The sequence below is a fragment of the Pholcus phalangioides genome, unplaced genomic scaffold, assembly GCF_987345545.1.
Source record: "Pholcus phalangioides strain wild (caught in Gottingen) unplaced genomic scaffold, Ppha-v1.0 ptg000031l_1, whole genome shotgun sequence".
NCBI lineage: Eukaryota > Metazoa > Arthropoda > Arachnida > Araneae > Pholcidae > Pholcus > Pholcus phalangioides.
The window spans coordinates 2017697-2154386 of NW_028301621.1; the positions used below are offsets into that span (position 1 = coordinate 2017697).

Here is a 136690-nt window from a genome sequence, read left to right on the forward strand (position 1 = left end):
GTAATTGTTATTTTTGTAATTGCGTCTGAAGTTATTCAGCTCATATTTATTTACGGCTCCATAGTTGAGGTAAAATTTATGGACATAATTTTTAACAGCTAGGGGATGCGAAGAGGAATTTAGGAAAAGAGAAGATCCTTTCCTTAGATCCTAACCTTAATACACTGAGCTATAAGTAAACTTTACTTATAGCTCAGTGCCTTAATCCAATCCTTGAAATTAGAACTCCTTAATACACTTTCCTTAATATATGAAGGCGTCTTAGTTTAAACGAGGCTTCGAATAGACGTCATAATCATCATCAGCATCACTCCTGAGAGACATACACTGGATGATCCCCATAGAGATCAATGTTAAAATTGCCGATTTTATTGTAGAAATGCGGAAATTTAGCGGGATTTTCCGCCACATCAATAATTTGAAAAAATGAATCTTTGGTTTTCGAAATATTGAGCTCGCTTAGAGGTACGAAACCTAGAAAATTAAATATAAAAGCCAGACCCACTTTTGAGGAGGATATCCATGCAATAACATTGATTTCAAATTTTTATTTATATCTTCTCAAACATGAAAATGAGAATTAATGTCTCCGTATTGTCTTATATTATCCAATTGCATCAATCCATATAGTAGTTTAGGATGTTTTTAAATTAATTATGGGCCCATATATAAATTACATTGAAGAAATTCCGCAGCTTTTTTTGAAGGAAACACAGGCAGATCGATAACTTGAAGTTAAAAAAAAAATTGAAATTTCTAGCTCCCATTAAAAAGAAGAAAAAAATGACTCATTTCTATGTTTCTTTAATTTAGATTTGCTTCTTTCATGAATCGCACGGGAAATCGCCATATTGGTTATCTTGTTTGTCCCTAAAAAAAAAAGGGAAATATCACGTGATCCAAAAAGCCTCATAGGGAAGAGTGACATCATCCTTGGATATGTCGCCATCTAGTGACAGTGAGTTTTGGCTTGAGTTAGGTCTGACCATCGAAGCTGCAACTAGAAGCTTGGTCAGAAAGGGCAAGCATGTATTTTGGCGCCCCCTTGCAATGTTTAAAGAGAGGTAAAAGCATGAAATTTGCGCCCCTTCTGTTCTAGCACCCGGGGCGGCAGACCCACCTGCTCCCCGTAGTTTTGTGGCCCTGCTGAACGTGTATGGTCCCTTTCAGTGCACACGAGCTCTAAAAAAAAAAAAAAAAATTGAGATAGTCGTTGCCTTTCTAGTGTAGTGGTTTAGAGCAGTGGTTCTCAAGATCGCGACCCGGTTTCGTTCATTTTTGTGAGTGGAAGGCCTAGTCAAATGCACGACCAATGGGGAGCATGAACGAAGAAAAATAAAACAGCAAATCACTCGCGGCCCGGTATGAATGATATCAAGGACTGGCGGTCGAGAAACACTGGTTTAGAGGAGAAATAAAACTTTAGCTAGAGAACTTTATTTCTTCCCGATGGTTAAGAGCATTCACTCGTCAAGTAAAAGAATGTGGGTTGGGTTTCCCACATGGGAATGTGAATTTTCTTTCTTTCCTAAATTCATCTTCGCATTAGACAGTTGTTGAAAAACCTTCGTATGGAATAACGAAAAGTAACATCATCCTTGAACAAACTTTTTATAAGCTAACTTTTCATAAAAATTACTCATACTAGAATTGACCATATGACCCGTATTACCCGAGGCTGAATTAATTTTTTTCATAATATTCGGCCATCTTATCCTGTTATTAAAAATGCTAACTTTTTCAAATATTCAAAAAAAATTCACTTTCAAGTCGTGAATTTCCTATTTAATGAACGCGAATATGGTAAATAAACGCATCAATAAAACATGCCGTTTTTTAAAATATGGTCACAACTTCATTCGCCTGCCAGACAATCAAAAATACGGGTTCTATGGTAACGGGAAAAGTACTGTTTAAAAAAAAAATGTGACGACCGGATGCAAACATTAAACTTTAACCGCAATCGCGCGATTCATTTTTACGCTTTCGGCGTTTCTCTAGGGCGGCGCTTGTTGGGAAGACCGTTTACAATTATTTTGAATAGCGTTTGTGAAAAATAAAAGATGGCCGTTAGGCGATACAAGTGCGATGAGTGCGGCGTCTCTTACGCCAAGAAACTGAATTTCGAAGCGCATCTGAGAACGCACGGCGATAAAAACAAGAAAGATCCGCGGACCAGTAGAGGCAGCGGCAACAAGCAGCATTCGTGCGATGAGTGCGGCGGTACATTCGCGTCGGCGGCTCTGTTCAAGAAACACGATTGCTCCAGAAATGTCGGAGCAGCTCCTCCGTCTTCGAGAGGTGCGGCGAAGAGACCGGCCAAACAAGAAGCGGCGTCGGTGGCGGCTAAATCGGCCCGGGCCGCCGACGACGCTTTGAAAGCGCACATGTCCACCAAGGTCTTGTCTCTGTTCGACGGCAGCAAGAAAGAAGAGAGAGACGTCCAGAAGAAAGCGAGGAACGTCGCCATCCCTGGATCGACGGCTACAAGTCCGCTGTCCGCCAGTGGCATCCGTAACATGAGCTTGTCGATTAAAAAATCGTTGGATAAATTCAAAAACAAGAACTCTGCCTTCAAAAAATCGGATAGAAGTTCAACGAAGAAGGTGACAGTAGTTGCCAGTAACCTCAAGAAAGCCCTGTCTAACAAACTTTCATCTGTAGAAGCTGTTGCCGAAACCACTCCTACAAAACGTAAAGCTACAGCAAGGAAAAGTACGAATGATACAAATAGCAAGCCTGGCACATCTCCCAGCAGCGGCAGTGAGGGAACTTCTCCAGTTTTGGGAAGAACTCGAAGTACTAGAAGTTCTGTAACTGTTAACGATAAAGCTCCGATGAAACAGGTAGAGAGCAAAGGCAAAGGAGGCTCGAAGAAAACTGTTGTAAAGAAAGTTGCCGTGAAGCGCGGTAAGCGAAACACTCGTGCTAAAGTGAAGGTTGTTGCTAAAAAACCGAAAGGTAAAAAGAATACTATAGTAAAGGCGACCAAGGAAAAAGATAGAAGAGAATCAGCAGTTGAAGTAAATGAGCCAGATGCTATTGAGTTCCCTGATAGCGGTTCTGATGCTTCTGATGAATCTTCAGTCAGTGATATAATCTTTACATGTGCTCATTGCTCGAAAACATTCAGCCGGAAATACCACCTGGACAGACATCTGAAGTCCTATCCTTGCTCCGGCCTTCCTCCTCCGCAGTTTACCTGTGAGTTGTGTAATCGTTCCTACACTCGAAAGGATAACCTCCGGGAGCATTTACGTACCCATACCGATGAAGGAGGTCGTAACAAAAAATACAAATGCGATTATTGTGGCAAGGCTTTCCATGGTATGTCATTGTTAACGATACATGAGCGAAAGCACACCGGAGAGAAACCATTTCATTGTGATTTTTGTCCCAAACAATTTCCCTCAGCCGGTGCTCTTACAAAGCACAGAAGAACCCATACCGGAGAGAAGCCATTTGCTTGTCCCGAATGTGGCTTCAAGTTCGCATTGAAGGGGACACTGAACAGACATCTGAGAGTGCACTCTGGTGTTAGACCTCATCAGTGTCCTTACTGTGGCAAGAGGTTCATCCAGATTGGCGGCCTGAAAGCTCATCTTTTTTACCACACTGGAGAAAACGCTTTCAAGTGCGAGGATTGCGGAAAGATATTCAATCGTAAAGCTCGCTTGCAGATGCATCAGTTGTACGTGCACATAAAATCCAAGCCATATGAATGCCGACATTGTTCAAAAGCATTCACTCGAAAGGAAGATCTGAATCGACATGCTATTCTGCACACCGGTCAGAAACCGTACAAATGCCCAACATGCGGAAAAAGTTTTGCCATAAAGCCATCCTTGAAACTGCACCTACTCACGCACACCAAGGAAGAACCTAGGTCTTGTCACGAATGTGGCCGAGCTTTCATCCGCAAAGACTGCCTCCTCAGACACATGAGGAAACGTCACCGCGATCTCTTGGATAAGATATTGTTGGCAGAGAATGACGAGAAGTTCGGCGAACCCCCGGCTGTTAGCTCGAGAATGTTGAGCGAGCAAGACTTATGCGAAAATATCCAGGAGTTGCTCCGATTGTTGGTAGAAGAATCAACCCTTTTGTCTCTGGGATGGCCCACGAAACCCGTCCATGAAGTTTTAGAAGCGGTTATTCGACGCTGTGGCCACGTGCCCGTCAATCCAGAAGACTACGTTTACATCGATCGCATGAGAGAGAATGCTAAATTGCTGTTTACAGTCGTGATAGATGACAATGCTGTAAAAACTCTGCTCAACAATCAGACCGTGGACGAAGTCATCTTACACGTGCTTCGCCTTGCCAAGACATGAGTGAAACATCTTTTGTACCAGAAATTTTTTTTTGTGTACTAGGATTTGCGATGTCGCCGTAGATTAGCACTCCTGCGAACAGTTCGCACACACATCATATATGCACCATAATTTTATTTTTTTGTTAGTTTGCTTCTGATCGATGCAACTATTTTATTCATCGGGTAAAAGAAAAAAACCCTATTAGGGCAAAATTTTATCAGTGCGCCATAAAAAAAGGATTTGTGCATCAAAGATATTGGATACATCAAGGAAAAAAAAATTAAAACTGGTTGATTAAATTTCTATTGAAGATGGACTGTGTTGCGTTTTTCCAGCACGATTGGGCTCGTTGCACAGTAGTTACAATATAGGCAGAACAGACATGCTTCAACTTTCACTTCAATTTCTATTTGCGAAGACTAATAATGCATACTTATTCCTAATAGTGCTTAGCTATCTGAGTTACATTGATATTGATTCCAAGATATACTTTATTGTAATCAGAAAAGAATGAAAATGTTAAGATTTAAGCTCATTGTAACGATTGTCTCACTGCGAGGTTTGCAGTTAACAAATGGGCTTCAAGTTGATTTCAAAAAATAATTGTTGTAGAATTTCGTTCATTTTCCATAAGCGTGGTCAGTGCCATTGTGATGACTTTTTTATGCCACAAGCAATCACTGATTTTTCTGTGGTCAATGCAAGATTACTGACAAAGGAAGCATACAGTTACACAAAACATTCAATTTACCGCATGAATCAATCTAATATACAATAATCAATAGAAATATGGCACAACAAGTAAAAAAACTTTTGGAAAATTATACACAAGAAAGCTGTTATTAATGAAATGTGTGGTAGAGAATGATAAAGGGGTTATCGAAACTAGCAAATACCAACGTGGCTTTCATGGATGTCAATTTTTTGGCACAAAGTCGTCGCATTGGTGCTGACCAAGCTTATGGAAAACTAACTCGGAATTTCTTCGATCTTAATTCAATTTCTATCAATTTTTTTTTTAGTTTCATCCCGCTGAGAATGAAAACCTTTCATTGTCTTGAAAGTTTCGAGTGATATTAATTATCTATATGTATCAAGTTTTGATTATTTACTTTGATAACTTTTTATTGTTTGAAATTTGCTTTGTAACAAAAATCTTATTAATGCAATGCTTATGTTAAACGAGCCGATTCTCAGTTTCCACACACACCTTTGTGTAACCTTGCTATGTATGTCGAAATTGAAAATTCCAGCTTAAATCATTTCTTTTCATTGTTTAATGAATTGATGAAAACATTTTTTTTATACGCCTTATATCGTAGGGTTTGACAAATGCCAGGTCACCTTGGCAATCAAGCAATTGTGGTAATAGATCTCTACATGAAATTGCCACCTAAAAATCAGGTTTGATAAATCCCAGGTTGCCATGGCGAATGTAAAATCTGTATTGGTGACTAAAATGTGATTGCTAAATATAGAGACTGAATAACAAAATTTTTAAAAAAGAACAAGGAAAAGGATTACATGAAATCCTGGAATAGTTGGAAAAACATTATTTAGGATTGTTTTTCTTGAGATTAAATTCTCTTAAGGAATTTGGCTGCCACCTGAACTTTGTCAAGCCAAACCATAAAGATATCGTTTGATGATTGAATTGGAATTTGAGAATAATGCAAAATCTTCGGAATTTATGTGAGCTTGTCCACCAACACGGGGAAAGGCAGGGCTGTATCAAAAAACCATTTAGGTGCCAGCAGAATTTCTTACCTAAACATAGTTTAGGAAAACAAGTTCAAGAAAAAGTCTGGTTTTTTTTTTGACTTTCCAGAACTTAACATCCCATTTTTTGCATGTTAAAAAAAAGTGCTGTCACGAAATCAGAAAATTACAAATCCTCAGACCAGGGCTTGATGAATTGGAAAGAAATTTAGGCGCCAGAAAAATTTCTTAGGAGCAAAACCGAGTCTTCCCTCTCCCTCAAAAAAAACGTTATTTTTACTTTTCAGAGACTTAATGATCTCTTTTGATGTTTATCATGGTATGTTTTTATTACACATCTTCGAGTGAATAATGCAAATTTATTTTTCGCCCAAGTATTTTGATTATTTTTACTACTTTAGAATATGTTGCAGAAGGTTATCTAATGTAAATGTGTGATGAGCACTTGGCTGTGTAATTATTGTTTATTTGTTTTTGTTGCCACATAGCATGAGTTTTGTCTTTGTTTTCAAATAAATTTGTTTAATTATTTGCTCGCATAATTTAAGATCTTTCTCGAGTTGCATTTGTGTACAGATTGCAATTCAACTTCTGCTCTATTCGCAGAAATTTTTTTTCTGTGATATGACCAGATTCCATGTTTTATTTTGTTGAAATTTTTGTCTTACCAATCGTTTTACCTAAAATTTGGCTTATTAGCAGTGTGTTATTGATTATCTGTTGGTGGAAACCTTATTTTTTAATATAAGACTGTTTATACTGTATAAGTTTTAGGCTGGGATTACACTATAAAAGCTTAATAAAACATCACCAATAAGCCAATACATTAGCTCAAATGTAACCGATATTCTTATTGGTTGTATGTTTCAAGTTTTGTAAAAGATATTTTATCAAACTTTTATAGTACAATTCCAACTTTATCAAAATTTTCTGCTGTCTCTATGGTAATAACAATCTGGGTGTAAAAATTTTCGATTATTGATTTTCCTATCATAACTATTTGCTCTGGAATTTGTTTAAATGCTGTTCTTTAAATACCGAGTCCAATATAACAAATTATTTGTTGTATGCTGCAAAATAAGTTTTCTCAGTATAACCTCTCTATATGTATATATACTGTATTCCCCCACATTAAGCTAATATGCCATAACAATCGAGAGACGCCATCTCTTTGAATGTTGGAATATGGTTCATTTTTGGCATGCTGGGAAAATTTGAAATAATGAAGCTCAATAGTGATCACGTGATACATTCAGCAGACCTATATCAATCTGTATTGAATAGTGACTATGTTACTGCTAAAGCTCGAAAGCTGTTAATGTGCACATTACCTAGCTAATCTGCAGATTAACTGATTTGATACCTAGATAATCTGTAGAATAACTGATTTCTGCATTTTAGCGGTAACAAATACGTGAATCTAAAAAAGAAATAGCTCTCACTGCGCAAAACATGTTTCGCCTCACAATTTGATAATGAAAATTGAGCATTTATCATTCTAGTATAATTATTGCCAGTGTAATACAAATTACAAATGTTCAGGGATTGAAGAAATACGCTGTCTGAAGGTTTCGACAGCTGGCTGATGTGAAGATGAATTCTGGAAAGAGAAAATTCAACTGCTTCTGCTGTGGGGAATTTTCTTTCCTGAATTCATCTTTGCATCATCTAGCTGTTGAAACCTTCGTATGGATGACAGTGACATCTTTGGATATGCTGTCATTTTTGTATTAAAACATTGTTTCGCAGTGTAATTCCTAATTTTTTACTAAGCACATTCAATAATACAAAAAATACTTTGAAGTTTATTAATTTTTCCATTTAGTTCATCTAATCTATTAAAATGCTTGGTATCCAACATTTGCAATTAACCAAGATTAATAGCAGCTAAAGTAAGTGTGAAATTTGAGCAATCTCCAACACAGTTCGTAAAACATAGAAGAATCTGGAATGCAAGACTTCAATGCATCTGATTTCTTCCCAGAAATTTATTAATTTTACAGTATCTGTGACGCACATATGCTGGTCTCCCTTGATGTTTCCAGCTAATACAGGGGAAGAATACAGCATATATACAACAAAATAGGCTACATTATACTCATGTCATTCCTCCTAGTTGTTAGCTTCTGAAGTCTGTCCCTATTTTTTTTTGTCAATATCAAAACTATTAAAGAACTACAAAGCAGAATATGTCAAAATCTGTGATTCATGTTGCAGAACAATCTAAAATTTGAAGAAAAACTATTGCATGAATTTTTACTGTCGGAACATTTACAGTCAGTTAAGGGTTCATTGTAAAACATTCTTCTTTGAGGCTGCTAGTCAAGTCTCTGGGAATCCCATAGCTGCCAAGTCTCCTGGATTTTCTGGGAGGCTCCAGAATTTCTACTCTATCTCCCAAAAAAAATTTAATATTTCTCGAATTTCACCACGTAATTTTAAGAATTCCCTACATTTAGGGGAAAAAATTATTCCCAAAGAATTTACCCCAAAAAAAAAGCTGCTGCTGCTTCATATGCATTGTGTAAATTGTTGCCATTCCAACAAATCACAAAAAAAATTTACTTTTGGGGAGAAAACACAAAAATTTGCCAATCAGCAAGTGTCAATCCAGCCTTTTGAAATCTGAAATTGGCACTATCATGTGTATCTGCTTTATCCATGTGTCCCGTTTCGGAGATTTTTGATTTGCGAGATTTGATTTTTGACAGTAATAACAGGTAATTTAACCCAAGGACTTTTACCTACTCTTTGGCCATGAATGGCGATGGCTTGCATGGTTTTTGCAACAGGAAAATATCCCTGAAATGGTTTGAAAGATTCATTTTACAAAATCCAAATTCCATTGATTTTTGTACCAAATTTGGATCCGCTTGAAAACCTCCCGAATTCTCATCCTTCAAAGTTGGCAGCTATGGAATCCTAGTTAAGAAATGCAGCTCTAATTAAGTGGAAATTTCTCACGTAAACATTCAAACAGTTGCCTAAAAAATTATTGTTCATTTAGTTGCAAAATTTGTTAGTGGAAGGATTTCAGGCTGTTTGATGTTCATTAGTAAGTTGAAAACCCTATTGTTTTGTTCATGTAAATTATGGTTATCTTTAGTATTTAACGATCTCAATTTGAACATGGCGCTTGCATATGGTATTTATTCATTTGTTTAATTATGTTTACTGGTCAAGTATGATGGAGCTATATAATTAGCTGTTTTGTTCATGGCCAGATGCAAATTCAACTTACGAATTCCTGTTGCCCATGCAGGCGAAACATCAAATACGTTAATTTGTTCATGATGGGCAAACACAATCTGAAATCCTTCCACAATAATACTACAATATTAAGCAGTGTAAAATCTGAATCTATGGTAAATATTATTTGAATGATTTGTAATGGCTTTTTTTTTAAAGACGACACGCTAAATATTTGCATTTTGGAAACAAGGGAATTTTTTTATGAATGAAAATGTTTTCATCTTTATGGGAACTTGTATATTTGTCACTCATGCCATTTGAAGCATTTTTTATGAATGTTTGTACATATACTTTATATAAATTTATTGCGGGAAATTGTTTTTGCAGCTGTCTACAATATCGTTATGAAACAATTATCATTAACCATCCAATAACATTGTACTTCGCAACATGACTTTTCCTCGAAGAAAGGGGTTTGATTTTATCATGGTGAGAAGCTGAAATATTGCTTAAGGCAAACACAGATTTTAATCAGGAAATTTCTCAACTGGTTCTTGAGATGTTTACTTTATAAACATAACAGGAAATGCAATTTCATTATAGGAGATCTATACCTATTGTTATAAAAGTAAAATTGTTACTTATATGCATGTTTAAAATGTGGGTTGATGTTTGCAGGTGTTACTTATCTTTCCCTACCTTTGAGTAAGCAGAATCTAGATAGTGTGCAAGAATGTAAAACTCAAAGAAACAAGGAAATACAAAAAAAAAATGGGTAAGGTAAAAATGTTTCAATATAAAACTACCGACAGAGGAGCAAAAGTGCTTGAAAAATATTGAACACAGTTTAAAGTGCCTTTAAAGAAAATGGTGTGCCTTAAAAATACATCTATATTTTGGAAATGATTTTTTGAGAATTTTTATCAAATCTTGAGCGTTGTCCTGTTTATATCATGTAGCGATATGCCAAATTTTTCTCGTTTTTAAAAAATTGTTTTGTAAATCGTTTATTCAAGAAGTGCGACTGTCTTTGTTTAGGAATTGCTTCTAATTCTTGCATTTATTAGGCAAGTGCTTTACGGCACTCGTAACAAAAAAAAAATCGAAGTACAAATAGTTTTTTTTCTTGCAAAATATACGAGTCATTCACTGCCTAAGAAATTTGGAATTTCTAATTGATTGCGGTAAATTTATTTTATTTCGTTAATCTTCACGAAGTGTATTGAATCAAATTTTTTTCTTACTTGCGACCAGTGGAACATTATATGACGTAAATATTATCTATATCAAGTGCCTTTTGTATATCTTGAACTGTATTATAGCGGTTTTCTTGTATGGTTAGATTTTTGATCCGATGTCCATGGACCATCATTTTTGAAGTGCCTACCAAATTGTGAGGCAAAAAAAAAAACCTAGTTTAAATTTTTTGAATTAATCAAAATGTAATCATGTTGCAGTAAAATATCGAAAATGTTTCAAAATCAGTATTTAGGATTGAATATTCATATAAACCATCTTCGTTTCCCTGTGACTTCACAGGAGCAATCTCTGTTTTTAGCCGACACAACTCTGCCTCTTTTGAGGTAACGGAAGTAAGGTGCTTTGCATCAGTCCGGGGTTGTGAGCGGTTCTATCTGTTTTTAGCCAAATATGACTATAGTATTGATAAGATTTTTTTTCTTATGTTAGTAAACTGGATTTATATTGCTCGTGTATCATCTGTGCCGGAAGTTGTTTACATTTATTAACAGAAAATTCATGGTGGAATGCCATCTACTAATTTGAATTGGCAACGTTGCTGGATGCTTTATACCTACGTTTTTTGGAAGTAGCAATTACAGTTGATGCTTGTTATATAGTGACCGTTCCATTATAACAACTTGTATGATAAGTTCCAAGTGTTTCTATATAATGACATCCAAATGTCTTACTTTCGATATATGGTTCTATTTTGGAAGGAACAAGGAGAGGGCACATTATAACAAGCATTGACTGGTATATTCCATGACAGCTGTTGCAGGGTATTGTGAAAATCCTCATCTTTTACATGAAAAGGCTCTTTCAATGTAAAAGTTTAGATTGTTGTAAGATTCACCTATTTGGTTCAGGATGGTTGGACTTACCAGTGTTTCTAGACTTGTGGTCCACAGGACGACTAGAAAATTCTGCCTATTTTAATCAAATAAAAAATAAATGGAGATCACATCACATGCTCAGTTATTCATGCACGGGTTTAGGCAATTTGATTATGCAAAGATGAATTTTTGAGAGAAAATTTGACTGTTTCTGCATTGAATCAAACTACCATCCCCTTGTAATCTAGACCACTACGCTACATACTACGCTGTGATGACAGTGATTTTATCCCCCGTAGAGGCAGTCAAATTTTCTTTCCAAAAGTTTGTCATTGTTCCAAAGTTTGTCCAGTTGTTTAAACCTGTGAAATGAAAATTATTCAAAATTTTTAATGAAACATTAGGCTCACCTACTGTAACTTAGTGGTCTGCCAAATTGTTTCAGACATTTAATTGCATTCGGGTTTGGGAATATTACAAAACACTGGTCTGAATAAATTTTATGCTTCGTTGCCCAAATTCCTGCTCTCAAAGAAAGTAGGCACACATTTTTACAAGGGTGTCAATTCAACTTGATAGATTTGATGTGTTTCACCCTGTATGCAGTTTTTTATATATCTTTTGAGTAGTGTTTTAGTTGTATAGGAATCTACATGTGGATTAAAAAAAAGCATAATTTGAAGTTTAAATGGTGGAAATTATTTAGTATTTTTTGGATGGCGTTATTACTTTTTGAAATTTCAACTCTAGAGATCATTTCTGTGTTTTGCATTTTGTATTGTAAATGTAGTGGTGTGTCATGTGTTTTTGTGTGCATTGCTTGAATCATTTTGATTTACTGTCCGTGTTTTCATTCAGCAATAAAGTTGGTTTTTCCTTTGAAATTTTGTAGTTTTTGATTATTGAATCTTGATGTCAGTTGCTGTTTAGTGTATTCTTCTGTAGATTATCGAAAGACTTAAGTGAAGGACCAATTAAAAGTATGGATGGAGAACTCTGTTACTATGAAGTTCATTTTTGATTTTTGAAAATTTTATACAGTAATGAGGCACAGAAGGCAGACCTTTTCAACACGCAATTTACATAAAAACAAAAATTCACTTTCACTTTCAATATGAAGAACAGCTGACAGCACTGTTTGAACACAAACCATGCATAACTCAAGACGACATAGTTAGCTGTTAATAGTTACAAGCCTGATTGAAATCTGGTCATCCCACATGGATCGAATACAGAAGGCTATTTTTGTTTCAATTCATTTTCGTTCAATTTCAAATCCAAGATGTAAATCTTTCCTTTCAGTGACAGTCGTCTGCGAGTTGAGTGCACAAACGTTCCTGTGGTGGAGTTTCTTTGTAATGATGGCATGAACGGAACCGAAATGCACTCTCACCTTCTTGCATGGCCTTCACAAAGGGTGGGGCTGACAGGGTCCGGAACAGTTTTTTTTATCATTTTTTGCTTTTTCACACTATAAATTAACTACAAAAGGGGCCCGTGAAAAGTCACCGGGGGCCCCACAAAAGATCCTAGATCCCAGCATAGGGGCCCCGCTCCAGGATAAAGTCCGTAATGACGAGGTGACTGACCAGATCGCGTATTATCATTCACAGATTCCCGTACCTCGCGGAAACGCTTGTGCCAGTCCTGCATACCATCAATCAATTTTAATTGTTTGAGCATAGCTCATTACAAAATAATACATAATACAAATGAATTATTTCTCATACATATCAGTGACAACACTGGTTTAATGCACAAAAGGAAAGAAAAAGCTAAGTATTGTTCTAAATGATGATGCACATGGGATTATTTCATGCAGCCCTTACAGCCAGAACATTCAAAGAGTATACCAGTGCTTTCCTCAATTCAATTTCAGTCGTCTTCATACAGGGATTGCAAACAATGAACATCTCGTAAAAAGCAATGTCCTACGAGGTGGCCGAGGAAAAAGATGCTCACGTTCGATAATGCAATCAGCCCACAGTTTTCTCCAAGCAAAATTTAAAAAATAACTTCAAGTGCACATACGCATGTCTATAATACTACATCTAGTTTTATATCGTAAAAGTATTCACACTCGCACCTGTGTTAATTTTTAGAGTGAGGAACGCTTACCGGAAACTTTGGGGGAGAATATTACCCACAATTCATTGACACGTGTGTGGTCGAAAGCAAAAACCGTCATCTCAGTTCCGATAACGTGAAAATAAAGCGCGAAATTTTTGTTCGTAATGCGAATCATCACTCGTAAACCGAGTCGAAATCTGTTCAAAATTTTTTGCTCGTTATGAGAATTGCTCGTTAACCGAAGTTCCATTGTATTTATATTTACACTCAAGTGAAAGTCGGTGCAGAAAGTTTCTAATATGCTAATTTTTCTTTGCAAGTTAATAGGTGACTCTGCCAAAATAACCATACCAACCGCAAATAATAACGTGTGTATTGCTGTATTGGAATCCAGTTGCAATGATGCCACATCAGAATTAGATTAATTATAGTCCGTTTCAGGTTAACTTTGCAGTGAAGAGGAAGCTACGAGGGAACCGCATCACTCGTTGCTATGGGAACGAAAGCCTTTTAACTAATGTATCGATGCGCGGCCTTGGTAAAGGCTCATTTATTTTCTCGCTGGGCTAGCAGCTACTTGCTCACTCGCCAGCTACTAACTCGCTCAATGTAAATGAGCCTTTAGTGAGATTGGCGAGAATCGGCCATACCGTAACACTAAAAATTTCACAAAACATAGTAATATTTTTCTGCAATATTTCCCTTCCCTCAGCTGAAATTATTTATAAAAAAAAATTCCAAACTATATGAAAGCAACATATAATTATAAATCACTGTATATTAACCATGGCTCTCAAAAAAACTTGGGGATTTTTTATTTTTTCTTCAATTTATATGGAAAAAAATAATGTTAAATAAAATTTTTGAAGCCAATCAAAAAAAATTAAGAAGAAGCAGATTAACTCAGTTTTCACGTGTAAATGCAGGAATAGCACCAAATAATAATGATGATACGGAAAAGTTTAGAATTTTTTTACTCACTTTTCTTGCCGCAATTTCCGTCGCTCTTGAAAGCCTTTGTTGAATTAAATAATTCAAAATGAACACATGATCTGCGCAACCACAATTTTGCCTAAAGCCAGCCTACTCGTCTGGTAGGATTTTTCTCAGCTATAGCCATTCTGTAAAACGTTTGTTCAAAATTGCCGTGAAACATTTAGACAAACAAGAGGCTAAGTCTATAGGACGGTAATTTATTGGAAGAGGGCGGGGTCACCTTTTTTAAATATGGGCAGAATCAAGACCCCTCTAGCCAGTCTCGCGGAACTATTGCATCTCTGAGTATTTTATTAAAAGTTGACAGCAAATCCTTTTTTCTAAGCAATGAAATGTTAGTTAAATATTCATTTATTATTAAATCTGTTCCATGTGCTTTACCTCTGAGAGATTTTAGACCTTTCAAAACTCTATATCTAATTCCAACCTAGAAATCTCTCTATCAAGCAGAGGATCAAAACTTACATTCGGGATTGCATAAAAAATTAACGGGCGTTGTTCTCGCGAGAACAAAACGCTAAAATGATCGAACCATTGCCGGACAATTATGTCGTTTTTCTGAATCATACCCCTCCTCTCGTTCCTCGATAACGTGGACTAAAATGACCCTGAATCTCTTGAATTCAGTAGTGCATTATTTATATTTGTGTAATAGGATTTTTTCTATAAAAAACCACACCACGTTGCTCTTCTTTACTGGCAAACATTTCTGCAGCCACAGATGAAAAAACGATTGCCAGTTGGACGATGTTGTCAGCGAACTTCTAGCACATATCACGTGGTTCCGTGCGACTACCTAGAGATATAGCCACTAGAATAAGGGTTACTTATCCTTATCTAGTCGCCTTACCTAGAGCAAGTTCATTCCGCAGTAAGGACGTTGCTTCCTTACCTCCCACTCTACCTATACACAAAGTTTCGCCACACCACTCATGCAAAAATAAATCGAATCATAACTGTTCTGCTTTCACTTGAGCCACCCTTATACATGTATAGTAAAGCAGACTCGCGACTATCCGGCCTACTTTAAAAATAATATACAGTAAAATATTACTGTTAATATAATTAATGAATTACAATATTACTTTTCACATTCGTGTAATCATTTGTCAATGAACAGTAAAACAAGCTTAAATAATTTTTGTAAGAACTTAGCCTACGATTTATACGTTTATACTTTGTTCATTTTGAAAGTGTATATTTGTACAGCAGTGATTCCCAACATTTTTGATGTAGTGGAATCTTCCCCCCCCCCCCTTCCTTCAGCGAAGGCCAATTTTCACGCTGCCTTCCCATGAAATCCAAAATGTGTTGTTTTCATAATTTGCATATGATACAAAATTGAAGTAGTAAATTGCAATTTCACAACACTGAATGTGTCCTTCATGCAATAATAGTAAATGAAATGGGCCCACGGGGAGCCATTGAAAAACATTGCTGTGCAGTGTTCATGACTTTATGTTTCCTGCAATTATATAAGTTAGACATTATAAAGTTTTTCTTGAAACGTGCAATATTTTTATTCTTGAACTTTTCCTGTAGTAAATTTTCAAACAGAACAGTTCAGAAGTGCATAACAAACATAAATGGCGTTACAACGGTATCCGTAGCACCATAAACGCCGGCGCTAGACACGGACAAAGAAACATGTGGAAACAACCAATACAGATCCCATTACTGCTGTAGGAAGTCCTCACCGAGAGGTTAGTTCACCAACCCCCTTGGTGAGATCTTTTTTTTGTCTGCGTCGGACACCAGCGTTTATAATGCTACGGGTACCGTTCCAACGCCACTCGTGGTTTTTCACTGCTCCGATCACTTTAGCAATGCATAAAAGCGAGTGTTTTATGCATTGAATGATTGCAGATACAGAGGTTTCTGTACAATTGAATTTTCATTGCTATTTGAATCTTTCGAAATTTCGTTGTTGTGACCGTCAGGGCCAGAACTAGAAGGGGGGGGGGGGCGGCAACTGTTCTGGGCGGCAAAATTTAGGGAGCGGCAATTTTAGTTAGAAACAAAGAACACCGTTATAAAATTATTGAATTTTAAAGTTATGGGGGCGGCTGAATAATTTTTGCCCCGGGCGGCAAAACTCGGCCCTGGTAGCCGTAACCACGAGAGCTAGGGTTTCGTTTTTGCTCTTCATTCTCAAGTGCATACTTTGAAACACGCGTATCGTTAATTTTATTCGCATTCATTAATTTTTACGGCTGCTAGGGGCTCGTACATCGGTAAAGACCACCCTGTATATATTAAGTAGGACAGTAATGAAAACTTTGGAAGAGGAAGGCGTTATCTTATGAGTCGGTACGTACTCGATAAAAAGGAGGTTGGTTAAGACCGAGTTTAAATAACCGACGTTGTGAAGTGTTGCGTGAGAAGAAGCGGGGGTCAAAGGTTTTTTGTAGAAGAGTCAAAAAGAGATAAAAAATAAAGATAGATATCAATAATATTTCTAGCCACATCTTGAAGATTCCACATTACGTAAGTGTTATGCTCGGAGTGACCAGTAGTAAGGATTACCGCCGCTGAACACCGACAGCTGATCAAAGCTGTTGCAGCGAAATGTGATATCGCTTTGACAAATCATTTTAGTCTAGTTTGGCAGCTCAACAAACAAAGAAAAAAAATGCGTCGAACGATATCATTTTCTCTTTCTCTCCTCTAGATCCGACGGGATTTGTTCGTCCTGAAGTAAGTGGAAGGGCTGGTCCAATATTACAAACAAATCTGTATAATAATGACTTGTTATGTTTTTGGTGTTTTATCGTGTAGAATTGCACATTTTCATTGTTGCGTGGAACATTCGAAGCGATCTTTTTTTTTGTTTATACAACACTGTAATATTATCCTTTGCCAGAGACGGAGACATGAATGGAGGCTCCTCTTCGGACGGTGACGGCGAGATTTTCCACGTCATCGGAAGTTTCGGTCGTCACCAGAAGAAGATAACTCTGCTGCTGATGGCCATCAGTCTGATCGGTTCTTGGCACAATTTCTCGGTGACTTTCCAAGCTCCTGACGTCGGCTATCGTTGCGTACCGCCTCCGCCGGGAAGGAAAGAGACCGTCAACGGCACCACGGACGATCCCGGTGACAAGTATGGCGTCACAGCTGATCAGTGTCACGTCATCGCGAGGAGTGGCAACGTTTCCGATCGCTTGATCCCGTGTGAAAAGTGGGAATACGATACGAGCTTTTACGGTGAGACAATCGTCAGCGAGGTAAGTCTCGGCGCGTTTTTTGAGTCCATGATGTTGGCAGGGTCGCAACTATGGGGAGGGGGCGGCACCGAATTCACCCTTTTAAGCTGCTCCTTTTAAATCACGTGGGGTTATCAAATGCATACTTGTCTCTGGCTGACAAAGTATCTAGTTGCGGCCCTGCATGTTGATAATGATGAGAAAGCGGTTCTATTTCTGGCAATGTCTTTGTCATTAATTGTATTTATGTTAGTTTGTGAGATCTCGACACCATATACGGGGTGAATAGTTAAGGTCCTTGGCCGCATTTTACTAGTGAGCCGTCGATCCTTGATGCATGCTTCCAATTAGAAAATGTATTCATGTAACGTGTAGACCTCAGATATATATAATAGCCTACGTCATTCCATTTGCGAGGGGTTGTACAGTTATTAAAATGAAAAAAGGTAACTTTTTATACAAACACTCTGTCCCCTAACTTTCAGCTAAAAAAGGTTCACTTGACTCCCCCGAGACCAATAAAAACAAATTCCACGTTTCTGTAAGGACAATATTCACTGAGATATTTGAATTCAAAAATCGAAAAAAATGTTGGAAAAGAACAACATAAATGGAAGAGGGAAAGAGGCGTTGTCCATTGTTCATGCCACCCCCCCCCCCCCCGCACATAACTTTCTACGTTTTTTAATTCAAATATCTCAGAGAATATTGCGCTTGGAAACGTTGTGCGCTTTCATTTTTGTTAGCCTCAGGAGAGACAGAGCAACAACTTTCTAATTGGATGTTTGAGGACAGGTTATTCGTACAAAAAGTTAATTTTTTTTATTTTAATAACTATACAATTCCTTGCAACGTGAATGACGTATCTGAGTTTCACGCGTTACTCGGATACTTTTTCTAATTTGAAGTATGCATCTGGGATTAACGGTTCGCGAGTAAAATGCGGCAAGGGTAATTATGGAATCACCCTGTATCAATTAATAGTAATGACATCTAATCTATTCATACAGTGGGACCTCGTTTGCGAGAGAGAATGGCTGATATCTTTGGCCAAGTCCATCTACATGGTCGGTTTCATGGCCTCGATGATCGTTTTCGGTCAGATGTCCGACTGGTGAGATTTTCGTTTGTTTTCTATCTCGTGGGTGGTCGCAACCAATTCACATAAAATGGTGCATTGACATTATGCATAGCATGTAGTTTAATCTATGGCATATCGTTAACATAGTCCTATCAGAACACAAAAATATCATGGCATTGAGTTTTTTTTTTTTTGATAAAATGAAAAAAAAAATTTCAAAATTTCACTCACAGGAGGTGCTACAAAACGGAAAACTCGACATAAAATGCAACACAAATGGTACGTAATTGTTTTTTTTATGACAATTCGCGTTACATGAAACCACATTTCAATATATTTTCTGACTCATCGGGTGGGTGAAAGGATCGGGTTCATGTTGAAATATGATAGTTTTAAGTAACGCAAATTGTCTTTAAACATTAATTACGCACTTTTTGTGTTCAGAGGTGGATTCGTGGTTTTCCGCAAGTGGACTAAACAAATTTTTCCGACCTCCCCACATTCTAGCCCGATTTTCCTGTGACCCACTCATTCCACAAATTTTCTGTGCTTGGCAGCACGGCGCGCTTAGCCACGCTCCTGTCACTCTTTTGATCATTCACATTCTTACACGCTCTCGTCGTGGTCACTCGTTTGGTGGCTCAATGACCTGGTCCCTCACACTCTAGGTCACTCTTTTGGTCATTCATATGCTTACACACTGTTTTAGTCACTCCTATGCTCACATGCTACTTCACCAACCACCAACTCTGACCATATCTCTATATTGCAATTTACTACCATTAATGAGATGGGTTGAAAATGAAGGCGCTGTCTATAGGTGTCCCCTCAAGCTCGCGTAAGGGAGAAAATATCTTATCTACATTCTCCCTCGGGTTTCAACCTGGGACCATCCTTCACGGTGGTAGACGAGCATCTTACCACCACGCCACTCAGGCGGTTCACACACTATATAGGTCACTTTTATGGTCACTCACTGACCTGCTCCCTTGCTATGTAGGTCACTCTTTTTAGTCATTTACGTGCTTGCTCATCAACCTGGTCCCTCGCTGCTTAGGTCACTCACATGCTCTTACACTCTATAGGTCACTCTTTCGTCACTCACTGAACTAGTTCCTCGTTCTTTAAGTCACACATTTGTGTTTTGGTCTCTCCCATACTTGCAAACTTTTTAGATCACTTACGGGCCTGGTGTTCCTCACTCTGTAGTTCACTCTTTCGTTCACTCATCATACTTGCAAACTCTTAAGGCACGTATACATTAGCACGCTTATCTCTTGTAATGCACGACCCTCCAGCGGTTCCAATTCGTTCGTGGATGCACAAACTTACTTTGTGCTTGTTGAAAAAACCGATTCCAAGTGGGCCCAGTTCAAACAGCTCAAGAATTGTTCACAGCACAGTACAAACCGCTGAACAACCAATTTCGAATGAACAACCAATTTACGTGATTCTCACGCTAATGTATGCGTGCCTTTAGGTCACTCCCTCTATAGGCAGAGGCGAATTCATAGTTTTATCGCTTATGGGAAATGCAAATTTTGCTTCTTTTCCCCCATTCTACTATTGGAAAGCATTTTAATGCAAACTGCACCTTTTTATGAGAATTGGCGGATTTGTTATTAAGTTTAAAAATGTTTCCAGGACCTCTCATTATCCCCCCCCCCCGTATTTATTTATGAACCGATGAACCATTGCATTATGACCATCTGTCTAACACGCTGGTCTGCGTCAAGGACACGTGCTCATAAGCGGAAGATTCAGTTGTATGGTGTGTTTTGCGATACATTGTTCTGTTCATGCATTTCTTGTAGGAGCTTTAATAACCGTGAACAGCCCTGGTCCTATCGCCACAGAGGCAATTTACTACCATTTTAACTTCGAAGAGGTGACTGTATCGCCACAATCAATTGTTATTGAACCTTACTGTGCATTTAATGAGAGTTTCATGCACGCATGCATGCATGTGTCCAGTGCTACTACTACTTAACCGTACATGCACCTCGTAAACATTCCTCTACGAAATTTCTAACGAACTGGCACATGCCAGAATGCGTGTTCTGAGTGCACGTGTGGCCCTAAAGTATTTATGTTGCGAAGTTGCGCTTGTTTCGAGTTCATGCTTCCATCTTCTGAAGTTAAGATAGAAATACTTGCATTTTCATGTTTTGTCAGTATCGTGTTGTAGGTATGCCTGCTCCGTGGAGAGACTTTTTCAAATGGGAGACCGGCTCGCATTCGCGCCTCGAAGCTGGAAAACCACAGAAAAACAACTTCAGCCGACCACCACTGTGCGGTCAACGGGGTTCGAACCTGGATCCTCAGGACGAGAGTCCAGAACGATGCCCACACGACCGCACAGCGACTGTGTCCAAGAGCTGATATATTTCGTCCCAATACGAGAAACTGGCAATGAATGAATATTCTTTTCTGCAGTTGGAATGGTTTGAGGCTAGTGTAACTCATACCACCTTTCTTCTCGTACGCCATCATTGACAGGTTCTCACAACGGCAGTGCAAGAACAGCTTACCGACATGAACGTCTCGAGACCATCATATTTTTGCTTCATCAAAGTCTGTTGAATCAGTGGTCTCACGGACGACCATACACTTCACGAAGATCATGTGAGCATCGTGATGGACTCGGGGCCGTCTTAAGAGAATCATGGACTCTCAGGCGAAGTGATTTTTCTGAGCCTTTCGCCCACCTGACTAAAAATGCCTGCCTATCACAATTTGCATTCTTACTCTGGGAAATTTTTATTCTAATCTCATTTTTATGAGGTCCCCTTCCCTGCACTTCCGGCTCCGGATCAGACCCAGGTGGGACCCATGCGTAAAGATGACACCGGACGGACTCGCGTCGCGAGGATCCAGGTTCGAACCCTGTTAGCGACAAAGTGAAGTTTGCTTTATGCGGTTTTCCAACTTCAAGGCGCAAAATCGAGCCCATTTGGAAAAGTCTCTCTACAGAGAGCAAGCAGGCAGGCCTTTGACACGATACGGTCGAACTTGGCTAATTCGAAGTCCAAAGTCACTAGAAAAAAGTTCAAATGCAAGCGTCACTTACTCACTTAGGCATCAATATTCACGTAGGATAATAATTATCAATTATTACAATTTGATCATCAGTTACGAAACTGTTTCCCAAATTTTAGTAAATTTAGTAATTAAGATAATTGTAATTCTTTTGCATTTTCCGATACTTCCCTTACTCTGAAAATGACGGTGAAAAGTTTCAGGTTATGAAATATTAGCTGCACCTTTTGATCCATGGGGTACGTAATACGACGTAATTCGTATCAAACGCGTTCGAACTGAACAATTTTAAAATGGGCATTAAATTATCGAAGGGAAAAACACTTGGAATTTACAAATTAGCATTTTGGAATGTTCCGTGTACCGACAATTCTTTATTTGTTCACTCGTCATTCAAGCAATTTTGTCGGATTCCTTCAGTACGGATATAAGCTTTTTTTTATGAATTTTTATGAGAGAGTTTTTTGCCGGTTTCCGATCAACAATGACAATTTTTTTCGTGTCGAACTGAGTTGATGAAAAATAAATCTAATTGCTCGCTTTTTTTTCGTATACAAACGGTGACATTTTGAAAGAATTTTCAAAGAAAGATTCTTCTCGATTTAAAAAACCTGGGAATATCTTCGGGGACACATTTCTTTTCACGTTGCTCAGCAGAATGAATGGCAGTTCGAAATGTCAGTGCGTGAAATTACGTCGAAGTTTTCAAATTACGTGTTTTTGGTCTTCAAAGATTTCTTGCGTCGAGAGAAAAAAACAAAGTCTGACATCGTATAGAATTCCTTGAAAAACTAAATTTGTTCACACACAAAAACCACGATTTTTTCCCTCTAACTTTGAATTTCCCAAAACATTTGAAAAAAAAAATTCAAATTAAACGAATTAGACAATTATACGAAATTTGAATTGACCAAGTTCCACTGTACTTACATAAACAAGAAAATTCAAGCATTTTATCATCTTCACTTCAAAATATGGAAGACAGATGGCAGTGCCAGCAAGAACACGGAACAAGCACAACTTTGAAAACATAAATACGTTAGGGGCCATACACGCAGAACACACGTTCCGGCATGTAATTAATTTAGTTATTATGTAAATTCGTTAGAAATAGGAATCGGAAGGGAATGCATACACGGTACTATAGTCCGTTTCAGGTTAACTTTGCAGTGCAGAGAAAGGTAGAGAGTGTATTCCTTCGCCGCAAAATATAGTTCCCATATACCGGAGGCTTACGATGATCATTTATGCAGAATATTTCAATTTTTTGAATGATTGAAAATGAATACTGAAAAAATAGTGTTCTGAATCGATCTTTATTCGTTTAAGAATTTTAAAACAGAAAAAAAAATGATCACCATTATGCGTAAAAAAAAGATTTTTCTCAGTGAGATTGGCGAGAATCAGCTATACCTTACCGCGACTGCGCATCGATACATTGGTTGAAAGGCTTTCGTTGTCATAGCAACGTGTGATGCGGTTCCCTCGTAGCTTCCCTTTCACTGCAAAGTTAACCTGAAACGAACTATAGTAGTAGTTGTCTCCAGGCATGTTCGTTGTCGTTAGTATGGGATGGTCCTAGTGCAATGGCTGCTATGTGCTACGCGTTTCTTGAACTAAGTTTGGACGAATTTTTCCAGCGCAGGGAGATACCCTACGCTACTGGTGTGTTACGCCATCACCCTGGCGTTCGGTTTGCTGGCGGCTTTCTCTCAGAGCTACTCGATGTTCATAATCATGCGGTTTTTCTTGGCTTTTGGAAGGAGTGGTCTCTCCACTACCGGCTTCGTGCTCCGTGAGTATCCAACACACCGTGTTTCTAGACTGACACGAGTGCATGTGAGTGCGGCTTCTTTTACTTATTTTCTTCTTATTTCTTGCAGTCATGGAGATTATCGGACCAGAGTATAGGACTCTAATAGGAATCGTCAGTCAGCTCGGCGGTGTTGCCGGTAGCGTGCTTTTTCCGGTCCTTGCTTGGTACTTCAGACCCTGGAACTGGCTTCAGCTAGCCATGACGTTACCTCTCGTACCATTAGTTTGCATATGCTGGTAAGAATTTATCAAATACATACTGTAGCCTACTTCGACCGGTCTTTATGTTTCTTCGCCAAACTAAATGAAACGTTATAGATCAGTGTTTCTCAACCGCTGGGCCGCGACCCGTTACTGGGCTCCACCATCAGTCAAACCGCACCGTGAGATTCACTGCTAAATTTTTCATAATTCATTTTCCATTAGTCGTGTGTACGACCGGGCCTTCCACTCACAAAAAAGAAATCAACCGGGTCTCAGGCTTCCAAAGGTTGAGAACCACTGTAAAGGCACGTGTACACTCAGCGACATGTTGAGCAACAAGTTGAGGAACAAACTTTATATATGAGTGTGGACGCGTTCAGCAACTTTGAAAAGTTGAGCAACAAGTCGCAGAACACGTCCACACTTATATAAAAAGTCCCGCAGCACGTGTTGCGCTGGATGTTGCTCAACAAGTTGCGCGATTTGTTGCTCAACAAGTTGCGCGATTTGTTGCTCAACTTGTTGCTGAGTATGGAGGTACCTTTATAGATATTGTCTTTTTACACTTCCCGACACGAGAGTCGTTGGATGGCGAGTGAATTCCGTGTGTGTCTTGCAGGATATTACCGGAGTCTCCGAGATGGCTGAGGACCCGGGGAGAAACGTCCAGGTTGAAGGACGTCCTGGTGAGAATTAGCAAAAGCAACGGGCGATATTCAGACGCGAATATTGCCAAACTCATGACGTCTATCGCCGGAAGCGGCAACAGCGTAAGCCGTGTTTTGTTTGCTCTTCCTTGTTGTCACATGTCATTCAATGGCGTCGATGGAGAATATCCATTTTTCCCGTATTTTCTCTCTTTTTTTAGTGCGGGAAGAAGCGTGAAACGTTCATCGATCTCGTGAGGACGCCCCGCCTGAGGAGGAGGTTCGTGTGCACAGCGTATCTGTGGTGAGACAACGGTCCAAAGAAAAGTCAAATAACGTTCTGCTCATTCTCCTTTCACTTTGTCTTCCACTAAATACAATATCACCACGCTACACATGTATGTACGCAACTACATAACACAAAAATGGACTTGGTCAACTGGACCCAGGCGCCACCTCGTAATGGAAAAAGGGTGAATTCGCCAGTTCCTCAGTCTAACGCCCGGGCTGTGAGACCATCTTGCAACACCCACTAAGGCACATAGAAAGGAGGGCGGACTCATTATCCCTCCTCCATCTGTGAACAAAAAAAAATGATTTTGCCTTTCTAAGTGACGTCTAGTCGTTAAAAAAAGGAAAAATCGTCGATAAGCAATAGAGAAGAGACTGACTTCCTATTTGCACCCAAAGATGGCAGATAAGTCAGCCTGGTGTGTTAAGATGCTCTTGCTAATCAATGTTCCTTATCTTGCTATTCTTTTAATGACTTCCGAGACATCACTCAGAGCATCAAACCCACTATTAACTCAAAGATGGACGACAAGTCCTTATAGGTGCCAACTGCAAGCTTGACAAGCGCGCATGTTCAACTTTTTTTTGCACAAGTATGCACGATTTCTAGGGATACGTAAATTTCGTATTTACGAAATAACCGCGATAAATGCAAAATTTACGAAATAAATGCGAAATTTGTCAAGTTTAACGAATAAATGCAGAAATTGATTTTTTACTACTTTTTCGCGAAATCTAGGTAATTTACACTTTTTGAAATAGAAAGTCGTAATTTTGCTCAGTACTTGTGAGCGTGCTTGAAAGGGAAACCACCAGCATCACTTTTCCCCTCTTTGGCGTTGTGTTAGATGTAAATACAGTCGAGTCCGGTTATAACATAGCCCTAGGTGATTCGAGAAGTTTATGTAATTTCCGACGTGTATGTTATATGCATTATTGAGATTGTAGTGGAAAAAATATATGCCTCACATAATTGAAATATAATATAGCACGAATATAGTTTTTGATTGGTATCTGGAAATTTTGGAAATTTATTTAGAAAACGAGATAATATACAAAAACATGCAGATATTTTTTGAAATGTTAATCATTTTTTTGAGTGTATGCTAATAGTTTTCCCTTTGAAGTTGACAGTATTGTACAATTAACACGAGTTAGTATTGTCACGAATTCACCAGTTCACTTGAATTAGCCACCAGTCTCAACTTGAATTAGCCACCAGTACTCCACCAGTCTCAACTTGAATTAGCCATCAGTACTCCACCAGTCTCAACTTGAATTGAGACCACCAATAAAATGATCACAAAGTTGTAAAAACAAGTAAAAATTCCATAATTCGAAAAGCATAGACGATACAGTTCTGCACAGGAAGACAGGATTTCATTAAATGTCAAAAATGTTATTGCCAAAATAGTTACATTTATTATCGACAGGTGACGCTAAGTTTGTCAGTTATCTGTTGATTGAGAAGTGTAACTATTCCATCCATGTATTTTGCGTTTATTGGAAAAATTTAAGTCTAAGATATCACCCGTATACAAAGAATTTTGTTCATATAAAAGGCTGTTTTTGTTTTGACTATTTTCTTGGGTTCTTTTTTTTTTTAAATATTATACTAGATTATTTGTTTTGGTTAAGCCCATTGTTTTTTGGTTTGTTATATCCACAGCGTATGTTTTAAGCAGGGTGTAACAGAAATAAAAATGTATAGACGTGAATGGGCCAAATTTTAAGGATTTCACAACCGTATTTTTTATCCACCGGTTATAAGTGTACCGATTGTGTATTTGCAACTTTTTTGAATTTCGGAAAATGATGCTATAAAAAGCATTTGAAAAATGAGCTTAAATTAATAGAAAATAGAGATACCTTTTTTTTTTAAATGCGAAATTTTTGATTAAAAAATTTTTTTTTTTTTTTTTTTTGCGAAATTTACGCATCCCTAACGATTTTCCTTTCGCCACCACACGGTATAAGTATGCAGGATCCGGAAACTTTTTTGACTTCCGCCATTTCGCTCCGGTACGTTTCGTATACGAGGAAATTTCCATGCTCCCCCCCCCCCCCCGGAATTTTCACTCCTGTCATTTTGCCTGCCCTGACCGAATGAGTGGCTGAGCGTGACAAGTGAGTAAGTGAGTGGTAAAGTGATTGGGTGAGTGACCGTATAATTAATCCTATTCGTGAGTGCGGGACGAAGTGAGTGAGTGACCACATGAGTGACCAAGTGATTGTATGATCACTCATACAATCACTCACCGTGACCATAGGAGCAGTCAAATGAGTAGGAGTAGGTGAGTTGCCGTATAAGTGACCAAGTGAGTGATCAAGTGAGTAGCCACACTCACCTGGTCTGTCTCTCCCATACGGTCACATACCTTCACTCATTCATATGGTTACTTTACTCACACACGTGTTCACTCATAAGGTCACTCATCCGTTCAATTGATCACTGATATGGCCGGCCACGCACCCACTCACTTGGTCACTCACACAGTCACTTACTTGGTCAAGGCAGATGCAATGGCCGGCGCGAAATTTCCGGAGACGAATGTTTACACAATGTGTCGAGCTCTGGCTGCCTTTGTGTACGGAAGAAAAACGCCAACAGAAGATACCAGCACCAAGCAAGCAGCGTGAAGACGGATGCGTGCATTCGCATAATGCACATCTTCAGTGTTTTGCTTGCTCAACTGCGACTTGTACACAAGCATGCGTAATCAAAATTCGTTCAAGCCTCAAGCCGCTTACGCAATAAAAATGCTCACGCGAAATTCTCGCACAGAAATGCTCAAGCATGCTTATACAAAAACATTGAACATGCGTGTTCCTCAAGTTCTGTAGTTGGATGTGTATAGCCAATTCGTTTCACATAGATTATAATGATGTTTTGTTTGTTTGTTTTTAGGTCTGTTACGGCCTTCTTGTACTACAGCCTGGCCTACAACACCAACGAGCTGAGCGGTGATCCTTACTCGAACTTCTTCCTGTCTTTCGTCGTCGAAATTCCGTCCTACCTTGTCGTGTACTATGCGATACGAACAGCCGGAAGAAGGTTGTCGCTGATAGTCGCCATGTCTGTCACGGCAGCGTCGTATGCGGTCCTCGTTGTCGTGCCGACAGGTCAGTACTTTACCAACCGCTTTGAAATTAATGCTCGTCCACCTTCACGATCGGGCACCTGCCCTAGTTCACTACCACCTGTTCGGTCCGAATGATACGGTGTTCGCGTGACACTTCGAAAAAGATGAGGAATGACTCATTCAGTTAGCATTCTTTCGATGGCCTCGCCCCTATCCTACAAGAATAGGAGTATGTAGTCACTACCGACACAACACAAATTCCTTTGGTTCTTCTCTCATTTAGTTCTTCAGAGAGAAAATGAGTATTCGTCATCACTACGATAAGCCATGTGGAGTGAACTGACAACCAGTTTTAGATAATTGGAGGAACCATCCACATTCTCCACACGACCGCTTGGTCTACCATAAGGCCCCTTTCACACGGAGCGGATGCGGGTCCGCATGCCCTTGCATACGAGCACGCCCGCATCTTTAGTGCATTCTTTCTACTCACTTTCGTAGAAATCGCCGAATATCATTCAAGAGATTCAGAGCCCGGTCGGTCGTCCACTGGAAGCGATAAACAAGTCACACGCAGTTATCTCCCGCGTGAACATGGAAGCTGGGAATTTTGATAATTGTCGTTCATGGGTTTTAATGGTAAGTAGTAATCGATTGCCAGTATTATTATTCATATATTCCACTACACGAACGCCTTCTCCGGGTTTGTATCAGATGTCCCATTAAGTACGGACTTGATAAATGCTGGTCCTGTGGCTCTATTTCCTCAGAAATTTCAGTTTTTCAAAATATTTTCCCAATAGATTATTAACGATTAATTACTCGAGCTGTACGGAATGCAGTCGCGAATTCAGTAGCGTATAAAGTTCGCTTTCGGTGGACGACGTCAAACGTCCCCTGACTCAATGTCGGCTGTTTTCGCTCGCTTTGCTTGCCGCGTGGTGTCACTTCCAGTGGACGACCGACCTCAAAATGTTTTTTTTTTTTTAATTTGTATTTTGTCTTGTCTAGGTGAGGCCACAACTTGGCTGATCCTGGTCATGGCCATGATCGGTAGATTCTTCGTGAGCGGAATCTTCGCATTGCTCTACCTGTATACGACCGAGCTGTTCCCGACTGCGGTGCGGAACACGGCCGTTGGGTCTTGTTCCACTTTCGCAAGGATCGGTTCCATCTCGGCGCCCTTCGTGAGAGAGTTGGGACGACACACTCATCGCAGCGTTCCGAACGCGCTGAACTCGGCCCTGGCGATCTCCGGCGTTCTTTTGGCTGCGTTGTTACCGGAGACCAAGGACAGCAAGATACCGGATACCCTGGAGGAAGGCGAAAATTTTTGTCCGGAAATTTCAATCGCCAACTGCAAAGGCTACAAGTTGCTCACGGATCTGCAAGACTGAAAAACACACAAACCAGATTACTTTTGTGTACGCCACTGGACGAGAGAGACCACCACCATCATCATCATTGTGAGATGTAGCACATACATCTTGAATACGGTGTTTTGCGATGAAACCACATTTACCACTTTGATCATTGATCATTTTTGTCGCACCACGGTCATTTTCTGCACACGAGGGCTAATTAGACCCCGGGGCCTACAATTTATTGCCGATTCCGAACGGCAGGCTAGTTTTTTGTACTCATAGAGAGGTTGGTGCGCTAACCCTTCGATGGTGGCCAACTGTTCCCTCGTAACAATTATTTATATACAGTTGAATCACATTGTTACGACCACCAGCAAAAGAAAAACAGAACAACCACCTTGTCCAGTCTGAACAGAATGGCCCGGGAGTTACTCAAGAAGAACCCAGGTGCGTATGCAGAACCTTCCGTTGAGGAATGGCAGGAGGGTAGATTAAAGAGTCCACGTGGCGCATCGTGAGGGGCCCGCAGGTTCGATCCCAGAGATCTACGAAAAGAAGAAATCTTTTCCTCTTGGATATGATGTGGCTATCGATAGATGCCATTGTAAATCAGATCAGATCACAAGGCTGTAGCGGGGGGGGGGGGGAGACTTGCCCCCCCCCCCCGAAATGTGAGAAAGTTACCGAGAAAAGGGAAAAAGATGGCCAAATCTATTGTTCTATCACTTTGGTCCTCCGCAATGAAAGTGGTCCTCTCCCCCGAACGAAATTTCTGACAACGGGCCTGTCAGATAGGAATTTGAGCTTTGGTCGGTTCCTGGCTGTTGCCAACACACGGTTTAAGCTAGCGCTACACTCGTGTCAAGCCTGGCCCAATAGCCATTCGCATAGCTTTCCCTTGATACAAAGAAACAGCAGCGGCGTAGGCTGAATACACATTGGCCCATTTTGGCCCAGTATTCCTTGGAGAATATTTGCTTCCAGAACACTCTCCCTGTGACTGTTGACGTTCTTCGACCAGTGTTTGGCCAGACGGATTGGAAGATCGGGAAGGAAGGCTTGGATTAGAAACTTTAAGGTACTGGTCGTTCTGTTCGACGATTCCTCCAATACCTTCCAACCTCTAATATTTGACGATCATTGCCAATGGTAGAGCGGCCACGCTACTTGCCCATGACCAGGTTTGGAACTTGTTGGGCCAGCTTTGACACGAGTGTGGTCCTGGCTTTACAAATTGACTCTCACTGCCACCATAAATTCCTTCTTCCATATAAAAATATAATCGGTCACGTGGCCGGTCTTGCGACAACGAGTAACAGACCTTACAACATGGAAATACGTGCTTAAGAATATTCATTCATTGATATTTTTCGGTCTGGCAGGTAGATGGCAGCTTCCTCCATACAATAAGGTTGCATGCATTATTAGAGAGAGATGTGATGCGTCTCTCGTATCACACATAGATGGGCCCCCCCCCCCTCACGCCTCTTGTAAGCTCTCTGCTCGTTTATGTTCAGTTTTACCTTTGACCGCATTCATGTCAAGATGTTTTCCCAAGACTTATAATAAATTGTCAAGTTTTTTAATGAGTGTCTATTCAGTCTTTTCATCACACAACATCAGATTCAGATCAGATGTCGCTCTTCGCTATTCAAGGCATCGTAAAAAGGAGGGCGGACTCATCATACCTCTATCTTTGAATAAGAAAATTGTTTTTGCCGCTATAAGTGATCGTTTAAAAAAAAAAGCAGGATAGAGAACAGCGATTGGCTATAGGAATAATACTGACGTCACACTTGCACCCAAAGATGGCGGAGGAGTCATTCTGGGGCTTAAAGAAGCCCTAATATAAAGATCAGTGTTTCTTAACTTTTTTCACCCGCTACCCCCTTTGGACCATATTTTCCTCTCATGGCCTGTCCCTCCCCATCCAGGGCCCACTACTCTCATCCAGGAGTGAGACCCTTTCTGCTTATCGAATTGAATTTAATCAAAACTAATTAAAATGAACAAAAATCTTATGAGATTGCCTCTGGGACCCTGGGTCAGGCACGAATCTAGGGGATGTGGAGGAGGTTGATCATCTCTTCCAAGAGCCGAATTTCATGGGAAAATAGCATAAAATATTTATGTCTGTAAAATATGGGACGATCCCCACGCAACGAACTCACAATCGGCATTCGCGACACATCACCTTGGGTCTCTGCCTGCCCTGGAGCTAGAGTTCTCTGTGAGCATTCTTTTTGTGGTAGTTTTATACATGACAGTCTCAACATCATGGGTTTCCGGGCAAAGCGATGTTCTGGGGTCCCATACTTAGCTGGAAGTAACAGCTTACATAAAATCATAGTACCAGATAGTACCCTTTATCTTCGAGGTACCCTTGAGCGAATGAAACGAAAGTCACAAGGATCCCCCCGCCCCCCCCCCCCAAGACAGACGTTCTTAACTAGACAAACACTAGCTACAGTGCTAGTTTAGTTAAGAACGCCTACTACTAGACTGATACAGTAAATCTATATCGCTGGTGTTGACTAGACCCACCCCTTTGGGGGGGGGGGGTATTTACGTCTGTGAGCTTGGATGAGAACATAGCTTTTTTGCATTGTTGTAATACGGAATGTTATTTTGTGCAGGGGTCCTTCACGGATCCGTGGTCTTTATTTTATTTGCACAGGGCGGGGTCGTTGCCAGAAAATTCTTTCAAAGGCGTACTACTGGTGTTCGGGTTGGCAGGGCCTGTTTCTCATTCGGGATCTGGACAAATATGAATTTTTGGGCCCCTCTAATGTGTAGTCTTCTTTGAGACGGAGGTGTACTGGGGGGGGGGGCATGTGGTGATGCCCTCTTTAGACATGACACCTGTCGCGTGTCAGCGAAGTGGATGTACTTTTAAGGCTGGCCCACGAATTGTGGGACGATTGTTGCGCAGCAGTCAAATTATTGTACACGTTAGGGACGGCGCAAATTGAGCCGCGTGCAACGTCCGCGACTCGACGCAGGGAAGCCTCGACACTTGCTTTAAGCGCGAATTTTGGGGGCCGTTCAAGTATTACGTCAGCAAATTTTTAGCAATTTTTGATCCCCCACCCTTGTCGGCAAAATTTAGTCAGCACTGCCCCCTACCTCCTAACGCATATTGGTGGGATCATAAACGTACGCAGGAGGGGGGGGGGGGCTTAGGGGCTCGTGGCCCTCAAGACGAAAAAAAATAATTTTTTTAATGTAAAAAGCATTTTTAAAAAAATTAAAATTTCGAAAGAAAATACCTTTACATGTGTTATTGTATTCGATTTCTGTTAATTTCAATGCTATTTGAAGGGTAAAAACTCAAAATTTCTCTTTTAAGAAATTCATTGCGACCCCTCCTTTAAGGGCGGTATCCACCGACATGGTTTAAACCTGTAGTCACAATTTTTTGATAAGAGATCGACACGGATTGGTTAAATTCAGGGTTTTAACCAATCTATGTTGATCTCTTATCCAAAAATTGTAACTACAGGTTTAAACCATGTCGGTGAATACCGCCCTTAGTCATATATGGTAAACCCTTGACCCGCGATTCAAATGTGGTCCTGAAGGTTATCTGATGTGGCTTGTCCCTCAAACCCAATTTTGTAAAAATGAACTAAGCGACACATATACAGATAGCTTAAATGACCCGTGGCACAATTCCAGAGCAATTAAGTGGCCCGTGGCACATTTTCAGATCGCTATAGTAGGCCCGTGGCACATTCAAAGATCACTTAAGTAACCCGCGACACAGTTCCAGAACACTTAAATGATCCATAGCATATTTAGAGATCCCTTGAGTGACATGCGTCTCAATTTTAGAGCACTTAAGCGCCCCCCCCCCCCCAGTGCTGTTCTACATCACTCAAGTTACCCGTGGAATATTCCCAGATTAAGGAAACAGTTATTTTCCGGATATTATGCTGAGGTGAACTCGGAAAGAAAAGTCACATCGGTATGCAAGAGGGCCTGGGTTCGAGTCCCGGCGGAGACATGATTACTTTTCTTTCCGAGTTAACCTCAGCATAATATCCGAAAAATAACTGTTTCCTTGATATCTCGGGCTGGGGAAAAGCCATCTATCATTCCCAGATTGCTTAAGTGATCCGTGGCATAATTATGGATCACTTGAGTGATGCGTTGCAGTTTCAGAGCACTTGAAGGATCCGTGAAACATTTAGAGATCGTTGAAGTGGCTCTGTAAAGGATTTACCATTAGGGAGAATGCCTATAACACATGGTGGTCCACAGGAGCCCATAAACTAACGAAAAATTTTTCTCGTTTTTGGCGCACCGAGAAGAGGCCATTAAAAATATTTCATATTTTCATAAAGGGTGGTTGATGACGTAAGCATCATCCAAACCCCTTCCTCATCGAATATCAGCAAATCGATGCTGACGTAATACTTGAATGACCCCTTGAGACACAAGACTACGCTTCGCTAATCGCGCGCTGCTGCCGAGACTCAGATGTCCATGTGCCATTTGCACGATTCTTCATATAATATTCGATAGGTTTTTGTTTTTTTTCTTTCAGAAATAAGCAGACACATTTTTTCGATGGAGTCAGGAAATTATATGCATACAATATTTCATGCGAATACATTCATTCTGGTATGAAATATCGTTTAATATCAACGTTATTTGCGTAAATACCGCATTACCAATTATTTCTTTTACGGAATTGTTTTACTTCTTTCTGCATTTTTATTAAATAATTATTGTTCTTTCATTAGTTTCGACTTTTCATTATTTCTAAATTTTTATTCGTGTTATGGGATTATTTCAATTACGCGATTCATTAATTTGGGAATTTTCATCGACACACCGGAATTTTTTTTATTAATATTGTGTTTCCAAATTTAGAACTTTCATTAATATTTTTATCCGTATCCCAAATTTTATTAATTTTGAATTTTCGTCCATCAAAAAAATTTTCATTAACTTTTAATTTTTATCGATTTTTAGAAATCCGTTAAATAATTGTACGAAATAATTTTCCTAAAATTTCTGAATTTGGCTTCGATTCCGAATTCCCATTAATTATGATATTTCATCGCTGGAGGAATTATTTTTCATTAAAGAGAAAATCGGAGTTGTAATTATTAATTTCACTAATTTTGGTGTTTCACTAGCGCAGTTTTTATTTTTCATTAAATACGAATTTTCTCAGCAGTTTTGGAATTAATTTCAAATTGTCAATAATCCTTTCATTTGTCTTTTTTGACCTTTCATCAGTTTTAAATTTCCATTCATTATGGGATTATTTTCCATTAATTTCGGAATTTTCTTTGATTCCAATTTCTATTGATTGTGTGATTCATTTACAAATTTTAATATTTGTAAATGAATTTTTGTTAATCCTCTATCCGTCCTGAATTCGCGTTAATTTTTACTCATCTTCAATTGTCATTAACCACATTCATTAAATAAATCCACCTTCATTTATTTAATGAAGAAATTTACGGGATAATTTTCCTTCACTTCTGGAATTTTCATTAATATTTCGTCAATCGAGGAATAATTTATCAGAAAATTTGAATTTCCAGTGGCTTTCGGATCATTCATTAGTTTCGAATCTTGTCATCAATCCCGATTTTTCATTATTTTTTGGTATTTGACGTTTTTATATATTTTAATAGATGTTTTTCAGCAATTCCCTTCCCCCCCCCCCCGTAGTTTCTATTTCAATTAATGTTATGCTTTATTTTAATGCCGACTTTTTCTTCACCAATATTTAATATCTAGGCTGAGGGAGCAGCATCAAAAACGCCAAGGTCCGGGGCCCTCGAAATCCTTTCCTTCCGAAAACGCTCGTTCACTCTAGGCCCTGCGTCCGGAGTTCAATATGCGCATCCTTTCGCTACGCGTGGGGCGTGTTGATGTCAATGCAATCGGGTCTGGTTCACTTGCTAACCCTGCACGTGGCTCAATTTTCGCTTATCCTTATAGCCCCATATGCAACGGGGCATTTCTGTCCGTAACAACGTTCGAATGAATTGCCCCTTCGGGTTTTGTCCACGCTGCGTTTATAGGATGAAGTGGCTTCGTCTTGCTCTCTGGTTGGCCCGTCATTTTATCTTTTTCTGGGGGGAGGGGGGGGGAGAGAACACATATTCAATGTGTGTATGGGGTCATGCAAGTATTACGTCAGCATCGGGGGGGGGGGTTCGGATTTGCTGACTTTTGATGACGAGGGAGGGTTTAAAGGTTGCTTACGACATCAACCACCCCTTTTTGAAGATATGAAATATTCTAAGCTGCTGACAAAATTTTGCTGACGGGAAGGGGGGGGGGGGGGGGTCAGTGTTTTGCTGACAAAGAGGAGGGGTCAAAAATGGCTGGAAATCTGCTTACGTAATACTTGAATGGCCCGTATGTAATTTTTTATATATATATATTTATTTATAATACACATTTCTAGTGTATTTTTTTAAAGCCGGGGGGGGGGGAACAATCACCAACCCCCGACACCCCCTTCCCAAATGGGTGCCGATTGGGCGGTGCCTGCACGCGGCCCGAGTGTGATGGTGTATGGTGACGGGTGCTGCGTGGGATGTGAGAGGGGAGCAGGCGGTGATCGGTCCTCTCTCCCTTTTGGCTTCTGGTCGGGAGCTTAGTGCCGTGCCGCTCTTGTGACGGCCGAGAAGAGTGTGTTGCCAGTTTCTGCTTCAACCCACCCCTTCATAGGAAACAGGCGGTAAATTATCCGAGAGATAGGCATGTGTTAGTAGCAGCTAGGTGGGAAAGGGGAGAGCTTCCCTCCCCCTCCCCACAATGATGCTCCCAAGACGGCCCTGCTTTGCACATGTCAGCGGACTTCATCTCATTAGAACAAAGGGTCCAATGCAAAACGACGAAGAACCCCCCCCCCCAATCTGAAAGACAGCTTTGATTTTCGGCTCTCAGCCCCATACAGCATAAACGCCATCATACTAATATAAAAAGCAGCAAGGACTAGTTGATTCACTAAATCAGACAAATATCGCGCCAAGTTGAATTATCAAAAAATAATAATTCCACGAAATGCAAAGAAAGTTGTGCAATTTTATTTTTCAGTGAAGCTTCGTGCGTTATGTACGTATATTGGGGTCAGGTTCAGTGACCCGTCGACAAGAACTGGCCACAGACTTATTGACCCACACACCGATCGCCAACGAACTTTTTCCCTTCCTGTTTCGACGTTCTTCGGCCTCTTTTTTTGATGTTCTCGCCACACATTTGTTACACTATAATCATCACTATTACTTGTTGTGCGTGTTTCTGAGACACCGACTACTTTCTCTTGAAAGTTCCCAAACGCGTTTTTTCTTCGGATCGTCGTTTGGACGATCGAAAAGCGAACGATCTTTTTTTTTAAATTTCTCCCGCAACTCGATTCTCCCCCAATCAATCACACAAATGTCATCGTAATCGAAAAAAACTGCTGCACCAGCTCCAGCTAACAAACATCATCATCCGTCCTAAAGACACAAAAAAGGTGAGTTTGTTGGAAAACTTTTGTTGTGTATGTACATCTTGTTTCTTTGCCTTTAAAAACTCGATCGAACTAAATGAAAGCCAGATCACAAATAAGGTTGTTGGCGAAATCCTAATCGATCGTCCACGAAAAAGGCACCAACCGAATGCTCGCGCCTTCAGAGGGGAAGTGAGTGTTGGATATGACCAATGGGAGACTTCGAAACATTCTGATTAAATTTCTCGTGGGTGTGGTCCGTGTACAACAGCGACAAACAGCATTGACAACAGGGTAATTTCCAGAATCAGGAGAGTGTAAGAGGTGGAAAATTCACCGACAAAGTGACAGTGAGTGGGTGGGTGGATGAGCAGGTCAATGAGCCAGATAGTGATTGATCAAGTGACTCAGGTAGTTAGAGAGTGAGTCACTCATACATTCATTTGGTTACTCACTCACTTTGTCACTCACCCATTCACTTGGTCACTCATATGGTCACTGGCTCGCTCACTCACCCATTCACTTATACGGTCACTTACTCACTCACTCGGTCGCTCATCGAATCACTTGATCACTCATACTGTCAGTCGCATGCATAAACCCTTCAAAATGCTAATATTTTAATCATTATTGAGGCCAAAGGTGGAAATAATGTTTTAGGAAAATTACTTTTTTCAATAGTGTAAACAACGCTGTATTGTACTAGTTTTTCAAAAAAAAGATTATGGATTCGTGAGTATATGCAAATGCTTCAAAAACCACATCACAAAAGTCTACATGCAGCAGTCAGTCACATTTTTGTTATTTCACACGCATCTGCGAATATATTAAGCAAGACTCGTATTGGATCTCTTAGTACCAGGCAGAGCCGCAACTACACAGGGGGCAAGCAAACATTTTGGTTGCTTCGTATAATGTAACAGTTAAAGGGTGAATTTGGCTCCCCGTATAGTACAGCGGTCGGTGCAATAGGCCCACCTACCCCCTCTCAGTTGCGGCCCTGGTACAAGGTACTGTTTATCAGTGTTTTGTGTTGAAATAGATTCACGTGAAGCCATTCTACTGATATCTCAATCGAATTCAGAAATTTTGTAACAAAGCTGTGGAAAGAAAAACAAATCTCGCTTGCGGCGAGAGATTTTAAAAATTGTTGTCGAAAGCAGCTTCTCACATTGTCACAACTATTATTAAGAACTACGAGTCTACCGGTCATATGGTTAATTGCTATCGTAGTGGTTGTCCTAGGGCTCTGAATGGCCGTAATGCGCGATTGGCTCTGAGAAAATAAAAACTTAATACAAAATAATTTGCTTCTGAATTGTCGCAGTACTACATTGATTGCAGCAACGACCAGGCACACATTTCGAATCTATAATAACAGTTCTCCGATCTCGTGGCTAAAGAAAAGATCTCGTGGCCTACAAATTGGAAAAAGAAGACGAGACTTTGAGAAGCAATTCATTCAAAAGGATTTTGAATGATTTTGAGGATTGTCTGTCAACAGAAGAGAACTGTCAGTCTTCGGAAGCGGCAGTCGTAGAAAAATAAAATAGCACGAAAAATGAAGAAACAAAACTTCAAAATCTCACCACCACAATCGAGTAGGTAACGTACAGTAATGGTTTGGGATCCAATGTCGGTGTAGGAAAATTTGTCTTCATTGAAAGTACTATATGAACTACCTACAACAATTGAAGATGTTGCAATGCATTATGTTGGAAACCGATGGATCTTTCAACATGGCGATGATCTGAAACAGGACCACAGAAAAGATTGCTACAGTGAGTCCCACACCAAGGGGTTAGTGCACCAAACTCTCGGTGAGTATACAAAAGACTGCCGTTCGGAATCGGCAATAAATTGTAGGTCCCGGTCTAATTAGCCCTCGTGTGTAAACAATGACTGTGGTGCGGCAAAAATGATTGATAATTTATAGGATGAACTTGGAGGAAAAGAGTTCGACGTAATATAAATATATTTCCAACAGAATGCTTGATGGAAGCATTGACGAAAGCATGGTCTTGAATAACGCTAGATAAGTAAATGCCTAAGAGAGATTGTTGGCGGTAGTAAACTCTGATAGTGTTTACTCCCACAAAGTATTAAATTATTTAAAAATGCAGAAATTTGTGCCACATTTCTTACGTTTTCATTGGTGTATGTAGACTTTTGCGATGTGCATATTTTGAATGAATGTGTTTTCTATTTTTGTGTATGCGTGAATTCGATATTCGTTTCTTTATATCAGAAAAGTAACTGCATACATAATACTCTTTTGTTTTGTTTTCTTAAATGTATTTTTCAAGGGCGTAGGTACACTTTTGTGACTGACTGACGGTTACTCATACAATTTCTCTCGCTCGGTAATTCATACGGTTACTCGCTCACTCACTAGCTCATCATTCACCAACTCGTTCCCATATTCGTTCACTTGCTCAATAACTCATTCCCTCTTGTGACGAACTGTTGCCGGTAAATTGTCAATGAATTGCCACCCTGAGAGATTTAGAAATTAAACTCGAGCCCACACACCAAGGAACTTTCTGAGTCTCCTGCTGCCGGATCAGAGTAGTCGGAAGTGTTTAGACCCGAGTGTAGGAGATTCCGATTTATGAATTAATTCGGGGGGTTGCTCAGCCTCGTGCTACAAAATTCTCCCGATGCTCGGGATTCCCCGGCCTTGGCGCCACTGCCCCCAGAATAATTGAAGCGTTTGGCCGAACAACGGTCTATGTCGTTTATTCAAACAAAAGAGGAGGGACAATAAAAACCAGTGCTGAATTAAGGAAACACTTTTTTTGTATGGATTGCAGCTGTGTGAAGGTGCATGGAAATTAAATCGGTTGGTTTCTATAGGAACTTATTTTAGGAGCGTGTAACGGAAGCTATAAGGAACGTTATTCACTTAGAAAACCGATTTCGCAAAAAATGTAGCTTGGACCGTTATTCGGCCAAAACACTTCAATTCATGAATATGCGATAATAAGTCGCGCCACCTCTGAGTACGGCCCATGAATCTTGTTTACACCAGACGTCTCTAGCAAGCCAGCTTCTCCCCCCACCCGAACGAGAATGCTTTTTTATCAGTGCCTTTGAGACTGAAGGGGAAAAAAACCAGACATAGACTTACATTATTTATATCATACATGCTCAGCCTATGACTCGCGGGTAAAACGTAGCCCTCGGAGTCATCTAATGTGGCCCGCGACCTCAGACCTAATTGTAAAAATGAACCAAGTTGCACATTCCCAGGTCGTTCGAGTGCCCTGCTGCACATTTTCAGACCCCTTAAGCGACCCGCGGCACATTTACGGATCTTTAAAGAGATTTGTTGCACACTATTTCAAGAATCACTCAAGTGACCCGCGACGCATTTACAGATTACATAATTAGGTGACGCGGTTCAAGTTTTCAAATTAGTGAAGTGGCCCGCACTTTCCAAAATGCTAAGCACTCTTGTATAACGAGTCGACACTCGTTGTAACGACCCCCCTTGTTCCGTGTGAAACGGACGTTACATCGGGGTCGTTATGTCGCAAAGAAAACATAGTTATATTCGTTACTGTATAAGAAAGAATTAGGGACTTATCCTACCAGTCTTTATAATGGAATGGTCGTTGTAACGTGGGGTCGTTATAGCGAGCGTCGACTGTACTAGTGGATACTTTTATAAAACACAATATATAAAACTTTTGAAACAATTTTAAAATACAGTACATACTAGATGTGTCTAGCAACCCCCCCCCCTCCCACCCCAATCCTCAAAACATTGTATCGTAGTCCTTCTCGACCTACCAGACGGCACGTTAACCTGCGTGACAACTCAAAACTTTTTCCTCATTGTTATTATAATAGAGAGTCAATTTTGCAACGAAAACGTGCTTCGAGCGGTTTTTTTCCGACCCACTTTCACTTTAGCCATTGGAGCGTGTATATTATTATTACGTTGGAAAGGATTATTTATGCATCGACTCACGAAATACTACAGCCGCCTATAAAGTATAGGGTCGTACGCAGGGACACGTGACCACAAACACGGTTGAAATTTTAAAAAACAATATTGAAAGGAAAAAATATTTTCAACTTAGCCAAAAATCTGCGCACACGCTGATGTAATTGAGGCCACCTTTCGTAGGTTAACCCGCCATCGATGCAGGGTCGTAACTAAAGCGAAAATTTACTCTATCGTCCGGGGGCCATTGTTGCACCCACCCGCTCGCGTAATTTTGAACGGAAAACACTGAACATTCTCAGCGCGGGGCTATAATTAGGATTTTTGCACAAATATGGTTTCGCCGCCCCCCCCCCTGTCAAATTCGATGTTTACAACGATATATTTTTGTTTTTTCCCCCCCTAAAGTTTTCTTCCCAGGGCAGTTGCCGCCAGTTATCCCCGCCTAGTTCCGGCCCCGACTAAGCGCTCTTCCTGATCAAGTGCCCTGGGCACCAGGGTCACTGCAACCCACTTCCCTTCCCTTCCTGGTTGCGACCCTGCATCGAGCGCATAATTATGATGTGTGAGATGGAGCACGAGCTATTTTTTTTCATCTTGTTACTTTTTCAATAGGGGCCGTTCAAGTATTACGTCAGCAAATTTTTAGCCATTTTTGACCCCCTCCTTGTCAGAAAAATTTCGTCAGCGCTGCCCCCTTCCTCCTAACGCATATTGGTGGGATGAGAAACGTACGCGGGAGGGGGGCATTGGGGGCTCGTGCCCCCCCCCCCAGACGAAAAGGAAATATTTTTTAAAAATGCAAAAAATATTAAAAAAATTTTTTTTGAAAGAAAATATATTTATATGTCATTATAATCAGTTTCTGTTAATTTTAATGCCATTCGAAGGGTAAGAACTCAAAATTTCTCTTTAAGAAATTCATTGCGACCCACCACTTAAGCCATATATGATAAATCCTTGACCCGCGGACCAAATGTGGCCCCGAATGTTATCTGATGTGGTTTGCCCCCTTAAACCCAATTTTGTAAAAATGAATTAAGCTGCACATTTACAAATTGCTTAAATGATCCGTGACACAATTCCAGACCATTTAAGTGGCCCGTGGCACATTTTTAGATTACTGAAGTAGGCCTCAAAGATCACTTAAGTAACCCGCGACACAGTTCCAGAACACTTAAATGATCCGTGGCACATTTAGAGATCCCTTGAGTGACATGTGGCACATTTAGAGATCCCTTGAGTGACACGTGGCACAATTTTAGGGCACTTAAGCAGCCCCAGTGTGGTTTTACATCACTCAAATTACCCGCGGAACATTCCCAGATTACTTAAGTGATCCGTGACATAATTACAGTGTTCCAGAGCACTTAAGCGACCCGGACACATTTCCTGAGCACTTGAAGGATCCGTGAAACATCGTAGAGATCGTTGAAGTGGCTATGTAGGGGACTTATCAATAAGGAGAATGTTAGTTCAGGGGTGCAATAACGGACGGTGCTAGCGGAAGGTTTTTTTCCGTTTTTGGCGCACCTTATAAGATGCATTAAGAATATTTCATACCTTCATAAAGGGTGGTTGATGACGTAAGCATCGTTGAAACCCCCCCCCCCTTGTCATCAAAAGTCAACAAATCGGAACACCCCCCCCCCATCGATGCTGACGTAATACTTGAATGACCCCATAAGAGTTTTGCCGGAACTAAAACGGGAACTTAGCTTATTCGGTGTTTTTATGCTCTCAGTTATTACGATATAATATCGTTCCCCTTCATGCAAGGAGCATAAATGCGCAAATCTACACTTTTTCTCTTTACCCCCCGCTGGTTGAATCGCGACATTTCGCTATTTGCACAAACGCGAATGTTTTCAACCCCTATTGAAATACATGTTACGAAGCAGTTTGGACAAGTCCAAACGAGGGGATACGCACCCAATAACATGGGTGCAGTAAAGCTAATTCAAATGTCATTTGCCACATTTTAGAAATTTACACATTCATGCTTCTGGCATGGGCGCAACAAGCAGAATATTTACAGTTAAACAAAAATTTAGTGCATGTGTGGTGTAGCAGTAGTAGGTAGGGCCTCCAAAAAATGGCTTGGGGATCCATGATGTTCTTAAGTCAGCCACCTCGTTGGGCAATTTGCCTGTTGTGGCGTTGTATTTGTATTCACCAATGTCAACAACATAATGAACATCGTAAGTGATAGTAACTGTTAATCGTACACCCGGCAGTTTATAGGACTCTGATTTTTTTTTTTTTTTTTTTTGCATATTGCCTGTGATTTGCTTTCGTGCAGCGCCTTCTATCAACAAAAATTTTAAATACTATTTTTTTTCTGTACCAAAAAAAGTCCCCTTTCGCGAGAATAATTTTTTCGTAAACCGCATTCAAGAGACCGACACCTTCACAATTTCTTTTATGAATTTATGGGACACTCTATGCAGTATGTACCCTGTATGAAAAAACAGCATATGCGTTGGCAAACACAAGTATCCTCCCACGTGAATAACAAATCCCCCCTCCCCATTATGCATCACTTTCTGCCGATTGACGCTTCCTGTATAGTGGACCAAATTGGCCCTGGGGTAGATTAACATCCGCTGCTCTTGTTATACAAATTTTGCCTAGATCTTTCTAAACGTAATTAGTTAATCTGTGGAAGCTCCTCTCCGAAACTCACAGCCCCGGGGAATTTCCTGCGAATCAAAACCCTGAATGCTCACCATGTCATCATGGAACAGGGGTGCACAAACTCCGGTTGACGGTTCAAAAAAACGGCTAATTATCAATCCACACAACACGATAGGTACATTAGTTTCTGGCCTGCGGAACGGTAGCTCCATCGCATATCTGGCCCACGGTCTAGAAAGGGTTGGGCATCCCTGTCATGAAATCTGTCGGGCAGAGCCGCAACTAGGGGGGAGTCCTAGGGGGAACCTTTTAACCTCTCCTTCAGCATTACCGGAGGGGGCCTAAATGCGTACTTGCACTGGCTGACCAAGCATCTAGTTGCGACCCTGCCGTCGGTACCGTAACCGCGTAGAGGCTATCGAGGCCCTGAGTTTCAGGGGATCGAAGTTGACGAAGAAAGATTCACACTGGAACCCTGATATTAATCTGCCGCAGGCTTCCCGCGTTCAACGGCACGGCCGCTATGAGGTCGTGTGACCATCGCGATAGACTCATGTCGCGAGAATCCAGGTTCGGACTCCACTGATGGTGGTGGGCTAAAGTTGGCTTACTGTGGTTTCTAACTTTAATGAGCGAATGCGAGCACTTCTCAGATTTGAAAAAGTCTCTCCACAGAGCCTACAGCACGTAAAATTCACACGTACACGCCATATTCCGACATGCACCAGTTAGTTAGAAGTTTTTCAGAGTAGCCAAAGCAGAGAGAAGGCGGATCATCAGCATCATACTTACATGACATGAAAATTCAAGCATTTACCGTCTTCACCTCAAAATATGGAAGACTGCAACCCCAGCAAGAACACTAAACAAGCCTAACTCTGACAACATAAACACGTTAGGCCACACGTACACTCGCAACACACATTTCGGCATATGCCAATTCGTTAGAAATTTCGCTGAGGAATGTGTACGAGGAGCATGTGAGGTTAAGTAGTAATTAGTAGTAGCAATAGTATCTGGTATATCCCAGGCGCGGATCCAGGGAAGGGTGGCTAACCCCCGCCCCACAAAAGAGCAGAGTAATTGATCTATCCTGTGAATTACGTTGTATTCCGTGAATACGGGAAGGAACCTACACAATGTATCGCCCCTTTCGACTTATTACCCTTGAGCGGCCACGCTTATTACAGTCAGCGATTGCAGCTACCACTGGATTCGATTGATATAAACCAGATTCCCAAACTTTTTCCTTCTTCCACCCCCGACGCATAAGATCCAGCTCCGGGGGGCGAGGTTGATGAAAAATGGATATAAACGGTAAACAACGAGCCAAAGAAACACTATACGCATTTCTAGATTATTTTTTTTCCCTACGACCGGTTTCCGTATAGTATTTGAGATTATAGAGGACGCGTGCGTCGCGTTTCGTTTTATTATATAGTCACTATTCCGACAGGGTCCGTCCAAGGCTGATCACAAAAGATGACGGCTTCGCAGGTAAAAGAGGGTGAGAGAGACTTCTTCGACGTCGTCGGCAGTTTCGGGCCTTTCCAAAAGAAGATATTCGCCCTTTTCTTCGTCGTCAACATCGTCGGCGTCTGGCAGAACTTCGCCATCACTTTCCTGGCACCGAACATGGACTTCCGCTGCGACGTCGACCTGGCAAACGCCACGACGACCGAACAGGACCAATGTCACTATCAAGTAACAACGTCGTCTTCCAACGCATCTTCGCTAAACGATTCGACGATCCCTTGCGACAAATGGCACTACGACCTCTCTTTCTACCAGGAGACAATAGTCAGTCAGGTAAAAACTACACGTTCTTACTCCCAATGCAATTTCTGTACTCAAAAATAATCCGAATAGTTGATCCCTGCGCAATTTATTTGTGTAAATCTGCTGTTGTTATTAATAATGGCACGCGTTATAACAATACGTTTTGCCAAAGATGAAATCGGAAGTGAATTTTAAAATTCCATACAAACCGAAACTGTGTCATTTTGGTAGCGTGTGCGTGACCAAACGTTCCGGTTTAAAGGACCTGTCGCGGCCGATTTTCAAGTTATCCTGGGAAAACACAATCTGGCCTCTTGTACCGGACGCTTTTTGCATACGGAATTTAAGTAAGTACTCAAAGGGAGAGATGAAGAGCATAAATGAGGTTTTTTGGATCACGTGATATTTCTCTTTTTTTTGAGGGACATACAAGATAACCAATATGGCGATTTCCCGTGCGATTCATGAAAGAAGCAAATCTAAATTAAAGAAACATAGAAATGAATCATTTTTTCTTCTTTTTAATGGGAGCTAGAAATTTCGATTTTTATTTTAATCACAAGTTATCGATCTGCCTGTTTTTCCTTCAAAAAATGCTTGATTAAAGCTGCGGAATTTCTTCAATGTAATTTATATATGGGCCCATAATTAATTTAAAAACATCCTAAACTACTATATGGATTGATGCAATTGGATAATATAAGACGATACGGGATCCGCTTATACTCATTTTCCCGCTTGAGAAGACATAAATAAAAATTTGAAATCAATGTTATTGCATGAATATCCACCTCAAAAGTGGGTCTCGCTCATTATTTTATATTCAATTTTCTAGGCTTCGTATTTTTAAGCGAACTCAATATTTCGAAAACCAAAGATTCAATTCAATTTTTAAAATTATTGATGTGGCGGAAAACTCCACGAAATTTCCGCATTCTACGCTAAAATCGGCAATTTTAACATTGATCTCTATGGGGATTATCCAGTGTTTGTCCTTCATAGTGATGATGATTATGACGTCAATTCGAAAAGCCTCATTTTACGTTCATGAACCATTTTTTTTACTGTGAATTGACGATATTTGGCAAGGTATACCGACTACGTGTCACTGGAATTTGGTCACATTCAACATTTGTATAGAAACGTAATCAAATAGATTACTGTAAATTGGGGTAACTTTAGGACAAGCATTATTTTCATAGTTGTAATTATTTGGCGGGCTGAGTTTCTGTGCTGTCGTGAGGTTCTGATCTAGAATTATTCACAACAATTAGTAGAATGCGCTGAGATTCTTAACTATATTCTGAGTGATGCTTCTGATTGTTGGCGCCTTGTTTCTTCTATTTAGGGATTATCATAACTTTGTGAAAACCTCTTAAAACTTTGCTTAGCCAAAATTGTACGCCAAGTGAAAACAAATAATTATTCAATTCATAATTTTATTATGAATAATTTACTGTTTGAATTATTTCTGTATTAGGTAATTTTTTACGCAATAAAATGCAAACATATTACATTTAACATTTTACATATTACATTTACATTAGTATAACATTTGGACGTATTCTCAGGACGATTCTCATTTTTTGTTTTTTCCCGCTTTAAATTCACTGCAGAGGGGCCCACCAAAGGTCCCGGACTAGGGGCCCTGCTCCAGGGTATGAGGGCCATGAACGTAGCTGTCCGAATTTTGGTGAAATCAGAACAATTTCTTTTCGTTTGTAACAAGCTTTGTATTCGAAGTTAATTGTAAGTAGAAGGCAGGATTATATAGGAAGTGGCCGAACGAAGGGGACAAACTTTGGTACCCTGCTGAAAATTGGATAAAAGAAATTCACTTATACCAAAAAAAAAATTAAAGGTGATTTGTTTCCAGTCGACATGAAGAAATAGGTTTAATTTATTCTTAAGTAATATTTGTGCAATTTTCACCTATTTTTGGACTTCAATAGAATAATTGAAATCAACCCCCCCCCCTTCTTAAGGCAAAAACTAAAAATAAATGATACATCTTCATGTGCATCTTCATTTCAACTTCGTTCAATTTCAAATGCTACTTTTTGAAGGTCAGTAAATTAAAATGTCCCTTAGATTGATTCCCTGTAATGTATATCCTTTCCAACTCTCTCTAATCCAACAGCGTCACTTTCCAAAGGTACGTGCGATAAAAGTTAGTAAGTGTGTGTGTGTATACTCACCGACTGAATTTTTTTTAACCTCTCATTAGTGGGATCTGGTTTGCGGCAGAGAATGGCTGGTTTCGTTGGCAAAGTCTGTTTACATGATCGGATTCTTGATTTCCGTCATCTTCTTTGGACAAATGGCCGATTGGTAAAGTATTTTTTCTGTTAGCGAATTATAAGATTCTCTCAGACTAAGACTTAAGCGGCCGTCTTGAGTTTGAATATCAACTCGACGTTTCTCAATACCAGTGGTTAGCATCATCAAGCGATATCGAGACAATCGTTGGTGTAAGAGAAACGTCGAATCGATACTCAACCTCACGACGGTCAGCCAGAGTGACGATAGTTATTATTAAAGAAAAGGTATAGTCGCATTTATTATGATATTCTTCTATTTATTAAAATTACGAAAATTAATTTTAAATTTAAATAATAAATAATTTAAATTTAATTAATAAATTATTATTTACGAAAGTTACACATAATTTTATGACATTCAATGTTATCAACAATCGTTAAAATATTTTGGTTGGAAGCTCAACGAAATTGAGATTAAGTTCGTTGTGGAGATTGTTCTTTGCTACTCTCGTCATCGGAACACACACTTGCAGACTGCCTCGAAACGGTTCTTCTTTTTCACATAATTACACTTTCTTTTTTCACATGGCAAATGGTTCGGTGTTCTTTCTTCGTGTTGCCAATGCTGTTTGGATAATAAGTGACTGAGCTGCCGTACTATTTTACAAAAACTCCGCACTACTAGCGGACGACTGTTGCCAGATTGCTGAGGGTCAAAAGCGTCGTCTTCTATTGAAAGTCTGGTGATATTGTTCCTCCTATGCTTGTATTAAGACTTGCAAAAACCTTGTTATGTATCTGGCAACACCTGAAAATACGCAGTTATTATGTTGTACGAAGGTGGCAACAGAGAGCAAATAACAACATGCCGGGAATGAGTCCGTGTAAATATTGTCCTCAATAAAATAGTATAAAGTCGCTTAGCTCATTATTTAATTATAAAATGGTCTTCCTCATCAAAAATCATACAATAAAGTTGGTGACGAGTGAAAGAAATCGAAAATGGCCGACATCGACCATCTTGTAACCGTTTTAAATAATTTCTTCTCAAAAGCTAAACAAAACTTTTCCAGCACCCTCTACCAGCGTCAACGTGAAAACGCTTCTCCAGTCACAATCGATCTCGTTTGAATGCTACGACGAACCTAACGAAAGTTTTGGCGAATATATGTATAAAGACTCGAAAATTACTTCCAGCTCAAAGGACTCACGGATTCAACAGCAGACGTCGCCGAAGCCGAGAAAATGGCGTTAATCAACTGTCTCGGATCCAAGTATTATCATCTGCTTTTCCAGTCTCACTTCACCGGATCTCCCTTCATCGAAGATGTACGATGACCTGCTAAATATCTTGAAAGATCATCTCTGCAAAAGGGTGAACATCTTGACGGAACAACACAAGTTTCTTTGTCGTACACAACACCCAAGTGAGTCGACTTCGAATTATATCGCTACATTAAATGAACTTTCGAAAATCGCTGAATTCGAATCCAGTTGTGAAAATGCAGAGTGCTCAAAATCTGTCATCAATCTTGTGCTACGTGCTCAATTTATACGAGGATTACAGGACATCGGAATCCGCGAAAGGATCTTACAAGCTGAACTGACGTTCACTAAAAACGCGAAACACTAAAAATTGTGTTAGCGATTGAAACTTCGAAAATTGAAAATAGAGAACTCTACAAGAGAGTAATTACGGTTCCACCGTGAATAAAATTGTGCAATGCAATAACAATAGAAGTTCGCGACGGAAATCAACTTCACATCAATGTGACAGATCGGCAAGTCGGAAGCGAAACCTTAACTTGAGACACATCGGGTTAGACAACGTGTCTCTCTATTGCGGAAAAAACAACCACCAGAGTCAAAACTGTCGAGTGAAACACAAGCTCTCATGCAGATTTGCTTCGAAAAGGTATCCATCATTCCATAAGTAGAATATGCATTACAGAGTACCTGAAACGGAAAAATAAAAGCGAAACTGAAGGAAATAGTGCTCAACATGTGGAAAATCCAGATCGCTTTCAAGTAATCAATCTTCAAGTCGCTTTGAAGGTTACCTTGATTGACAATTACCTTGTCAATTTGAAGAGAGAGAACCTGTCCTTGGTTGAAATTGGATGCGTAAATTGGACATCAACATAAATTATATTCATGATTTCACAAGTGTGAAGCATATTCCCACGTTGTACTGTAAAAAGATCTGTTCCTAGTATTGTCAATGAATATGTTGTCACTCTGATGTGTTTGAACAGACAGTGGGCAAGTTTCCAGATTATACAAGCTCCCTGAAGTTACCGAAAGACGCCAAACCAGTGTTTGTTAAACCACATCCAGTACCATATGCGTTGCGTGAAAAAGTTGAAAAGGAACTGGATAACTTGTGTGATCAAGGGATCATAGAAAAAGTGGATCATTCAGAATGGGGAACTTCACTTGTCATCGTGCCAAAATTTGACGGTTCTGTAAGACGGCTGATTACAGTGACCGTAAACAATCAACTTCATGATGCCAGACACCCAGTGCCCAAGATTGAAGACATATTCAACAAGGTACGTGGTGGATCATATTTCTGCACCTTGGACATCTACAAAGCATATTTGCATCTAGTAGTCGACGAAGACAGTGCAAAAGTTCAAAAACGATCTCTACACATCGAGGTATCTATCTGGCAAACGATTGTTTTTTTTGTATTAAAACAGCACCGAACGAATTTCATTTGTTTATGGATTAGTTTGTTCAAGATTTAGATGGAGTAATTGCACATATTTTGATGATTTAATCATACAAGGCAAGACACGAGGAATGCAACACACTTGCTGAACGTTCTAGATAAATTACGAAAATATATAATTTGCATGTAATGTAATGCAACAAATGTAAATTTTTTTTGAAAAAAGTGTAGAATACCTTGGACATGTCATAACTTCTAAAGGACTGAACAAATCTCCAGCTAAGATTCAAGCTGTTCAAAATCCAGACCAAAAGATGTTGAATTGAGACAATTTTTAAGCTTAGTTATGTATTACTCGAAATTCATCAAGAGTGCATGTATCAAGGTTACTTCATACACTAAAGAACCTTCTCAAGAAAGGTATTCCGTTCAACTGGGCAGCTGATTGTGAAGCAGCATGGATAAAAATCAAGTTTGAAATTGCTAGTGACCAAGTAATCATACCATTCACTCCAGAACTTCCAGTGACTTTGGCTACTGATGCTAGTCCATATGGTCTATCCGGAATATTATCACATATTATGCCTGTTTAAGTGAACGTCCAATTGCATTTGCCTCAAGATCGCTAACAGCCGCCGAGAAAAACTAGTCGCCTCGACCGAGAAGCTACAGCTAGTATTAGGCATGCAGAAAGTTCTATGATTATATCTTCGGTCGAAAATTCACATTAGTACAATAACCAATATAATTACTGAACTATAAACCAATAGTGAGTCTCTTCTGCGTCTGTATACTCCGGTTTGAAGGGGAGGGAAAGGAAACAACAAAAATGATGGGAAGATCGCGGTGCACGACGCATTTGACTCTTCCAGAAGCAGTCAGCCAATCACGCCCGAAGTAAAGCGCTGTCGTGAGCCGTATTGCGCTCTGTAGGAAAATTGTCATACTGCTTTTCTGACTGGTGAGTGGATGACGTGTCGAGATGGGCGATTCACGTTGCTCGCGACACAGAAAACTTGCTCCTAGGGAAAACCCAGCTTTAGTTCATTATTTAATCATAAAATCGGCTTCCTCATCAAATACAATAAAAACCTCTATTATTGTTTGTATTTCGTCACAGGGTCGGGAGGTATCCAACAGTGGTCGTTTGTTACGTCATCACGCTCGTGTCCGGATTGATGTCGATCTTCTCTCAGAGTTACCTCATGTTCGTCATCTTGAGATTCTTCCAGGCTTTCGGAAGAACTGGGCTCACAACCACTGGCTTCGTGCTGAGTGAGTTCTTCTTACTTATTTTTTCTTTTTTATTGTTATACAGTCTTATTACGTTGCCAGCACTTGTCGGACACGAAGCACACACAACTCTGACATTATGAATACCACGCATACACACCCAAAACTTTCCGGCATGCACCAGTTCGTTAGAAATTCCCAATACCCCAGAGAGGTGGTTCTCAACCTGTGTTCTGCGAAGCCCTTTGGCTCTGTGTGCACTCTCCAGGGACTCCGCGGACGCTCCAGGAGAACAAAAGAAAAGAAATTTTAATTAATAGTTATAAATATTTTTAAATTATTAAGAATAAATCAGTAACTTCGATGAGTAAATCAAAACTATGCCTACAGGGCTCCGTCATAGAAATTTTTTACCAAAAAGGGCTCTGCGAGTCAAAAGGGTTGAGAACCGCTGCCCGAGAGCAATGTTTACAAAGTACATGTACGGTTTAGTAGTAGTAGTTGTATTATGTATTCACGGTATACGCGAAGTCTGTGTGTCGTGACAGAATCTGACGATTTGACTGTTGTAGAGAAATACCAAAGCACCAAAAAAAAAAACAAAAAAACTTCAGTCTTGGTTGCACTTCAATAAGAGCATCCTTCAGGTTTTTTTTAATGCATTGGCATACACAAATATAAATGTAGGCAGTATGTGACAAAACTCATATGTGAAGTTTTTATCGACCTGCTGGATGGGCAGTAGTTCCTAGAGGCCACACAGTGCTGGTATTTGTGCGTGTTTTTGTTGTCATCGTGATGTATGATTGTGTGTATGTACAGTAAAACCTCCAATAACGACCACTAACGGGACCGTAAAGATGAGGCCGCTATTTGGAAGTGGCCGTTATATTTCTGGGAAAAAACTAAAATTTCTGATCTGTGTAACATGTAAAATGATAATCCGTTCTGTAATTGATTACGATAATTATATAATTGGTTACATTAGAATGTACGATTATATTGACACTGTATTACAATAATTGATTGCTCCGAAATGTGTGCTGGCTCAACACCGTCTATATCAGAAAGCCTCCGCACGAAGCTCGTGATGCCACTGAAGTCATCCATTTCACCTATAGTCATTGGAAATACTGCAAAAAAAGGTAAAGATTTCGCATACGTCAGCCTGTTATATCCAATGGCTACAAGTGAAATGGACAACTTCAGTGACGTCAAAGCTTCGCGCGGAGGCTTTTTGCTATAGAAGGTGTTGGCTGACCAAGCATCTATTATAGTTGTAGCCCTTTTAACCGATATTGAGCGCTATTTTAGCATCCTAAAATTTAGGCTTGCAGTGCAACACAACAGAAACGACTTGGCGAGAAAAACTAATGTAGAGCAAGACGGTGTACCTGCAACCACCAAAAAGAGTTATTTATTCCCACCCACTCTCAAATAGACCAGTTTCTCCCAAAGTGGGAAATATCGCCCCCCCCTGAGGGGCAATTCAAAGTTCAAGGAGGACGGTAGAAGCTTTGGGGTTAGTATAGGTTCCTATGGGTTGGCTTGGGGACGATGAAAAGAAAAAATTTTTGAAGAAGGGGGAGCGATGAAACAAAAGGTTTGAGAAACTATGAACTAGACCAGCGTTTCTCAACCGGTGCTCTGCGGAGCCCCTGAGGCTCTTTGTACACTCTCCAGGGGTTCCGCGGCAGCTCGAAGAAAATAAAAACAGTAAAATTAAAAAAATAATAATTATAAACATTTTCAAATCGTAAAAATAAATCTAACCTTCATAAATAAGTAAAAAAATTGGGCTACGGGGCCACGGCTTCGCCATAGAATTTTTTTACTTAAAAAGGTTCAGGGAGTCAAAAAAGGTTGAGAACCGCTGAACTCACCCCATGACGCGCTGGCCAAATGTGACCCTCGGAATTATCTGATTTGGCCCGCGATCTCAAACCTAATTTTGCAAGAATGAACTAAGGGGCACGTTCTCAGATGACCAGCAGCACAATTAGAGATCACTTGAGTGACTTGAAGCGCTGTTTCTAGATCACTAAGTTACCCGCGGCACATTCACATATTACTTAAGTGTCTTTTTTTCCTATCCACTGCCATCAATGTACTCATCTAGCATTTATACCCAGGAAAAGGAAACGTACATAATTCTTCCCCCCCCCCCATAGAGTTAAGGGGGGGGGATGAATTCCGTCGAAAATCATGTTGAAAATTATTTTTCTAATTGTTTTATGCGTATTTGTTTTTCCGACTCCATGTCCAAAGTAGCCGTTGTTCGGAGATTACCTGTAATGTCAATCTATGGGACACGTTCGGTTCCAACAAAATGTGGCCAGCCATTGCTATGTATTACCGTTCTTAGAGGGTTTTACTGTATTAAAAAATTTTAAAAAAAGGACGCCCGATACCGCACGAAAATCTGAATCGCTGTCTTTACTCCGCACAGTGACAGAAGTTACAGGGCCAGACAAAAGAGACGCCATCGGCATCGCCATCCAACTTGGCTGGACAGTCGGATTGGTGACGTTGCCCGCGTTAGCATGGTTCGTCAGGTCTTGGATCTGGTTGCAAGTCGCCATGGTAGTTCCTTTTGTGCCTCTCGTCTGCATTTGCTGGTACGTAGTGGTCTCTGCTCACTAAAGTAAGCCAGCACCTCCTAAAGATAGAAGGCCTCCGCACGAAGCTCGTGACGTCACTGAAGGCCATTTCACCTATTGACATTGGATGCAGCAGGCTGGCGCATGAGATATCTTCATCTCTTTTTTCAGTATATCCAATGGCCTTCTTTAGTGACGACGTCACACGCTTCATATGGAGGCCTTGTTCTATAGGTGGTGTTAAGCAAGCTCGATCTTCGATTTCATTGCACCAAATTTATTTTTTGTTCACCGTCAAAAGAGGTGAGAATTATCAGAAAGGAGTGGGAAATCCTAATCTTACTCCAAAATATTTCCAGAAAAAATTTTCGCTATTTTCTGGTCTTTTATTTCTGTTTAAATGTGTGTAGTGCATTTTTTATATGATATTAGCAATTTCATTTGGTAAAATTTTATGCAAAAAAAATTTAGCAATTTTGGGGCCAGTTGCACAGATTTTCAGGAATAGTGTTGCTGATTGTATCGTCTCAGGGGATTGAAATTTTGCTAATGAGGTTTCGATATTCAGAAAGGATAGTATAGAAACCGTGTCTAATTATGTATCGTCGAGTAAGTTTGACGAGCTCTCTCTCGAAGAGTTCGGAAATTATTATCGAAAGAAAACTGGCTAAGTGGATGGACGAGTATCATCGGAAAAAGCAGCATGTGTCCAGAAAATTAATCTGGAACCTTCTATAATCGCGCGACTAAGGCTTTGACGTCAAGGAAGCTTGTGACGTCAAGGAAGAAGGCCATTTCTCCTATTGCCATTGGATATATTGCAAAAAAGGTAAAGATATCGCATGCGTCGGTCTGCTATATATCCAATGGCAATAGGTGAAATGGCCTCCTTCAGTGACGTCACGAGTTTCGTGCAAAGGCCTTATTCTATAGGTGGTGTTGGTTCAATGTGGTGAACTCTTGAAGCGTTTAAATGAGATTGAGGGCAACTGTTTGAATTTAGTAGAATGGAGAATTTTCTGATTGGACAGGTGTCATAAGTAGAGTCCCACAAGGAAGTATTCTTGGCCCCCCATTATTTTTTTAAACTTTTTTTTAGGGCTGGGAATCGATTGAAATTTTTAACTGGTCAATCAAAAATTTTTAATCGATTAATCGAATATTTTTTGTGACCAAATACATTTTATTCATTTCATTCATCTATTCGGTAGATAAAAACAAATATAGGAATAGGTTAAGAAATTAAGGATGCCCGCTTCAAGCAGTTTAATATGCTGAACATATTTTGTCAAAACATGTAATTTCTTCACTTCGATCTCTCTTGTTTTTTTTTATATTAAATTTTTATTTATTATTGTTATTTTTGGTTATTATTTCTAATTTCGAAACTACTTTCGGTTATACTGTTGCTTGTTTTCCTAGAAACTCCTTTTGAATGGTAACCTACTTGTGAGGAGATGAGCTGATGCTTCCAAGAATACGAAAAACTACTGTTCATAGTGGAGATAATAAATTTTGGTCGTGTCTCTCTCTATAAAACTCCCATCAAACTCAATTTGAAACTGAAATCATCAATTTTCGTTTTGAATCTAGTTTGATCAAAATATTGATTCAAACATGTTTTTTAAATATGGTCACTTATCTAAAATGTTCTGTACAAAACATGATTTATAAGATATCACTAATCGATTTTTTTTTTAAAATTGTATTAATTCGCAAAAAGTTTTGATAAAAGTTCTGATCGAATTGATCGAGTCGATTAACTCAACTAAAATTTTTAACTTCGATTCACAATTTTAAATGCTGGGTTTGTCACAATTTTTACTCTCACAATACAGATATTCTTTGATATTATAGGAAATAATTGCACACTAAGGGCTGCGTAACAATGACACAAAATTAGGTTTCTCCAAGTTGAAGGGAATAATTGGTACCACAGCAAAATAAAGTGAAATTTTGACAATTCTCACCCCCCCCCCCCATTTGACGGTGTTTAGTTCCACTTTTTCCCATTCATCGATTTACTTTTACCTGGATATTTATTTACATATGTAATTTTTAATTTCTCATGAAGACTGACACGATCCCGCCCCCTCATATGGGCAATTCCATTGGCGGTAAAACTTGAACTGTATTCGGTTTGAAAGTAAAGCAGTAGTTCCGATTTATTTCTTTAAGAAAAAAAAATACCAAGTGTCACAAAATTATTTGCACAGTGAATATCTCTGGAAACGTTGACTTTAGAAACACACTTTTAAATACAAAAAAATTTAAAATGATGTGTACTTACGTAAAATATGAAAATTTGTGAGGCGTAATATACATAAAAAAAAAGAAAATTACCTTTTTATGCAGTCTCTGTGGGCTCACAAATTTTAAGATTTTAAGTAACTGCACGTCACTTTAAAACATCTTGTAATTCAAAGTGTGTTTCTAAAGTCAACAGTTTCAGAGATATCGTCAATGCAAACAATTTAGGACACCCTGTATATTAATTTCTCCAAAGCCGGATCCACACTCTCAGAGCTACGCAGCTTCAACCAGCGAGAAAAACCGGTTTTGCTCGGGCTATCTTTAATGGTCGATTTTGCGTAATCACCCCTCCAAAACCGGTTTTGCGCAGCTCAGAATCGCGTAGCGCAGTGTGTGGACCCGGCTTTAGAGATGACTTCACGAAATCAAGTCCATTTTCTACGCAGTTTGGTACCGGAATCTCCGAGATGGCTAAAAGCTCGAGGTGAAGCCAAAAAATTCGAAAAAGTCGTCTCCAAAGCGTGCGGACAGAACGACCCGACTTTGGCTGAAACGAATGTCGCCAACCTTATGACGTTCTTCGAAACCGTCGAAAAAGTAAGTGGTTGTGAATAATTTGTTAAATTCAACTTTTTCGATCTTATTCCATTATTTAAAAATGGAAGTGTTCACGAACTAAATAAAAAACGAAGTCAGCCAAAAACTAGCCAGGATTGTGTTGATCTCACTGTCGCACGTTCTGACATATAAGTAGATACGTTTTTGTTTGCTATCGTCAATGTACAAGACGGCCCTGTCTGATTTCCAATAAGGCTTATGAAGACGTGCTGGAATGGTCTGATGTACATCTATCCATAGATAAAATTAAACTTTATCTGTGCAGTATTACTTTCTAAGATATGAAGGTTTAACTACTTGCCTGATGGGTTTTTTAATTTGTTCCTGCACACAGAAAAAATGTCAGGTTTTTTTTTTTTATCTTTTCTTTCTATTCATGTCTGAATAGGAATAACACGTGGTTAAAGCAGAGGTTTTCATTTTCTGTGAAGTCATGTGGATATTGTGATGGCTTCCCGTCACGAACCCTGGCGATCGTGCAGTGATTGATTGTCGGCTGAAGTTAGTTTTCGCGTGTGTTTATCTGTGGTCTTAAAACGCTAATGTATTGTGCAATGACTTTCAAGCCGCGGGTTTAAAAAAAGCTTGCTACAGAAATTGCGCAATTTTGTTTCTTTTCTCCCAAAAATGACGTACATTATTTTCAGAATAAAGACAAGAAGAGTTCGATCGTCGATTTGGTGAGGACGCCGCAGATGAGGAAGAGGATATTATGTATGGCCTATCTTTGGTGAGAAATCTTTCGATATTCGCAGACATCACGTGATAAATGCTAAGAAACTTCAGAGGACAGGAATAAATAATTATATGCTTCTCTCTGAGAGTAAGAAACAAAAAGAAAAGTTTTCGCCCTAAAATTTCGTTGTCCTTCAAAACAAATCAGGGTAATCGGGTTCGTAATCAGTCAGTATTATGTAATGCTTCTTGAAATACCGGGCTTATCTAAGGACCCCCTCCCCCCCGTAAAGGAGAGCAAACTCATCCATCATCCATGTTTTAGCAAAGAACTGTTTTCTGCTCCAAGTGATGTCTCAGAAATCGTTGGAAAAAAAGCAGGATAGGGAACAGTAATTGGCTGTATCAATATTACCTACGTCACATTTTTGCTCAAAGGATGGGGGGGGGGGGGTTGAGAGTCGGCCTGATTTTCCAAGGAGCTCTAGGCTGATATAAGGCGACTTGATAAGGGCCCTATTGAAGTGGCTATAGGCTGATGTATGCACCATCTTTGACCAAAAGTGTGACGTCAGCATCGTCGCTTTAGCCAATCGCTGATCATTACCCAGCGATTTCCGAGACATCAATTGGAGCGCAAACTTGTTATTAGGGCTAAGACGCTTGCCGAGTTTATGCTTTTGCGAAGATGTGCACGAATTTCACGCTTCTCTTAGGAATTCGTGTTAAAAATATGTATAGGAGAAAGGATTCACATGACAAACTAGATATTTTAAAGTACCATATACCCTTTGTTAATTCTACGTTACTCCCAGAGTTCGCTTTCCTTTCGTCTTTATACGATTTTTAGATATTTTCTTATATATTTTTTTTTTGCGTTTGTAAATACAGTAGAACCAGCTTCATAAGGTCACCCCTCTTTTACGGCCAAATAATATTTTTCCTTGTATAATAAAGTATGCATACCCTGAACATGAAGACAATTTTTTTGTTTCGCTGTTGTCGGCAAAAGAGGATTGTACTGCATCAAAAATGTAAGGCAAATGTGAAAAATATCAATTTCAGAGATCTCTTTTTATACTAAAAAAGCTGATGTTTTGAAATTTAGATTTTTATCTCCCACCCTCCATCTATGCTGAGCTTTCTGCATGTCCGCTTGCTTACTCAGGTTGGCAAGTCCGGTGCTGTTAATGTATCGCAATTACTGGAACGAGAATAATATTTTCCCTATCTCTTTCATAATTATGAGGGAGATACGTGAAAACGAAAATACTTTCAAAGCCGCTTGTCGAGTTTTACGCAATGATGATGGGTTTCTTATTTGACGAATACGATGCGGTGTAATAATGTTTACGCGATTTTGTTCCTTCTTAGAAGTGGTTGTGTAACGTCTTAATTTCAGAGAAAAGCAACTACATTAGTTCAAAAGCCATAGTAAATTCATTTCATTTTATACGGTGCACTGCCCAGGTCAATTGCCCATTGTCAATTTTAGCCATTGCCCCGGATGAGGGGGCTGGGCGGTGTCGGATGCATAGTAAATTCTAGGACGATAATTTATTTTTTTAACCGTAGGTTTGTGAACTCGTACGTATACTACAGTCTGGCCTACAACACCAATGACCTCGGCGGAAACCCTTACCTGAACTTTTTCCTGTCGTCCGCCATCGAATTCCCGTCTTATCTGACGCTGTACTTCTCAATACGCACTGTCGGAAGGAGGGCTTCCCTCATCGTCGGGATGCTCGTCTGTGGAGCGTCGTGTGCCGCAATCATGGTCGTACCTCCTGGTAAGGGAATAACTGCTTTACGAGATTTCAGTGCTGTTTTTCTTCCTGCAAGACCATTCACAAGTATTCAGTTCACCATATTATGTAGCATATTTGTTGTATTTCACTATTGGCATCGCTTAATTGGTCCGGAGCTTGCAACAAGTTTTATTTTGATACTGAATACTGTATGCATCTTTGTAACTGTTAAACTGTAACTCATTGTACTTTTTAGAGTTTCACAGTTCACACTCAAGTTTTCTTCCGCACCACGTTCCACTTATCTTGCTTTGTTCACAGACGCGTTTCAATTTTGACAAATTTTTATGAGTAAACCTAATAATGCACTAATTATGAGTGTCATAATTAATATATATAATAATATATAAATATATATAATAATAAATATAATAATAAAATAAATAATAGAAAATAATAAATAAACCTTCGAAAGCATTTTAAATTAACCGATATTGATTAAGATAGCAAAAAAAAAACTAATTTCTTTTTACACATCAATTTTTCATACCACGATATTTAAAAGTGTTTTTGATTTTTTATCGTGGGGAAAGGGGGGGGGGAAGCACGAGCCCTCTGAGCCCCTCCCCGTGTACGCGCCTCCACCTTGTCACAGAGGGCGGAATACTTCGCCCCTACAGTAAGTAGAAACCTGGTTTCCTTGTTGTATGTGAAAATGTGAGATAGGACGCAAACTTAAAGGAAAGATGAAAATGGGTTAATTGAGGAAAGGGGGCGTGGCGGAGCTCATTCCGAGCACATATTCATCCCATTCGACCATGACTAATTAATGAAGACAGGAGCCTTTGGCATGTAGCCCCTACTTGCACATGCGCGAATCAGCCCAGTTCGTACCAACAACTTTCCTATTTCCTATCCACGAATTAGCTTTCCAATACTGTAGGATGCTCATTTGAAGTATGGTAAAAATGTGGTTCCCAAGATGAAATTTTTGATTAGAGGTAAAACCTAACGAAAGGAGGGAGGTAGCATAGGGGCCATGCAGAAGTAGATACTTACAAAAAACTCGCAACCATTGTTTACACAAACACGATTATGCAATGTTGTGTATTTCAAATAAAGAGAATTTTTGGATATTATACCGAGGTGAACTTGGGGAAGGAGCAATTGGTTGTGTCTACCAAGAATCGCGTCCAGGGAAGACAACAAAATTTTTTTGGGACCCCATTAACTCTGTTGCATTTTAAATTCGCTACCTATTTCGCATCCTCACCTATTTATACTGGCAAATTATTTCGCGCTCGGTGACACACCCTCATGATCGTTCGTGAATTTTTTCGCTTACTGATGATGCATTGTGGGAAGAGAAAAACCCCCATTTCCAATGTTGTGTAAAGTGCAAAAAAACTGATTTTATTTTCTACTAGCTATAATACCCGGCGCTGCCCGGGTTTTCTTCAATGAAGCTTTTTGGATCACGTGATATCTCCCACTTTCTGTGAGGGACATACAAACCGTGTCTAAGGTAACCAATATGAGGACTTCCTGCGCGACTCATGAAAGAAACAAATCTAGATTTAAAGAAACGTAGAAATGAATGGATTAAAAGACAATACGGAGATATTAATTTTCGTGATTGAGAGGATATACATATCATCTAAGCCTCGTCCTGGCCCATTGGGCTATACGACAAGATCTGTTAATCTGACGCTGAGTGAGCAATCCCGCTCAAGATGTTTTCTTTAAAAATTAAATGTCCCTATGTCAGTGGTGCGAAATGGTTGTATATAGAGCTGTGCCATCCATCGTCATCATTGTGTCTCCTCTCCCGGGGGCCGCAATTACGCCAAACTCGACACACAATGTACAAAATATGCATTATTACGTATTCAGCTATGTCACACGACACAGTTGAACTTTACATAAATATTCGATTTAATGTATAAGATTCAAAATCTCAATATCACTTGTAGCCGAAAACACAAGATCACACATATATCCATCAGTGTTATTGTTGTATACACTAGTGAGAACTTGGTGATTGAGAGGATATATAAAAAAAAAGTTGGATATCCATGCAATAACATTGTGATTTCAACTCAAAAATAGGTCCGGCTAATTACTTCATATTTAATTTTCTGGACTTCGTATATCTCTAAGCGAACTGAATATTTCAAAAATCGAGAATTCAATACAATTTTTAAAATTACCGATGTGGCGGAAAACCCCACTAAATTACCGCATTTGCACAGTAAAATCGGAAATTTTAACACTGATTTCTATGGGAATCATCTTTTGCCTTACCCTCAAAGTGATGATGATTCTGATGACTATTGACAAAGTGGCAAACCATTATAAAGGCATAAACTATTGTAAATATACTGGCAGCATTAAAGAAGTGACAAACCGTTGTAAAGGCATATACACGTCTGAAACGCACTGCTAGGGAACCACGGTAACCAAAGTAAACGTTCGGAAAGTGATTGTTGAAGCCCAAAAACCATTGTTGCCGTATGGTTTTTTGCCCATTTGGGGCATTTGCCCTGCTCTGACGAAATTTTAAAGTAGCCTATCGTTCAAGTCGGGTCCCATTTGGTATATATGAAAAATTTGGCGATATCGATCTAAAATTGTAGATTTATATAGAGAACATACACACACACACAGACAGACAGAAAATCAATTTTATTTATATATAAGTAGATTGACCCTAGTTTTTCTTTTTTTTTTCTCTCCGCAGATGTCGAATGGTTGGTCGTGACGTTCGCCATGATCGGCAAGTTCTTCGTGAACGCAACTTTCGGACTTCTGTATCTATACACGACTGAGATGTTCCCGACCGTAGTTCGCAACATAGCGGTCGGATCGTGTTCCACTGCCGCCAGAGTCGGTTCCATCTTGGCTCCTTTCGCCAGGGAGCTGGGTCAGTACACTCATTACACTCTGCCGAACAGCTTGAACGCGGTCTTGGCGATCTCCAGCGGTCTCGTTGCTGTGCTACTGCCGGAAACGAAGGGTATCAAAGTACCGGACACTCTGGACGAAGGCGAGAACATGAGTGGGGGGAAGAGCCTCAAGGATATTAAGTTGAAGTCTCTTTTCAAATCTAGCAGTGAAACGACCGCTACCTGAGCACCAAGAAATGTACGAAAAATATGTGGCGTAAGTTGTATCGTTTTTTTTTAAACAGGAGCGAATCCAAATGCACACAAAGACCAAAGATGAACGAGAGCATTTTCTGTAAATATATCTAGACTGTAAACCCAGCTTCGAAAGGCATTTACTTTGTGAATTTTTTTTCTAATAAACAATCGAAATTTTTAAGTGGTTCTCAAATCTTACGTCCTTAGATTGCAAATGATATTGATACTCAGTGGTTTTACAGAAATTAAAGAGTTTATCTGACGTGTATAAAGGAGTTCCGTCAGCTTCCTTATGCAAATAGCCCAGGTGAGCATCCGTTAGTTTGCTCTGCTGCTCGTGTCTTTAATTTCATCATCATCTCATATTTCATCTTTCATCTCACTCTCTGTATGGCGTGTGTTCCAGCAACCAACGGAATTCGGGAGAAGATTGGTTGTTTTCTGAGATATATTTGCGCTTGCATTAACGTCCACAAAAAAAACCACAACACAAGAACTTGTGTTGCACGAGCCCTCTTTGAGCCTATCCCCCCCCCCCCCCGTATACGCCTCACTCACGCAGCACGAGTCTCTTAGTCAATCACGGTAGCCCACATAATATTTTCCCCATGTCGCCAATCAGTTGACAGAAAGTCATACACGATATCTGTAACTTTTATGCGTTTTGTCTTGAATTTCTGCCTTTTTCTCTATGCTCAACTTCGTCAATGCAGCAAGGGCTCTCCTGAGAGTCGACCACATAAAGACCCTCTGGCTGGCTTCAGGGCAGGCAACTGCTCACGAGGTGACTGAACCTTGAAGGCTGGTCGGTGACTGGTTAAATGTTGCGAGGCAGCTGTGTGATGTACTATGTGTTTATTTGTATACTTTGTACATAATCGTTACAGCCCCGTAAGCAACGGTGCGAATAAATTCACTCCTCGGGTTTCGTTTCTGGGCTTGCTGCAGCTCGGAGGAAGTGAGCGCTGTTCTATTGGGAGGAAATGGTGATACTCCGTTCCGTTCTCTAGCCCTGGGTAGGTGCCGAGTGAGCGATGCCAGTTTTGTGCCAGAGGTGATTTTGTGACGAAGGGGGACGGGTGCTGTGGGGCTCTGAGAGGCGGTGGGGACACCGACGATTACTCTACCCAGGGAATTCGGGGACACACACCCACACTTCCGGCACAACTCAATCGGTAGTAAATTGCCTGTGGTGAAAGACCGGAGTTGTGCTCGGTTTGAAAGAATGAATGCTCAACTAAGTCGGTTCCTGTCCTGTATTACTCGTCTGTTCACTTTTCTTGACACCCAGTCTTAAATTGAAAATTCATTATTTTGCATTCATTTCAAATTTCTGAGAATTGCGCAGAATTAAAGATTAACGCGAACGAATTCCAACTCAGCCAAACAAGAAATAATCAATGAGAAATAATATCTAGCAATTTCCCACGAATGCGTGCAGCTCGAGAAATTGGCTGAGCACCACTGCGGAACATTGACGGCGGCTGCGTGTACCTGGACTCAATCCTTGGTCGAGATGACAGAGTTGAAACAGTACACTCTCATGCTGTTATTTGGCTGGAAACACACATACCGTTTCTTATCAAAAACTATACACTGTTATACTAATGCACACAATACGCAAATAACATCATCCATATTGCGTACTACTATTGGACAGCACATGCTATCTTAAACATTCCTCATAGATACAAATTGTTTTTTCGGGTTCGAAGACCGTCGTCCGTTTGAGTTTGTTCTCAACGTTGAGAACAAACTCAAACGGACGACGGTCTTCGAACCCGAAAAAACAATTTGTATCAAATGATGGCCGCGAAAACCTTATAGACTATTCCTCATAGAATTTTGTTTTACGAATTGGTGCATGTCGGATATGCTGTGTGTGCGTTGTGAACCTAGCGTGAATATTTTTGCTGTTTGCGAAATGCGTGCTCGAGAAGTGTCATTGCACGTTGTAAAACATTGCAGCTACATCATCTTTACATCTGATCAGAAAACATCTAATACATAGGAAAAAGAATTGTCTGAGAATTTTATCCATTTCTTTTTTCAGTCCTCTAAGACTGAAGTGCGCTCTATTTCATGAGTCTGAGCCAAGCATATCATGCTTCGGCGATGGTAGCTGTACCGTTTTTAAAGAGTATACGACGCTGCTTAAATTGGAATTATAGATATTTGTGCTTTGTTTGTGTATAAGACGTAAATCGCCTGTTCACTGTAGTTCTGGATAAACTTGTGTAGTGTATCCAGATTTATACTGTAGTTACTACAGTATTACACAGAAGTAGAAAGAGGGTGAGCGAAATATCTGAAAAAATATAATGCCAGCCACCAAAGACCACTGTGTGCCAATCATTATTCAAAAATATACAGTATGTTGTATTGGGGAATGGACAAGGATATGAGAAAAAAAATTAATGGATTTCGTAATGATCGCTCTGTGCTAAATGTGAAGCAATCTAGGATTGTTTCTGGAAGTATTTTTTATTTCATAATTAAATACTTGGTGCGTGAAAAGAAGTTAGTTTCGATATCGAGGAATGGCCGACTATAATGTTACGAAAATTATGCAAACTGTAATTAACATTTATTATGTCATCTTTTACTTGTAAATAATCAATAGGCATATCTCGCCAAATTAACGAGAAACTTGGCACGTTTGGCCATAGCTCCGATGCGATGCCAAAAGAGAAGTGTAAAGATGTTCCAAGAAGATAAAGTAGAAAAATCGTCTCTTCTGGTCCTTATAAAGTAGCGCCGCTCGCTTTTCCAGAACTAAGCAGTTGTAAAATTTTCGTCGGAAGACAAAGCGTAAGATCTCTGCTCGTAAATACGTATAAGTAGCTGTTCTGTTCAAATAAATTTGCGACGTCCTGCATTTTGTTTCATCTTCTGCTCATTTCAAGGACTTGTGTAAGACATTATTCGGAACAATTTGGTGTCAGAAGTGGGATAATTCAGGGAAGACGAGAGGGGTGGACATAGACGAGATGCGAGAATAGCTGAACTAGCTGATGAATTTTATGGGCCAGATGAAATTGGGCATCTTGGAAAAGATGAACAAATCTGCCGCCACTGTCAACATATGCATCGCTGCCGTGAATTATAAGATGATCGACGAGCTCAGATGTCGATGCAACGATATCCGGAATGAAAGAGGAAATCGCCACATCGATTGCCGGAGTTTCGGAGTCGTTGAAAGCAGAGTGGACGGAATGGCTGTACTTCCATAATCGGGTCCCCCCCACCAACTTGGCGAATTCTCTAACAAGTTTGGCGAGTTTCATATTACCCATAATTCCTAAAGAATTTTAGCTATTGTAACCCTAATAAGACAAGGAGCCAAGATATTCACTAAATTATTAGTTTATGATGACGCCACACACTGAAACTAACTTTAATTGTTACATATAATTACCTTTCATCAATTTTATGATAAATAATCATTTATTGAAGTGAGGAATTTTTAAATTAAAGGTAATATCAGCGATTTAATCTGGCTTTATATTCTTCCTCCGGGGCGCCATGTTTATATTTTTGTTGATATCTGGAATTCGGACGCCCTTGACCATCTGTGCGGCTTTGACGAATCAAATACTTGAATTTCGCTGTATTTGATGGTGTTTATAATCACGACAGCAATTGGCCAGACTGACGTCACTTGATTAGTATGAATAACATTAATTTATAACAAAAAACATTAATTATTATTTAATGAAATAAATATTCTAAAAAACATTAAGGTCATTAGTAACTGCATCTATACCTATATCTTTAAGTACAAATAATATTGCATGCTCTGACACCTGTAGGCCGTACTTCGTATGGCGCACGAAAAGGGTCGCACCGATCCGTAAAGGATTTTCACAGATTATTTTCCGTTCGCCGGGTTTTGCCCTTATTGAATTACAGATCTCTTGGTCAAGAGTTCCCCCCCCCCTTCCACGGTCTCCACGTTGAAAAGCCCTAATGGCACAACGTCGCTGCATAAATGAACAAAATTTTAATAAAAAACATTTAACAAAAATTTGGAAAATACTTTATTCCATTCCGACCAGGAAAGAAACTTCACTTGAGCAGTTTTGGCAGCATGTGCAAGTTTCGAGGAATGAAAAAGATGCAAACTACGCTGCTTCATCCGGAATCTGACGGGATGCTCAAGAGATTCAACAGAACTCTCCTGAACCACCTCTCGCTGTTCGTGTCACAGAACCGACAAGATTGGGACCCCCTTTTTATATGCCGTCGTTTTAATCAGATTACATGTTGATCAATGAAACGGCAATATTTTTGAGTTATTTTAAAACTTCAATGAAACAGTCACGTGTAAAAAACTTGAACGAAGATTACAAAAATGGTAACTTGACGATGGTGACTTGTAAAAACAGCAAAATAATAACATTTAAGGCATTTTATGAATTGGCATATTCAAAATAATTAGTAGTTTCGGATATTTTCTATCGATTGTTCATCGAGCCACATTTTCATATCGATTTCTGCATGTGATTGATGAAGATTTTTCATTTCCTTTTTGACTGCAATTGATTTTTGTCGCGCTGAAATATTAATAAATTTTTACTTTACTTTTCACAAGAAAGATTTGGACTACTACGAAATTTTTTCCAGCCTGCATGATTCGCGCAGAACTTGGTCATTTTTTTCAGACCATGGTTTATTCTGGGGCGTATTCATTTAATTGGATTATGTATTTTGAGGCTCAAGGAGCAATTAGGTCAAACAGCGCCAAAACAAATGACCAATTAAAAATAACTGTGCTTGCCATGTCAGGAAAGGAGACGTGTGTTTATAAGGGGGCAGTTGTGTGCTCCCGGGCCCCGTCTTCACACAGACGGACTTCAGGATGTCGACGCCCTAGGCACTACTAATTTGCCGTCCCTTTGCTGTTAAGAGTGTGTATTTTGTTTCTTAATTTTTTTCCGAAAAATCATGCTTACACCCTTCCCCCCCTGCCCCCAGCATTCAATTTTCGAAAGCCATGTCTTTACTGTCTGTTATTCCAAATATGGTTTTGAGTAGGGACCTACTGTTTCATACACACATTCATAACATTAATGAGATGCCGTAAAAATTGTTAGACGTCATCGTGACAATTTGTGACTGTGATCGATTTCATTCATTATGCTTGTTGTGTTACTAAATTTAATTGTGTTGCAGAATTACAATCGAAAGCTGTGATGCAACATGTAAATCTTCCAAAACTTCTGGATCGGAACTGGAAACAAAAATATCATCTTAAAATTGTTGGAGATACTTTATTCATTTAAGGGGTTTCATGACCCCTGAAGTCGATTTTTCAAACATGACTTTAAAAAATATTTCATTCAATTGTGAAAATTAAATGCCAAAAACTTTGTGTGGATCGGGTTAATTTGTTTTTTTTTTCAAAATAAAATTAAAAATTAATGAATTACAGTTTAAATGTAAACAAGAAAAAACGCTTTGAACGCAATTTTCACAAATTGCAGTTTTTGAGCTCATCCGTTTAAGATATGAAAAAAAACCTACTGCACCAAAAATTCTGAAATTTTGTAAAAAATATTTATACGGCGTGATGATGATGAACCTCGAACTTCGATGTCTGATCATCCGGTTAGAATTTTATAACGTTTGAAGAACTGTATAAATTTCAAAAATCTGAGAATTCAATATTTATTTTAAAAAATACTTGGGTTAATTTCTAAAGCCGAGGTTCATTTTACTAAAACGTGGCGAGTAACAAATTTGAGCAAAATTTCAGCATTTTTAGGGCGGCAGTATTTTTTTTAAAATCTTATGGATGAATTCAAAAACTCTGCAATCTTGGAAAATCGTAAAAATTAACAACCGCGTAAAAATTTCGAAAGTGCACAAACACATACAACAAAAGAGGGAAAAAAACTGGTTTATTTTTTCCATTTCTTAGGGTTGTATCATTGTTCAGTTTTAAAAAATGCCAAGTTATTAGAGGCCTTTCACACGGAGCGGACGCGGGTCCGCGGGTCAATTGGAATATACTGAGCCTTTCAGACGAGCCGAATTATCTCCGCACCTAGGAAATGTTCATGCGGGTCCGGACGTCGTCCGCATGCGTCAAAACCTAAGTGCGGGCTCCGCATCCGCACATAGAAGTTTTGACAATTGGGTTATTCGGGGTAACTTTTACAAAACTTTCATAGTGTAATCCCGGCCTAACACAGAATTGTGATGTGAATATTTCTAAGCTCAGACATTTTGAAAGTCTCCACCCCTCCCCTTTTTTTCTACTTGCAAATTCTTTGATATCTCCTGAATTTTTTTTTTTTTTTGGAACATCGAATGTTTTGGATGTTTTTGGATTGGATTTTGCGAACATTGGATGGTTTTGGAATTTTTCTTTCATATTTTTCCGAAAAGACAGATTTTTTTTTTTAAATCTCTTGAAAATATTCCAAGACATTTTCTCTCATCGACTACTTGTGAGGATCGGAATGAAGGCATGAGGTGACTCAACGGTACATGTGTGGCGAACTCTTGCACCTTCTTCTTGCTTGCACCCGCTTCTCGCTTGCACCTGCCTAGTCCAGCAAGCGACAAAAGATAAGGACACTCATATACAATCTCTCTTAACTGTCTTGAGACGAGTCGGTCGCATGAACAAGCTCATCATTATATTTAAAAATGTTTAATATTCCTGTGAAATAAATTGTATTAAATTTCAACTTCAAAGTACGCTATCAAAATATGTGTCAGTGGTGACCCTTATAACTTTAAACTGATGCAACCTAAAAACAAGATGAACTAACAAACCACGTGTGCTTCAAAATTTTAACCTTGGATTATTCAAGAAAGTTCAAAATCTCCCAAGCAAAATGCCGATCGCTAGCGGAACTGAGAAAATGTCTCATCATGAATTTGTGCATTTATTTCCTCTCTGGATTGAAAGCTAAAGAAGGCGACGAACTCTGCTCTGCCGAATACAAAGATACAAGAACGTATAAGTAGAAGCAATTTGGGGGTTCTGCCCCGGCGCAGCCGGAGCATCCGCAGCCATCCCCCAAAGAGCTGCCAGCACCTGAGTCATTTTCTTGTGTGATAAGAGATCTTGAGGGATCTTTCCTAAATTAAACTTTTGAGTCTGACATCAAGTCAACACAGCTGTAATGACGTCGCAACTGAATATTTCTACTAGGGATCTTTCACAAATTATTGTTTGTATTTTTTTTCATTCGCGCTGACCTCTGAAGAGGTTAAAAAACTTTTTTAGAGGGGTCATCCACAAATTAAACTTTCGTCTCTGATGTCAAGTCTGAAAGATTTTTTTTTTCATCCGTTACAATCCCATTCCTAAATTACTCTTCCCCTAAAAAGTTTTCAACGTCATCTTTTTTTTCCAAACTGAAATTAAAGTTTCTAACATCATTAAATTATCGTTTTTTTTCCTATCAATCTTTTTTTTCTTATGTAATATTTCTTTTCAGAAATATTACAGAAATATCACAAAAAATGACAGAAATTTTGATAAAGACGAACTAAAAACTTTATTCATGGAAAAATAATATATATAGTACATAAACCATTGAATATTTACACAATTATATAGTAAAGAAAATCTAACCCCAAAAAAAGAAAAAAATATATATATAAATACATAAAATTTCAAAAATATATACAAAAAAAAATTATTTACACAGTGTCAATAAAGCACTATCCATCACTTTGACCACTTATACCACCAATTCACTTTGTGGATCAAACGAATGTTTCCTGAGATTCTCCAGAGAGTTCCCATACACTGCATTGTTCATCAACTTGTTAAAGTCTTTTTCAAAGTCACCGGTGGCTCCCTTTCTTTTCTCGGTGTTGAATGCAATGTACGGGCGGAGCCATGGTCGCTGAGAGAACTCAAGAACACGATGTATGGTTTTGACTCGCATCCCCAGCGACGTGCACAGTTTCAAGTTTTTGTAATGGAGAACGTATACGACCTTATCGTTCAAATTCGGCGCGAGTTTGACACAGGGATTCGTTTTCCCACCGGTTTTCTTCATGTAGTTCGAGTACATTTCTCGGGTGATCGGGATATTTTCAGCAGCCAAAAGGAAGTCATTATGGAGGTCATGAATGTTCACCGGGTATTCGAGATCGACCTCAAAAATTTATCCCTTGGCGCTGTCATCGGGAATTACGAGAAAGTCTGTTGATTGTACTTCACCGGATGTCATCCATCTAAAGTCTGAAACCGGGAGAGGATCACACATCCACTTTCCACACAGATTGTTAATATCCCAATATATGATCCATTTTTTCCTTTCACCGGGGTTGAATCCTGGGACCATCAGGTTGTTGGCTCTGCTGTATCGATGAGTAATCGAAGACACCCCACCTCTCACGGCTTCCTCCAAGAATAGATGTATGTCGGGATCCGTTACGACCTCAAGTTTTTCACCGGTAATCTTGAGATATGCTTGCCAAGCAAGACCTGGCGATGAGTAGGTGTGGGCGCAATCAATCTTCTAATTCTTCAAGCAGAGCCTTCGAAAATTCTCAAAGACGTCTGCCAGAAGTAAAACGTCTGTCTCCACATACAGATCGTGGTAGTCACCCATGGTCTGCATGTGGAACGTGTCCCACACCAGTTTGGCATGCTTGTAATCTTCACTGGAGATAGTTTCGTCCCCCAAAGAGGTGTAAAAGGCCTCTATGGGGGGAAGCACCGGTTCCTCAAACTTCTCCATGGACATCATGTATTCATATGGGTATAAACCCTTCCGTAGGAGAAGTGCTGTGTTATTCCCGAAAGCTCTTGTCATATTTACAAAATCACTGGTATTCATTGATTTCACCAGGGTGTCCAGAGAAGCGGATAGAAACTGGAACGAATCCAGAAACCTCAGATAGCCCAGGCTGAAAGAGATAAACTTCTCCATGTTTTTTCCGATGACGTCTATCCGCTTCTCTTTGATCCGGCCGAGACCTTCCATAATGAAGTGGGCGTCACCGAGATGTGTTTCGCCATCTTCAACTGCAAGTTGCAATTGGAGTGCAACGCCGATCTGTATTCACCGGTAACGTGACAATGGTGTCTAACCCGATCGGTTAGCCCCACCGGTTGCAAATGGTGCAAGATTGCTGGCTCTGAAAACTCCTTTCTTCATCGACGCTCATCTTCAGGGGCACCGGGTTATTGAGTTTTTCTGAAATGAGCTTTTCCTCAGAAAGCATGCATTGCAGAAAAATGTGGACGCTGTCTTCTCCCCTGTAGACTGTTGGTTTCCTAACAACCAGTCCATCGGGGCCAACGACGACGTAAGCAAAACCACACGGACGGTGGAGTGTCGTTGGTGTGGTGTATGTGGTGGCAGGATCGGGCGAGCATGCTTCGACCTTTGGCAATATGGCCTCAAAATCGGCGTAAATCATAAAAGGCACCGGTAATTGGAATGAAAAGTTTTTGAAAGACATCCATTTCTCACTTTCACTAGGGGGGAATACTTTCTGCGGACCGTGTTCTCTACACTGGGAAACATGATTTGCGAGAATGTCCGCCGACGAGAACCGCTGCAAACAATAGTCACAAAAGTGACTAGCTCCTTTATGTGTGCGCCGTACTTCCGGAGAAAAGTCGGTTTGTGTTTCGAATCAGACAATAATGTGACGTTTCCTCGTTCTTGATCATCAGCAGGTTCACGTGGCGGTCCATTCTCGTTATCCTCACCGGGAAAACTTCTCTCTCATCAACGGTGAAAACGTTGATGCTGATGTTGTATATACCATACAAATCTGAAAAAAAGAAACTAGCATTGACTTCAAACTAAGTTTGAGTACTAAACTAAGTTTTCAAACTAAGACTAAGTTTGTTTTTACTGCTCCGTTCAACTTGACTGACACGTGTGCTCCACGCTAGGTGGCATTATTTGACATGTCTCTGAATAGCGACGCGTATGCGCTCGCTTACCTGGTTGGTGTTGCTAGACAGAGCGGGGCCATGTTTGGCGTTATGGTTGCTGTTGCCATTGAAATAAGGGACCGGTTACCGAACTTTACGATTCCTCGTATTTATGCGACGAACAGAATGACTTGTTTTATGCGACAACTAAGAAGTGAGCGGTGATGGCTGATCTAGAACGGCATCATTCAAACGATTGATTGCGTTTTCTTTTTATTAGATGAATTTCGATTACGAAAGCGATTACCCAACGTCGAGTGGGTGGGTCATTCGCCAGTGACCTTCCTTGCGCAACGATTTCTCATGGACACGTTGTGTAAACTTTCGACTTGTTTCCTCTACAAACAAATAAAAAAGAAAGTTCTTCTCTCGGCGATAAAAACTTTTTTCTCTTTGCTTCGTTATACATAAATAAATGCACCGCTTTTTTTCTTTCTTATCGAGACTGTTATATGTATAAATATATAAGTGTATATGTACGCGTATCTTGTTTATTCTATCGGCCGAATAAAAAAAAAGGGTCCATCGCGCGCAATTGAACCAACCGACAGTTTGTTGCTGCTGAGGCCGCGTGTGCGTGCGAACGAATTTTGCTCGATCAAACGGATACGAGAAGCGAGTTCCTCCATATAATATAGGGATCCTCTTTGTCAAAAGTTAGTATTGTTTTTTCTTATTCCTGTGCACGTTTGTTATATTGTTTATACGAATCGAACTTGTTTTATCAGAAATTGTAAGGGAAAAATGTTCCCTCTACTGTTGATACAAGGTAGCCGGAAAACTGGCGAGAGATGCTGATTTTTTGGAAAGAAAAATTCATCTCTGTCTACAGGGACTCGAACCCTTGCCTCTCGTATGCCGGACAAGCGCTCTACCACTAAGATATGAAGGCAGGTAGAGTATACATTCCTTGGAGCGTATATATGCTGAACGGTAAAAGGCGATGGTCGTGGTGAAGGAAGAGACATCCATCTTCATAGCTTCGTGCAGTACAATGGTTGAGCACTCACCCTGCATTCGAAAGACCGAGGTTCGAGTTTCTGTGATAACAGAGATGAATTTTTCTTTCCAAAAAATCAGCATCTTTACACATAGCCGTTTATCTTGTAATAATACCATATATATACCGATCTTCAAAAGTGTCTTATATCTTAAGCATAAATTGGAAAAGTGAGCATGCCGTCCCATAGCTCTCCTACGAGATGCAAGCTAACTACTAATATTTGTTCCAATTTTTCTATGAATTTATGATAAATCGGGGGTCCACTAGAAGCCTTGGCCTAGAAGTCCCGCTCAAGGATGCCATGTAGGAATCGGTGGATGAAAATCTAGCGAATCTCACTCGAAATTCCCGACGTGAAGCTGAAACTATAAATATGAAATTCAGTCAGTATTTTTATTTTATAATGTAGAGACCCCCAAAAAATGGATTTTTCAATATTAATCCTCTAAGGTGGTCATGGGGGAGGGTGTTCAAATGTTATATGGGGCAATCATAGCTAAGCCCAAACCACTGAAGCTGTAAATATTAAATTCGGTAAGTATTTTATAATATATACCAGTGATTTCCAACGTGGGCGTTATAGAAAGTTCCGGGGGCGGGGGCGGTAGAAGCTACGGGTATAACATAGAATCTTATGGGTTACATTGCGTTGAGAGGCGATGGGAGAAAACAATTTCTGAAGAAGGGGGCGATGGGACAAAAAAGGTTGGGAAACTATGATATAGACGATCACTATAAAGACGGGATTTCTGAAAACTAAACTCCCAAGAGAATCATCAGGGGATTCAAATGTGATATGGGGAGAAATCTTCGCTGAGCAATTTTCCGATTACCAAATCGACACGAGCGAAGCCGCGGGAAACAGCTAGTAGGATAATATGAACAGTCGAGTCAAAGTATTGTGACTACCTCCTATTTTGTGTCATGAGGTGGTATAGAAATTGAATCTCTTTATATTAGGTTGTCTCTTTTGAATCTGTGCGGCATAGAATGAGTGGTTGATGTTGTATCTGAGGACAAAAACGAGATTGTCACCATTGTTAGGAGAATACAAGTTGGTAGTAGCAGTCTGTGAAATGTTGTCTCATTTTTTTGTCTGGGTTCGCTGTTACATTTACAACCGTTATGATATTTAATTTTCAACAAACACAACACGTGACACCGTAATGTCTGAAAATTGTAAACAGGGTGTGAACAAAATTTTCAAGTACTTCTGTGGCCCCCAATATCTAAGACTTAATTGAGCATATTTATTGTACCCCAACCCAATTATCATCACCAATCTCTATAGTTCTTCCACCAAGCGTTTCCCAGCAGCTATTCCACTGCAGTGAGCTTGGATGTAGATAAAATTAACGTCTTCCCAGTATTTTAACTGTACCCTTAAAGACCACCTGTTGCTGCTTCACGGACTGCACACAACCCTTTTAACCTGGTGGTCACATCAATATGACTCGACTGCGTAATAATCTTCTATTTATGAGACGACTTTTTATCGGAATTCTTTCGTCTAGCTACGAAATCAAAGCTAATAATTACAGTTTTTCTGGAGGGAGGGGCGTGATCTATTAAATTGGAAGGCTTCAAAATAAATCGTCTAATTATCTTTGGGAGGACACGCGAAGCGGCGAGTACTTCGAGTGATGGCGTGATTCGTTTAATTGAGGAGTGATCATTTCATCGCCTTTCCTCCCATCCTGTGTTTTTCTGCCTTCATCCGGAGAGGACAGGCTGAATACGGCTGCTCGTGATTTCATCGAGATAATTAGGAGCCTCTGATATCTATCTATTCGCGGCCGTTTTTATTGCAATACGAAGTGGGGAATATTTATCTGTCATTCGGTTAATGACCGGTGCAATCATCCATTTTACCGCTGTTAATGGGTGCGAGGGTGGTGCAGTGCTGGGAGCCTTGATTGGTGGTATCGGAGTGCAAACTGTAATTCCATACAGTGCATAAACCCCCCTGGGTCACGACTCTCTCGATCCGAGACAGTAGCGCAATTTATGCCATATGGTGGTTGGTAGGTTTGCAGTTCTTTAGAATTTCTGATACCCTAGTTGGATTATACAATTATTGTTTGCCCTTGACAGTCATTTTTGGAAGATGAGCATCTGGTTATTATTTATAAAATGAGAGTTCAAATGGTAGCGACAGTGACTCTACCACTAAGAATTTATTTCATGTTTATAAGAAACACTTGATGCTAGATATAAAATAATGCCATATAAAATTAAATATTCTATATATTTACATATTTACATAACAACCAATTATCTGAGCTTAGATAAACCGAAAAAAAACTCCTTCAGTGATCACAACGTCACAGGATTTTTTTAACAAAAAAGAGGAGCCTTACCAGGACCAAAGTGGGCAAACCATTAACAAATAAACAGCAAAAATTCTAGTTTGAATTTACAAGAAAACCAAGATATAATGCAAGTTATTTACACACACACACAACATTCTTTTATTACATTATGTATACTTACTTTATTTACAATACTTACCAATTTACTACATATTTGAATACCATATAGATACTTACCTATGTACAATATTTACTTGTGTTTCAAAGTCCTGATAGCTGTGGCCTGCCCATCTTCAAAAAGTGTTTGGGTCATTTGAGTAGCAGTATTTGACCTTCTGGATATGCAGAGATGTTCCTTAAGTGCTCGTACTCTGAATTTTCGAGTTTTTGGAAAAATCTATTTTCTATCTTCTGAGTAAATTCATGTACTGTTGGAGTTTTGGTATCTCTTCTTATATTTCGGTTACGGATGGACCAATTTGCATTCAGCAAGTGTCTGAGAGTTTTATTTGGTTATCTTTCGAGACGTACCATATGTTCAGTTCTTGTAAATAGCCAGACTGGAGCAACATATGTAAGAATTGACCTAATGACCATTTTATAGAGATGTGTTCTGTTTCTGTCTGTCAGGGCCGATCTTGTGCTGCAAAGTGTTTTAATCATCTGTTTGGCAATGTCAGCTTTAACAATGACTTTACTGCAGTGTCATTGGAAACAGAGTTTTGTTCAAAGTCACTTCAAGGTAGTGATTATTCACGGGGGGATGAGATTACCATCCACTTCTATGTGCGCAGGTGATGGCAGGTTTGTCTTAGAAGTGATCCACATGAAGACTGTCTTGCTTGCATTGAGCTGCACTCTGCTATTTTAGCACCAATCCTCCACCCGATAGAGCAGCTCCTGAAGATTACTTACAGCCTTTATTGGCTTGCAATTTGTTGAGATCATCATTGTATCATCAGCATATAATTCTTTATTCCCACAGGAGCAACTGGAAAATCGATCAATGAAACTTGCGTAGGCATGGTCCCAGCACACTTCCTTGTGCAATAGATGGTCTGATTGATTTTATAGATGAGACACTGCTGTTAATTTTCACACTGAATTTCCTAGACTGAAGATAGCGCCTGAAAAATTCAATTATTGAGAGTGGAAGGTTAATGCGGATCATATTATAGATGAGACCCTTGTGCCATACTTTATCGAAGCTCTTCCTCAGGTCCAAGAAAACCACAGCAGCTGTATCTTCATAAATCCTGGTCTGTTGAAGAGTCTCTACAACACTCAGAAGTTGAGTAGACGTTGACTGCTCTCTTCTGAACCCAATGTTGTTCTTTGCCCAGTATGGTGTTACCTGATTGCATATTTATAAATTCTTACGGCAACTACTCTTTCAAATAACTTCCCCAAAAGTGATATTTGTCTCCAATTATTAAAGAAGTGCAAATCTTGTCTGGGTTTAGGGATGATCTCCAATTCCATGCTTCCAGTTGGATGGGAAGTACCCCAATCCCAATAATCTATTAAAGATTTTGATAATATATGAAATATAGTTATCTGGGAGATGCTTTAACGCTACATTGGTTATTAGATCGTGACCAGCTGCTTTACGTATTTTCAGATGTTTGATGACGCCCTTCAGCTCAGTTACATCAGTTGGGTATTTAGTTGATCTATGAAATGATTTCGTTTATATATTTACACTTTATTTACAACGGATAATATTTACACAATATAAACGTAAATGCTGGTAGAGAAAAATGTGGCCCGTGCATGGCGAGACACAGACACGCGCGTCGGTGAGTAGGACAACATCAACCATAAACAAACCGAGCCAGACGCCTTTGACTCCCGATTTTCATTGTGATGCCACTAGCAGAAAATACACTAATAATTATACAAGCTGGGAAGATACGCCAGCGCCATCGAGCAGGCAGCACTACAGTACCCCCCTCGCAGTCCGAAGGACGAGGACAGAAAAAAATATTAAATTTTAAAAGTCACGTGCTTCGATGAACGTAGACGGTTTTTCCAAATATTTTTGCTGGTCGTTGTCTTTTTTAGGATGCTTTTCGGAACGATGGAGGAAGTTTTTGGCACGGATACATCTGTGTTTTTGTTGGTTGGCTGAGGCACACTGCCGGTGAGCAGAAAGGCAGGTTTTAACCTGTCGACCGATACCGTGGAAGGTTTTCCTTTCATGAGAAGGCAAAATGTCTTCTCACCACGTTTCAGCACTTCGTACGGTCCGTTGTAAGTGGGGGCGAGTGCTCGTTTCACTGTGTCTGATCGCAGGAAGACGTGGGTGGTGTTCTTCAGTTCCGAATGTATGTACAGTCTCTTTTCACCATGCGCCGTTGCAGGAGTTGGTTGTAGCTGCTGCATTTGGTCCCTTAGAATGGAGACAAATTCTGTGGGACACGGTATGCTGTTACTACTGTTGGTGATTAGATCGCCAGGCAATCTGAGCTCTGTGCCGTATACGAGTTGTGCTGGTGTGGCTTTGAGGTCTTCTTTGTAGCAGGATCGTAGCCCTAACAGGACTGTTGGAAGTGTGTTTACCCAGTTCATGTTTGACCTAGCTATCAGAGCTGCTTTCAGTTGTCGATGAACTCTTTCTATCATCCCGTTAGCTTGAGGATGGTAAGGTGTCGTCCTGATGTGCTGAATACCAAGTAGTTTGGTGAGTTCGTGAAAGATGAAGCTTTCGAACTGTCGACCTTGGTCTGTTGTTATTTTCTCTGGGGTTCCGAAACGACTGATCCAACCAGAATAGAATGTTGAAGCAACAGTGGCTGCTGTCATGTCCTTCATCGGTAAGACTTCGACCCAACGGCTGAATCGATCGATGCAGGTGAGGCAATATGTGTAATCTTGGGATGACGGAAGTGGGCCAATGATATCGATGTGAACGTGCTTGAAACGAGCGTCTGGCATTTATATTTTTCCTGGAGCGGAAACAGTATGTTTGTGCACCTTTGACTTTTGGCAAGGCACACAACATCGAGTCCAGGTGGTGCAGTCTTTCCGAATTGAAGGCCATACAAAGCGATCGCAGACAAGACGTGTTGTGGCTTTGATGCCTGGGTGACATAGATTGTGAAGAACATCGAAAACGTGTCTTCGAAGAGTATTCGGTATATATGGACGTACTCGATTGCAGGATGTGTCACACCAGAGCGGTTTGTCTATACCAACTAAATTGCAGATGTTGAGTTTTAATGAGGAGGAATGCTTGAGAGAGTCAAGCTCGCTGTCGGTCGCTTGAGCTTCTGCGATCTTGGAATAGTCTATTGATGGAGGGCATGCAATGGCTTGTATTCTAGAAAGAGCATCAGAGACTTGGTTCTGTACGCCTGATACGTGTCGTATGTCGGTGGTATGCTGTCCGATAAAGTCAAGATGTCGTGTTTGTCGGGGAGATGTCTTGTGAGGCTTTTGACGAAACGCAAACGTCAAGGGTTTGTGGTCTGTGTAGAGGATGAAATGTTTTCCTTCGATCATGTGTTGAAATTGCTTCACTGCCGCATACGCTGCTAATAGCTCTCTGTCGTAAGCGCTATAATTCATCTCAGCTTTGATAAGCTTCCTGGAGTAGAAAGCGAGAGGTTGCCAGTGCGAGTTGACAAGCTGTTGTAGGCAAGCTCCGATTGCTGTGTTGGATGCGTCTACCATGATAGAGAGTTCGGCTGATGGATGTGGAAAAGCAAGAAGGGTTGCAGAAATGAGTTTTTTCTTGCAATCTACGAAAGCTTGATTTGATGTTTCCGTCCACTCGATCTTCGCGTTGCTTTTGGATTTTTTTTGAAGATATAAACATAATACAAATACAAATACAACGCCACAACAGGCAAATTGCCCAACGAGGTGGCTGAGTTAAGAACATCATGGATCCCCGAGCCCCTACCTACTACTGCTACCCACACATGCACCCCCCCCCCCCCCCGCGGAACCCCCCAACGAATCGGTACATGCGGGAATGTGCGTGTACGTGTAGTGCAACCTGACGTAAAGTTTGTTTCTGTGTAATGCTTGTTATGTGTAGTGCTGTCATCTGCCCCCAGTTTTACAAACTATGAGTGAAGTGTTATGGTTGAATGATTTACCGTTGTAGGACTGTTGCTCTCTGTGGCGAGACTTTTTAACGGGGAGATCGGCTCGCATTTGCGCCTTGAAGTTGGGAACCACAGAAAACCAACTTCAGCCGACCACCACTGTGGGGTTCGAACCCGGATCCTCGCATCACGAGTCCGGCACTATAACCACTCGACCACCACAGCGGCAAATGGAGCTTGTGTTTCTGCTAACCCAGGAAGGAATCTCCGATAAAAATTCAACATTCCTAGAAAACGTTGAAGTTCTTGGATGTTTGCCGGTCTTGGAAAATCTTTTATCGCCTTCACTTTATCATGAAGAGGAGAAATTCCTTTTGATGATATCTTGTGTCCGAGAAATGTGACTTCATCTTGGAAGAATTTGCACTTCAGAGAGTTGATCTTTAGACCATGTTCGGCCAGTCGTTTGAAAACTATGTCCAGGTGCTGTTTATGCTGTTCAGAGTTCGCTGATGCGATGAGGATGTCATCTATGTATCCCGCTGAAAAATTGAGACCAGCCAACACTTGGTCGATGTACCTCTGGAATGTCTGGGCGGCATTGCAAAGTCCGTAGGGCATGAAAGGAAATTCATAAAGCCCGAAAGGCGTGATGACGGCAGTCTTGGGCACGTCAGCTTCTGCCACTGGAATTTGTTGATACGCCGAGACGAGGTCGATGGTCGAGTAGATTGCAGTCCCGTGAAGCATGTGGGTTAGGTCATGGATATGAGGAATGGGATATCTGTCTGGTGTGGTGATCTTATCTAGCTGACGGTAATCACCGCAGATACGCCACGCACCGTTAGGTTTCTTGACCATATGAATTGGACTGGCCCATGCACTGTTTGATGGCCGACATAATCCTTGTTTTTGCATGTCCAGAAATTGCTTTTTGGCGCAAGATAACTTTTCTGGAGAGAGACGGCGAGCTTTAGCAAAAATTGGCCTACCTGTTGTCTCGATGATATGCTCACAGCATGGTTTGGAGTTCAGCGAAGATTTGCTGAGCAGGCTTTGATAAGTTGTGTCACCGTCGAAAAGTTTGATTGAGTGCACTTCTGACTTCCTTAGTTGACAGTTTGCAGTGAGTTTCGTCCTCATGTCGAGGAGGCATCGTCGTCGTAAGTCTGGAAGCAAATTGAAGTTGTACAAGAAATCGGCTCCAAGAATCGGTTTCGGTACCGCGGCCAAGAGGAAAGTCCACCTGAAGTCTCTGCTGAGTTGAAAATCTAAAGTGACTGTTCGCTCACCATAGACGTTTATTGGAGACGAATTTGCAGCGGAAAGTTGGAGAAGTGGTTGACGTTTGTCCGTGCTGCATGCTGGGAGTATTGAAACGTCAGATCCAGTGTCTACAAGGAATGAAATGTTGGTGCTTCGATCGACTACAAATAAGCGACGAGATGTCGTTGGCAGGGAGCACGTCGCGACTACTCTCCGCCCTCGTCGTTTTTTGTAAACCTGCATGGTGAAGTGCACCTTCTGGCTTGATTGCCAAATGTCTTATGGTACAAAACAAAATTGCCTATCCGGAAACGTAGGTGGTGATGTTGATCTCTTTGAACGGGAGAAACGTGAGCGCGAAACACTACGGGAACGCACACGCAAAACTGTTTTCAGTTCTCGGCGTAGTTGGGCAATCTCTCCTTGGAGTTGTGCGATCGTGTCCGATTGTTGACTTTTGTTCACCGCGTCTACACGAGTTGGGCTTGCTTCTTGGATCTTGTCCGCCAGCTCTGCCGTTTTGTCAAGGTTTAGTGGGCTCACGACAGCGAGTATAGATCGAGTAGATTTGGGCAGTTGTTGCAGGAAGAGTTCTGTCAATAGTTCGTCCGAAACGCTGAAAGATTCCGCTCTTCGTTTTAATTCACGGAGAATGTCAGACGGTTTCCGATCTCCTAATGGCTCATAAGCGAGAAGTTTCCTAAGCTGTGTAGACGAGGATTCACTACAACGTGTGACTAGTTCGTGCTTTAGTTTTTCGTACGGCTCCGAAGTTGGCGGGTTCATGAGAATGTCTCGTACTAGAGATGCGTTATCTGGAGGAAGGTTCGCAACGATGTAGTTGTATTTTGTTTTTGACTCTGTTATCGGTTTCGGAGCGGCTAACTCAAAAGTGCTTTCACACATCACGAACCATAACGATACATCACGCACGTTGAATGGCGGTATAACTACGGCACTCACCTCTGCCATAGTGGTTTCTTTTGTTTCACGTCCGATGTCGCCAATCTTTAGTTGATCTATGAAATGATTTCGTTTATATATTTACACTTTATTTACAACGGATAATATTTACACAATATAAACGTAAATGCTGGTAGAGAAAAATGTGGCCCGTGCATGGCGAGACACAGACACGCGCGTCGGTGAGTAGGACAACATCAACCATAAACAAACCGAGCCAGACGCCTTTGACTCCCGATTTTCATTGTGATGCCACTAGCAGAAAATACACTAATAATTATACAAGCTGGGAAGATACGCCAGCGCCATCGAGCGGGCAGCACTACAGGTATAAGGCTGCTGAGTTATCTGGTGGAGGGTTGTGTCGAAATGTCTCTGGATTGTTCGTCGTGCCACTGTGGTGGTCGAGTGATCATAGTGACGGACTCGCGTCGCAAAGTCCTGGGTTCGAACCCCACCGTCACCACAGTGGTGGTCGGCTGAAGTTGGTTTTCTATGGTTCCCAACGTCAAGGTGCGAATGAGAGCCGATCTCCCCTTTAAAAAGTCTCGCCACAGAGAGCAACAGACCTAAAAAAAGTACAAATGTAATTCAATCATAACACATCACTTCACTTCTGAAATATAGAGGGCAGCACTGAAAAATCAAACACAACACTACATACGCACTCAGACTGTTAGGTACACACACAGTTACGCTTCCGGTACAGCTCACTAGGTAATAAATCGCTCATAGAGGCTGATAGACCGAGTCGATACCGTCTAGAGCAGAAGGTATTGCCTGAGTTGTGCTCGGTTTGAAAGAAAGATTGTTCGTCGTATACGTGTTCTACTCTAGACAAGCCCGTAAATTACCGTAATCTTCGGAAGATGGAGGAGCTACCCTGAGTCATCATTCCAACGAAATAAAGGCCAGTAACTAACTGTTCGTCTACCACCGTGAAGGTTGCCGTCAGATCCCAGTTTCGAACCGAGAGAGGAATATAGATAACAAGATATTTCCCCATTTTCCCTAACGAGCTTGAGGCTACCACCGCTATATGGCGCCTTCATTTCCAACCCAACTTGTTAACGACAGTAAATTACAGTATGTACAGAGATATGGTGTTGGTGTGTAGTGAGCTAAAGTGCGAAGTATCTTACTATCGAAATTTCAATGTCATTTGTGGATTTAACATTGAGAAAAAAAAATCTGCTTTTTTTTCTCATCACATTTTTTTTGGGAACATTTGATGAGTTTCTTAGTGCGAAAGCGAGCCATAAAATTTTTTCATACAGTACTTCAGACACGGGCCATCCTTCGAAAATATAACGGTAGTAATTTAACTGAACTATGTTCATGATGGTGATACTATGTTCGATAATGGCTAAATACCTAACATTTAAGCTTCTGTCAAGCACAAAAAAAAATACATGTAGGCCTACATATTTTTTTTCATTTAGATCATGGTCTCCCAAACGTTTTGTTTTGTTCTATCGCCCCCTTCTTCAAATTTTTTTTTTCTCTCATCGCTCCCCAACTCAAATAAACCCATAGGATCCTATGTTAAATCAGATGGTTCTATCGCCACCTTGGACCATTCCATCGCCCACTTTAGGAAACACTGATTTAGACCATAGTTTCCCGCACTTTTCGTGTGGGAAACTATGAAATGAGGGTGATGGAAACCATCAACACTTTTTCAATTTCTTATCTTTTCATCGCCCCCAACTTAAATCAAACCGTAGGGTTCTATACTAAACCCCAATCTTCTACCGCCCCCGGGGCGATTGCCCACTTTGGGAAACACTGATTTAGACTGAAATGACGTGAGCTTCCCGTGAAGATTAAGGATTTCTGTTGTAATCTGAGTATTTCGTAATGTGGTCTAATCGTGCCGTATTCATTCCGTTTCATCAATACAAAAATTTAATCAATTCAACCACAATCATTTTTTTAAAACAAAAATATATCTTGAAACTGAAAATTCAATTACAATCGTATGCTTGTGTATATATGTATAACCACAATCCCTCTTATACATGTCCTGATTACTTATATGACGAAAAATGCACGGGACTTCATTGATGTGGCCACCAAATACTAAAAGTTTAACACTCCTACGTTAGGACCAGAAAATATATATGCACACAAACAACACATGTCTGAGTTACATGTGCACACGGAGTAGTAGCAGCAGTCTTTCCTGATCTTGAAATAATAGCGTGGGATGTTGAGACTGGATTTCCAGCTTCGAGAAGGTTCGGAATTGCACAAGTCATGTGAACCTGGGTGCATCTGGTTCTCCAGGTTCAGGTCTTCGTGGTGGAAGAATTCCCGAGATTCTCCTAGATTTTTCTGCAATGTAAATGCCTTTTTGTGATAGTAATTCCCGTGGTCTTTTTCCCTGGAAATTGATTCAGTATTAAAAAAACGGAAGTGCACGACAATGTCAATACATATATTCATCAAGTTGGTGACATATGTATATATATATATATATATATATATATATATATATATATATGTGTCACCCGTTAACACCTTTGACGTTGGGGGGGGGGGGCATTCACCTCCCCATGTCCCCCTTCCTCCGTATCTTCGCCCATGATTCACGTGGTAATTCAACAACTTGTAAGTTGATGTATTTCGAACCTGTTGATGCTATTCTTTATTTTTTTATATTGTTCCGGATAATGTCTCTCGTACAAGTCCTTGAACTGAAAAAAAGGGCCAAACAAAATGCAGGACGTCACAGATTTATTAAGAATAGCTATTTACGCGTATTCACAAGCAGAGATTAGACAATACACGCTAAACAGAGTTTTTGGAGGACGACTTCTCCATAATATACACGAGTTTCTCTTCTCTCTCAACTACTCTAAAGTTCACCATTCTCGCGAGATCCCATTCTTTTCTTTCTACAAAATTGTCTCTGCGCTATGACGTCGTCAAATCATCGAAGCTATCACCAAACTCTCAAAATTTGTCGCTAATTTAGCAAGATTTACAGAGTAATGCGTTAATTTTCATTTTTACATAATATAATGACTATTTACACCATTTACAGACGAGAAATATACAATGTGAAATTTTTATTTCTGAATTAGTTGTGGAGTGTGCTTGGATCCATATCACAAATTGCCGTGGGTGCTCTTGCACTCACCGCACTCCCGGCTAGGACGCCACTGCAACTTTGTCATGCTGAATGAAGTATGCGATGAGAAACGGAAAGTAAATGGCTGTTATCTCCAGTCCATTTTCTTTTTAACCATAACTATTCTGTAGTTCTGTTTTCATCGATTCAACTACTTGCTGTATATAATGCGTTTAACCTTTTTTTTTGCAGGACGTGAACTAAGGAACGAAACGTGATGTCGTCGACGGCGACGTCCGAAGCTAAGAAGAAAGATGACTTCTTCAACATCATCGGCAGTTTCGGTCCTTTCCAGAAGAAACTCTTCACGCTGTTCTTCGCGGTCAACATCGTGGGCGTCTGGCAGAACTTCGCGGTGACTTTCTTGGCTCCTAACATGGATTTCCGCTGCGTACCTCCGGAGTACGCGCTGCTCGGTGTGAACTACACCGAACCCACTGTCGACTATCCGCACGGTGACGAATCAGTTACGATCGTCAGGTATGGCGATGCCATGGACCAATGTCACCTATTCCCGCTGAGTAACGGTTCCGAGCTAGACAATGTGACCGGAAGGGTCGAAGACGATGGCGATAGTCAATCGATACCTTGCAACCGTTGGGAATACGAACTGAGCTTCTATCACGAAACTATAGTCAGCGAGGTATTTTACTATATTATTTCATTCAAATCTTATTCGTCTCGTTTCCCCCTCCCCCTTGCTTTGACACTTGCTGTAAGCCAGGAATCTTCAAACTGTTGCTGGCGAGCATTAAACAGTTCTCAAATTCCAGACCAGAATTGAATTTTGAGCCGATTCCCAGCCCGGGAGGGCCAACTGCCGGCATAAAAGCTGGCCAAGAAGGCCTGTGAAGAAGAAAAAGTGTTAATGTTTGTAGATAGATATGCGTTTGCATGTATGTGTAGTGTATGTAGAAAGAACTGGTCAAAATTGGTCAAAAGTCATGATCTGGTGAAAAGCAGGCAAATGCCACCACAGTCCACAGAAGCAGGTCACACAATCTGCCGCTAGCAACATCTATTCAAAGTGAAATGGGGGAAAACATCCCTTGGGAGTCGTGACGCAAAAACCCCCAGCAATAACATCAAAAATGCAATACGGGTAATAAGGATCTGTTTCAACTCAGTGCATCAAAAATTAATGGGGATTTATATAGACAAAATTTAAATTAGTATGTAGGCTAAACAATCCGAAAATTCAAAAGTCTTCTCGCTCTTTTTTTTTAATATCTTTTTCGCATGTACATTATATGCAAGTCAAAGTCCAATATGCAAGTTCAATTGGAAAAAACATGTGAGTATACAAAAGTCAATTATTAAAGATGCAAATCGAATAGATGTGAATAAATGTCGAAAAGTGAATAGATACAGAATATGCAAGTAATGTGAGTATATACAGTTGAAAATGAGGATTTATGTATCAAAACAGAGTATAGTCCTCCTCCCACGAGATGAGATTTGGCTACGTCACGTCATGTCACGTCAAACGATTCTATTTTATCCTAGAAGGACATGCCAATCGTGAAAGCTCAGTCACTGATGAACTTTTCTCGATGTGCAATCGTTTTATCAAAAAAAAATTGAATAAAATCATCCGACGTGACGTGACATGACGCAGCGAAAATTCATCTCGTGGTCGGAGAACTATATGTGTACAATGAGATTTGAATAAGACACCTTTTCAGATTTTCCCAAGTAAGGTGTCCAATTTGTTTGGGCCTCCTATACTCCCTTAAGCAGTCAGCATCATAGTCAACTGTTTCTTTCAAATGTTCAAACTGAGAATTAAACATTCGATCGAATTGATCATAGTTCAACTTCTTCATATATGTGAAGAGGTGAGGTATATCCAAGTCTTGTCTGATGTTAATTCCACGAACAAACCAAGGGGCTCCAACAAATTTTCTAAGTATTTTATTCTGAGTGCTCTGTAATTTTTTAATGTTCATTTTACAAGCTTGCTCCCAAGCTGGCGAAGCATAGAATAATACAAATGCAAATACAAATACAACGCCACAACAGGCAAATTGCCCAACGAGTTGGCTGACTTAAGAACATCATGGATCCCCGAGCCCCTACCTACTACTGCTACACCACACATGCACCCCCCCCCCCCGCGGAACCCCCCAACGAATCGGTACTTTCGGGAATGTGCGTGTACGTGTAGTGCAACCTGACGTAAAGTTTGTTTCTGTGTAATGCTTGTTATGTGTAGTGCTGTCATCTGCCCCCAGTTTTACTAACTATGAGTGAAGTGTTATGGTTGAATGATTTACCGTTGTAGGACTGTTGCTCTCTGTGGCGAGACTTTTTAACGGGGAGATCGGCTCGCATTTGCGCCCTGAAGTTGGGAACCACAGAAAACGTAGGTAGATGCTTCATAATGTAGGTCTTATTATATAGATTTGAAGAGAATGATTTTGTTTTTAATGAGAGTTTTGCCTGTGGAAATGTGATACGATTCAGCATGATTTGAGCATCAAATATTCGGTTTTCGTTGACTGAATACTTTATTTCTTAAATATCAATCGTACAGCAAAATGTTGTTTGCACAGCATACTGACTCTTTCCTTTCTCCCAATGATATGTGTTTCACGGCATCTTTACAGCATGTCTCTGCATGTATTGTTCCCCCCTACCACCACAATGGCCCATCGATATAGCGTTATATGCAGCGAGAGTTCTTAGTGACAAATACAGAGAAATATATTTAAATTTAGTAAGCAAATGTATTCAAACAAGCAGTTAATAATTGTTTTGATTTGTGTTTGTTAGTTGATAATATATTTATATTTGGTTGGTATTTTATTTATTTCAAGTTTAAAAGACTGCCTACGCAAACTAATCATTGAGACAAGTCTGAGATCAATAGAAGGTTAAGTTAGTCGCGTACTTCTCTCTATTCACAAGAAAAAACACTTTCTCAGTAAATTAAGTAAATGATATGAGAAAAAATAAGTGTAGGTATGGTGTATGATCCACCGTACTGTAGAAAATGTTTCTACTTCTGTCTTAGGAATAATGTAACATGGGGGGAAAAAACTCGCTACTGCTTATAAACTTCATTACCTTCCAATCATTTTTAAACTTGGCTCATTGTAACCTTCTTGTTTCAACAACCCGATGCAAAACCTGTGTACCTCCTGATGAATTAATAGAACACAAGAAATTGAATACAGAATGAAATTAAAAACACAATATTCGTTTGTAACTCAGAACGTTTTATGTAAAACTATAAAAAAAAATGTTGCCAAACGCTTTCTAGCTTCATTTATGATATTAAAAAAATTCAAAGATTTTACGACATCGCGACTTACAAGTGTATCAATTCGTGGTTCTTCGGTGAAACAGCTACATCTTGATAAAGCTGAGCCAATCTCATCAATGAAATCATACATTTTAAAGTTACATACAGCCGTAACAAAATCCTCTAGGGTATTGGGATCGTTAGTTTTTGAGCAATACTTCACGGATTTCAGTTCGTACACTTTACGAAGATGTTCGCAAAAGCCCTCATAAACGCATTCTAGCATTTGACTTCTTTCCTCCAGTGTAGGTTCCCTATGATTATGGAATCCTACATACTCCTCATAACAGGAAAGCAAGTTCTGATCATTGAAATCAAAACTTTGCTGACTCAGTGTGACGTCGGCATTCACACTAACGAGGTTATTCCATTGGTCATGGTAATTGGTCATCGTCATGGTAAGCATTGACACTCGATAAAACACGTTTCGAGATGATCCTGCATGATAGACTTGGAGAATATAGAAAACTACATTCTAAGAGGTTCACAAAATTTTCGCATCCACATAAATATAAAATCTTGCAAAAATATGCTGAGTTTTCTTAATTACAAAAAAAAACTCTCGTGAACTTTTTATTTTTTTGGAAGAGTTGAAACACACATCAGAATGCAAATTGACTCATAACGCTGTTGGCCTTGAATGTAAGAAAAAAACTCAAGTTATATGACCGCAGATAATGTACAAAAATTCGGTTCTCTGTGAAAAATGCACGTTTCTTAAATTATTGGCGAGATTTTATTAAGTGAGAAATCAAAATAAGGAGAACTAAAGATAAAAATAACAACAGTCGATCTCGCTGTAACGTTTTTCGAAACCGTATTGACCGTTCGTTGAAGTATAGTTGGGAAATCAGATTTTTCCTATCTGAAAAAGTCGAATGCTACTTGGTGCTGATGTCTGAAAATCTGTCGATTTTATTTGTTTTGTGTCCGTGTCCTATGTTTTGCGGCTTGAATTTTGTATCAATAGTTTCAGAAACATGCACATTTCTTAAACTATTGGGTAGATTTTATTTATTGAAAAATCAAAATAAGGAAACCCCGAGAGTGAAAAATCGAAATAAAGACAACCAAATGTAAAAATCAAAAATAAGAGGAACCGGAGAGTGAAAAAAATATATATCTTCGTAAAAACTACTAACATGGATGTCTACTAACACTAACAAATTCCCTGGACAGATCGTAACGATCTCTTGGGAATACGTGCTTATCACGTTATTATTATTCTATACTAATGGGCTAACAAGAGAGATTATCACCAACCACAACCAACAGCACCCTCAGGCAAGAATACGCCACACACACACACACAAAGATGGTTAAAGTGAATACTGGAGTTCGGTAGCAAAGCGACAACGCAACAAAGGTTGCTGAGAGAGAGCTCTTGTGTGGGCCGGTATAAGGAAAAAATCAGTGGCCAACACACTATTGTAACAAACAGACGAGTATAACACAATCGAAGGATGAGAGAGGAATTTTACCGCCACATTTGTATAATAAGAACAAAACCACACACGTAGCAAAACGGGCCATTTTTGGTCATCGTATTCAAGACATTTTCTTATTGAAAAAAATCTGATTCAAAAGAAAAAAAGTTTTCCCGCTATCAGTAAATGAAAAACGATAAAAAAATATATATATATGTATGTATGAAAGCAGCGGTATTTCTTATGCGGTATAAAATCTTATGCTCTCCGTAAATATATAATAGGAAGAATTGTCGTATACGCTAAAATTTATCGTACGCCCCATAATGGAAGTGATCCCTGAGAAGAGTTTCGTCGCAATAGATATTTTGACAAAAAGCGACAGAGAGAACCCTTGTGTGGTCAATGAGGTCCACACGTTACAGGATGAGAGAGGAATTCTCCCGCCACATTTGTAAAATAAGAAAAAAAGAGAACTACACACGTAGCAAAACGCGCCATTTTTGGTCATCGTATTCACGACATTTTTTATTGTCGTGCTATAGTCGCAACCGAGGGTTTTATTTAACAGTTCGTAAGAAATGTGGGAGGAAAAAAGCGCCGAAGCAGCAACGTCCATAACAAAAATAAAAATATAAAAACCACTAGGAGAAGAAAAGGGTAGAGTGAGAAAAAGAACTGCCCATAACAATAAAAAATAAAAATTATATAAAAGCCCTAGGAGAGAAAAAGGGGGGGGGGGAGACAACTCCCCACCATCGAGGTAAAGAAAAAAAAGGGAGAGGGAAAGAGTTTTCCCGCCATTTCGCTGGGGGGGGGTGGTGACGTCACTTCCGGTTGTAAAGTCCCTGACCAACATCAGGGTGGGAAGAAGGGGGATGGGTGACGTCACTTCCGGCAGTATGCCGACCCCCAACACTACTCACCGACAGAGTTTAAACTGCAATCAGCAGTCAAGTGCTCAAAAAACTGCACCAGCGTTAGTAATGAAGTAGTAAATGCTCATTGTGGATAATACGAGGCCACGTCCACTGGCGCATGTGCATATATACGCACATTTGATCGAAAAATGGACTGGTTCCTATTTTTTACTTTCTACATAACCACTAGATCACTTACCAACTAAACCTGTGTAAGCGGCTCTTTACGTCTACATACTTTTGAAGTACTCGGCGACTTGAAATTTAGTTAACTACTAAATTATTTAAACCATGTAAACGGGCCTTTAGACGTGAACGGGGATTCTCTTGGGGGACTCCCAAATCCGAGTTGAAGGGGCGAAAAAAGCTTTGTCGACCAAAAAAAACGTGGGCAGGTTATACCAAAAATAGGTTCCACACGAGTAGAGATTTTTTCTCGAGCCGCCCCTGGACATGAATTATGTCCTGTTTGATGCTGACGACGTCAGCATAAATGAATGATTTTTTTTCTAAAAAACGGACTTCTATTACTTAAAATTACATGTAGTTTTTCTTTTCCCTCTTTTGTATGATCGAAGTGGGACCTAGTCTGCGACAGGCAATGGCTGGTTTCTTTCGCCAAGTCCATCTACATGATCGGCTTCATGGCTTCGGTGCTGGTATTCGGGCAAATGTCAGATATGTATGTATGTATCGATAAATGATTGTACTGTGCCTCTGTATAAATATACAAGATACTGAATTTCTCACTATTCTACATCCAGAATACATTGAGATACATTGATGCAACTTCGGGGTTTAACGGTAAACAAAAAAATATACATTGTTAAAATATTATTTTTTAATATGAAAACAGAAAACACATTAATTATGTGAACTGGAAAGCAAAAAATGAACAACGAAAATTTCAAAAAGAAAAAATAGAAGAATTCAAAAATGAAAACATTTTTGAATTTTTTTTTAATTTTTCATTTTTGAATTCTTTTTTAATTTTTCATTTTTGAATTCTTTTTTAATTTTTCATTTTTGAATTCTTTTTTAATTTTTCATTTTTGAATTCTTCTATTTTTTCTTTTTGAAATTTTCGTTGTTCATTTTTTGCTTTCCAGTTCACATAATTAATGTGTTTTCTGTTTTCATATTAAAAAATAATATTTTAACAATGTTTTTTCACTACACTACATATTACAGCTTTCCTATGGCGCTGGTATTAGTGAGTTTCGACAAATTTTAAATTTTCATAATGTTTATTTTGTACATTTTTCTGTATATATAATATATATATATTAATAAAATTACCTGCTATTTTTCTATGCAACACTAAAATCGTACAAGCAAGAAAAGTGTGTGTGTCTTTGAAATATTTATGATGTCAGAGTTATGCGTGTTTCATGTTCGAGGAGTGCTGCCATCTGTCATTTACGTGGACAATGGTTCATACCGATAAAAATAATCGATCGATACTCAAATAAGAGAAAACTGATTTTTTGCTTTGTGTATGCAAGATCATATCTGAAGAGTACCTAAAGCAGTTCTGGATTACGTTGAAGCTTTGCACACGAAGATTTTGTGCAAATGCTGCAAGATTTCGTTCACATCACACAATGAAGTATTTATACTCGTCCACTCGGAAGACTGAATTCACTTCCCTCTTATCTAATATCATACCGACCTATTTTACGACGTCCCGGGTGAACATTATTCATTATAATACTATTATGTATTTAATAATCACAAGCTGGTGAAAATCGATGATCTTTGGTGAGGATTGACTATCGTCATATTAATCATACGGATACTGGCGTTTGGCTGACTATTACTACGTCTTCTTCCCAACCATGCATGTACCTCGTAAACATTCCTCTGGGGAATTTTTAACGAATAGGTGCATTAATATAAATGACGGCCCAAAACGTTGAAGCTCAAAATAACAAAAATTTCAACACCAAATACCGAAAACGTAGTCAAACGCTGTTTGGTGTTAAGATTTTTATTATTTTGAGCTTCACACTACGCGTTCGACTCTGTCATTTATATATTACATACACTACATCCATTTTTAGTTTATTTCCATCTTCTGAAGACTAAAAAAAAAGGACCCAGCACCTATTTAAAAATGAATGTTTTTTTCTTCTTCACAGCGTTGGCAGGTATCCGACAATGGTGGTGTGCTACGTCATAACCCTGGTGGCCGGCATGCTGTCCGTCTTCTCTCAGAGTTACCTGATGTTCGTTATCTTGCGATTTTTTCAGGCTTTCGGAAGAACTGGACTCTCGACCACCGGCTTCGTGTTGTGTAAATATTGTTCATTTTATTCGACCTAATTTGGTTCCGATACTGTATCTGCAGTTACTTCATCGCTAAATCCATTTTTCAAAAATATTACCTTTTTTTGAGAATGCACGTAGTTTAATATAGAGAGGTGCATAAATGATGGGTCTAGTTTTTCGGATTATTGAATGTTGTTGTTTTTTTTCTTCTCCTGTCGGCAGTGATGGAAATAACAGGACCCGAAAAGAGGACTTCAGTGGGGATTGCTATTCAAATCGGATGGAGCGTCGGCATGGTTACGCTGCCGGCTCTAGCCTGGTTCGTCAGACCCTGGATGTGGCTCCAACTGGCCATGGCCTTGCCGTTTATACCTCTGGCTTGCATATGCTGGTAAGTTTGCATCTGAGAAATTATCCGCATTAATGCTGGTAGATTTTCCCGGACATTATGTATTAGTTTTCGTTTGTTCCCGCCGTCGTTGAAAGTGGAGTTTAATTATACGAAAAATTTAATTTCAAGGACATGAAATCAAATCACGCAAAAATGATAAGAAAATTAAATACATCAAGGACATCAGTAGCATAACTCTTTAACTGTAAGATTTCGGGTTTGTGTTTCGTATTCGGAGTATTTATGTGAAATATTATGAAAGAAAACTGATGCGTGTATTTGCTTTGCAGCATGGTTCCGGAATCCCCAAGATGGTTGAGAACTCAGGGCAAAGTAGCCAAGTTCGAAAGGGTTTTGGCGAAGGCTTGCAAACAGAACGGTCGGAGCTCGGAGTTCAATATCGCCAACCTCATGTCCTTGGAAAATTCTAAAAAAGTGAGTGAGTGAATCAATTGAACGGAATCATTAAAACTGACGTGTCCCAAGACCAGAATCACGAAATTTTTGATTTCACAGTGGGGGTGGGGCGGTTGAATCGTAGAACGCCCCCCCCCCCCCCCCCATAAATTAACCTTCGCGTGCCATAAAAAAATATAGTTTGTTTGGTTTTTCCACATTTGTTTTAAAAGAGTATAAAATTTGTTTCTTTGATTCGGATTCTCAGAGAGAGATAAACGTGAGGTCCCTCCCAATGGTTTTACCCGGGTGGCACCGCACATCAAAATGTTGAACAATTAAAATTCACAATACACCACGCGCTGTCACTGTTTTGAGCCATACCTTGTTGTTTAAAAGCGGAATGTACGGTAAAGTATATTTTTTATTCTGGGATGGATAAAAAATCAGGTTTATCCCAGAGTTCCCCTAGGCTAAAGCTCTTTCAGCCACCCATCAGGGTCGCCTTTAAAGGCGGCATATGAGGCTTTGCATCCGGGCGCTAGGTGAGCTCTATATATATAGCCACCCCAACTTTCTTTTTCCTCTCTTTATCTTTTCTTGTCAAATATTCACCTTCTAATTCATTGAACAATTAGGAAATCAATAAACCTAATATTCACCGTACGGCTTAATTTATGTTGCATTATACGTTTCACATATGCATATAACACATTACCGTTATAACATATAACGTATACACACATATTTGCGTTACATTTTCTATTTTTTTTCCATCGCTGTTCAGAACCAGAAGAATGACGGAACCAAGACGGTCTTGGACTTGGTGAGAACGCCGCAGATGCGCAAAAAATCCGTGTGCATGTTTTTCTTATGGTAATTTGTGCTTTTTTTCTTACTTCATTTGTTTATTTTCTTTTTTTATTTTATTGCTCATTCTATCCAACGTTGTTATGAAATTTGTTTCGTGAGCACAAAAACTCCACCAAATTGCCGGTTCTGAGCGACACCACACTAGAGATAGTATGACATATACAGTATATCTCTCTAGGTAGTATGGTATTGTTTTGAGCCCAGTTGAGGAAAGACAAACGATGCCACTCATCATTATGCTGCTACATGATATGTAACGTGTTACCATCTTTGGATTGGGTGCTTCGATCTATCCACCAAATCAGAAGTGAAAAATATGTTTGGTGGAATGTTTAGCTTCAGGGTCCTGCGTCATTCATTAGTCCATACTTTGGTATCGTTCACCAGAACGAGTCTGATATCTTACTCATTTCTATATAATGAACTGAGTCTCGTTCAGCCATTTATTTCGACAGACATCGTTCTTGCACCTCGTCCTTGTAGCCTTGAAATCGATCTTCAACAGCAGCTTGTGTGAATCAGAAAAATGGAGGTTTAATCATCGATTGACGGTCAATAATTGACCGCCCAAACACCATAAAAATCTAATCTAATGAAAGAATGCTATTGGCTAGATGTTCTTCTTATAGTGGCATAATAATTACCATTTTTTTAATACCATGTGTTAATCGTACCTTTCGCTTCTTTTTTCTTCATGCCTGTCCAGGTTTGTGAACGCGTTCGTGTACTACAGTCTGGCCTACAACACGAATGACCTCGGCGGAGACCCTTACCTGAACTTCTTCCTGTCAGCCTTGACTGAATTCCCGTCCTATCTGACGGTGTATTTCTCGATACGCACCGTGGGAAGGAGGATGTCCCTTATCGTAGGGATGCTCGTGGGCGGTGCTTCGTGCGCTGCAATCATGTTCATACCTCCAGGTAAAGCAAAAGAATCTTAACTTTGCCCTTTTTTCTGCTACGAAGAGCCTACATTATAACTTACATTATGTCATAGGCGAAGTATGAAATCCGGAATTCTGTATAATGCCTGGTTTTTGGGTAAAATACAAAACAAACTTGTGTTTAGGAAAACACAGGTTTCTAATTATACCTCAAGTTCATGTATAACACATAATCAATTACGCTATTTCTTAGGTTTGGTAATAATTAACACAATTACCGCAATTTTGTAGTGATTACATACACAAATTATTTATGCGTATGTAAAGTTTCCAGCATATGTGCAGGGTGCACATAATTAAAATTCTCCTACTCAGAGCTGTCCACAGTCGTATAACCACTCATCCGAAACTTTAAAAACGCCTTAAACCACGGGTATTTTTTTCCGAGAAAATTTGCAAATCATCATAAGGTACCGTCTCTGATTCGGAGGTTGGCAGTCATGGCTCTCCATCCCACTCGATCTTGAGCTTGCCTCTTTAACAAATGATAACGTTATCCACTCCACTTCTTCAGGTCCTCTGTCCACATTCTTCTTGGTCTTCCTCTCGTATCCTTCTAATATCAGCATCGTGTCCTCTCCTGCAGACTCTCTTAGGAGATGTGTCAAGCATACTTCCACTTCCTCATTGCAGCGTTTCTGCATCAGAGTGTCAAGATTTCCAGTTCTCCTGACTTCTTCATTGATGATTTTGTCAGTCCACTTTATTTTTAACATTCTTCCTCCGTAGCACCAAACACCAAATAAGTTTATGTTTCTTTTGATTTCGTTGTTCCATGTCCAGAGTTCAAATGTATACGGTTGGACCGGCCATACATAGCATCTAAGGAGTCACCTCGTTTTCAGTTTCATGTTTAGGTTCCTCCTTAAGAATTCCTTACATTTCCAAAAAGAATCTTTAGCAAGCTGAATTCTCCTTCTTACTTCCATAGCGCTTCTTCCATAATTTTTTATGTAGCTTCCTAGGTTACCTAACTGAATTTGTCCACTATTCCAATGCGTTCATTTCCTAAAGTAAAAATTGTTATTTCGCCTTCTTTTTCATTAAAAATCATGATTTTTGTTTTCTTTGTATTTATTTTGATGCTAAAATCTTTTCCTGCTCTGTTAATGGATTATATTGCTTTTATCATTTCTGATGTTTTAGTATTGCTAGAAAATTAGTACAATGGGAGAAGGGCTCAGACCATGAATGATCTAGAGCATGTGTAAACGCGTAAATCATCAAAAGAGTGACCCACAAAGCAAAAAAACCATGTCAGTGAGCAACCAAGAGAGCGACCTAGAGTGTGTGTGAGTGGCCAAAACAGTGTGCAAGCATGTGATTGTCTAAAACAATGTGCAAGTATGTAAATGACTAAAAGAGTGTGTGAGCATGGGAGTGACCAACAGAGTAAATTAGAGACACGGGTGTACTAGCAGGAGGTGGGGGGAAAGGCCAAGCGGGGTCAAAGCACACGGAAAATTCGAGAAAGAGTAGTCAAGAAAGTTAGACTAGAATGGGAGAACGAGGTGGCAAAATTGTGCAGCTCACAGGCAGCGAAACCATAAATTCACCTTTGTTTACCTCCTGGGTTCCGCACATAGTGATTGCATAGTGATTTGTGCTTGTCTAGTTGTGTTCTATCACCCCCTAACGCAGGGCCGAATCTAGGATTTTTGCGGCCCGGGGAAAACATGATTTTGCCACCCCACAACTTAAATAATTTTATAACGGTGTTCTTTGTTCCCACCTAAAACAGCGCCCCCTATATTTTTTCACCCGGAACAGTTGGCCCTGCCCTTACTTATGCTACATGAGTTTTGAAGTACCCTGTATAAGCACACACACATACACTGTCAATGAATTAGTCACAAAAATTACTTCTTTTTTTAAGACTTTATGCTTAACACTTTTTCTCGCTATAAATTCATGATGTCATTAACAGTTCCTTTTTTCTTAAACGCAGATATCTCGTGGTTGGTTGTGACGTTCGCCATGATCGGAAAATTCTTCGTATCTGGTACTTTCGGCATCCTGTATTTGTACACGACAGAGCTTTTCCCGACTGTCGTCCGAAACATAGCCGTGGGATCGTGCTCCACTTTCGCTAGAGTCGGTTCGATCCTGGCGCCCTTCGCCAGAGAGCTGGGAAAAAACACTCACTACAGCGTGCCGAATGCTGTGAATGCAGGTCTGGCGATTTCGAGCGGTCTCGTGGCTATATTATTACCGGAGACGAAGGACAGCGTCATACCGGACACTTTGGAGGAAGGTGAAAACAGTTCCGTTGAAATCATCGGTCTGCTCTGAAGAACTCTTGGAACGAAAGTTCACGTCAAATCGGTGCTCGGCACCGGTCAGCAAACAGCCGCTGCCACACATTTCACATGGTATGCACACCATTCAAAATTTATGATGGCAATCCAAACCACAACGCGGAACAACTTAGAAGAGAAAAACTTATTTTCTACGAATTCAAGTCAGTCTTCGCGTGAAAATTGTGTTAATGTTCCTATTAAAGAGTTAGAATATATCGTTATACCTGACCCGATGTACATGCTTATGATATAGGCCTACACCATGTTGTGATACACATTTTCTTTTCTTTTTTCTTTCTTTTTTTTTAAATTGAACCCAAACACATCATTTCAGACACACACATGGAAGCATGAATGTTGATAGAGAAACAGTCGAGACAGAAGGTTTGTCTTAAGAGCACCATAGCACCCTTTTCCTGCAAAGTGATTTTTCTGAGACCCCTACCTAGCTAGAAAAATCTGCCTACTAATTTACATACTTTCGAAAATTTTACGCAAATGTTATTATCATGAGGATTCCCCCCCCCCCCCGCACTTAAAGGCCCCTGGTCGTGCCCGGTAAAGCCCATACGTCAAAACGACACTGCGAGACAGGCAAAATACAGTGGCTCGTATTCCAGGAATACGGAATGTCTCGTAAAATATGGATATATGTTTTTCAATATCCACCCCAATCTTACGTATTCGACGTCTTTTTTTCCTAATTCCATTTCAATTCACAAAATTTGCAGTAGCCCTTTATTTCCCACAAAAAGCAGTTTTTAGGGGGTTTTAGCAGTAACTGGTCATTTTCTCAACAGATAACAAACTGTTACGAAAATTATGTTAATAGTCCTTATTTATCATTTATTATATTATTTTTCGCCGGTAAATAGCCATTAATTTATAGTCGTTGCGGCTGGAACCAATAAGTGAAGAATATTCAATGAATCTTCTTTTCCAAATCTCAAAAAAAAAAAAATTTAAATATGGGAGTTTTTTTTTAGTTTCGTTTTTGAATTAATTAAAAAAAAAAAGGAGCAGCCAAACTTAATTATTAGCCATAGCCGAAAAGACCTTAAACAATAAATAAAAGAATCCATAGAAATTAATTATCGGGCAATTAATGTAATCAACTACAGAAAGAAACTGAATATAAAACCTGAATTATAGGACGCATTATTCGGGAGGGGTGCGGAAAGGAAAAAAGGTTGGGAACCACACTGTTCTACAACGTTTTCCAATGTGAGCAATATCATCACCCCCCCCCTCCGAGGGCGATGGAATGAAATGGAAATGGTCCAAAGGGCAGCGGTAGAAGCTATAGGTTTTGCGTTTCCTCTGGGTTGGCATAAGTTGGGGGCGATGAAAAAAATTTTAAGAAGGGAGTGATGCAAAAAAAAGTTTGAGAAACTATGATCTAGACTAGGTAAAAGAAATTGTCACTTCAATGCAGATCAACGAAATCAATTACAATATTAAGCTAGTAAAAGCAGGGCCGTAACTAGGATTTTCGTAAGAGGGGGATTTTTCCTCCCCTCTCCATTGTAAAATTAAATTATTTTATAACTGTGTATTGTTCCAACCTAAAATTTGCCACCCTCTAAATTTTTCCACCTGGGGCATTTGGCCCTTTGCTGCCCTCCCCAGTTCCAGCCCACAAATCAAATTGTCATGAGGCCTCCTCTGCACTTGAGGCTCCCGAGCCGTGGCATCATAGAACCCGGGCAAAATGACTTTTCTTCACCCACCCCCCTAAAAATACCTGCTTACCAATTTGCTTACTTACTCTCGAAAATTGTACACATCTGATTGTCACGGAGCCATGCGTTATGGTTGAACGTAAAAGGGTCGGATCACCAAGATTACTTTAGTGATAGGGCCTTCATGTGAGTTAATCCGACCCTGCCCCGTTCAAAGAGTCTGTATCCACTTATGCTCGAGCACCCATAGCATTTTGTAGCATGGGCCCGAGCATTCCCAGAATTAATTTAAAAATCAAAATCTTGTTGCATAAAACTCAAGTCGAGCACCCACAGGTCTAAAACATTTTCGACACTCCTGATTAATTACAATCTTATCAGATTCAGATTCCATAATCAGAGACTGCTTTCAGAGACTTCTTGCTGCTTGGTTTGTCGATAGTGTGTGTGTGTGTGTGTGTTGTCATTTAATAGCATTTAGGGGTTAAATTTCCTTAATCCCTAAAAAAAACCTTCTGTAGTCCACGGACCCCTTGTGCCATAAAAATAAAGGCCCTTTTCTGAATAATATTCAGTACATCACCTAACGTCAGTGAGTTAACTGTGTTTTCAACCGAGTGGACTCCTCTAAAATCATTAGAAATAAAAATTTTGCTACATAAAACTCAAGTCGAGCACCCACAGATTGAAAACCTCGGATTTAACGTACTTCGAAATACTAGAAATTGGTATTTCTTTTGAAGGACAACTCATTTATTTTACAGAATAGCTGTTTACACGCAGAGATTTGACGAAACACGCTAAACAAAGAGCGACTTCTCACATTCAAAAGATCTCGTCTTCAAAATCTCAACAAACTGCTATTTAGGCAAAAGAAACCTTCACGATTCTTGCGAGATCTTTACACTTCTTTTGGCACTATATGACTTCACCAAATCATCGGAGATGTCGCCAGACTTGACAAGTTTGTCGTTAATTTGGCGAGATTTACAGAGAAATGTGTTGAAAAATTTCATGTTTTCCCTGTTTTCCCTCCGTCATTTAAATGAAATTTATTTGAATTTGTAATCTTATATATATAAAACTGTGGATAAAGATCAGGCCCGTCATTTCAACTTCTTCCGGGGGGGGGGGTGCAAAGAACGTATACTTAATGCATGAATAAATACCGTATATACTCGTGTATAAGCTGCCCCCCCCCCCTTCAGGACCACCAAAACCGCAATAAATTGAAAACCCGTGTATAAGCCGACCCCCAAAAATCCGTGCACTTCAGAGAAAAAAAATTTTATATTTTCATGGAAAATGAATAGCTTACGGAAATTTACAATAGAAAATGATTCAAACTTTTTAATCCGTTTCTTCTGTCTCATGATAATCCATCAGATCGTCATAGGGGGTGTGGCATCTTCGTTTTTATCTTCATCTGGGCTGTCATCGCCATTGTCACTTTCAAAGAGGATATCATCTTCAGTTCCGTCCGTCGCATTGCTGATGCAACACTTTTTGCAGGATCGTATGATAATTTCGGTGGAAACATAATTCCACGCCTCATGTACCCATTCGCACACTAAGCCAATGTCAGGTTTCTTCAAGGCACCACTTTTTTTAGTTTGTTTTTTATCATCGGAACTCATTCGTTTGATCCACAAATTCCTCAAATAGTCTTTGAGAGGCTTGTTGATGCTCACATCTAAAGGCGGATGCACACTACTATGGCGCGGGATCATATCAGACATTATACGGTGTGCACACTGGTGTGCCCACCGAAACACACTACGATGTCGAATTTGTGAAATCTTATTCGTGGAAATTCTGTGACGTAAAAATTCTGTGGCATGGAATTCCCACGTCACAGAATTTCCACGAATCTGAATTCACAACGTCTCTCACATGACGTGCAACTTTATTGCGCTAGGCGTTTGTGCTTTCCAAGTGTGGCCCGTCTCAGCTAGAACGCCTTAATACACTAATAGCATATGAAGTATTTGAACTAATAGTATATGAAGTCGTCTTAGTCTCAGCTATTCTGTCGGCTGCATTCTTCAATCTGTGCTCTTCGGTCGAGAATCGTACTCTGGACGCCACTTTGTACTCTAAAAAAAAGGGAAACAGAGAAATTTTAAACACACTTAAAGACGGATTTTGTCCATTTCTTTGGTGGGTGGGGGGGGGGGGGGGAGAGGGGGAGGAAGCTGATTTCCGTCGTTGTTTTAGTCGATTTAATGATATTTATTGGTCGTTATATTGTAGCGTTTCCCAACCTTTTTATATCACCAACCTCTTGTGTTGAAGGTCAATTTCGAGATGCACAAGCCCCCAATAAAATTCAAAATCATAGACGCTGAAAGCTGGGGACTAGCTATATGAGACCTCCGCAAATAAATTTTATGAGGAGGCTGAGCCCCCCCCCCTTTCCCCCCAATAATTAATTATTGTACAATGCAATGCACCATTTCACCACTTTCGCGTATGGGGTTGATATATACAGGAAGAAAAATGATTTTCATCTCCCTTCAATGTTTTCTACACGTCGGCGCCTCTGTCCAAAATATGTTGTTTTTGATAATTTGCATATAAAAAAATTCCCTAGTGTAGTTGGGGAATTTTATAAATATGAAAAAAAAATTCCAAATGAGTTATGTCTGAAGTCGGACCCCGATATAATAACAAATTTGACGAGCGTACTCCGATATAATGGTACAATACATGTATGAATTATTATGTATATCATATAGTACGTTTTATCATGTTTACCAACGACGCGACGCATGGTTATTATGCATAATCGCCAGTAAAAGCTACAATTTTTATTAGTTATTAAATTTACCGATGATGCTTGGGTACCATGCATAATCAAAGGTAAAAGTGATAAATTTAGGGCAATTTATCAAATTCACCAAGACGATTAGTTAAGACCATAATAACCAGTTATTATGTATAATAAACGCATAAATAAAATTTACCGTAACATATATGTTTATTTATCTCATTCAGATACACTTGTTTAATTTTACAATTTCAAAGGCTAAATAAATAATTTGTTTACTGACCTGAAACTTTCGTTTCTCTCCGTGCATTTTGATTTCATGTCAGATTACATCATCACAGACTTTACCACGTTGCGTCAGCACAGTGTGAACGTACCTACAGAAGACGCATTGGTGGAACTTTATATCACACGCATTAACGTGTGGTAACACGCCACGTCAGTGTAGTGTGTATCCGCCTTAAAGGCTGTGCAATCAACGTTAGCAACCACCAACCAATAATGTTTCCGATTTCTTTGCCTCGGCTTTGACATTATCAGTTCTATGGGGTTTGAACACATCCCATACCAATAATGCCGGTTTCTCGAACTTTGCTACAAAAATGACCGCTGATTGTGGGGATCGATATTTTCTCATCAAAAACTGACCCGAGTATAAGGCGACGACCCCCCCCCCCACACACACACACACTTGGAGAACCAATCATTTTACAAAAAAAACCCGGCTTATACAAATATACAAATACAAATACAAATACAAATACAACGCCACAACAGGCAAAATGCCCAACGAGGTGGCTGATAAAAAGATGCCCATAAAAATATGGTTGTCATATGTTTCAAAAATACAGCAACCCAATTAAAAATGCAATTAACACAAATTACAAACAATATATACACATGATAAAATATTATACGATGCCCATAAAGATTACTTATGGTTGTCTTATTCTAAGAATGGATAGCTTCTCGATTTACCCCAACATGTTTATCGTATTTCTTTTTAAACGTGTCAATTGTGTTACAATTTACTACCTCCGGGGGTAAGCTATTCCATTTATTAACAACCCTATTGGAGAAAAATTCCCTGCGACACCATAACCTTGCATTGTCCCTCACCAATCGATACTGGTGTCCCCTTGTAAAAGCAGTCGATTGGCGGTGTACTAAAAGTTCATGGTCCATCCTATCCATCCCATTGAAAATTTTGAACACTTCGATCATATCTCCTCGACACCTGCGTTCATCCAATGTAAACATATTCAAAAAATGAAGTCTTTCTTCATAACTCAAGCCCTGTGTGCCAATAAGGACACGCGTAGCTCTTCTCTGCACCCCTTCAACCAAGTCTATGTCCCTCTGTAGGTATGGTCTCCAAAACCTTACAGCATACTCCAGTCCAGGACGAACTAAGCCTCGAAAAAGAGGAAGAATGACTTTAGGAGAACGCGAAGAGACCTTTTTGAAAATGAGACCAAGCATTCTATTCGATTTTTTGACAACCGCTGAACAATGTTCAGAAAACTTAAGTCGCTCGTCAATGAGAATTCCCAAATCGGTGACTCTAGTTGCATCCGGGATAGTGACACCATTCAACTCGTAAGAGAACCGTTGGTTGTTCGAACCAAAATGAGCGACCATGCACTTATCTACGCTAAACGTCATGCTCCATTCATTTGCCCATGCTGCAATCTTGTTTAAGTTGGTCTGGAGCAACTCCCTATCGCTTTCATTCCCGATTACCCCCATTAGCTTCACATCATCTGCGAATTTGCTAGTAATTCCATCGATACCCTGATCGAGTTTATCGATAAAAAGTGAAAAAAGTATGGGGCCAAGGACACTTCCCTGAGGAACTCCACTTGTGACGTCTGTCCAACCAGAGAATTCCCCGTTCACCATAACTCGTTGCGACCTATCTCTTAACCACGATTCTATCCAATTCAGCAAGTTGCCCCCTATTCCAATCTCGTGTAAACGCTTCAAGAGTTTGCCATGTTGGACCCGATCGAATGCCTTCTGGAAATCAAGGTAAACAACGTCGACATTTTTGCTCTTACCGAAAGCCTTAGTCACGTAATCATAGAAGCAAAGGAGGTTAGTTACACATGACTTCCCCTTCCTGAACCCATGCTGATTATCCGACAATACATTATTCTCGTCTATCCACTTCACAAACTGCCTTTTGATGATAATTTCCAAAATTTTCGAGAGGGAGCTCGTCAAACTCACTGGACGATAATTAGACACCACTTCTCTACTACCCTTCTTAAATATCGGAACAACGTTAGCCAGTTTCCAATCTCTCGGGACGATACCCTCAGCAACACTACTCCTGTATATCTGTGCGACTGGCCCCAACAATTCATTAGCACCTTCCCTGAGAACCCTGGGATAGATATCATCTGGTCCTGGTGCTTTGCTTGCACATACATTTCTTAGAAGATTTAGGACCTCCACGTCTTCCACTTGAATATCGTTGAGCGTTTTATTACCCCATGCAACACCCGTATATCGAATATCATTATCTCCATTAAAAACCGACGCGAAAAAGTCATTGAAAGCACTACACATGCCTACATTGCTCTCTACTTTTGAGCCTCCTATCGAGAGGGGGCCAACTGTCCCCTTACATCCATTATTGACGTATCGAAAAAATGATTTTGGGTCAGAGCCAATGTTATCTGCCAACCTAGATTCAACTTGCTTTTTACTATCCCTTATCGCTTTCTTCAACAGTCTTCTTTTATCAGTAAACAATGATAGGTCACCTCGTCCACTTTTATACTCTCTGAATGCTCTTTTCTTTTCAAGATAAAGGTTCCGCACGCTATCCGTGAACCATAGAGGGTGTGATGTACAAACACGCTTTTTTCGAACAAAGGGTATGACGTCGTGCAAAACAGAGGACAGCTTCGTACTAAATTCTTCCCATTGACTTACCACCCCTACTGATTCCAACCGGTCTTTGAAAACTTCCGCTAACCTTCTTCGCAAAACATCAAAGTTAGTTCTCCGAAAACAAGGAACCAATCTTTTGTTATCAACCTTACCCGAGGAAAAGTTACAGTGAAATCTGACGATACGATGATCACTGGAAGAAAACTCTTCCCCCACCGAAACATGTTCAACTAGATCCTCAGAACTAGTAAGAACTAAATCCAAAATAGCAGTACCCCTAGTGGCTTCTGATACATGCTGATACAAAAAATTTTCGAGCACCAACTTAAGAAAGTCTCTTTCATACTGATTTCCAGATGAAAGGTTCTCCCAATCAATACCCGGGTAATTGAAATCCCCTAGTATGAGAACCCTCTTTCGCTTACACATGTAGGAAATTTCATCGTGCATTTTGGCGATGTAGTTTTGATCCCTATTCGGTGGATTGTAACAAACCCCAACAATAAGCTTATGACGTCTTTTGTTCTCAAGTTCAACCCATATGGTTTCAATATCACTTCTCTGTACGTTACACTCTCTAGCCTTCAAACATGATTTCACGTATATCAACACTCCACCCCCTTTCCTATCAGATCTATTTCTCAAAAAAGTATCGTATCCGGAGATGTGTAAGAAAGATTCATCCCCATCGTTTGCCCAAGATTCTGTAATGGCTATAAGATCCAAGTCCTCCACAACTATCATAGTTTCTAAAAAATCTTTCTTGTTACCCTGTATATACTCGAGTATATACAGTATATATATATATGTTACTGCCAAAGCCCGAAGTTCGCCACTTCGAGAGGTGGCCAACCCTGTTGACCCGGATAATGTTCGAAATTCGGATTATAACCGGGCTTTAGCCAGCCCCTATGTATCGATCTATATACATCCCTATGATTCGAGGTCATCGCCGCGTTGGAGTATTTTTGTTTTTTGATAATTATGGCCATTTATAATTAGCCATAGCTAACCATAATTATTATAGTTAGCTATGGCAACCCTAATAATCAAAGGGATCTGAATATCGATATCTTAGCAATACATATATAGGGATGTACCGGAATCGACATATAGGAGCCGGCCAAAGCCCGAATTTCAAAGCCGGGTCAACTGGGCTGGCCACTTCGCGAAGTGGCCAACTTCGGGCTTTGGCAGTAACATATATATACAGTAGAACTTCGTTTATTCGAACATCAGTTTTCCGAACAACTCGGTCAACCGAATGCTTTTTCAACCTAACTCATTATTTTCAATTTTCTATAGTCAATTATCTCAACAGTTGGTATTTTCATGAAACTTAAATCTTCCGATATCTCCCAACCCGATAGCTTCCTTCGCGCCGGTGCTGGCGACTTATCGTTGGAAAAAAGTCGCCAAGTTGGCGTGTCCCATAGACCGAAACTGTTCCGATGTAAGTAGGTACGGATCCGGGTAGGGCCGGAATCAGAGGGACGGGGGCAACTGCCCTGGGCGGCAATTTTAAATGTAAACAAAGAAAACCATCATAAAATAGACGAATTTTAAAGTTTGTGGCGGCAAAATCATGTTTGCCTCGGGCGACAAAAATCCTAGTTACGGCCCTGGATCCGGGTACAGTTTATGTAGTTATAATCGATTGACAAGCGAACAAAAGAGTGAATAGGAGCAGATTTAGCTGCCCTTTTTTTTGTCCGATGAATTCATCTTAATCCTATGGGTATGCCTTAATGAGAGGGAGGAGTGCGTCTTCTTGACAACAAAACTTCTTATCACGGTTTTGTCGGTGGGTATATGATTTGTTGCTGAATTACAATTTTTTTCCCCTCTTCGTTGTCGAATTAGTTTCGAAATCGATTTTCCGAACACCCTTCGGTCCCGGTGTGTTCGGATAATCGAGGTTCTTCTGTGTGTCGCCTTGTTTGTCCATTTCTATTGTATTTTTTGAAGCCGGGGGGTGACCCGTTCCCTCTCCACATTAAATATCCTTTAAATATGGGTCATATGGTCACCACTAACGTGCGTGATTCGATTCGAAATTGGCAGAAAATTTTTTAATTACGCTGGGCTGGAACCCGTGCTGCTATCTATCAGCAAGATTTTTCATAATATTTCGGTATTTAGTGTCTTGGTCTGTCAATCGACAAAGCCGCTTGTAAGTTAATGCAGCTTTGGTCAATCGATGACAGCTCGAGTACCGTTGAGGTGATTGTTTATATAGTTTCAATTTGCTATCAAGATATCGTAAAACGTCCTTTTCATATTAATACACGATTCAAACGATTTTTATTTTTGAAAAAACAGAAATGATTTCATTTTCAACTGAACGGTACAACTTTAGTTTGTCGACGTACATTTGCTGAAGATTTATTTGTTGTTGAGGCGTTACAAAGGTACTATCGTGGTCTGAATGTGTGACAACAAATTGTACTCTTTCCCCCTCTCTTTTTCCAGCAGCTGGCATTTTCCAGCTCAATTACAATATTAAAAATAAAGGAAAAACAGATGGTGTGTTGTTGTCATTTGGGATTATAGCACGCGTCGGAGGAGCATCACGCGAAGAGTGGTACGAAGAGGATGTGGGAAATGCTCCACATATCAACTGAGCGTGTCGTCTTCTGAAGTTTCGTTCATTCCGTGACTTTCCCCTTGGACGGACGTCGTTGCCTGCCTTTATAAAATCGTGGAATATAATGAACTTTTTGCCGTCCCTGGTGATTCTGCTGGTACAGATCCTGGTAGTGGTGCGATGTTGGACGGACGAAGACCTCGAGTTGTTTGACTTGGTCGAGAGCACCGACAGAAAATTTTACGACATCCTTGGCGTTGACCAGGTATTACCGTAGTTTGAAAATAAATTCGCGGTTTGAGAAAAATCGTCCATTATTAGATTTTATATACAGCATATGTATGCTGTACTTAGCCAAGTTTTTCTTGCAAAAGTTCGTGTGAACGAAGAAGGGCGCTGGGTCTACGCTGTTTCATTCAAAATCATAGAGATAAGGTGCCAAAATGTGGCCTGTCGATAGCATTAGTTGATATAGCGCGGGTTCAAGGGCCGGACTTGAGGCAGGTGCGAAAGGGTGTGGGCGCACTAGGCCGCTAAATATTAGGGACTGCAAGACGAGAGGAAAAATACTTCGATTACATTTCGACCAATGTAACAAAGCAAATACCTCAAAATTTTGTCAGAGGACTCTAAAATTCAGACATCAAGCCCTCTGGCCTAGGGTTTCCACAGAGCCCCCACTCCCTTCTCATCCGCCGAAGGAAGGAAAATATTTATGCCCGCCCCTGACGGGTTCTTAACCATGGACCTTAGTAACTCCTCTGAAAATTAATACCCTGTAGGAACGGTATTTTGGTGATGAGTTGGAGATTTTTTTTCTTTGGCAAAGAAAACATCCACAAGCATGATAAGTTGCAGAGAGTGAAACGTAGTCATGCTTTCAGATGTTTTTTCTTGCCAAAGAAAAAATTCCCTGACACAAAGTGAAAAAATGTTGGTACAAAACAAACAACAGTAATAACGAATGAAAGTACATTTTTAGACTAAATACTGGATTCAGATTTCAAATATTACATCTTAGACCAGATAAGGAACGAGATTGAGAATGAAGTCACAGTAAAACCTGTTTTTAACGGAACCTGTACTAAGTGGAAACCTGTCTTCAACCAAAAAGAATATTGGTTTCATGATTTCAATGCCAAAATATACTATAGACATTAGATATCCCTTGCTTTACCCCCGATTTTTCAAAGTTTATTTTAGGTATTCCAACCTGCAAACTTTGCAAATTAAAGATATAAACATAGTTAAATCCTTCAATGGCAAAATATCTTAAAATTTGATGATGCAGCTGAGACAAACATTGGCATACACAAGAGGGGGGGGGGGGGGTTTGGGGTTCTAACCTCCCCCCCAGCCGAGATTATAGTGTTGTTTTACAGGAAAAAACATAAACCCCCCCCCCCCCCGAGAGAGAAAAAAATTGAAACCCCCATTGAGAAAATTCTGCGTATGCCTATGGTGACAAATATAAGAATAATTCTGAGATACAGCTCACCAGATCTGTCTAATGAACAATGTTTGGTAACACATTGACAGTCATGAGAAATTTAATCGAAAAAAAATGGTTCCAGTGAAACTAGAATAATTTTCATATGTGCGAGAAATATGTGGAATTCTCGTGACTTTGCTACTAAAGTTTCTATAAAAAGACAAATGCTGCTTGTCAGCAGAATCTCAACTGTTTCATTAAAAAGAGTTATCGAAAATATATTTATATTTGAGAGATCAAAATTTGTTGCCTTTTTAGTCTAGTGGTCTCGGGCGCTAACCCAACACCACCTATAGAAGAAGCTATTTTCACGAAGCTTGTGACGTCACTGAAGAAGGCCGTCTCATCTATAGCCATTGTATATACTACCATATTTATACACCTGCTATATCCAATGGCTCTAAGTGAAATGGCCTTCAGTGATGTCACGAGCTTTGTGCTGAGGCCTTCTTCTATAGGTGGAGTCGGCTCACCTGGCAAGTGAGAGGACGTTTCGATTTCCTCTGAGAGTTGAATTTCTCTCTTTTCTAAATTCATCTTCGCATCAGCCAGCTGTTAGAAACCTTCGTATGGATGGCGGAGAGTGACATCATTCTTTGATAATTTCATTTATTCATTGCCCTCTGTCCATAAAACAATACTTGAAAAAAATGTTTATCTCATTCCAAAATTTTACAATGCTTTGCCGAAACAAATTAGATACCCAACATTCTCGTCGTTCAAGAAAAAACTCAAAGCTCACTTTCAATCATAATCAATATTGTTTCAATGAGGAATCAGCACTGGAATCCCATTTAAAGAGTCATTTAGATTTAATGAAAATCATCTACAAATGAAAACTTTTGAAAACTTTGATTACTTATGTATGCAATAGAATAGGGTGTATGTTGAAAGTTACTGATAGTATTTAATGAAATAGAAGAAGAAACGTAATTCCTCAGATGTTGCTCCTTAATTTAAGTATGCACAGCGCTTATTTGAAAAATATGGATATATAACTACAAATCCTCTTAAATTTTTTAATTTTGCCTTGAAAAGTGCTTGAATGTTTTCACATGGGGGGAGGTATGAACCATGATAATATTATCAATAGTTATTTAGAGGAGTCTGAACTTTGTTTTTTTTATAGTTTTTTTTTTAGTTTTATACTTTGTTTTGAATCTGTTTTTTCATAACTATCAATGATATCTTTAATATACATAACTATCAATGTTTTGTTTAATTGCAGAAAGCGTCCACTAGTGATATCAGAAAAGCTTACAGGAGGCTTTCACAGCTATATCATCCAGATAAAAACAAAGAACCTGATGCAGAGGAAAGGTTTAGGAAGGTAATCGCTATTTCAACATCAGAGTTTGAAAATGAAATTTAATAATTTGATATATTTGAATCTTACTTAATTTGTTTATTGTTTTAGATTGCAGCTATTGCAGATGTACTCAGAAATGAGGAGCAGAGAAAAAAGTGAGTTCAATTCATTTCTGTATTTGTATCTTCCGCAAGCAATCTGATTTTAAAATAAGATTAAAAATATTCCACAATTTATTATGATGAAATTAAATATATTATTTTAAATGTTATTTTTTTGGGTGTTAAATCTGATTTTCAAGATTTTACTCCATTTTCAAATTGGTTCATTCCTCTGTTTTTCAATGAGCACCGGAGAACCTTTTTTTTTTTTTTTATTTCAAACCGAGCACAACTCAGGTCTATCGCCATAGGCAATTTACTACCTAGTGAGTTGTGCCGGAAGTGTAAGTGTGTGTACCTAACACCGGAGAACCTATGATTTATTTTCCTTCATAGTCATCATGGGGAGTTGTTGATTTTCCTATAATTTCTGTTAAAAACGCATCTTATGGACCAGCTGTTGCGAGCCGTTTTCTATTTCATAATGTCAAAACTCTTTATCCGGCAGTGTGCGCAGGGGGTCTAATCAACTCCAGTCCCCCATAAAGCAGACTTATCCTCTCGACTGGATGCGCACTACTTCATTCCTTCAAACTGTATTCAAGAATGTTATCTGCATGGTGCATTTTACAATATGCCTAATAAGTAAAATTAATTGGGATGTACTAAGTACAGTCTGCCCTTGGTATTCGCTGTCTCTTTCCCAATTTTCTGGAAAACAATGTTGCAGTGATGATTCTCGTATCGGAGCAAAGTATAAGTTGCGCATGTTATTAATAAATTTTTAAAAAATATCTCCTAAAGGTGGTTTTTTTTTTTGCGCTTCTGAAAGTGCTTCTACAAGGCTGTGCTTTCTAAAACTGAAAAACTTTCAAGAAAAACTAAAAATATCAACAAAGATTGCAATTCAAAGAATGTTCAGTTAGATATTTCAAGAAACAAGAACTTTAAATTCAATCAACTGTGATGATACTGTAGCTACACCTGCTACTGTATAGCCTTTGATCCACATATCTCTCATGTAGAAAGTTTAGTCCTCTGTGTATGTGTGTGTGTGGGTTCGATAAAAAAGGTATGCAACCACACTTATAATATCAGAGAATGACCGACGTATGTTGACCCAAAATATTGCAAAAAGGAACCTATACCGTGGTTCCTTTTTGCAATTTTGGGTCAAAGCAGAATGTTTTGCATTCTTCTGTAATGAGCCCTCAGCTGACTGGAAATGTTCTGCAATAAAAATTCGCCACAAAGAGCAACAGGCCTACAACGGTAAAATATTCAAGCATTACACTTCACTCATAGTTCAAAAAATAGGAGGTAGATGGCAGCACTATAACAAGCATTACACAGAAGCAAGCTTCACATTAGGTTCACAACACAGACGCGCACATTCCAACATGGACCAATTCGTTAGAAGTTCCGCAGAGGAATATGGACTAGGTGCATGTGTGGTTTAGCAGTAGTAAAAATCCCCATAATAGTGTTTTCTACATTTTTCTTGATTGTTCTGCAGTAGCACTGGAGTAACCGTAAGACGTGTAAGCACTTTGGACCCCCAGAGATGTCCATCTCTGGCAAAACCAGAATTTATTGACATGTCAAAGTAGAGATGTAAAATTGTTGAGAATATTCTCATTGAGGAGAATATTTGAGAATATTTTCTGGAAGGACTGCTATTAAAAATAACTTGGGAATATTCTTTTAAATTCTTAATCAGAATATTCTCCTGTTATTTATAATATATAGTTGTATATAATATCATTGAGAACATTCTTTTAAAGAACTACTTTTATAAATTACTGGGGAATATTCTTATCGAAAATAAGAATTATTCTCAAGTTATTAATCACACATAGTCCTTCAGAGAATATTCTTGGATATTCTCTTCAATGAGAATATTCTTCAGTTATAAAGTCCTTCCAGAATATTCTCAAGAATAATTGTAACTAGCTGATACCCGGCAACGTTGCCCGCCTCGTAAAAAATGTATATATGTATAGCTTATTAATTATTTCTTAATTAAAAAACTTTCCACACCAAGTAAGAAAAAATTACTTTTATTTTTAAATATTTTAATTAAAAACTTCAGGCAATCGCTTGTGGATACACAATATTTTTTGCTTTTCCATCTGGTGTGTAGATGCCAAATTTTTAAGGATTACCAACACGCGAACAGGCAACGAGAAACTGTCTGTGTGAAAAACAGGGCTTCAGTAGGTTGATACCTGCCACTGTTAATGACTGGCCTTGCGCTTTGTTGATTGTCATGGCAAAAGTTAAACGAATCGGGAACTGTAATCTCTAAGTGAATGGAACACTAAGTGAATGGAATTTCTTCAGTGATAATTGGGATAGGGGCCATTTAACAGATTTTCAGCCTTTTTTGACCCCCTTCCTTCCCCTTGTCAGCAAAAGTCAGCAAAACACTGACCCCCCGTCAGGAAAATTTCATCAGCAGCTTAGAATATTTCATATCTTCAAAAAGGGGTGGTTGATGACGTAAGCAACCTTCAAACCCCCCCCCCCCCCCCATCATCAAAAGTCAGCAAATCCAAGCAAATGCATTAGCACTTACAGACATCCTGTATTCCTGTATATAGGCTAGCAGAAATACCCGGTGCTCTTCCCGGGTTTTCTTCAATTAATGGGAGAATTGGAAAAGTTACAAACCGTTATAAAGGAATAAACTGTTATAATAACAGAATTAAAAGTGTGACAAACCATTGTAAAGGCATATATACACGTCTGAAACGCATTGGTGGAAACCACGGTAACCAAAGTAAATGTTCCGAAAGTAATCGTTGAGGCTCCAAAACCATTGTTGCCCGACAGTTTTTCACCCATTTCGGACATTTGCCCAGCTCTGGCGAAGTTTTAAAGTAGCCTACGATTCAATCCCGGTCCTGTTTGATATATATGCAAAATCTGGCGATGATCGGCCTAAAACTGTAGATTTGTATAAAGAACATACATACATACATACGGACAGATATACTTTCACATTTATATATAAGATAACATGTATTATAATAAATAATCTCTATAAATAACTTGAGAATAATTCTTGTTATTTTCAGTAAGAATATTCTCTAGTAATTTATAATAGTAGTCCTTTTTGAGAGAGCATTCTCTGTCCCAGTCTCTCTCTTCCCGTCAAGAAGACAGGACTATATTGAAGTTTGTAGCCCACAACATTACAGTTTGAAAGCAATAAAATTAAACCAACATGGCAGAATTGCACAACTTTTAACACTTTTGGATCTGAGATATTTCGGATATGTTTGTCCCTGTAGACTGAGTGTTTTTGGCACTTTCCATGATTTTTTTTTAAATACTTGGAATATATATAGTATATCTTAACAGTTTTTTTTAGCTATAAATTTCAAACTTTTCTTTCATGATATAGCAATTATTTAAAGGTTCTAATAATTAATATTTAATGATATATAATTAAAAAAGTATGTTTTAGAGTTTTAAAAAAAAGTTCCACATAAGAAAACATAATTTTTCAAAATAAAATTGCAAACAATTCCGACTAAAAACTTACACAAATGTTGTACAAATATCTAAAAATAATGTTTATTTAAAAATATATATATTGTTACGATCTATAGGCGATAGATGGCGCAATCCTTATCGCAACCTTCCGTTAGCAACGGATGGAGAACTGGCAGGACATGATGAAAAAAATCCAGAAAGTCCCGCTCCTCCAGACATTGGTCCAACCCCTCCGTACGGTGGCGCTGCCGACTAGGAAACTGTAAAATAGAATTTTGTGGAATGTTCTTTTTCTCAATTCAATTCTGGTCTGGTCTGGTTTTTCTCGAAGTTTCTCCGGGGTTCTCCGTGGCGCTCACAAGATGGCAGGCTCAGAGAGATTCGATGAACAGTCAGTTGTGTTTAAACTTTGCTAGAAAGTTGTTAGCTCTCTGATTACGTTGTAAATACGTATAAATTGCTGTTCTGTAAATAAATCTGTGTTTGTCCGTCGAACTGCTTCTTGTTTTGCAACCTCGAAGTCTTGTGAAAAATTATCCGGAACAATATATCGTGTAAAACTTGTTTTAGTATGGTACACTTCAAAACACACATTTATGCACAGAGCAATACCACAAGCTTCGTAAAAAGTTCGAGTTTCTTTCCTCAATCTTTTTCCAGTTTCTGCCTTTGATTTGCTTTGTTACTCCTTTTCATCATCTAAAATGAATAATTTTGTAAAATATACATCCTAAAACATTTGAAAGAAATAAGTAATTTACACAAAATTTGTTCAAAAGCAAATATATTTACCGGTGCTATCTCATCGTCATCTGAGAACTGCGATTTTGAATCGCTTATACAAACAAGCTGGTATTCTGGATCATCTGAATCTGATAACTCTGACAAAGAATTGTGTGCTAATATATCTCTAAGTTCAGCAAATCATCAACATCTGATAAGTCTAAAAATCATTTATGAGACATCGTGAAACACAACCACGCATGGCTATCTTACCTAGGAAGACAAATGTGTTTCAACTGTACTTACTTCTGCATCGTTTCATAAAGCTACATTTGTTGGCTGCTGCCATCTATATATTTTTGGAATATTGTGGATTATGTTTAAAAAGACTGGGAACATATATATTCAGCCATTTTATAGCTACAAGAGTTAAAAGTTAAGCTCGGGTCAGACTCGGGCTTAGCTCCCTTGAACAAAAACTACATCCAGAGTCAGGCTCGGCCTTAGACCCAAAAGTGTTAAAGAAATATGAGTGATACAGAATTAAAGTGTATGTAAATTGAAGAAAACAACAGTTCTGTATCTTCTTAGAATGAAGGTGATTATATAAAAATAGCTTTTCCCTTTTATCAATCAACTTTGATTTAATTTTTTGTTTTGAACTTATTTTTGAAAATTTATCTAATGTCAAAATAATTTTTTAAAGTCTTAAAATTTCTCTAAAATCTTCATAACCAAACGTTTAAACCTATGATCATGACTCAGAGAATTTTCTCAAACCAAAAGTTGCCATTGGGGGGTTGGCGATTATGCCAAAAATTGCTTTGTTTTAAATATTTCAGGCAATGACAACTGAATCATATTTCATAATATAAACAAAATTAGTAAAAAAAAATTATAAGAAAAATTATTATTCTCTAATTTTTACATCCAGGAGAATATTCTCATCTCATATTTCTATAAATACCCAGAAACTTCCTGGGTATTTGTAGAGGACTTTCCAGGACTTCCTGGAAAGACGAATGTTACAGGAATTATATGCAGAAAACATAGATGCTGTTATGTTGAGGAACGGAACAGGCATTGGAATGAGTTTGACAGAAGTTGAATTCTAAAATCTCTGCAAGAGCTTTCAGAACCTCATACATACAGCATAAAGGAATTGTCAGCAGAAAAAAAAAAGGAAATTAAAGCTTGCAGCCCACATTATTAAACTTTTAAAGTAAAAAATTGAAAACATGGATGAATTGAACAACTTGCAAAGAAATACAAGTGATAAAAAAATTGAGTGTATATTCATTGAAGAAAATGACACAGTTCTCCATCTTCGTTAGAATAAAGGTGATCATAAGAATGACGCTCTTTGTCAATCACCTTTTATTTTATTTATTGCTTTGAACTTAATTCTGAAAATTCATCTGATAAAAAATATATTTATAAAATGTATTAAAAAATAAATTTAAAATATATTTCTTATTTTTAATCTTTCAAGGTTTCCAAATTCTTCATAACAAAAACTTTTGAAACCTCTCACTATGACAGAATATTCTCAAACTAAAATTTGTCGTTATGAGGTGTTTATGCCAAAACAAATTGTTCTAAATGTTTCAGGCAATGAAAACTGAATCATTTCATAATATAAACAAAATTAGTTTAAAAATTTCATTATTTAAAAGGAAAAAAAAGAATATTCTTGATTATTCTCCAACTTTTACATCCAGGAGAATATTCTTGTTCTCCGAAAATATTCTCACATCCCATCTCTACGTCAAAGATTACATATAATGCATCATAATTAAAGTTATGTAAATCAGATGAATATCAAGTGAAGGTCAAAGTTTAATGGGCACTGATAATGAACAATTATAGGAAGTTGTATAAAATCGTATCACAAAAGGCGCAGTCAGAAGTTAAGTTTGATCAATCAAGGATTGTATAACAGAAGGGCGAAGCTCCCCATTCTGCTTGGAAAGTTCAATCCATCCATTATAATTCACTTTTGAGCAGTGTTGAAGATTGTGAAATTTTCTTCGAGAGTTTTCTTTAGATCACAGATTCATATTTTGCAGCCCAGTGCAAAAACAGCTTTGGAGCCCTCTAAAATAATTTTTCTCCAGTGTCCTCTGCAATCTGGGATGGACCAGGTTTACAATAGCACTGAAGAACGACTATTATGTACTCTTGTATATTTATTATAATTCACCCAAATAACCTCTAGATCTGTGGATTCCCTGTTTTTCAGGGCCACAACTAGATGCTTGGTCAGTTGGGGCAAGCATGCATTTTGGTGCCCCTTTATAAAATTGAAGGAAGGGTTAAATTTGTGCCCTCTGGTCCGGCATCGAGGCACCAGACCCGCCTGCTCTCCCTCAGTTACGGCCTTGTCTTGGACTTACTTGAACCCCTACTTCTGTCTTGGACAGAAATTAAAGCTATTGCTTTGTTAAGATGTCAAATGTAATTCAATGTAATCAAAGTATTTTTACTCCTTTTTGCAGCCCCCTAAAATTTAGCGGCCCAGTGATGATGCACCCTTTGCACCTGCCAAAGAATTACCCTTCACTTCTGAAATATAGATGGCAGCACTGAAAAATCAGACAACACTGTTAAGTACACACACTTACACTTCCAGCACAACTCACTAGGTTGATAGACCTCATTTGTGCTTGGTTAGAAATAAAGTAGCACTGATTGTTCTGTGATGTACGTGGCAGATTTTGACATATTCTGCATAACAACAGTGAAATAATCCAAGCCAGTGTAGAAAACCAAGTGCCCAGGTGGTAAGATGCTCGTCTACCACCGTGAAGGTTTCTGTCAGGTCCCAGGTTCAAACTGGGAGAAAAATATAGATATTTTTCCTAACAAGCTTGGGAAGACCATCTATAGATGGTGCCTTCATTTCCAACCCAACTCGTTAACAACAATAAATTGCAGTATAGCAATATGACTGGAGTTTATGTGTGGTAAAATAGTGAAGGGAAACAGTTTAAACAAAGAAAATTCTTGATAAGTTTAAATGGATCTCATTTTTTTACATCAAAAAGGGGGGAAAAAATAAATATATAATAATAAATAAATAAATTCATTTCCCCGTACTTTAATAATGTCACTGAAATGAGGTACAGGGTTTTTATAGACCCCATGCATGCCCTTGAGTTCAAATTTCAACATGTATGCTGCTGGGTTAACTAAATGATTTGTAAGATGCATATAGATGTCAATTTGAAATATGTTTGTACTTTATACTATATTTTCCTACTTCTAAGTTATTATTTAATGTTAATTTAACATTAAATTACATGTATGTAATGAATCATTCCACAGATATGACATCATATTACAGACAGGATTGCCAGACTGGCGGGAGCCTATTTATTACTATAGGAGAGTCAGGAACATGGGATTGTTGGAGCTCCTCATCTTCTTGTTTTGTCTTGTCACTTTTGGTCAGTATTTATTTGCTTGGTCTGCATACTGGGAAAAGAAATACGAGATAGTGAGTACAACATGTTTCTTATATTCTTTTTTTTTGCAAAGTTCGGACAAGACATCGATTTTTGCCTATATTGATTTGTTGCGCTTTGCAAGCAAACCTGATGCTGAAAAACACAAATTTATTGAAAGTTAAAAAATTAAAGCATGATAAAATCTTCTGAGTGCAGTATCAAGGAATAAATCCCAGACCTACCAACTCTCCGGATTTAGGTGGAAGACTCCGAATTTTTCATCCTTCTTCCTGCTATCCAGATTTTGGCAGAAAATTAGATTTTACGCGAGCTTTCACATTGTCGTGACGTCAATGACTGCTGTCGTCATTAGGAAAAATGCCCATAGAGGACAGCTGTGGTCATTTCCATCGAGCAGCCATAAATAAGTCTTGGTGACCACATTTAAGCAACTGGCAAAAACGTGACTTTGTTTACATAGTGTTTATTGGCAATCATTTATCAGGGTCATGACCTTGGTTGCCAAAATTCCTGTATAGTTATTATTGTATTCCATAAACAGCCGTGCGGTAAGCACAAGTTTTTTCATCAGTGGCTTTGTATTTTGAAGTTTTAAATTGTTTCCTCCGATTAAATATGTCTTCAGAAAGAAAATATAAAACTTTAAGCTATTATAAAGCTAAATATAAAGCTTTTAAGAGTTCATATACCCAAGATTATCAATCACTGATAGCATCCACGAAAGGGGACACTTATGTTTTATGAACAGTATGTAGATGTAATTTCTCTATTCTGCATGAAAAGACTGACATGGAATTATATTCTGCTCAGGGGCAATGCAATTCTTAGAACTGTTTTGAACTTAATTGATTTAAAAAAATTTTGAAAGAAAAAAAATTTTTTTTGATCGAGTCTATTAGTGCCAGTGGGTAACCCTCTCTCCCCCCCCCCCTCGGGAGAATCTCCAGATTTCTGGATTCCAAAAGTTGGCATGTCTGAAATCTCTTTCCTATTCATAAATGGATCTTGGATCTGCACTGTCAGCCTTACTATCACTGAGACTATGATCCTACTAGTAAAAAAAGAATCAACACACATGTTGATTTGGGCCTCCAAAAAATAGCTCGGGGATCCATGATGTTCTTAAGTCAGCCACCTCGTTGGGCAATTTGCCTGTTGTGGCGTGGTATTTGTATTTGTAAAAAAAACTTTAAAAAACGTTTATTGCAAGGCGTCAGTTCAGGTGTCACTGCTCTACATCATTGTTTGTTTTTGTGTAAAAACTTGAAAAATGCCTGTATTTTTATAGTACTCTGATAGTTTGAATTTACCTGTGCTGTTATGATACACAACCTATTTCTAGGAAGAACTGGTTTTAGCAAAGATGAAGAAGAAAACAGCAAAGCAAATGAGGAGAAACAAAGCTGTTAAATCCGCTGAAGAGGCTGAAGCAATAGCTGCAGAATTAAATAATATTCCTAAGCCAAGGTGAAACATAGTTACCAATAGGTTACTATTCGTGTCTTATTACCAGTTGATGGCAATGTTAATGAGGATTTTGAAAGTTATTCGAAAATTTTTTGCTGTTTGAAAACATAGCTGTTTTATTCAATTATTCACCTGGTTTGGTCATTGCTATCATTCAGAGAGAAACGATGGCACTTTCCACTGTTCATACTCGGTACGAAAGACAGGATACCAAGTAGAGGTGAATTTATCTTGGTATCCAGTCTTTTGTAGTTCATATTGTTTATGTATCAAAAGTTTTACATAGATGAGAAATACATATTGTACTTATGCAGCCATTGTTTGTACTATAATGGAAGAATTTTTTGGGCTGTTTGGTTGATGTGAATGAGTTATAAAACTTGATGTTTCACTCTTAAGAGTGACAAGCATTTTTGAGAGACATGTGATGAACATATTAAGTGGAAGACAGTAATGATCACTTGATCACTCACTGTCTGCCAATGGCGTAGTTGGTCTTCTAAAGATGGTCATGTGGACAAAACAAGTTTTATCACTTATTCACAATGACCAAACAGCCTGAAATCCTTCCATTATAATACTGCTACATCTAACTTACTAACCTAACGTTCCCTCACAGTGAAACTGTAATGCTGGATAGATTGAAGGGAAAAAAGCACATTTATGAACATTCAATTTTTCTCGTTTGTAGAATTCTGAACTTTTTCTTCATGCATGTATTGACTGCACAATTTTATTGGCATACTGCATGTAATAAAGATAGGTATTTATTGCACATTTTTTCTTCTACTTTTATGTTCCTTATGAACTGTATGTATAAAATGGTCCTACATGCTTTCCCTTTGGCCCACCAATAAAGAAAAACTGCCACTTGTTAGCCAGCCAATGTCTTTTTCTATCTTTTATTATGACTCCCACAACAGTACACAGGTTTCTGGAAATCACTTCAACCGCATCTCAACTCCATGAAGAAGTGAGGGAGGTCTAATCTTCAAATATATAGTTTTTGTGTCTAGTTTCACGTTCTATAAATTCTTTATCATCAAAACTACTTGTGTTTGGAATACCAGTTATTTAAATGGGGGTTATTTTGTTGCAGGTTTTTTAAGAACCATTATTATTTTGATAAATTAATGTGTGTGAGCAAAATTTATTTCATTTCCAACATTCTAAAATCTCTTACCAGGTATCAAGATCTGTTTCCCATACAGCTGTTTTATTTAATTATTCATTTGGTTCGGTCGTTGCCATCATTCATGAAATGTGCTTATGAAAACTCAAAAGCTATCCTCACCTCTCATTCGAGGGTGGAAAGTGAGTCAGATGAAGGGGAAGAAGAAGAAAGCTCTGAAAAAAGAGGTTAGTTCACTTGTTTGATGTACAATTTATATTAATTTTTTTTATTAGAAGAAACAATTTTTCATTTGCGGGATCTTTAATATTTGTGTTGCAAAAAATTGTCCTTATTTTAATTTTTACTGATTAATATGTTTGTCTTCGTGTTTATATCAATATATGCGCAGTAAGACAAAGGGTAAAGAAGCACATAAAACCACAGTTTCCAGAGTTGATTGTTCCAAATGGCAGCCAAGAAGGAGTGAAATCATCCAATGGGATTTCATCTCACAAGAATAAACATAATAATACCAATGTAAGCCACACTTTTCTAAATTAGTAACTTTTTCATGATATCTGTTTGTAGGGTGTGTTTACAGACATCTCTGTTATGTGTGTATGTTTCCCAGATGTCATTTATATTTCAAATTAGTAATTGAATATAACATTGAAATGAAACTATTTTTTTAAATATTTGATATCTGCAGGAGCTAGCTGTGCTGTGAATTTTTTCCCCCTTTTTTTCTCATTTCTGCCTCAAAATACACAGTAGTAAGAAATGTTCATTGATCTGAGAATTTTGTTTCATTAAATACATTCCATTATTTCAAATAAATTGTAGGGAAAGTCTTCAACAGAATCTAAAGCCGATATAAATGAATTCCAGAAAGCTCTCAAAAAGTTTCCAAATGGTACTCTTCAACGGTGGGAAAAAATTGCAGAATATTTACACTGGTCTGTTTCTGAGGTAATACGTCTTCAAAGAGTTTGTTATTTTAAAAATTATACTTTGAACCTAGCAGTTGATGGTAAAGGTATTATAAAAAAAAATTTCCTGTATTCTATAAGTTTTGTTTCACATTTTGATTAATCTTTTTAGAGTATTTAATAACTTATATTAGGTAATGATATTTAACCATTTTGTCATTAACCAACTTCATTATAAATAGATGATGAGGTTATTGGGGTGATTTGTGAAACAGTTGAAATTTTTTCTCATGCACCTATGTGGAAAAGTATATTTCTGACTATTTGTACAATTTACAGGTTAAAAAACTAAATTTATATGGTTGTGACACCCCCCCCCCCCCCCCCCGTTTAAATTGAGATATAGTCAATTTTCTCATCGGTTTTCTAATTTGTTATCAGCCAAGAAAATTCTCTTCTGCCACCTTCATGCTTTTCTTTTCCTGGTCGTAAAGTTATGCTAGTGACAAAGTAAATCAACATGCTGTATTATGCTATTAAGGGTGGTATTCACTGACATGGTTTAAACTATAGTCACAATTTTTTTTTATAAGAAATCTACACAGATTGGTCAAATTCAGGTTTTTAACCAATCTATGTTGATCTCTTATCCAAAAATTGTGACTACAGTTTAAACCATGTTGGTGAATACGGCTCTAACCCTCTTGCGTTACATACAGCGGCAATCCACAAATATCTCATCTAGCTTTATCCTCTTTATTTCGGGAATCTCGAAAATCCCTATCGAAAGCATCAATAGTCGGAAGCAAAAGTCCCGTAAAATACTGGTCATATGGTCAAGGTTTGGCAGCGCTTTCCATGCAGAGAGCTCTGTATTCTTCTTTCCTCTTTGGCCGCTTTCTGTCGTGCGCCGTATCAGATACCCTTTGGCAGTATAAATACCAGAGTAGGGAGAAAGGTGGGATGGTTAGCACAGGTTATTATGCTCATTTTGGTCATGTTAAAAATGCACTTTGGATACTGATGCTGCCATCTACTTTCTTTTAAATCTGTTGTATCTTCTAAGTTAGAATATATTTGAACAAAAAAAGTAATATTTTATAACTTTATCATAGAAATTTATACACCTTTTAAATTAAAGTGTAATACTCAGGCATCTGTCCAGACCTTTTTCGTAGGACCCAGTTTTTGTGAAAAGAATCATTAATTTTTTGAAAAATAAGTAATTTTGTGGAAGGGAAGTGATCTAGTTAATCTACACAAAAGAAATGTAATTCCAAATTTATGGTTAAACTAATTTTTATTTTATGATGGTCCATTTTTGAGGTCCAGAATTTTGTGAAAGGTCCAGAAAATGGACCCTAATTTTGGCTGGATACTGACCTCTGATGTTGGACAAAGAGGTCCAATTTGGTCACAATTTGCAAAAACCATTATCGATGGCAACTGCTAAACTTAAATGATGATTTTCATTTTGTGATGACTTAAGCTCACTGCGCAAACTATTTATGTAAATGTTGCGTTGATAGAGTATTATTTTTATATTGCACAGGTATACAGATAATGTGAAAAATAATTTGATAAACAAAAATAAAAGTTTTCAATGCTGTGCAATACTTTACCAATCGTAAATAGTACATGCACTCAGGGCCGGCAGGGGGGCAGATAGGGCGATTGCCCTGGGTGGAAAAATTTAGGGGGGCAGCAAGTTTTAGGGGGAAATGAAAAACACCATTATATAAAATTTGAATTTTAAATTGTTATGTAGCAGCAAAATCATGTTTGCCGTGGGCGGAAAAATCCTAGTTACAGTACTTGACTACTACTGAACCACACATGCACCTCGTCCATATTCCTCTGCGGAACTTCTAATGCATTGGTACATGTTGGAATGTGTATGTACTTGACTACATATTGTCACCAATAGATGGCGGCATATCTGTGGAAATCTGCGTCCCTTCCAAGGTATCCGACAATGAGCTGCCACTGATTTTTATATACTTATATCTGTTCTGTATATCTCAGGGGTTTTCAACGTAAAGTTTCTTGTGGAACCATGGATGATAATGAAGCTGTTCTACAGAACTCAAACACATTTTTTAATTTAAAAATCCAAAACGTGTGTTCCTACTGCTGTTCCAACATCATAGCCCTACGGCAAAATGAAAGAGAGCCTACGCACCAACTCTTAATTTAAATATTTATTGTCATAAATCATTGTGTCAGAAGATCTTATTGTGTATGCTCCTATTCAACTGAGGTCCCTGCGTGGCCCCCCACGAATGGAGTGGGTCTGGCAGGGCTCCTGCCGGATTGCCCAAGATGATTCTCATCAGATGCGATTCTATTTTTGTTTTTCACCCTACAAATTCATATTAGAGGGGTCCATGAAGATTCTGACCTGGGTCCCACCAAAAATCTCAGCCTAGGGGACCCTAATGCGGAATATAATATAGATGGATAAGCCATGGGTCTCTGTGCCGCTCCCAGTTGAATTCAACTCATGGTTGAGATTCACGATGTTGGAGCCCCCGTAAGCCTATAGGAGGAATATTCACGAATCAAGAGCTTTGGTTTTAACCGTCCCAGATGAAAAGCATCTGTACAAGAACTCTGACATGTGGCTTTAACTGAAATAATTAAAATCTAGTTAATCTAATAATTAAAATAATTGAGTTAATTTAATAATTTAAATACTTTATTCAATTTAATAATTTGTTTAATTCAGTAATTTAAGTAATATTTTTTAATTTAATCATTTAAAATAATATTGTAAAAATGTAATTTTATAGGTTTTTTTTTTAAATCATTATAGTAAATTTCTTAAAATTTGTTGGAATACAAACCTAGGTATGTAAATAAAATTTGCACTAGTTAAAAAAAGTTTGAGTACATTTTGTATACTGTCATTCATAGCATTTATAGTGACGGACTCGCGATGCGAGGATCCGGGTTCGAACCCCACAGTGGTGGTCAGCTGAAGTTGGTTTTCTCTGGTTCCCAACTTCAAGGCGCAAATGCGAGCCGATCTCCCCGTTAAAAAGTCTCGCCACAGAGAGCAACAGTCCTACAACGATAAATCATTCAATCATAACACTTCACTCATAGTTAGAAAAACTGGTGGCAGATGGCAGCACTACACATAACAAACATTACGCAGAAACAAACTTTACGTCAGGTTGCACTACACGTACACGCACATTCCCGCATGTACTGATTCGTTAGGGGGTTCCGCGGGGGGAGGGTGCATTTGTGGTGTAGCAGTAGTAGATAGGGCCTCCAAAAAATGGCTCGGGGACCCATGATGTTCTTAAGTCAGCCACCTCGTTGGGCAATTTGCCTGTTGTGGCGTTGTATTTGTATTTGTATAACATGAATGAAAAATCCACTTGAATGTAGATTGGACAAAGTCTCTCATCAAATTTTGTGTTGTTTCATTTTTTTTCCTTCTTTGGATGTGAAAATTTTTTCCCGTTTTTGAAGTTTTTCCTGCTTAAATTGATTTTAAGATGGGTTGTGGAAAGCAACATGGGGGAAAGGCATTGCTATTGTTACTTAAAAAGGATGTAATGTTACTCTCTCACACATAGTTGTTGATAAATTTGATAAGTTATTCAAAACTTTTCTGGTTAGCAGAATGCATTTGAGTTTGATTTTTTTTCACACTACTATGTAAAAAAACCCAATTTCAATGAGTTCCATTGAAATACAAAGTTTAGTGAAAACTAAATTCAATTTCAATTCATTCAATTTGGTAATAATCAAAATTCAATGTCCATTTGGTCTCTGTCTAAAATTATTTTGGTCACTATTTGGTCACTTTTAAATACTTTGGTCACTATTTGGTCTCTTTTTTGAACATTTTGGTCACTATTTTCACTAGTTTTGAGGCCATGATCCGTGCTGAGCCCTGTATAGTCTTATATGAATAACTTGATAATTTAACTAATATTATCAATTAAAAATTCAAAATCTGGTTGCTAATTTCATTCGAAGAATTGTAAAAGTTTTATTTGATAGGTGGCAGAAGGGGTTCTAGTTCATTGATGTCTTTCTCACACGTAAATACAGGGTGCTTCTAAATTCATGGAACAAACAAAGAGTGATATAAGACACCTAAACTAAACAAGCATTTTTTTATCACAGAATGTGCAGTCTAGGGTATTTTTGGAGAGTGCACAGCTGCACTTCACCAAAAACAAATATCATATTTTTCCGATGGATTTGCTGTGATATGTACCATAAACCATTCGAGGGTGCATATGCACCTTCGGATTGGAGTTTGCTTTTTAATTGGTGCAAGAACCAACAAGGTTATGCTGTTCCAAACAATGTTCAAGCGATAGAATGGCTTGTGGTAGAATTTGTCACTCAAGTTTGAACCATGAGAAGATCTAACATTATAACACCCTGGTCACGAGCATTGGAGTACGCAAGATCCAATCGACTTTTAGAGGGGACACTTTTAGAGGGGTTTGGGGGAGCACAAGAAATCTCTCCCAGAGATAAATTTTGAGCTACTAACCTCTTAAAAGCATTTTAAATTAACAGACATGGATAAAGATAACATACAGTGTAAAGGTATTTTCTACTGATATTTTGTTTTTTTACGGAAATATTTTTAAATTTATCATCTTGGGGAGGGCACGGGGCGCCCACGCTCTCTCTTACGTACTACACCTCTGGTCCCAAACGTATGAACTCAGGGCTGTTACTTTGCTAGAACATTTTGCAGCATTGTATAAATAAAATGGTAGGAAAAACTTTTTTCTGCTAAGCAACATAGTGCGGAGAATCACGATTTTGAAATAGGAAATTTGATTCTTGGATTTTCAATAGATAAATTTTGTCTTCGGGATCGAAATAAATATTAATTAATTTTCATGTTTTTTCATAAAAGTGCACAAAGGCACATTTGTGATACTTGATTGAGTACGATTTTTCTTCAAATTATTTTTGGTAAATTTTATGTAGAACTTTAATGTGTTATATCATATATATATGAGCTAAATAGCTCAATTAATATTTTGAATGGCAGACATTTATTCCAAAACCCATAGAAAAAAAATGTAAACAGGCATGTGCCCACTGTGGGACACCCCTCCCTCTTCAAAGAAGAATTATTATATTGGTTTGATATATTTATACTCTTGTCAGGACGTTTTTATTTAGGAAATTCTCTTGCGACATCTTAAAACATGAACATTACCCCGTGCACCCAAGGAGTCATGACAAACACTTTGGGAACCACTGTATCAAGGTAATAGAAGTGAAGAAAGGAAACTTTTTAGACAGTTGTATCTTAAAGGTGCAAAATATTATTTGCCTCAGGTGGCATGATATCTAGGACTGGCCTCAGCAGGTTTGTGAATTGTTTATCCCATTTCAGTCAGTCTGTGAAATTATTCAACAGTTTTTACGTGTGCACAGGTGTAAAAAGTCTGAAAAACACTGGCCTATAACATACAACACATTGTCAAGTTTTCTATGTGTGTCTGTGTTTTCTCCCTTCCTTCATCCCAAGTTTAGTCAGTTTGTTCATCTGTTGTCATAGTATTTTTCTTTTATTTATTTATTTATTTTTTGGTAGGTTGTTGCTGTAGCAAAACAGATGAAATCTCAGCCATATGCAAAGAGTGTCGATATCTCAGCTCAAGGTAAGTAAAATTGTTTTGTTGTTTGGTCAAATCCTTCCTTCCTTCCTTTTTTTAAACCTTGTAATGTTTTTTTTAAAGAAAACAATCTAAAATAATTTTTTTCCACCAATGTTTCTAAGGGACTGGACAGAATGCATACAAAGGAATCAGTTCATGAGTGCTGTCAGTTCAAATTTTTGCATAAGTTAAGCCTGTGCATGTATTTTAGTGTTTGTTAGCCATATCACCCTAGTTGCACTCAGGCCTGAGTAAATCTGTTGAAGCCAGAGTATCAACTGTTTATAATAAGTAGAGCTTAGACCTAACCGTAATGACCTAACCGTTTTATGACCTAAACGTCTTAGAAATATGACCTTAAAATATGAAAATATTACCTTATAATTTTCTTCATTTTTTTCTTTTCAGTTATCTATTCTTATGTTATTAAATTTAAATAGAAACAACAAATGCATCAATTATTACATGATTAAAATTTGTAAAATTTTTTATTTCAAATTTAAACACTCACCAAATTCAAATAAAAGCCACGCCTACCTTATACATTACGATTCTTCCAGAACATGCTAGAATTGCACTCACTAAAATACAAGATGTAGTTTCAAATGTTCAAAAAAGGGGAGTAGGGGATAATAATTACTGTTATTTAGTTTTCCTCTAAGAAACTTTTGAAGAAATCATTTTGCAAAAGTGCTTTAATTATTCAAAAAAATAACCAGATGGAACAATATCTGGTCTCATCATAAAGCAGATGTTGTTAGTTTTTGCTGATTCTCGCTGATTCTTCGTTTAGCTGAATAGCAATGTTGCTACAATTTAAGTCACTTTTGTGCATAACTTTGGCATATTTTACAAAATAAAATAATTCCATCAGTGCTGAGGGAGAGTAAATACTGTCACCCAACTCCTGTAAGAAATTCCTTTCTTACTTTTTTCATATTGAAAACATAAAAATTTTGGCGGGGTCAGAATTTTGGCAAATATCCTGAGGGGCAACTGTATTGAGAGTGTGATAAATGTTATGGCTAAAAGAAATGAAAAAATCATTTTTACATCAAAATACTGTTGACGCTTGTTATAATGACCCCATGTTACAGTGACCATTCCATTACAACAACCGATAGTATAAGTCACAAATGTTTCTAATAACGATTATCCTTTAATAATAATGTTTAACGTTTATAATAATAATGTTTAACGTTTATAATAATAATGTTTAACGTTTATAATAATAATGTTTAACGTTTATAATAATAATGTTTAACGTTTATAATAATAATGTTTAACGTTTATAATAATAATGTTTAACGTTTATAATAATAATGTTTAACGTTTATAACAATAATGTTTTCCTTTCAAGATAATGATCACCCAATATACAGTGTCTGTTTTCAACGGAGCAATTAGGGTCATTATACGGAGTGAGTTTCAACTGTACCAAAACTGTTATAAAGCTTCGGAGATTACCAGTGATGTGACAGGGCAAAATTCTCCTGAAAAAAAATCCTAGTTACAACCCTGACTTTAGCCATGATTAAAAACGTGTTCAACTCGAAGATCTTGTCTGTCCAAATGATCTTTTATGAGTGCGTGGTGTGCCATTTATGGTTTCCCTTCATAAATATACCAAGGATGTCCTCGGAAACAAAGTAGTAGCTACTGAAAAAGCAAACGTTTCTTTTTTTTTTTCAAAAAGAAGAAAGAAAAGGAATCGGATGGGGTAAATGCATTCTGTAACTTGGGAAAATGTCTACAGATTAAAACTTTAGATAAATGACTTTCTGATAAATGACCAAAGCATATTACGACTGTTTGAAAAATCCTAAAATATAACAGATTACTTGAAAATGCTTAAAATATCACAAATAGCTTGAAAGTGACTAAAATATATTACTTGCCATAAAAAAAATTGCATGTCATAAAAATCTGAGCCCTAATAATAAGACCATAGTAGCCAGCAGTACTGGGTGATGTATAGATTTACAATAAACTACCAATGTAAGGCCCTCACATTGATATTACAATTTTGAACACAGTGATGCATTGTTAATTCCGATGTGTAACATCACGATGTCAATTGAATGAGTGCGCCTGGGCAATATTTAATATCGTGTGGAATCCAATATAACATCAGAGTTGAAACAAGGATGCCGATATAATGAGTATGCCTGCACGATATTTAATATTGGTGAAATCCAATGTAACGACATCAGAGTTGAAATGACGATGTTGATTTAGTGAATACGTAAGCGTGGTATGTATCATGGAAATCAGATAAGGGAACATCCCTATAAAAACCCACATACGATGCTGATTTGTAGAGAATTAATGTTTTTTGTAGTTCTTATTCATAGAACTTAAAGGAATTTTCTCTAGTGGATGCCACAAATATTACTTATATGCAAGACATTTTTTTCTGATTTTTAAAAAAAAAATTTGATTTTGTATCTTTTTTTTTTAATTTTTTATCATTTTTGATAATTTTCTTCTAAAGTCTTACATGCGATGTTAAATCAATGGAAAGAGCTACGACAGAGGCCAGAACTAGAGGGGGGCAGGGAGGCAGAAAGTTTTAGGTAGCAACAAAGAACACCATTAAAAAATTATCAAATTAAATTTGGTAGGGGTGGCAAAAATCCTAGTTATGGCCCTAGCTACAGTAACTAAATCTTCAAGAACGAAATCTTTAAAAATGCTTCTTTGGGGAAGTGTGGGGGGGGGGAACATGCAGGAATAAAAAAATCATTTGATAAATTTAGTGTTTAAGGGTGCGATTTGAATTTGGAAAAAAAATTATTCACGTATTTATTTATTTATTTTTAACTCTGCCTCATAGTAATACAAATGTCATTGATTGCAATTAATGATTTTGCCAAAGCAAAAGTTGTATGCTTTTTTCAAGTTATTTGGGGGGGGGGGGAGACTATACGTGGACCATTCCGTTTATTAATTTTTTTGCTCAGTTTGAAGATTCAACACATAGGCAAAGATAGACTTGGCAGTCTGGTGGGTCATTATTGCTGGAGGAGGCACAATGATGATGATGTCAATTCATATATACACATTTACATTAGATTAGTCGACTCCACCTTTGATGTTGGGGGGGGGGGGCCCTTCTCATATCTCCATCCATGATTCAACAAGTGGAGCAGCAGTCATCAAAAACTTTTGTCTGGATAGAAAAAAATTATTTTGTATTTACTACTTTATGGTCTTGGACAGTAATTAACATTCATCATTCAAAATTATGGTGCACATTTTGTGTATAGGTGAAACAACAGCTTGCATAACGAAGCAGTTGGATACATAGGCCTATTCTAGGTTTTGTGACTCTGATTCTACCCAATAACATTCAGTTATCTTAATGTATGTTTAGAACATGCAGAGGCATAAACAATGTTTACGAAGAGCTGGAAATGAAAGTGCCCTTTTTTTTTCAAAAACGATCTTGCTGGCACTGAACAGTAAAATATAAACAAATCCTTTTAAAAAAAGGATGTACAACACAGTAAAACCATCTGGTTCACCTTGACTTATTTACATTGGACCTTGTAATTTACAAATTTTGCACTGCGCTTTTAGAAGTAGTCTTGAAAGATTGTCATTCTTAAAAAAACTTGCATGTCTTCATAATTGGCTGTGCATTGAAGAAAACAGTTGACAGACTTTGGAAGACTCTTCGAAAAAAAGAATGTAATATATTATGAATATAAAAAGAAAGGAATTGTCTGTGGTTGCTAGTATGTTGTTTTGTCCTAAAATAATTGTTGCTATCAAGAGTTATTTCTGTCATTTTGCTTTGGCTCGAGTCAATCTTATGGGATACTGAAATAGTGCTATAAAAAAAAAAATTAGTTTTAGTTGCTCACATAAAAAAAATATGAGGTTTTTTTCTCAGAAGACTATGATTATGTCTTATTGGGGTTTCCCCTCTTAATTTTTGAATACGAGTCCTGTATATTGATATATCATCATACAGGGTGTCCTGTAAGTGCTAGCACGGCCTTTATTCCATTCATCAACGGGCCATCATAGAGGTATGATTCCAATTTAAAAAGTGCTCAACAGGTGTGTTCAAAAATTATCCTTTACCAGTTTTGAGAGTGAAAATACAGTGTATAACAAAATAAAAAAATCAATTTTTGTATGGCCCCTTGTGTTCCAACTTCCAATTTGAACGTTGTTGCCCTGTCTCTCCTGATGCCAATAAAAAAATTCCATGTTTTTAAATGCGATATTCACAAAGATATTTATCACAGGAAATTTGGGAAAGAATAGCGTTAAATGAAGAAAAACCTTTTTAGCCACATTTAACGCTGTTCTTTTCCAAATTTCCTCCATTTTTCGAATTCAAATATATCTATGAATCACTTTGAAACATTGGATTTTTTTTTTGCATCAAGAGAGACAATTCAACTACTTTCTAATTTGAAGTTAGAGCAGGGGGACCTTACAAAAATTTAGATTTTTTTTTATTTTGTGACGCACTGTATTTTCACTCTCAAAACTGCTACAAACTAAGTTTTGAATGCCTGTTGAGCATTTTTTAAATTGGAATCATATCTGTAAGATGGACAATTGATGATATAAAGGCTGTGCTAGCACTTACAAGACATCCTGTATAGTGATTTAAGGTTGACAATGTATCACGATGTAAAATTTTCAATATCATCCAGTCCTAGTAGCCAAGAGGTAGGATCTTGCGAACCATCAACCCTCATCTCTGAAATATAAAAAAAAGAATATATACCATATATTGTCAGCTTAGTCTCACCTCAAGAACTTAAGAAGTTTAGGAGCAGAAGGGAAATTAATAGTTATAGAAAGTCTTTACGTAACATTATTAAAATTTGTTCAGAACATTTTAATATAACTTTTTCTCTTTTTACTTGAACAGGTGTCACAGGCTCTGAAGCTAATGGCAAGTACACTGATGATGTTACTGACATCAGTAAAAGAAGCGAGTATGGAGAGGTAAATGAAAATAATCAAAAAATAATAAGCAATGGCACTCTGACGCATCGAAGGAACAGCATTGGTAACTCATCTTCAATTAGTTTATCAGAAAAGGTATGGACACAAGATGAGCAAAGACTTTTGGAACAAGCTTTGATCAAATTCCCAAAAGATACTTCGGCTCGATGGGACTGTATTTCAAATTTTGTGGCTACCAAAACAAAGGTAAAATTTGAAATTGTTTTTTTTTTTAATTGGTAAGAAATAAAATTGCCAGTAGTAAAAATGGCTTCTTCTGAAATATAGATGGCAGCACTGAAAAATCAGACACAACACTAAATGTGCACTCAGACTGTTAGGTACACACACTTACACTTCTGGCACAACTCACTAGTTAGTAAATTGCCCATGGAGATAGACCTGAGTTTCGCTCGGTTTGAAAGAAAAAAAGTAATAAAAATGGGGAAAATAAATTGTCCATCTTCCCCCTTGCAGAGTTCAGCAGACCATTACTACAATAAAAAGTCCTTTATATTATGCATCTATGCATTTGCCAATTTCTTACTTCCAATTCGTAAGATGGATGGCAACACCTACTTAATGCACAACCACAGACACATGAAGTGTCTAAATCCACCTAAACTTTTCATCAAGTAAACCTCACCAGAAATTCCAAGGTGGATTACTTATGAACTAAGTTAATTATATGGCTCTTTAGTTGTGTATTATCTGAAGACAAACATGCTTGTTCACCCAAATAACAATTACTGGCGATCTTCCATATTTGTCTTTTCCTTCATCAACAGTAGCCAGCCACATTTGACATGTTTCCTTGACATGAAATGATATCAACTCTGCAACCTTTAACAACTTGACAATAAATTTCACATGATGTTGTGCCATTTTAGAATAAGAATCTCAGTAGCACCGATATCACAACTGACTAACAGGTTATGATATGGGAGAATTCATCTGTTGAAGGCTGTGTAATTGTCATGGCTGTTTGCTCGCTTAAACATTTTTAAGATCTCCACTGCATGCATTATTCTGTTTGTTGTGTATGAATATTTGAAAATTAGTTCTGATGAAATGCTTCCTTTCCTTTTTCCTCCCGATTAAATGATAGGAAGAATGCATAACAAGGTATAAAGAATTGGCTCAGCAAATCAAACTCAAGAAAGGCAAAGATAATTAAAATATGACTGTATAAAGTTATTAGATTCCTCTTTTTTTATTATTATTTGTGATGCAAGTCCTTTATTATGTATGTAAATTATATTGATTAAATATTTTTTTTATGTTAAGGTTTTTGTTTTCTCATTCTTTTTTTTCACCCTTCTTTCCAACACGTAAAATTTTTTTATTGATCTTTTCAAAACCATGAATTCTGCATCATATTAAATATTCAAAAAAGTTTCCAGTGAAGGACAGGGTATGATGATTTAAATCACTTGAATATTTTTAAAAAAATCATTGATTTAAATCAAAATTTAAATTTTGTTTTTCTTTACTTTTTCTTCAATGATATTGAAGTAAAAGTATTCTTGTTATTGATATGTGGTAAAGTTCATGATTGAAGTATAGAAAATCTTTGGGGTAAATGGTAGACCTGAACTTAATCCCTAGATACAATGCAGAAAGAAAGCTGCTCTATTTCTAGATTTTTTGCATGGAAAAAGAAATTTCAGAAAATATAGGGAGTTGAACTTAGCTAAACGGCACTAAGTATTTTCAATGCATTACAATGTGGCACTAGGATTCCCCTGATTAAAAACAGAGGAATTATTTTTTGTATAAAGACTTGAGTTCTATGCCCTCATTGCTAGATGTACCAGCATAAATGTCATTGGGCTTTCGACTTTACTTTTTGTGTGAAAATTTCAAGTTCACTCATTTTTTTTTAAACAAAACTCATTAAGTCTGTGAAAGAATAAAAATGTGTAAACTATTAAGCAACATCATGCAAGTCGGAAACCCATACACCAATTGTGTAAGAAACAATCTTGTCAATAGAATTTGTTTTTTATTTAGCTGATGCTGAATGGCCCTTTGTTGTACATCAAGTGAATTGAGATACCTGCCCCATATGTGTGATGTACAGTATGCACTGAGTTGCCACCACGCATTCACTTTAATGGGAGGGGGCCCATGAATGAAAATGCTTTTCTCTATAAGAAAAATGTTAATTTATGAAGTTAATTCAGGCTCAAACCAAATAGTCATATTTGACGACAGGCGTCTGAAAATTTGGTCATTTTCTCTGAATGACATCAGTCAAAAAAAAAATCACATCATTTCAAAGTCATTAAATAACATACTTGATGACCTTAATGACATGATATTAAATAGCGTAAATGATTTTGGATCATAAAAATCACGAATTTCTTTCAAACTGAAAAATTCTGTTCCAGATGAAAATATCAAAATTATCCAAAATGTTTAATGAACCTTCAGGGAACACAACCTTTCATATTACATAAAGACAAATTTTTGGTACTCACATTCTTTGATTGCAGTTCGTTTGAAGTTTATTCACTAATGCTGAATCAAATTTGAGAGACTTTTGTTAAGGGAAAAAAAGCAATCGGGTGTAGTTTCCCACCTTCGTCTTATCGGTCGTAGGTCCTCGGCTGTACTTCTACTACGATTTCAGGACGAAATAACTGGGTTCTAGACTCCCGAAAGAAGAAAACAGCACTTTATTCCATTTATTATCCAACATCCCCAACCAACCGTCATGTCTCTTCGGTACAAACTTTTACCCCACTCCCTCTTTTTCGAATGTCTTGAATCGTTCTCTTTTCTTTCTCTCGCGACTCCTGTTTCTCCCAGGCCTTCTTTCCACTCTTTTCTCCTGCACCTTACACGTTCCATCATCGAAAAGCACATCCATCATTTTTTGAATGATGCTTCAAAAGCGTAACTCAGTTTCTCAACGGCAACCGTGACAGGGCGTCGGCATTACCTTGCATATCACCTCGGGTCTTCTGGGCCAACACATGACGCTATCCGGCAGGCGAGCAGCAGCAGCTGCTGTGGAGGCGGCCATACCATCCTTGAACGGCAAATTACGTTTGTTCATCCAAGAGTTCATGGGGTGGTGGTCGCCACTGGTATAAGCGAAGGATGACCTTTCCCTGCCCTTATTCCTGGGCACACCGTTGTTGGCGGTCGAAGACTTAGCCGGTTGGCTTCTGGCTTTCTCGGTCTTTGGCTGCAGGTTCAGAGCTCTGTTGATTCCCTTGGCAAATGAACACGAAAACAACCGCCATTCCGATTGCTTGGACATTTCCTGAAACCGTTTCGGTGCCGATTTCCTCCTGCTAACAGGATGTCCATCGTCGTATCGTTTCGAATTCATCTTCAGCTGTGAGGCCTTGCCCTCGGACGCGGACTTGTCCCGATTGGTCTTGTACACGTCTGATAGGAGAGGTGCTATCTTGACGCCGTCGCGGCCTTCTTCAGCGATCGCTCTCTGGGTGGATTCGTTGGCCTTGTGCTCGACGAGGGCGAATGTTTTCTTCACCACGTCCCCGTTGACGTGAGGCCGCGCTTCGTACACACATCTGGTGTCATAGATCTTCGATTGACGACTGTCACGTCGACAACTCTGCCGTGCTCTGACATAAACTGTGACACGGACTCGGGTGTCACTCTCTCGGACGGCATGTCGCAGACCAGGTTCATTTTAGCGCACCTGGTCTCCTCGAACGCCGATATGGGCACGATCCGGCGCACTTTAGCACCTTCTTCGTTGACTTGTAGTTTGTTCGAGTTCCTGAGACAGTACCGGACGACCCTCCTTTTTTAACATTAGGCTATACAGGTGATATGAAAATATGCATTCTTAACGATTAACAAGATTTGTTTTAATTAATGAGTTGTTGGTTATATATACTGTATATATAATTTTATCAAAAAATCCGATTTTTTAAATGTAAAAAAAAACCTGATTTAAATTCAAAAAAATTTGATTTTTTTTTTAAATCATGATTTTTTCAAGCCTGGTAAGGAAAGAAAAGAAAAATTCTCGGCAGGGGAAGAGAAAGAATGAATAACGGAAGCAATGTTTCCTTTCTCTGTCGTCTTCGGATGAACAACTTATCATCTATATTTCCTCTTCCTTCGAAAAGAAAAATATATATTGTATGTGTGTAGTATATGAAAGCAAGCCGCTCTGTGGGCATCCTTGTTATGAAATCGCACCGCAAGAACGCGTGTCAAACCGCAGGAGCTTCAAATGGTGATCGGCTGGAGTTGGTTTTCTGCGGTTTCTCAACTTATTATATGAGTGAGAACAAATATGAGTGACTTTATATGAGTGAGAACAAATTGCGAGTTCCACGTCTTTATTGTGCGGAGTCGGTATTATAGAATAAACTTGAGGAGGAAAAAATCTTTTATTT

At 38.9% G+C, this 136690-nt stretch overlaps 6 protein-coding genes across 8 annotated transcripts; 5 read left to right on the forward strand and 1 right to left on the reverse strand.

Annotated features, from left to right (window-relative positions):
• The first annotated feature begins 1986 nt into the window (after window positions 1-1986).
• On the forward strand, window positions 1987-12186 carry LOC149066987 (uncharacterized). Its single transcript, XM_089252808.1, has one exon. The coding sequence runs from the start codon at window positions 2064-2066 to the stop codon at window positions 4332-4334; it is 2271 nt and encodes a 756-aa protein (XP_089108934.1). The 5' UTR covers window positions 1987-2063; the 3' UTR covers window positions 4335-12186.
• Window positions 12187-16848: 4662 nt separating this feature from the next.
• LOC149066988 (organic cation transporter protein-like) lies at window positions 16849-31499 on the forward strand. Of its 2 annotated transcripts, none has more exons than XM_089252913.1 (9): window positions 16849-17065; window positions 17232-17595; window positions 18585-18688; window positions 23335-23489; window positions 23578-23746; window positions 24333-24483; window positions 24582-24664; window positions 27560-27774; window positions 28746-31497. In XM_089252913.1, the coding sequence occupies exons 2-9, from the start codon at window positions 17242-17244 to the stop codon at window positions 29129-29131; spliced, it is 1617 nt and encodes a 538-aa protein (XP_089109039.1). In that variant the 5' UTR covers window positions 16849-17065; window positions 17232-17241; the 3' UTR covers window positions 29132-31497. The 2 variants fall into 2 exon arrangements, with proteins under 2 accessions (XP_089109039.1, XP_089109040.1); XM_089252914.1 differs by having other exon boundaries at window positions 16864-17065; window positions 24582-24640; window positions 28746-31499.
• Window positions 31500-36204: 4705 nt separating this feature from the next.
• LOC149066989 (organic cation transporter protein-like) lies at window positions 36205-62320 on the forward strand. The gene is made up of 9 exons (XM_089252865.1): window positions 36205-36590; window positions 44612-44964; window positions 47162-47265; window positions 50990-51144; window positions 53552-53720; window positions 56402-56552; window positions 57221-57303; window positions 58824-59038; window positions 61737-62320. The coding sequence occupies exons 2-9, from the start codon at window positions 44638-44640 to the stop codon at window positions 62126-62128; spliced, it is 1596 nt and encodes a 531-aa protein (XP_089108991.1). The 5' UTR covers window positions 36205-36590; window positions 44612-44637; the 3' UTR covers window positions 62129-62320.
• Window positions 62321-72590: 10270 nt separating this feature from the next.
• LOC149066990 (organic cation transporter protein-like) lies at window positions 72591-98576 on the forward strand. 2 transcript variants are annotated; one of them, XM_089252938.1, is made up of 10 exons: window positions 72611-72720; window positions 84753-84876; window positions 84992-85442; window positions 91032-91135; window positions 92595-92749; window positions 92947-93115; window positions 93406-93550; window positions 94299-94387; window positions 95091-95305; window positions 97277-97855. In XM_089252938.1, the coding sequence occupies exons 3-10, from the start codon at window positions 85017-85019 to the stop codon at window positions 97618-97620; spliced, it is 1647 nt and encodes a 548-aa protein (XP_089109064.1). In that variant the 5' UTR covers window positions 72611-72720; window positions 84753-84876; window positions 84992-85016; the 3' UTR covers window positions 97621-97855. The 2 variants fall into 2 exon arrangements, with proteins under 2 accessions (XP_089109063.1, XP_089109064.1); XM_089252937.1 differs by lacking the exon at window positions 84753-84876 and having other exon boundaries at window positions 72591-72720; window positions 97277-98576.
• LOC149066991 (uncharacterized) lies at window positions 80980-81672 on the reverse strand. Its single transcript, XM_089252792.1, has one exon. It carries the CDS (start codon window positions 81670-81672, stop codon window positions 80980-80982), a length of 693 nt encoding a protein of 230 aa, XP_089108918.1.
• Window positions 98577-107125: 8549 nt separating the features above from the next.
• LOC149066992 (dnaJ homolog subfamily C member 1) lies at window positions 107126-133588 on the forward strand. The gene is made up of 11 exons (XM_089253052.1): window positions 107126-107833; window positions 110289-110390; window positions 110478-110524; window positions 118022-118193; window positions 119507-119631; window positions 120818-120990; window positions 121155-121282; window positions 121589-121714; window positions 127265-127331; window positions 132226-132509; window positions 133411-133588. The coding sequence occupies exons 1-11, from the start codon at window positions 107693-107695 to the stop codon at window positions 133477-133479; spliced, it is 1434 nt and encodes a 477-aa protein (XP_089109178.1). The 5' UTR covers window positions 107126-107692; the 3' UTR covers window positions 133480-133588.
• Window positions 133589-136690: the final 3102 nt, after the last annotated feature.

Bases quoted from the DNA above. Each gene is read 5' to 3' on its own strand.
- LOC149066987 (XM_089252808.1), top strand. From the start codon at position 2,064: ATGGCCGTTAGGCGATACAAGTGCGATGAGTGCGGCGTCTCTTACGCC.
- LOC149066988 (XM_089252913.1), top strand. From the start codon at position 17,242: ATGAATGGAGGCTCCTCTTCGGACGGTGACGGCGAGATTTTCCACGTC. The intron at 23,490-23,577 runs GTGAGTATCCAA...TATTTCTTGCAG, and splicing joins CACTACCGGCTTCGTGCTCC to TCATGGAGATTATCGGACCA. The intron at 27,775-28,745 runs GTCAGTACTTTA...TGTCTTGTCTAG, and splicing joins CCTCGTTGTCGTGCCGACAG to GTGAGGCCACAACTTGGCTG.
- LOC149066989 (XM_089252865.1), top strand. From the start codon at position 44,638: ATGACGGCTTCGCAGGTAAAAGAGGGTGAGAGAGACTTCTTCGACGTC. The intron at 44,965-47,161 runs GTAAAAACTACA...ACCTCTCATTAG, and splicing joins AGGAGACAATAGTCAGTCAG to TGGGATCTGGTTTGCGGCAG. The intron at 57,304-58,823 runs GTGAGAAATCTT...TTTTAACCGTAG, and splicing joins TTATGTATGGCCTATCTTTG to GTTTGTGAACTCGTACGTAT.
- LOC149066991 (XM_089252792.1), bottom strand. From the start codon at position 81,672: ATGGCAGAGGTGAGTGCCGTAGTTATACCGCCATTCAACGTGCGTGAT.
- LOC149066990 (XM_089252937.1), top strand. From the start codon at position 85,017: ATGTCGTCGACGGCGACGTCCGAAGCTAAGAAGAAAGATGACTTCTTC. The intron at 85,443-91,031 runs GTATTTTACTAT...GTATGATCGAAG, and splicing joins ACGAAACTATAGTCAGCGAG to TGGGACCTAGTCTGCGACAG. The intron at 95,306-97,276 runs GTAAAGCAAAAG...TCTTAAACGCAG, and splicing joins AATCATGTTCATACCTCCAG to ATATCTCGTGGTTGGTTGTG.
- LOC149066992 (XM_089253052.1), top strand. From the start codon at position 107,693: ATGAACTTTTTGCCGTCCCTGGTGATTCTGCTGGTACAGATCCTGGTA. The intron at 110,391-110,477 runs GTAATCGCTATT...TTATTGTTTTAG, and splicing joins CAGAGGAAAGGTTTAGGAAG to ATTGCAGCTATTGCAGATGT. The intron at 119,632-120,817 runs GTGAAACATAGT...ATCTCTTACCAG, and splicing joins AATAATATTCCTAAGCCAAG to GTATCAAGATCTGTTTCCCA.